The sequence below is a fragment of the Stigmatopora nigra genome, chromosome 4 (assembly GCF_051989575.1).
Source record: "Stigmatopora nigra isolate UIUO_SnigA chromosome 4, RoL_Snig_1.1, whole genome shotgun sequence".
NCBI classification, from domain to species: domain Eukaryota; kingdom Metazoa; phylum Chordata; class Actinopteri; order Syngnathiformes; family Syngnathidae; genus Stigmatopora; species Stigmatopora nigra.
This window is the reverse complement of record NC_135511.1, coordinates 18481820-18625685: the sequence shown is the minus strand read 5'-3', so window position 1 is coordinate 18625685 and position 143866 is coordinate 18481820. Positions and strand designations below refer to the sequence as shown.

At 38.4% G+C, this 143866-nt stretch overlaps 1 protein-coding gene, 2 long non-coding RNA genes and 1 other non-coding gene across 6 annotated transcripts; 3 read left to right on the top strand and 1 right to left on the bottom strand.

The window, feature by feature from the left end:
- The first annotated feature begins 12657 nt into the window (after positions 1 to 12657).
- Positions 12658 to 37136, top strand: rtn4r (reticulon 4 receptor). Its single transcript, XM_077715987.1, has 2 exons — positions 12658 to 13093; positions 35142 to 37136. The coding sequence occupies exons 1-2, from the start codon at positions 13072 to 13074 to the stop codon at positions 36521 to 36523; spliced, it is 1404 nt and encodes a 467-aa protein (XP_077572113.1). The 5' UTR covers positions 12658 to 13071; the 3' UTR covers positions 36524 to 37136.
- A 19737-nt stretch (positions 37137 to 56873) lies between these two features.
- LOC144195740 (uncharacterized) lies at positions 56874 to 69929 on the bottom strand. Of its 2 annotated transcripts, none has more exons than XR_013326152.1 (3): positions 69717 to 69929; positions 64163 to 64303; positions 56874 to 57027 (listed from the first exon to the last, which is right to left on the bottom strand). It is a non-coding gene; the product is annotated as an uncharacterized LOC144195740 (long non-coding RNA). The 2 variants fall into 2 exon arrangements; XR_013326153.1 differs by lacking the exon at positions 56874 to 57027 and adding an exon at positions 62945 to 63249.
- On the top strand, positions 69289 to 113552 carry LOC144195741 (uncharacterized). 2 transcript variants are annotated; one of them, XR_013326154.1, is made up of 6 exons: positions 69289 to 69391; positions 70617 to 70698; positions 72931 to 73024; positions 80076 to 80224; positions 89011 to 89141; positions 113482 to 113552. It is a non-coding gene; the product is annotated as an uncharacterized LOC144195741 (long non-coding RNA). The 2 variants fall into 2 exon arrangements; XR_013326155.1 differs by lacking the exons at positions 89011 to 89141; positions 113482 to 113552 and adding an exon at positions 80761 to 80933.
- trnak-uuu (transfer RNA lysine (anticodon UUU)) lies at positions 80554 to 80626 on the top strand. Its single transcript has one exon. It is a non-coding gene; the product is annotated as a tRNA-Lys (tRNA).
- Positions 113553 to 143866: the final 30314 nt, after the last annotated feature.

The window sequence follows — 143866 nt, the reverse complement described above, 5'->3', positions numbered from 1 at the left end:
TGTATGCTAATGAGTGCTATAAGCTATGAGTGATTAGTCGTTTTTATTCTCGTGGCCTGTGATTGGCTCTCCACCGATTCAGGGTGGTGAGCTGGGATAGACTCCAGCACCCCAGGCTTGTGTGACTTTTCTCCGGGTACTCCAGTTGCCTCCCAAATCACCAAAAACAGGTATGCTAAGCTAATTGTGGGCTAATTTAGTTTGTCCTTTGCTATGATTGGTTGTTTGTCTCCTCGAGCTCTGCGATTGACTCTAAATCGATTCAGGGTGTCCGCCACCTGGTGGCGGTAGTTAACTGGGATAGGCTCTGGCACCCCCCGCGACCCTGGTGAGGATAAGCGCTTCAGAAAATTGATGAACATGCTGATATAGCTACGATAGCTTTGGATAGGTACAACTGAAAAATAAGTGTAAATAGAATTGGGATCAAAATGAGATATTATGAAAGATATGTTATGATTTTTAAGAAAAATATCTTATTATTTTTAGCCTACACGATTAGATACACATCCACAACTTGTGTTTTTCTTTTTTGAACATCAAGAAGTGGAGTATTTTCCTTTTTCTCTTGGTAATAAGCCCTTCATCCTTCTTAAGAGTGGACATCCCCGCAGATTCCGCGGCGTCCGTGGTCCTGGACGCCGGCAAGGGCGCCCCCGGGCACCCGCCAGGGCTTTGGGCTCGGTCTCCCGTCTATCATAAACAGCCCGCAGCCATGATGATAATACAGAAGTTTTCCATCCAGCTCTGTGTTTTGACTGCCTGAAAGGAGTCATGCGGGGCCGCTTTGAACGGAGGGAGAGGTACTCGGGTATTATTTGGGTAATGCTTATGCAATGCCTTTGTAGGATACCGTTGCTTTAAGAAATGGCTCCTACCAATCTGAGACCGGAATTGAATTCATTTTGAGAGATGAGCTGAGAATAGGCCTTTTTTTCAGGTCAAATAACCATTCATTCCTTCATTCTTTTAAACTGTTTATCCTCACAAGGGTCGCAGAGGGTGCTGGAGCCAATACCAGTTAACCAGAGGCATTGAGGCCGTAATAGAAACAATTTTGCCTACAATTAGCCTAGCATACATGTTTTTAGGATGTAAGAACAAACCAGAATACCCTAAGAACACCCACGCAAGTCCAGGGTTTGAACGCAGTACCCCAAAACTATGAGCAAAAGTGCTAACCATTTGACTAACAATCATTTACTCGTAGCTAGGGACAATTTAGCATACCATTAGTCTAGCATGCATATTTTTAGAATATGGGAGGAAACTGGAATACCCAAAGAAAAACCATGCATCGAACCCAGAACCGCAAAACTATGAGCCAGAAGTGCTAACCATTCGACAAACTACCATTTACTTGTGGCTAGGAACAATTTAGCATGCCATTAGCCTAGCATGCATGTTTTTGGGATGTATGAGAAAACTGGAATACCCAAAGAAAACCCACACAACCTCAAAGATCGAACTCAGAACCCCAAAACTATGAGCAAAAGTGCTAACCATTCAAAAAATGACCATTTACGCGTAGCTAATGAAAATTTAGCATACCATTAGCCTAGCATGTATGTTTTTAGGATGTTGGGAGGAAACTGCTCCATTTTTGTAGCTAGTTCTACAATGTCTTCTGTGTCTGTCTTGCAACTGCAACCAAGACATTTCCCAAATCTAATCAAATTTAATCTAATCCGGCTCCACCGTTTTGGAAACATTTCCGTTGAAAAACACTCGACTGGACAAGATTGACGCCATTTTGTCTAAAGCCCTTAATTGGCGGAAAGCAGGCAGTGTGTTAAATCCCTCCCCCCGATGTAATTGAACGGCGTTTGTCGTGTCGCTAGCCGGTCGGTGGTTGTGGTTGGCGTCCGGTCGGGTGGGCTCCCCGGCCGGCGTCACTTATCCCAAAGCTGTTATTGAGTCTGACGGATAAACACTTAGCCACACGCCGAGTAAAGGAAATGCCATTAAGTCTGTGCCTCCACACATCAGGCGCTAAACATCGTTAGACGGAGAAAAAAAAGGGGGCCGGCTTCATTTGCGGCCGGGCGCCGCTCACGTCACCATCAGTCGCCATGCTCCGCCGGGTGAGAGCCAGGCCACAGAAAAAAAAAACACACTTTAATCGACCATGTTGTTGACTTGAAATGACTTCAACGGCTATTTTTGGGGCTTCAGTTTGAACCAAAAAAACAAAAGATGACTTATTTTGACGTCAAATGGCGACGCGGAAACGTTCAAATATTCACCTTTTGTAAGTCAAATTACTATTTTTGGTGATTTAGCCCAAAACATAGCCTTAAAAGTCATATTTTGAGCCGTTTAGCATCACGTCATTCCGTTAGCTAGCTTATAAAAGTCTGTTTCTTCGTATTTATGGTCATAAATTAAGATTAATTCATTTTTTTTACATTTTTCTTATCCTCAGGGGGTGCTGGAGCCTATCCCGGCCAACTATGGGCAGTAGGCGGGGAACACAGGGAATTTGTTGCCAGCCAATCACAGAAACCATAAGACGAATGAGCATTTTATTCGTAGCTAGCGACAATTTAGCGTACGATTAGCCTAGCATGCATGTTTTGGGGATGTGGGAGGAAACCAGAGTACCTAGAGAAAAGCCATACAAGCCCAGGGAAAACACACAAAGGCCACACGCCCTGGGAATCGAACCCAAAACTACAAGGGTGACTTAGCTAACCATTTAATATTGTTTTAAAATGAAAAAATCTCTAAATTTAAAAAGGTGCTCACAATCTGTTGAGTATCTATTTTCTATATCGTGTCTCAGGGGTGCCGGAGCTTACCTTATCTACCAACAAACTGGAGTCAGGGTACTTGAGTGCATTTTCTAATACTATTATTTTGAAGAAACACCACTGTAGTTTGAGTATAACATTTTTGGGGGGGGTACTCTGGCTAGCATAGCTCGTAGCAAGAAGCGCTAACGCAGATTTTGGGTCTTTGTTCGGCACAATAAGCTTTTAAATGTATACATTTAGCAGGTTTTACGGTTTGAAATGTGCTTTTGAACAACATATCATGGGCCGTCAAGTGGCCCGGCTTTACTTTCCACCCAATAAGTGGCTGTTTAGCCATTAGTCACTGTTGTGGGTTGGTGTCCATTTCTGAGTGTGTTTTTGTGTGTGTTAATAGACTTGTATTGTAGGATTATTGCTGTGATCCTCACACTTACAAATAATGGCCACTGGTTAAAAGCTTGCTGTTGACCAGCACAAATGTGCTAATGTTCCTCTAATGAACAAAATACGCTTGGTTTTTGCCTGAAGAGTTTTGTTTTTCTTTCATCTACCTGTTTTTTTTTTTTAATATAGTCAAGCACAAAGGTTGGTGTGGTCATCAGATGTGCTCATTTGTTTGTAAAGAGCAAAACATCCACAAAAGAAGACTAATTTTAAAAGAGTTGTTGCAATTTTTTAGGGTTTTTTTGGGGTACTTTTTTTTTAATGATTTCTGAATTGAGGGTACGGCTTATATGCGCATAAGTCAAATGCTTAACATCATGACGAGACAACCAATGGGAAGTCAGTGGCGATTTTCAAGCAGGATGCAATGCTATGGTGACCCTTTCAAAATAAAATAACGTTCTATTTTGCAACTTGGATCTTATTTTCGTATATTGGAACGGCAATTTGTGTCATTTTATACCCTGATACATAGACACATTTATGAGTACTATTTTTGTTGATTTGACAATTTCCACTATCATTTTTATGATGGCAATTATACAATTTAGCTCGTTATAGATCCAGGCAAGTCTGAAAAAAAGCTTTTTTGAAAACTCTTGCGTTATTTAACGCGTGTCTACGAGCCCGCGGTGGCGAGACATGAAACGCTAAAATGCTAATTAAAGTAGAGTCTTATCATGGCAGCTTGAAAAGAATCCCTCCATTTACGCCAATGCAAATGAGTCTCGTACACGGCGATTAGCGTATCTCGCCACTCAAATACGCTATTTGTCCAAGACGCCTCTCGGAGACGCTACACCCGCCCGTAGTAGCGTCGGCGAAAAGGTCAGCCTTCCCCCCCTGGGGGACCGAGTGCGTAACTTCACTCCGGGGAAATTAATGGTCTCGGCCTTCAGTCGCCGTCTTTCTGGCGCTGGTGTAATTTGCCGCCGTTGACGTGGAGGATGCCGCCGAGAAGGAAACGTGCTAACGTGCAAACGTGCAAGCGTGCAAGCGCCCACGTCGTACGGAGGCGGAAAACAGATGGCTTGCTTCCTGGCTTGTTGATGAATTTAACCACCGAGGGCCACAGGTTTTAAATGTTTTTTTCATCCTCTGACACACGAGAGGACATAGATGACACTTTGTCGGTTTCTAAACGTTTTGACAAATCGATTTGCGTGGTTGATTTTATGGACTGGCATTTGTGGCGGGAAAAATTGGGGTATCTTTGCAAGTCGCACACAAAAAGTACGACTAGAATTTGTTCACTTATTGCCTAGTATAGAACAGTACTGGGGTCTGAGGGTTCGAACCCAGGTTGGTTTTCACTGTGTGGAGTTTGCATGTTCTAGCTGGGATTGTATGGGTTTTCTCTGGGTATTCCGGTTTCCTCCTACGTCCTAAAAACATGCATGCTAGGCTAATGGTATGCTAAAGTGTCCCTAGCTACGAGTAAATGGTAATTTGTCGACTGGTTAGCAATTCTGTTTCATGGTTTTGAGGTTGTAGGTTTGATCCCTGAGGTTGTATGGGTTTTCTTTGGGTATTCCAGTTTCCTCCTATATCCCTAGTTCGAAAACATGCATTCCACATTCCGAAAACATGCATGCTCGGCTAATTGCTCACTCTAAATTGCCCCTATCTCTGAGTGATTGGTTGTTTGTCTCCTTTTGCCCTGCGATTGGCCAATTCAAGGTGGGATAGGCTCTAGCACCCCCCGTGACCCTAATGAGGAGAAAGCAGTTCAGAAAATGAAAATCTTTTGCTAAGTGGATTGCACGTCCGCCCCTCAATGCTGAGTTTAAGGTTCGATCCCAGGTGGGTTTCGACTATACATGTCAAATGTGTGGGTTTTCTTCGGGTACTCCAATTTCCTCCAAAAACCAAGCATTCTAGGCTAGCATGTTTAAAACTCTAAATTCCCACCTAGCTATGAGTGATTGGTTGTTTGTCACATTGCGACTGGCAGGACGCCCGTTAGGCTCCGGCACCACCCGCGAGCCAAGTGACTAGAAATAAGGAGTTTGAGGCTAGACAAAGTTGAAATAGGTGTGCACCGCTGGGTGGCTGTCACATGGTAATCCATCTGCTTTTGAGGCGGGCGGGCAGGTGGCACTTTTACGGGTCACATATGCAGCAGCGCCATGATTCATAGAGTGCACATATTTTGGACACGGCTGTCATCAATCACGGATGCCTCATTTTTACCCTTCACTTGTCCGTGAGCTAGCTTAAAGAAAAAAAAGTCAACTCCTAAGAGACCAGTCGGATTTAATCCGGAGGCTGATCTCACAATGAGGGATGGAAAAAAATGGACACTAAAAAATAGGTAAACGTTATTATATGATTGGTTAAATGTTGAGTTATTGAGCGAATAATGTCGGGTTTTAATCTGTTAATTTAGTTGTGATATTTTCTGGGATGTGTATTTTAAGTAGAAGATAAATGTACATGTAAAAAAATGTTTTATGAGGATTGACATGAGCCTCTATAACGATGTTGGCTTTAAAGATGAAAAAGTAAGCTAGCAAATGATTATTATGCTAGCATGCTAATATGGTAAAATGCCATTGGATATGTATTAAATAGAAAAAAAGTTTGTTTTCGTATTTTGTTCTGGTTTTAAAGTAGCATATGCATCCGTTAACAATACATATGAAACATAAACAACAACAAAAAAGTGACTAAAGTTATTACATACTCATCCCCCATCATTAAAGTCAAAAGGTATTGAGAAATATTAAAATGTCATTTAAAAAAGATATACGGGTTGTAAAACACCAAAAACAAATAAGAAGGGACACAGCTACTGTTACTGGCTTCCACTTGACGGCGCCATCTTGTGGAACAAAAACAAAAATTTGGACAATGTCGGCGGGCCGGATTAAAAAGCCTCACGGGCCAGATGTGGCCCGCGGGCCGTAGTTTGCCTACCGAGGCACTAGTAGAACACTAGCCTACTTGTTAGGTTTATTGAAGTAAAGTATCACGTGAAAATGATTTAAAAAATATATAATAATCCTAGTTTATTAATAGTCATCCGGAAATGAAAATTCATCATTGATGGCCGCCGCCTTCCCCAGTCAATTTGGATTGGACAAAGCCACGTCAAAATAAGCCAAAATAAGCCAAAATACCCTAAAAAAACAAACAAACAAACATGAACGTGATTCGACCTTGAATGGATTTGCAAGATTTCTAGGAAAACAGACACTATTCATAGAGACTTTTTTTTTGCAAAGCGGATGCGCAGATTAACCCAAACAAAAACATGTTTTTGAGGGGGTCGATGGTGACGTGGCGGCCATTGTTGCCGTCTGTCGCCGTGCAATCTTTTTTGGAGCACACAATCTTATCCGCTAGGGTAAGCTCCTGCCAAGATTGATTTGGGAATTTTTTATGCAATCTCCGCATCCAAATAAAATGTTGCATCAATCTGCCTGGTTCGGTGCCGCGTGTCATATGTGGCTGATGTAACGGCGTGATAGTATGTTATGCGTACTCAGAATTTGGGGATATATGCCAGAAGAAATGAGTAGCAAAAAAAAAAAACTGTGGAGGGTTGAGGATAATAGTGTTTTGGTAATAATGGGAATGGTGACGGAATTGAATTAATGGCTCCAAAATGGAGGAGGCTTTAGTTGAATGGGGGACATTTTGGATCAAGGTTGTTAAATGAGTTGATTATTTTATGAATTGAGAATTATTATAGTATTTGAATGATGGTTGATTGCAAATTTTTGATATATAGCCTCATAATGGGAGGTATTGGGCTATATTTTGCATTTTAATTTTTATGTAATGTAGTGTGTGGAATTAAAAAGGGGGATAAAAAGTATTTTTTTGGATTTTTTTGAGATTTTTTTGATTTTGGAATGATAAAAAGGAAAATTCCTTATTTTTGTACATGCATGTTTATGTTTTTAAAGCATATTTATGTTTTTAATTAGAAAGCAAAGATTCTCAGATTGTTTTATTCATTTGTCTTAAACGATTGAGTTTTTTTTATTCATTTTTTCAAAAATATGTGATTTATTTTAACTTTAAAACATAACTTTAACCTATTTTAATTATATTTCAACTTTCTGTGTGTGGCTCCAGTTTTTTTTAGCTAGGTCTACAATGTCTTCTGTGTCTTGGTAAAGTTCTAATCTAAGTAAATGTAATAAAAACAAACTAAAATGCATTTTTTAAATCGTATCCTAACCCTAACCCTAACCCTAACCCTTAACAACAACTACTACAACAACTACAACTACTTCAACTACTACTACAACTACTACAACAACAACTACTACAACAACAACAACAACAACAACAACAACTACTACTACAACAACTACTACAACTACGACAACTACAACTACTAGAACTACTACAACAACAACAACAACTACTACAACTACGACAACTACAACAACTACTAGAACTACTACAACAACAACAACTACAAATAAATATCATAAAAATAAAATAAAATCCATTTTAAAAAAATCTAAACTTAAGTAAATGTAATAAAAACAAACTAAAATGCATTCTTTTTTACTCATCAATTTGTTTTAATCCATGTTTATTTTTATTTATTCCAACCAACGATCGAGGACTACGAAATATGATTTTAGCAGCAATCTTATGAAGTCCCTACCCACAGAAAATGTGACAAAGGACCCCGGCAACCCCCAGTTGAACACCCCTACTTCACATAGAGAGTCCCAAATGAATTTAACGAAGCCTTCCCCAGCATCCCAGCACAAATCCATCTACGAAACAGCAACGGTAGCCTACAGAATAACAAATGAGACGGTAGCGCATCCGCCAGCCTTGGCTAACCCGCGTAGCGGCGGCACAGACTGTAAAAAAGAAAGCAAAAAAAAAAAGGCGGCTAAGCTTGTAATCCAATGTGATTCGGAAACGCGGCGAAAAGTGTGTGTGAACAAAGAGCAAGCAGGAATTCGCCAGAAAAGCATAAACCCGACTTAATGCCGTGTAATTCGATCGGCGGGCGGGCCAACCAACGGTTGTTGGACTGAGCCCCTTTGGCTTCTCGGACGTCCGCCTTAGACGTCGCCTCTTCTATCTACAGCAGCTTGGACTCCATTCTCTTTTTTTGGCCTTTAAATATTAAATGAGAAGCCTTTTCAAGAGGGCTTTATTTTGGCCCAATGCGTACGTATTCCTTCCTCTACAAGAAGTGGGCTAATTTCCCCATTCTATTCACGGAACAAGCGTCTTTGGGCTTTATTTACTATTCTCAGGGCGGCGCGGTGGATGAGTGGTTAAGGCCTCGCAATGGGGGACCTGGGTTCAAATCCAGGTCAGTTGGAGTTTGCTTGTGTGGTTTTTCTTTGAGTACTTTGGTATTCCAAAGACTGTCCAAAGTTCCAGTAGCAAGTGGAGAAAGGGGAGTGGCTTCCACTTGTGACTTTCAGTGCGGATTTTCACATTTTTATAAATTTACAAAAAATATTTCAATAAAAAACAGAAATTTCCCCAGAAACATAGAACTACAAATACTACAGCAATTATTACCGTACCATAACAACAACAACTACTACTATTACTACAGAAATTGCTATCAAACTAATATTTACTACAATGACAACAACAACAATAACAACTACAAGAAAAACTACTACTACAGAAATGACTACCAAACAACAGTTCCTACTATTACTACTACTACTACAACAACAACAATAACAACTACAAGAAAAACTACTACTACAGAAATTACTACCAAACAACAGTTACTACTACAACAACAACAACAACAACAACAATAACAACTACAAGAAAAACTACTACTAGAGAAAGTACTACCAAACAACAGTTACCACTACTACTACAAAAACAATTACAATAACAACTACTACAACAACAACTGTTACTACAGAAATTACTACCAAACAACAGTTACTACTACTGCTACTAAAACAACAAATACAATAATCACAACTACTACAGCAACAACTACTACTACCACTAGTGTATGTAAAACAACGCTTAATACTACTACTACACCGTCATCCACCGTACGCATGAACAACATAATCCCCTACTACTACCAGTGTAAGTATACCACAACATTTCCAAGTAATACAGCTTCCTCTAGAGTATTTATAACCCAACCCTTACTATAATCCCCTTCCACTAATACTACTACAACTACTGCCTCTCATAATCCGGCGCATATTATAGATGAAACCATTTTCAAGATAGACCGTTAACTGAATGTGCGCCTTGTAGTGCGTAAAATACGTAGTAGTACACAGGCACTAGAAGTCCAATCTATTTTGATATCGAAGATTGGACGTCAATACAAATCTAAAAGACATTTTGAAATCAACCTCAATCAGTGGATGAGAATCCCGCTGATTGGAAATGGTCAACATGACCCTGAAGTGAGTACCATTTCAGGGTTTTTTTTATAGACTAAATTGGTAAAATTGTGTGTAACGTGCAAGCCAACCAACGTCAGAGGACAAATGACACGTAATGGCGGAGTGTGAGTGTAGAAAATGGACTTTCAAGTGCCACACACACCCACACACACACACACACACACACACACACACGAGTTGGAAATCCTTCTGCAGTTATGAATAAATAATATCCAATGTAAGACTTCCAAGAGCCATAAGAACATCAAAGATTTGGGTTAAAGAGGATTGGGAGATGGACCACGCAAGGATTTGGAAGACATTGTTCAAAACACTCGGGCAAACTCACTTCGTCTTCATAGTTTTTTTTCTCTATTTCCGTTTCATAAGACGATTCTCAATCAAAATGATCATTTGGAATGATGACGATCAACGATGTGCAATTCATACGAAGTACCGGGGAATATTGGATTTTACTATATTTTATTATCCTGTGAATAAATGCATGAAATATTATGATTCAAAATGGTACATACTGTAATATAATAAACATAATACATAAATATATCATATATACCCGTTATTTAATTTTCATTGATTTATTTGTACTTGCTTGAACCTTAAGAAGCAACTATAAAATTCAGTAGATATTTTTAAAATTATTTTATCATATATAAATTACTTATTTACGTGTCCACTTATCTATGTCCACTAATTATCTATGTGGACTACATATCTGTGTGGACTACTGATCTATGTCAACTACTTATCTATGTGAACTACATATCTATGTGGACTACTTATCCATGTGGACTACTTATCCATGTGGACTCTTATCCATGTGGACTACTTATTTATGTGGACTAGTTATCTATGTCGACTACAGATCTATGTGGACTACTTATCTATGACGACTACTGATCTATGTGGACTACAGATCTATGTGGACTACTTATCTATGACAACTACTTATCCATGTGGACTACATATCTATGTCGACTACTTATCTATGTCAGCTACCTATCTATGTGGACTACATATCTATGTGGACCACATATCCATGTGGACTACTTATCCATGTGGACTACTTATCCATGTGGACTTCTTATCTATGTGGACTACTTATCTATGACGACTACTTATCTATGTCCACTACTTGTCTTTGTCGACTACTTGTCTATGTGGACTACGTATCTATGTCGACTACTTATCGATATGGAGTAAATATCTATGTGGAGTACATATCTATTTGGACTACTTGTCTATGTTGACTACTTATCTACGTCGCATAGATAAGTAGTCCATTCATTACTTATTGATTTTTTTTCTCATTATATAGAAGACGGACTAGCATCACTTTCCGTCTTCGAAAGAAGCGGGAGAATCAAGGTCAGCCTGTTGGCCACGTGACATTGAAGGAGAATGAATTTCTAAGGACACACACACTCACACACACACGGACACACACTCAGACTGAGATTGAGTGTGACTGAGTCTGTGAATATAGCCACGTGGAGGCATTTGATGTATGACTTTTGAAGCCCCCCTCCGCCTGGCTTTCAGGGCTCCGTCCTCCTTCCTTTTGCCGATGGAAAATGGAGCCGAGTGCGCTATGCGTCGACAAATTGGCAAAAATCGCCTGTCATAAAAGCAGCAGAAAGTGAGCCGTGTAGAGGAAGCCGCATTGAAATTCCTAAAACCGAGAGGAAATGACCCAGAATTTATAGGAAGTGACCCGAAAGTACCCAAAAATGGCGGCCCATAAATTCACTAAAAATAAATTGGACCGCTACACGAGGTATAGTTGAAATGAATCTAAAAGCGAGTGCCCATTTTCAGCAAGGATAGACACCAGCACCCTTGGTGAGCCTTGCGAAGATAAGCAGTATTGAAAATGACTGAATATTTGTTTTATTTTGAAGGTACTCGCTACTCAAGTTTTGGCAAGTAACACATCCTTATAATTTACTTCACTTTCTGGGATGTGCTCCAGCACCCCCTGTGACGGGATGTCAAAACGAATATAAACAATCTTAGTATTAGATGTGTTTTATTTTGAAGGTACTCGCTAATCAAGTAGTTTTTGCAAATAACACATCCTTTTACTAAACTTTCTGGGATATGCTCCAGCACCCCCTGTGACGTAATGGAAAACAAAAGAAAAAATATCTGTTTTGGATGTGTTTTATTTTGAAAGTTCTCGCTATTTAAGCCATTTTTTTGCCCGCAACTCATCCTTACATTGACTTATCTTATTTTTTTTACTTTAATAAAAACGTTAGTATTCTAGGTATATAATACTTTTTGTCTTTTCAATATATATCAATATAGTCAGATATTATTAGATAAAAAAAGGCAAATAGTAATGATTTACAGTATAGAATTGCATTCATTGATACAAATGGCCTTGAAGTACTTTCCATCACCGCTAGAGGAAGCTGAAGAGCTACAAATTGAACAACCTTATTCGGACACACCAAACACCCCATGCGAGCCTTTCCACGCCTCCACGAGGGTATCTAGAACGGTACCCAATAATGAAAACAACTCATAACAACCATAGATAAAATCATGATAACAATTCGGCGCCTACGAAACTCATAAATGAGAAAAAGTCGTCTGGCATGATCATCTCTTTTTTCCCGCATGCAGGTGCGTGCGTGCCTGGCGAATTAATTCTCCTCACGACCCCCCCTCCCTTTCCCGAATCGAACTAGGAGAGGCAATCCCCCCCCCCCCCCTCCGGAATCGAGCCTTCCCACCCACCCACTACACATAAAACATTTATGAGACCGCAGCGAGAAATGTCTGAACCAATAAGCAATTAAGTGTCACGTTCACTCAACCAACATGTCCGTTTTCGGGGGAAAATGAACTTTACATTTGGTGTCAGACCCCCCAAAAAAGGTCAAAACTTTTCAGAGTGGGGGTGGTTTTAGTCCGATGACACTTTGAGATGATGGCACGGACGTTAAAGTGGTGAAATCCATGAAAGATTGATCTCAGAATTCTCTCCATCTTCTGGCTCATCTCCTCCCTCCTCCTCCCGCATCCTAGCCCCGCCCTTTTCACCCCCCCCCCCCCAGCATCAGCACCGCGCAGATTGGCGCGCAACATTCATGTGCATCGACACACTCGCCCTCCTGCCTTCACTTGGGACTGGACCATACTGGATGGATATGTTCTTTTAAAGAAAAAAAAGATGGATTCCACCTGGCTTTTGCGTCTTTGACGAACACCCCCCGAACCGTGACCCCCCCGGTTCTTCTTCTTCTTCTTGAGCGACCCCCTTAAGCGGATGTTTTGTCGCTGAGCGTCGGACAACCCCCGCGAGACGTCCGAACCCATGAGCGAGCTGGACGGCGGGCGCGCACCGGGCCGCCCGCTCGGGGAGAGCCGCGGTTAAAAGTTGGGTGGGTTTTGTCGCCTGGATAAAAGTGATTTTGGATTTACGCCGCCCGCTGGACGCCCGTGGACGCCCGAGGACGCCCCGTCTCTAAAGAATCATGAAGAGCGCCATTGCCGAGGGTGAGTGGAGAAATCAAAGTTTGCATGATTGATGACTGCGCACTGATCGATCTCGGATCGTTAACCCTTAATTAGACAGGTGGCCATTTTGGATTATTAGAAAAAATAAAATAAAAAAAATAAAATAGAACTAACCCCATAAAAGTCTGCTCACATGACAGAGTCATTTAGACTATAATTTTAACTATTTTTTGAAATGTATTTATTATTTTAATTTTATTATAAAAATATTTCTATTCATTATGTTAATTGTATGATTAATATATATTTATTTATTAATTTTTTTGTAATTTTATTATACATTAATTTCTTTTTATGTATTATTGGAATTTAATTATATATTATTTTCTATTTATTTATTATTTTAATTTTATTATGAATTTATTTCTATTCATTTATTTTAATTTTATTACTACTTTTTTCAATTTATTTATTATTTAAATTGTATCCTTAATTTATTTCTACGTATTTATTATAGTCATTATATTATTAATTAATTTATATTTATTTATTATTTTAATTGCATTATTAATTAATTTCTATTTACTTCTGTATTATTTTTATTTCATTTTTTAATTTATTTTAAATCATTTTTTATTTTTTTTTCTCCTCTATTACTGACTTATTTATTTTATCTTGCATTTTTAACATCAACCAACATAAGGTACTAAACATAGATCTTACATATTTCCATGTATGTTTATGAATATGTATCGCCCCATGTATTGCCTGCCATTGACAATTATGGACGTCCAACTCATTGTGATTGCAAAACTGTTTGTGAATTGGACGTCATATGCCGTCAATGGCAGCCATTGAGTATGACTCCGCCCCCTCAATAGGCCGTCCCCCTGACGAATTTGTTGTTGTTTATTACAATTATTCATCTCATGTTTCGCTCAATGAATTCTGGAGTGAATAGATTTTTTGTTGTTGTTTTGGATCCAAGTCACGCACCAGGACGCCATTTTTTTTGCCTCCCTTCTGGGTTTTTTAACCGAATGAGGAAGTTTACCGAGGGTCCACTTGGCCGCCGTAGAGCGTGCGGGATGGGAAATTGGCTTTTGCAGCCTTGGTAGGGCTTTGAGTAATTCTAATGAGTGTGGGGGCGCTCTTTCCAGGGTTTATTCCCATTTTTTGGTCCATCTGGAGAAGAAATGAGGGTGTGTTTGCCTAATCAGTTTTCTTTGCCAGATAAATTTTGGAGATCCAGAAACAAGAGAATAAGTAGCAATTTTGGGAGAAAAAAATGTTGGGAACACGGCTTTACTGTCTTGACAGGAACTGATTACTTTTAGTCAAAGAAATAAAAAAATCAACGTAAGCCTTTATAGAACTATTATTAGTCATCATTCTTTTATGTATATGATTTTAAAACATTTTTACTCACTATTGAAATGAATAACTTTAAAAAATATCCAAAAAAATACACACAAATGGATTAAAAGTAGTTTTTTTTAATTGCATAGAATTTAACCCATTGCATGCTATTGAAATTTTTTTCAGCCAGTATGTTAATATTTGTCATAATTCTTTTATGTATATGATTTTAAGACAATTTTACTGAATACTAAAATAAAAAACTTCATAAAATATTTAAAAAATACACACAAATGGATTAAAAGTGTTTTTTTTTATTTCATAGCATTTAACCCATTGCATGCCATTAATATTTGTCATAATTATTTTATGTATAATTTTAAGAAGTTTTTACCAAATATTAAAATATAGATTTTTATAAAATATACAAAAAATACACACAAATGGATTAAAAGTAGTATTTTTAAAATTGCATAGCATTTATCCCATTACCTGCCATTGACAATTATGAAAATTCAAATATATTAATATTCATATTTCAGTGCTATGGCCAAAGAAAGACTTTAGTGAAAATAACTTTGACGAAACACTACTCTAGAGCAAAAAATATTTCGCTAACTCCAAGTACTCTAGCACCCCCAAGCATCATACTGACAGTCCACAGAAATCAAGATTTTTAAAAAAATGCTTGTGTTAGATGATTATTTTTGTAAAGTAGGTTGTTACCGAATCACACACCAGCACACACACACCAGCACACACACACCAGCACACACACACACATACACACACATACACACACACACACACACACAGGCTGTCGGGTCTTATGTAACACACTCGCACTCCTCCTCACGCTGCTATTACGCCGCGAAATTGCAGGATTACGGGAAGAAAGGCGCAGATTATGTCGGCCGCGTCCGTCTTTGCATTTCCCGTCCGGCTAAATCAAAGAGGCCTCCACCTACTTGTGTATTCTCTTTGATAAGACACACCTTGACATGCATATGCATGCATAGACCCCTTGCTAGGCTCCGCCTCCAAAAGACCCCCCCATTTTATCATCATTTTGCAGGTGGAATTCAGTACAGGATGTACAGTAGCACTTCATAAAGGAGGAGGGGCTTACAAGAAGATGCTCTTGTAAGCAAGATTTCTCCATTTTTGTTGTTACATCATATTTTTGCGGTTAAAAATAATCTAACATGACCAAATTATTTTTTTAATTTCATTTATTATTTCTTTTGAATGGGCGCTGATGTGTTTTAAGAGAGAATAAAAATAAAAGAAACATGAAATGAGGTCAAAAAACAAATTCCTTTTAGCCAGGAGCCACATGCGGCTCGAGAGCCATATGTTTGCCAGCCTTACTATGGTTTGACTACGTCTATATCTACATGTACTTTGTCTCAATGGAGGACAAATCCTCCCCAAAAAATGTAATTCATTTTCCAAAAGGGTCACCGGGGGTGCTGGAGCATATCCCAGCGAACTATGGATACCGGGAAAAGGACAACCTGAGGGGTGGTCACCCAATCGCAGGGCACAAGAAGACAAACAACCAATCACAAATAGCTTATAGCACTCATTAGCTCTCTATTAGCCTAACCATATTAGCTTACATAAACGAGCATCCATGTTTTTGGTGTAGCGGAGTACCCAGAGAAAACCTACACAGGAAGGAGTTGGAACTCCCCTGGCAACAAACCCTTAAAAACGGAGAGGCCAACACACTACAGTATTTACTCGCATATAAGCCGACATCTACTGGTGAAAGGGAGTATAGCAAGTCTTGCGCACATATAAACCGTAACCTTGATTCTGTCATCTTTTGTCTTAGTTATAAATATGTGGTCTAGAAGGAAAACACAATTAACCCAAAATGAGCAAACTTAATGTAACAATAACAAATGGCAAAATTAAATATATTGACATCAAAGAATAACTCAAACTAGCGTGTACTTCAAATTAATTGGCAATGAAGAAATACCCCAAACAAACAAGAAATACTTAAATAAACCTCCACTTTCTAGTGGACCCCGAAAAAAACAGGCACTAGGATACTGATATTTCAACTTTGGACACATTTAACATTTAAAGGATGTCAAAATCCAAACAAATAAAAAGAAAATATCTTAAGCTTACCTTTAAAAGGTCAACTTTGTGGAAAAGGAGTTGCTGCTAACGATATGCAGCTGGTGTAGAAAGAAGGGCCTAAACAAAAGAGATATACAAGGGTAAGCAATTGAAGTAAACAGAACTAAATTAATTGGATAAGAACAAATGGCAACATTTAGTACATTAACAACAAACATTAAGTGAATTAAAAAGTATTTCAATTGAATAGCTAATGAAAAAATACCCGTAACAAACAGGAAATAAATAAATACTTAAATACACCCCCCTCCAATTGGAAGAGTTGGTAGGTCCCAGGTTCAACCAAAACAGGCATAAATAAATTAATATAACCCAGAAGTATATTGAAAAAAATTAAGATACAAAGTATAATTTATATTCTAATAAATTCAAAAAATTCTGTAAAATAAACACAATTTTAGGAAGTTACAATCAAAGAGGTTTTAATTCAGCAATTTCTTTAAATAATAATATTTATAAGAAATAAGAAAAAAATATTGAAACCTCATTTGTTTGCATATATTTTTTTGTGTGCTTTGAAGACTTCTATAAGACTTCTTCTGAATAAAATATTCAGTTTATTTAGTGATTTTTAAAAAAAAGTTTCGTTAAGAACCCTTTTATTTGGTTAAAATGTTGAATAGACATAGATTTTTGGTCAAACTAGGGAACAAAACCATATAAATTAACCTTAACTTTATCTCCAATACACCATGAGACAAAAACCTTTTCAGTGACCAATCCTCGTCTAATTTAGCTAGCAAACAAACAATCCCCAAATCCAAACGAATGGCTAAAAGCATCCTAATGGAACTGAACGCTTCAATTTCCCGGTTAAAAGCATGGATAAAGTCTGCCTAATTATATATAAATATATATATGAAATGAGTTAAGTGTTTTTTTTGTTTTGGCAGCGCGCGAAAAAAAAAATAAAAGCGTCCTATTTTTAGGAAATAGGCCAGAGGATGCGGCTTCTGAGGTGGAGAGATAATTGTCTGCGACTTATCACGCCGCCAAGAAAACCAGGACAGGCGCCCGCCCAAAGAATAACAATGGCTGATTTGCATAGCGGCATTAGGTGGGATCAAACGCGCTGCCTTAAACTGACTGAAATGAAATGCCACATCTTGCGCAACCTCCAGCTCCAAATGTGAAATTGATCCATCTTTTTTTTTTGTGTTCATACAAAGAGCAGAAAAGGAGACTTGTTGTGACGTTTTGCTCTTGAACTTTGTGTCGTTGCTACGTCGGCTAACGTGGAAAACAGATTTTTTTTGTCTTTTTGGATGAATTTCACTAGGTGGTTCGGTGGAGAAGTGGTTAGGTGGTTGGCCTCGCAGGTTTGGGGTTCACTGTTCGATTCCAGGTCTACAAAGAGCAGGAAAGAGGACTTTTTTTTTTTTTTGCTCTGAAACTTTGCGTCGTTGCTACGGTGGCTAACGCGGAAAAATATTTTCTTTTTGTGGGAATTATACCTGGTGAATTTTACAAAGTGGTTCGGTGGATAAGTGGTTAGAGGGTTGGTCTCGCAGGGTTGCGGTCCACTGTTCGATTCCAGGTCTACAAAGAGCAGGATAAGAAACAAATGTTTTATTTTAAAGCGTTAACTAGTTTTAGTTTTCATGACTCGTTCATTTTCTGAACTACTTATTCTCACAGAAGGTCGCGGGGGGTGCCGGAGCCTATCCCAGGTTACAACCTGAATCAGTGGCCAACCAATCACAAGACAAGAGGAGACTATCAATTATAGCTAGCATTAATTTCCAATGTAACATTAGCGAGCCTAGCTAGCTTGTTTTGGGGATGAGGGAGGAAACCGGAGCACCCGCAGAAAACCCAACATAACAAACGATACACCGTTGTCAGCAAATTAGCAACGCCATGTTGTCAAAATTCGTCGAAATCCGGAGTTGCTAATTTCCCACGGCAAGCGAACTAACGCAAAACAAAGCTGAATTTGTTTTGTTTTGGTGAAAGCTACGCTAATCCGTCCTGAGTGGAGGAAATGAAATGTTCCTTTGGAACAAGCCGCGCTGGTTTTTGTCGTCGCGCTCGACTTGAACGGCTGATTTAATACGACGCAAGCTCGCCACGGCGGGGCGGACGCCGTACGCCTTCTCACGGAGGATTTCTTGGCGTGGATTTACAAAAATCCACTGCCACGCGCTATGCTAATCCGTTTAAAGGTGCTTACGAGTGACAGAGCGGGTCAGGCCTCTCGGCGTGCTTCGCCCGCCGTTGGCTGTCAAAGCACAAGCGTGGAAATGCGCCGCCGCCACGGGGACCAGCCACGCGTTAGCGTAGCGCTGAGCGCTAACGCCGACAAATCCGCGCTTCACTTGTCTGTCTGCGTGTCGTTTTAGCGTCTCGTTGCCTTTGACATTCATTTTCGGAACTGCTTAAACCAGACATAAGCAAACTACGGTCTGCGGACCACATCCGGTTCGCTAGGCTTTTGAATCGGGCCCGCCAATGTTGTCCAAATAATGTTTTTTTTTCCCCCAAGATGGCGCTGTGACGCGGAAGCTAGTGGCAGTAGCTGTGTCCACTCTTATTTGTTTTTGGTGTTTTACAGCCCTTCTATCTTTTTTTAAATGATATTTTAATGTTTCTTAATACATTCCTTTACTTACTTTAATTTGTACTTTATACTTTTGACTTTAATGATGAGTGATGAGTATTTTAATACTTAATAGTCCTTTTTTCTGTTTATGTTTCATATCTACTGTTAACAGATGCACTTTTTTATTTGTATCGCATCTAAAATGAATGAAAAAAAAAACTGAAATCCTCGAGTATTGCGGTTAATGTAAACCAGACATGGCCGCGATAAACACAAAAAAAAATGCAAAGTAGGGTCACCCCTATTGAAAATAGAAGTTAATAAAAATTCAACCAGAAAAAACGTAATGTAGTGAAACCGTGAAAGTTGAAGCCGCGATATTCGAGGGATTACTGTACTTAAAAAATATGTATATATATATTTGTATAAATGTTTATTCTTTTTTTTAGCTTTTGTACTTCAGGCCATTAAAGGTTTTAATTGGAAAATAATCTTACAACTATTCAGGTATTTTAATCACTCTTTTAAAAGGTTGTTTGAGGGGACGCATAAGATTGAGTTGCTAGGCGGATTTTTCCCGTGATGTCCATTTTTTTCTTGTTCTTTTTTTACCCCCGGTTCCCCGCCTTTGGTAGTTCATCACCTCTGCCTGCGCGAAATGAGAAAAGAAGTTGTCTTGACGCAAGAGATCATCATTCTTTGCTGATCCCATTTCTATTTCTCACCCCATTTTTTCCCACTTCTCCTCCATGACAGGTGAAAATAAAATCCCTCTGAATGAAATCGTTAGAAAGGAAAGTCCGGGCTATACAATACGTTAAATCGTGAAATAAGGTGTCGCATTAGTCATCACCAGATTGCGATAAAAAAAAAGCGCTTTGCAGGACAGTCATACCTCGACAAAAGACTGCACTGACATATGAGCAATTTGAGATACGAGTACAATTTTAGGCAAATGTCTGTATTGAGATACGAGACAAATTTTGAGCAAATATTTGTATTGAGATAGGAGACACATTTTGTGCAAATATTTGTCTTGAGATATGAGTAAAGTTTGAGCAAATATTTGTCTTGAGATACGAGTAAAAAATTGAGCAAATGTTTGTCTTGAGATATGAGACAAATTTTGAGCAATTTTTTTTCTTGAGATACAACACGAAATTTTGAGCAAATATTTGTCTTGAGATACGAGTAGAATTTTGAGCAAATGTTTGTCTTGAGATACGAGTAAAATTTTGAGCAAATGTTTGTCTTGAGATACGAGACAGATTTGTAGCAAATATTTGTCTTGAGATATGAGTAAACATTTTGAGCAGATGTTTGTCTTGAGATACGAGTAAAATTTTGAGCAAATATTTGTCTTGAGATACGAGACAAATTTTGAGCAAATGTTTGTCTTGAGATACGAGTTACATTTTGAACAAATATTTGTCTTGAGTTACAAGCGCATTGCCGTGCAACAAAAATGGACGCCAAGCCCCGTCTATGGCAGATAGTGAGCTTAGCGAGTTCCCATTAAATATTTGTATGGCTTTTTTAGCGCCTGGCAAAGACGGAAGCGTCTGGGAATGACGAAATCCGCCACCAACGTAATCTGGCTAGGTTATTTTTATCAAAATGCAAATCCGAGTGGTGAACGGAAGTCTTGTGGCGGGATTTTCTGACAGTTCCATTGGTCCCGATTTTGCACACTCGGCACTTCCTGCACTCGTCTGGGAGAGAAGCCCTTCTAGTCGGAAAATTTCTTGTTAGCTCCGTGACTTTAAGAGCTGTCGCTCATCTTCTTGTCGGTGTTAGCAGGAACGACTTTCGATTCCCTCGGGCGGGAAAAAAAACTGACCTGGGCGAATTACAGGCGACCATTCCTTACCTACTCTAACATCCATTTAATGGGAAAAAGCTTCAAATTCAATTGGCCTGCTTTGACGATTGAGCTAATTAGAATGGCCTATTACAATTGGTTTGTTTTTAAAGTGTTTATTTTGATTGATTTTGAAGGCTAACCTGCCCCCTGGCGGCTGGAATAATATGACATAACTAAATTAATTAGCAAAAGCTTCAAATTCAATTCTTCTGTTTTGACGATTGAGCTAATTAGGGTGGTGTATGAGAATGGTTTGTTTTGAAAGTGTTTACTTTGATTGATTTTAATGGATACACTGCCCCCTGGCGGCTAGAGTGATATGACATAATTGTCATCTAACATAAAGTCATATAAAACAATGATTAGCTTTGTTATTTTGATTTTTAAGAGCTGTTCTTGTCAAGTTTTACAGTTCTCGTGGCATTTTATGGTTTAAGAGTGCGCTAATGTTAGCTAATCCGCTAAAGAATACTTTGTTTGAGAAGTTTTGCACAGGTTCTAATCTCATTCTTGTCTAAATGTAGTGCTAATTGACGATTAGCATGAAGCTAGCACAGGTTGCGAGTGACTAATTGCTACGCTAGCAGTTGTGAATGCTAAAATTGTAGTTCGTAAACCCTTTCAAGATGTAATTGGAAGATATCTCCCAGTAACAACAACCCCCCAAAAAGAATCCCAGCGTTGACAAATCACAGAGGAGACATTTTGTTTCTTGCCGCCGAGTCCTTTTGGAAACTCCGCCTGCCTTTGGTGTTCACTCTCAACTCAAGTCGTGGAAATAATTGACTTGATGAGCAAGAAGGAAGAAAGGCAAAGAAACGCGGGTGCGCCGTCGTCTAAAATTGCCGTTTTGGCATTCTCGTCGGCTAAAAACACCCTCGTCGGAAGGCCAATTATTCCGGTGAGGGAAATGCGGGTCGTTGACGCTCCGTCTCCGAACTGTAAACAAATTAGGATGAAGGTTGCTTTGTGTCGTCTGCGTCAGAAAAAAAACGCTTTTTGATGGTCTCCGAGTGGCGTCCCGGGACTTCTGACAAAAAACGGGTAAAACAGAAAACATCTTTTCAGACCAGTGGTTGAGTGGTTAACGTCTCGGGCTCACAGTTCAGGGGCACTGGGTTCAAATCCAGGTTGGTTCAACTGTGTGGAGTTTGCATGTTCTCATGGGGTTAGGGTGGGTTTTCTTTGGGTATTTTGGTTTCCTCCCACATTAAAAAAAGCAGATGCTAGGCTAACTATATGCTAAATTGGCCCTTAGCGGCCATGTGGTTAGCGTGTCGGTCTCACAGTTCTGGGGTTTTGGGTTCAAATCCAGGTCGGTTGAACTATGTTGAGTTTGCATATTTTCCCGAGGATTGAGTGGGTTTTCTCTGGGTACTTTGATTTCCTCCCACATTCCCATAACACACATGCTAGGCTAATTGAACACTTGAAATTTCCCCTAGTGGCCATGTGGTTAGCGTGTCGGCCTCACAGTTCTGCGGTTTTGGGTTCAAATCCAGGTCGGTTCTACTATGTTGAGTTTGCGTGTTCTCCCGGTGCTAGGGTGGGTTTTTATTTGGGGGCTATAAGCTATGAATGACTGCAATTGGCTGGGATAGGCTCCAGCACCCTTGTGCTTCAGAAAACGATGAATGAATGAAGCTGACACGGACTTCTGGGCTAGCGGCATTATTGTCTGCAAGCCCCTCCCACTTGAAATGGATTGGACATCCATCAGCAGCGATGGCAGCCAACGACTTCCTTTTGTAATGCGCCAAAAGTCCAAAAGCATTGTTCAAAGACTTCCTATTTGTGTCTTTGTGCGCCAATCAATGACACCAATCACCCGCCATTAAAGCATTAAACTGTCTGGAAAGCCGAGTTAGAAACCCGAATAACTGCCATCCGTGGCCAAGGTAAACTTCCATTAAAAACCACGTCGGTGGAGACGTACGCCTCGGGAAACCCGAGCCGACGTCCGTCCGGCTCTTCCCGTCAATGAACTGGTGAATAGAAAGCTTTTATTTAAGTGCATTAAGAGGTTGTCCGGCGGACATCCCGTCCGGAAATCGCCAGCTAGCGACCTAGCGTCGAGCGTTACTCAGCAAAGAGACAACGGCAAACGTCATGGCGGTGTGGAATTGTTCAGGGTTAGGAAACCATGACTTGGGTCATAAACGGTTAACGTATTTTCTCATTTATTAGCTGGCTCTGCCCTTAAAATGGCTGAATATTACAATTTCTCTCGTATAAGCCACCCTATACATAAGCCACACCCTAAAATGGCCTTACAATGGTCTAATTTTACAATTTCTCTCATATAAGCCGCCCCAACGTATAAGCTGCACCCTTAAAATGGCATTATAATGAATGAATTTGACAATTTCTCTTGTATAAGCCCCCCATGTATAAGCCACACCCTTAAAATGGCCTTAAAATGATTGAATATGACAATTTCTCTCCTATAAGCCCCCTAAGTATAAGCCGCACCTTTAAAATGGTTGAATTTGACAATAACCCTCGTATAAGCCACCCTATACATAAGCCACACCCTTAAAATGGCTTTAGAATGATTGAATTTGACAATTTCCCCCATATAAGCCACCCCGTGTATTAACCGTACCCTTAAAATGGCCTTAGAATGGTTGATATTGACAATTACTCTCATATAAGCTCCCCCGCATATAAGCCACACCCTTAAAATGGCCTCAAAATGATTGAAAATGACAATTTCTCTCGTATAAGCCTCCCAAGTATAAGCCACTCCCTTAAAATGGCCTTATAATGATTGAATATGACAATTACTCTCATATAAGCCGCCCCACATATAAGCCACGCCCTTAAAATGGCCTTAAAAAGATTGAACATGACAATTACTCTTGTATAAGCCGCCACACATATAAGCCATACCCTTAAAATGGCCTTAGAATGGTTGAATATGACAATTTCCCCCCTCCTGAGTCACAATCTTCACCTCCATATTCACAGTTTTAATAAGGGGTAAAAAATGTCTTACTTTGAAGGGAAAATCTTAATAAAAATCATCGCACTTGGGATTTGGGAGACACTGTATAAATCAATGACTGGATTTTGAAAGGCTGTTGCCCAATTGAAAAAGTCACATGACCAGACCACCATTCTTCCCGCAGCTCCTTTCTTTACACAATCGACGAGATACTCGTCTGTCAATAGGCTTGTAACATCGTAATTACGCTCTCCACACATCCCGCCTGCCACAAGATAGCTTGTTCATTAGCAAATAGGCTAATGAAGACTCATAAAGCTTCTCCTTGTCCACGTTACCTTCCCGACTGACATATGTTAGGCCGCCGTTATGTTATCGACTCCTCCAGCACTCAACGGGGAAAATCGCCTCCATTTCCAGCTCATTAATGTCGTTAAAGGGGGCGCACGCTAACGGGTTTACGCGTAGATAACGGAAACGACGAGGCGGTGGCGGTCGGGGATCGTTCCAACGGCGGGGTGACGAAGCAGAGATGAATTAATTGGGTGTTAACGCGGGTATGTCATCTTTGAGGATTTGACGCAACTGGGATTGGGGTGATGGACTTTGGCGAGGTTTGGGGGGGTAAAGGCACTTGGGTTTGATACCCTCCACTGGGCTAAAAGAAGGAGAACCCGTAGAAAACCCACACAAGCCCCGGGGAGAACATGCAAACCCCACAACATTAAAATAAAGTGTGGTAAGCCTCCTACAACGTGGGGGTGGGGCAACTTGGGGAAAAAAATGGCGTCAAAAAAGTTTGTGGAACGGGATTTTGCGGGTCAGCCAATTCTAATCTCGACCGGGTATCTCCGAAATGTATTAAAATTCTTCATTTTCGGATTTTTTTAATCATCACGAGGGTCGCGGGGGGTGCCGGAGCTAACTTTTGGCACAGGCAGATAGACCCTGAGTTGGTGGCCAGAAAATCACAGGGCACGAGGACACCAATGACAACCAATCATAGCTAGAGTTAATAGCATGTTACACCAACTAGCTTAGCAAAAAAAAACACCAAATAGCTTGGGACAATTAGCCTAGAATTAGCCTAGCATGTTTTTGGGATGTGGGAGGAAAACGAAGTACTTGGAGAACCTACAAAACCCACAGCGTGTGGACAAACCTGGGATCGAACCCACAGGCCCAAGACTGCGAGCCCAACTTGCTAACCACTCATCCACTGAACCACCCTTGTTAATTTTTACAACAAAAAAAAAAAATCTTAAATGAAGGAAATTTGGCTGCATTCTACTCGGATTGATGTTGGATTATACTAGATTTTTTTCCAAAAAGTGATATATTTTAGAAATGGATCCCTTTTTAGCCGTTTCTGATTGTCTGAAAACGACGGTAGATTATGCAAATTTGGGACATCTCCCATCTCAATTCCATCAGGGACTCGCATTTAAGTCCGTTGTCATCAGGAGGGAAATGAGAATAGCCCATACAGAGCACCCCAACCCGTCATTCTCCGTCACCCCCGAGCCAATGGAGTTTTCATCCACTTGAAAAAGACTCCCTGGGCTGGGTTTGCATTCCAATTTGGTGGAATGGCAATGACGCTCGCCCTCTTTTTCCCAGGCGTAAACATCTGCCTGCTCTCTTTCTCTCTGCGGATAGCGTCCTTGCTTGAGATGGGGTGTCAAAATTTTTGCGAAAATTCCTCCTTTGCCTCGCAACACTGCTGTCACCCACACGCAAGATAAAAGTGCGGGTGGAAAAAAACAACAACCCAAACTTGGGTGATGATGACAGGGTATTGTGCCAACATTTTCCTACATTCTACAAATTTGACAGCCCAGGTACTTCTGTACGCTAGCCACTATTTTTGGGTACATGAAATAATAATAAATAAAAATTGAGGGCTACTGTATTGGCCTGAATATAAGACGACCCTGAGTATAAGACGACCCTCTTTTTTTAACTTTTATTTACTACTTATTGACTATTTATTTTTAGTATAATTTATAGATTATTTATTTGTATTATAATTTATAGATTATTTATTTTATGATAATGTATAGATTATTTATTTTATTATAATTAATTTATTATTTATTAGAAGACTTTTTTAAATTTTATTTTATAATTTATTGAATATTTATTTTGTTATATTTTATAGATTCTTTATTTTTATTATAATTTATTGATTATTTATTTTTATTATAATTTATTCATTATTTTTTTTTATTATAATTTATTGATTATTCATTTGTTCATTAGTTTGTTGTTATTTTCTGGTAAAGCTTTAAATCTCATTCTACTTATATCATGACATTAAAAGTATTCAATTCAATACTGATAGTAAAATAATACCTTGACATACGAGTGCCCCAACATACGAGCAATTTGAGATACGAGTAAAATTCCGAGAAAATATTTGCCTTGAGATACGAGCAAAATTTTGAGATACGAGAGTGCATCTCCATCGTGCAAAGAGTATGCGTGTATCTCAAGATATGACTGTATAGTAATAATTTGGACTATTTATTAATGTCTCATTTAATGCTGAAAACTCTGAAGGAGAACCCGAGTCCGTTCGCATCCAAACTTCTCGAAAAAATCAAATAATGAAGGCGAGAAAAGTTGGATGAATAGTAGGAAGGGATCTGAGGGAAATTCAATTCCCATCCAAAGTGAATTTGCAAAGACTTTTGGAGATGAAACATTTTCACATCAATAATTGCCGGGCGAGCGAGCGAGCGGGCGAGCGGGAGTGGAATTCAATTGGCAAAGTATAAAAGGCCTTTTGCAATCAAAGAAAAAACCCACGCACTTTGATTTTTAGATTTGTTTGTGGATCCAAAAGCTTGATCGCCACGTTTCCTTCATTTCAACTACGAATGATTTAGACGTTCAATTTAGACATCTAAAGGACGACCAATCGTAGCTAGGGATAACAATTTAGTGTAAAATTAGCATACTAGATAGCATGTTTTAGGGTCTGGGTTGAAACCAGAGTCCCCATAGAAAACCCACGCAAGCCCGGGGAGAACACGCAACCTCCATATCGATAAGCTGGACCCGGGATCGAACCCTCCACCTAAAAACTGTGAGCCCAACATGCTAACACAGGCGCATGGAGCTATTTTAAGTGTTAAAATTAGCTTAGCATGCATGTTTTTGGGAGGGTGAATTAGAGTACCAAGAGAAAACCCACATAACCCAACATGCAAACTCCACACAGTAAGGACCCACCTGGGATCAAACCCTCGGCCCTAGAACTGTGAGCCCGACACGCTAACCACACATCCACAATGGGCAATTTAAAGCATTCAATTAGCTTAGCATGCATGTTTTGGGGATGTGAGGGTAAACAAGAGTACCAGGAGAAACCCCACATAAGCCAACAGAACACGCAAACTCCACACAGCAAGGACCCACCAGGATTCGAACCGTCGACCCAAAAACTGCGAGCCCGACACACTAACCACATTACACACTAACTGCAATTTAGCATACAATTAGCCTAGCATGCATGTTTTTGGAGTATGAGAGAAAAACAAAGTACCCAGAGAAAACCCACATAAGCCAAAACCGGGGATAACACCAACTCCACACCATTAGGATCGAACCTTCGACCCCAGAACTGCGAGCCCGACACTAACCACACATCCACCATGAGCAATTTAAAGTATTCAATTAGCTTAGCATGCATGATTTGGGAATGTGGGAGGAAACTAGAGTACCAAAATGCGAACGCCACACAGTGAGGACCCACCTGGGATCGAACCCTCGACCCCAGAACTGCGAGCCCCATTTTTTTAAAGCCGCTCCTAAAAATACACTCGGCTATCTTTTTCCCGGAATCGGCCACGCCGCTGGCCTCGGAGAATTTGTAGCGTTCCTGGGGGCACGCCGCGTTAGCTCGGACCAATCAGATCTTAACAAGCGGACATTGCTGGCTGGCCCTCATCCCATATTTAGCCATGGGCGCTGCCTCCGTGTTTCCCACAATCCATTGCCGGTCGGCGCGGGAACGTTGCCCGGACGGTGTCTGCCGGTCTTTCTGTTGTTTGTGGTGGCGGCGGATCAGCGAACAGATGGCGTGTTACGTTTCCCCCCGCAGAGGATGAGCGCGCCGTCATGCGAGAAGCGCTTTGGGGCGCGTGACTTCTTCGCTACCACAATCTGTTGAACGCCACACAGATGGGAAATCACATCCCATTGCCTCCTTTATTTACAATCGTGACCATTTATTTGTGCTTTTTTTGATTGGCCTGAATATAAGACGACCCCCGAGTATAAGACGACCCCGAATATAAAACGACCCCGATTATAAGACGACCCCGATTATAAGACGACCCCGATTATAAGACGACGTCTTTTTCAAGACTTATTGTTTGAAATAAGACTTTTTAAACACCCAATTTAATTTTTAGAGAATTAGCTTAGCACAAGGGTGTCAGACTCAGGCATTAACGTCAACTCGGTTTCATGTGGGCCGAATGGACCATTTTTGATATAATATTTAGATTTTTTTTAATATTAATGGATTAAAAGAACTGGATTAAAAGCCCCAAATATTCAGTTATTTATGAATCTAAAACAATGATTATTTTAGATTTTTTTAAATATATTTTTAGATTTTACAAAATTATTTTTGAACTAAAAACACAGAAAAAATGGATTAAAAATGACAATTATTGATTAAAAGAGGGGGAATCAGGAAATGTAATATACATCTTTACTTTTCAATTAAATTTTATCCTAAAATAGAAAGTTGGCACTCAAGATTTACTTTCTCAGGCCACACAAAATAATGCGCCGGGCCAGATTTCGCCCCCGGGCCGCCACTTTAACACCGGTGTTTTAGCATGTACGCTATATAACAACAAATGTAGACATAATCCATTATTCATGTCTGCACTGTTTAGATTTTGACGGCTTTAGTTTTTAAAATCTTGCCTATTCTCTACTTTGATAAAAGCTTTTCTCTCTATCGTTCTTTTTTTGTTGAAAAATAAGATATTCATTCTTTTTGTCTGATCCATAATTTAAAGGACGGTGGCAAATATGGAGTGAGCAAATTAGCCTGACGCTAGCGAGCAGCTGCGCTAAAAAGGAAGCAGCTGCATCTTTTTTTATCATTTTTTTGTCAGTTTTTATTTTTTTGGAAGAATGTTACCAGCTAAGCGGAATGATTGAAATCTTTTGCGTCCGTCAGGTGATGCGGCGAGCGCCTCTTCGAGCACAATGAACACTTGAGTGCTTTGGTGAAAGCATTTTACGACTGTCAAGGGCGCTGAAAGAGTTAAGCGCCATCAACAAAAAAAATCGTTCTGCACTATATATTCCTATAAAAAAGATGGAATAGAGCCAGGTTCATCACTTTAGATTATTTCCTATAGAAATTTAAAGCATCCACAGGGAAATTTGTGCCACGGGAAGTCATACAATGTAATATTCAGAGGGAAAAATGTTGGCACGGCAACGTGCTCGTAACATGACATGAATAAATTTAAGTGAACTTGGATTATGATGCAAAAAACATTAAAAAATACGTTGAATCTAGCCTTACACTAAACTTAATTCTAATTTTGTTTGACATTATGATACTATCGCTATTGGCCCCGCCTCCACCCTGACTTTCAGATGTAACCTATCAAGGGTTTTTGTTGTTTTCCTTCAAAATATTCCCAAATAGATGCACACAATAATCCTCACAATAGGATAAGGCACAAGAAGTAGTATATATACTCCTCTCGTATTAGCGAACAAGCTCCGCCATTCTTCACTAACGGGAAAAAAAACACTGAAAAAAATGCAAGATAACAAAATCTCAAGATAAATATTTGCCCAAAATTTACTCTTATCTAAAGATAAACATTTGGCCAAAATTTTATATTTGTAAGTAAAGGTATTTGTAAGTAGAAGTATTTGTAAGTAGAAGTATTTGTAAGTGAAGGTATTTGTAAGTGAAGGTATTTGTAAGTAGAGGTATTTGTAAGTAAAAATATTAGAAAGTGGAGGTATTCGTAAGTGGAGATATTTGTATGTAGAGGTATTTGTAAGTGGAGGTATTTGTAAGGAGAGGTATTTGTAAGGAGAGGTATTTGTAAGTGGAGGTATTTGTATGTAGAGGTATTTGTAAGTGGAGGTATTTGTAAGTAGAACTATTTGTAAGTAGAGGAATCTGTAAGTAGAGGTATCTGTAAGTAGAGGTATTTGTAAGTACATTAATTTGTAAGTAGAGGAATTCGTCAGTAGAGGAATTTGTAAGTAGAGGAATTTGTAAGTAGAGGAATTTGTAAGTAGGGGTGTTTGTAAGTAGAGGTATTTGTAAGTAGGGGTGTTTGTAAGTAGAGGTATTTGTAAGCAGAGGTATTCGTAAGTAGAGGTGTGACTGTATGTAAGTGAAAGGCTAAACTAATCCAAAAAGGTGGTGGCGTCCTTGTAACATCCCCGGTCTAATTAAGGTATGAATTCCCGACTCTAAATGGCGGAATGACCTTTACAACCAAAAGGTCAAAGCACAGTTTTCCAGTCTTGCCTGCTAATAGGATCAAAAATTAAAGCTTGCTGTTGCTTTAATCCGGAGCGCTTTCACAAAGTTATGCAAATGAAGGCAACAATTTATGCAGAGAAGTAACCTTACAGGAAGAAGGCAACACAATAATGTACGATACCCCCCCCAAAAAATAAAAAATGGAGGGCGAAGGGGTCCCGGTGGAGGGGAACGTGTTTCAGCTGACAGATATGTCGCTCGCGCTCGGGCGCTAGCGTGATGAGACTGTCATGTTAGCCGCACTTGTTCAATTCCCGACGTGTCGGAGCAAAGCCGCCGTGATGGATTGGCGGCGACGTAAAACAACCTGACCTGACCTTTGGCTGCTTTGGGGTGCCGGAGAAAGACGCGTTTTTGTTGTTTTTTTTTGGGGGCGCTGGGACAAATAAGTGGTCGGGAAGGAGTAAGGGGTGATGGAGGGGAATTGGTTGTCAAGAAAAGTGGGTTTTTGGATATGTACGCACATGAAAGTTTGGGTTTTTGGACTATTTTTGTTCACTAAAGGCACGGATAAAATTAGATGTGACATCGCTTAATGAAAATAATTGAAAATTGAAGTATTACGGGTAAATTGAAATATGGTAAATGTTAAATTTGATAGATAATACTAAGATTCAGATTGTGAAACAGTCATTTTGTTGCATATTTTTCTCTAAAATGCACCAAAAGTTGATTTTTGACGATTTAAAGTTTGTGTGAGCAATTTTTTTTGCGTAATATTAGGAAATTTAAGTCATATTTTGAGAAAAGTCATAAAATTACGCGATTAAAAATATTATTTTACTAATTTTTGCATCACGGTGGATGAGTGGTTAGAAAAATGGCCTTACAGTGGGAAATCTGGGTTCAAATCTGGGTTGGTCTTAACTGTGTGAAATTTGTATGTTCTCCTCGGGCCTGTGTGGGTTTTCTCTGGGTGCTCCAGTTTCCTCCCACATTCCAAAACATGCATGCTAAGCTAATTGTATGCTAAATTGCTACTAGCTATGAGCGAGTGATTGACATTTGTGAGTAACATTTGTTTGTCTCCTTGTGTCCTGTGATTGGCTGGCCACTAAATGGCTCAGAGTCAACTGGGATAGGCTCCAGCACCCCTAGAGAGGATAAAGCGGTTCATAAAATGAGATGAGCCAATCAGGGCGTCCGGTTGGTTGTCGTACGTTTTTGGCAAGTTATGAAAATGGAATATATGCGTAATGGGAAAACGGTGTGGCCGGTACGCTGTATATTAAAAGAGAACTCTCCCAAGCTGTCATTTTTTAAATCAGCATAGTAAAATGGTATCCATATTTTCACACTGGCGTGTCAGCACCAGTTGAAATATATTTCCTCAACGCATACAGTACGAGTTTGTCCCCGCGGCAAAAAAACGGAGAGAGCGCTTTCTGCGCTAGTCCACAACAAAGATTCAATTCACATGCAACACTGCCTTTCAGACGCCATTTACATTCGCTGGGAATTTGTAGCACTCGCGCTTGGTCTCGTCGAGAGGAACGGACTTTTTTTTTTTCTTTTTTGGGCTTTCAGTAATGAATTGTACTCGCGCCGGTGTCGTTACACTCGGAGGATTATGTAAAGCTCCATAGACAGAAAATTAATGAAGAAACATTGGACAAAAGGCTTACTTTTTTGGGCTTGACAGGGGTAATATATACATACACACATATGTACATAAATGTATCAATGTGTATACATATATATATATATATATATATATATATATATATATATATATATATATATATATATATATATATATATATATATATATATATATATATATATATATATATATATATATATATATATATATATATATATATATATATATATATATATATATATATATATATATATATATATATATATATATATATATATATATATATATATATATATATATATATATATATATATATATATATATATATATATATATATATATATATATATATATATATATATATATATATATATATATATATATATATATATATATATATATATATATATATATATATATATATATATATATATATATATATATATATATATATATATATATATATATATATATATATATATATATATATATATATATATATATATATATATGTATATATGTATATATGCGTATATATGTGTGCATATATATGTGTGTGTTTTTGTATATATATATGTATATATGTGTATATATGTATATAAATGTATAAACATGTATATAAATGTACATAAATGTATATATATGTAAATATACGTGTGTGTGTGTATATATATATATATATATATATATATATATATATATATATATATATATATATATATATATATATATATATATATATATATATATATATATATATATATATATATATATATATATATATATATATATATATATATATATATATATATATATATATATATATATATATATATATATATATATATATATATATATATATACATATATATATATTCATTTTCTGAACTGCTTATCCTCATAAAGATTGGAAGGGGTGCTGGAGCTGACACTAGTTGGGACACACCCTTAACCAGTAGTCAGCCAATCACGAGCCATGGGGAGACAAAGGACAACCAATCATAGCTAGGGACAATTTAGCATACAATTAGCCTAGCAATTATGTTAGGCTAGCTATCATGTTTTGGAAATATAGGTGGAAACCGCAGCACCCAGAGAAAACCCACACAAGCCATTTAGAGAACATGCAAACCCCTCACAGGAGGACCAACCTGGGATCAAACCCTCGACCTCAAAATTGCGAGGCGACGCACTACCCACTAATCCACCGGACTGCTAACTACAATTTAGAAAAAAAACATCAGAGTCGGGTTTACCTGAAAATAAATGGATACATATATATATGTATATATTTTTTCGGTATGGGAAAAGTCATTCTTTAAAACAATTTCCCCCAAAAGTGAACAAATGAGGTGCGTATTTAAACGAGAACCAGGCAGGTCTGCCAAATAGCCACGCTTTATATCGACTGCCAAAATCTAATTGGAAATAGTATTAAAACGTAAAAAAATATATTTTTTTGGGTGCTAAAGGCGCCGCCAAGGTGTCAGTCAAGAGAAGAGCAAAATTGCCTTGTCTGGAATCCCGCTGAGTGATGATTGCTCTTGTACAAAACTATAAATCTCGGAAGAGACGCCATTGGCGCAAGTCAACACTCACAAGTCTGTTTTGACACGGCAGATAACGCAAGATTAAGTGTCGGAAACAAAAGCCGCAAAACATGAGAAGCAATACGTTTTATTTACCGCCCTTTGACATCTCCGTGTCGGATTTTTTGGCGGAACATCGACAATGGCGCCGAAAATGAAGAGACATGTACCCCCAAAAAAGTCTGACAGCAAAGGTTAAAAAAAGTGAAGTGTTTTCTTGTCGGAACACAAATCTGATCAAATGCGGGTGTCTGTGATGGTAAACTTTTGTGTGTTTTATTTTTGTAGCTCGGGGTAAGAATGTGTGATGGGATTATGCGGGAGTTTTTGCTGGTAGTGGAAATATGGGACAAATCCCATTGGTTCTAAGAAAAGAAAAATATGGTGGCCAATGGTGTGTCATGTATAAAGATATATTGAACTAAATTTTTGGTCTAAAAAGCTGGGAATGTTCTAGGAACTTCATATCAGAGTATTCAATGAATGTAGTTTGATTGAATGGTAATAAAAAATAGAAATACCAGAAAGTCTTTAAATACAATACTTGATTTTTACAGTATCTCACTGGCAATGATTTTTCTTAAGGTTTTCCCTTCAAAGTAAAATATTTAAACTCTATTAAAAACATGAATATGGAGGTGAAGATTGTGAATTAGAGGCGGCTTATACGAGGGAAAATGTCAGATTCAAACATTTTAAGGCAATTTTAAGGGTAAGGGTTATACATGGAGGAGGCTTAAATGCGAGAAAATACAGTAATTGGGGTAACAGTTTGAATGAGTTTTGTTAAAAAACATACAAACACTAAGCCATGGCTCAGGTGCCATATGTGGCTTTATTGATGGGTGTGTATTGCTCCTGGGCTAACCTGTTAGCTAAAATATGGAAAAATGAATATGGAGGTGAAAATTGTGAATCAGGGGGCGGCTTATACGAGAGAAATTGTCAAATTCAACCATTTTAAGTCAATTTTAAGGGTGTGGTTTATACGAAAAGGTGGCTCATATGAGAGTAAATACAGTAATATATATTTAGTTTGTAATTTTCAACCTGTTTTCTTAAGATTTTCCCTTCAAAGTAAGACATTTGTACCCCCTATTAAAACCATGAATATGGAGGTGAAAATTGTGAATCAGGGGGCAACTTATACGCGAGAAATTGTCAAATTTAACCATTTTAAGGCAATTTCAAGGGTGTGGCTTATACGCAAAGGCGGCTAATATGCAAGAAAATACAATAATATATATTTAGTTTGTAATTTTCAACCTGTTTTCTGAAGATTTTCCCTTCAAAGTAAGACCATGAATATGGAGTTTAAAATTGTCAATCAATGGGCGGCTTATACGCGAGAAATTGTCAAATTTAACAATTTTAAGGACATTTTAAGGGTACGGCTTGTACGCATAGGCGGCTAATATGCGAGAAAATACGGTATCCATCTTCCTGATAGCTCTTCACCGTTTGTTGTGTCTTTTTTAGGGGGGCGGCTCCTGATTCTGATGGCATGGCTGAACTTGGCGTCTCAAGGCAACGGCTGCCCCGCCAAGTGCGCTTGCTACAGCGAACCCCGTCCGACGGTGGCGTGCCAGCAACAAGGACTCTTCTCCATCCCCACGGAAATTCCCGTGAGGAGCCAACGGATCTTCCTCCAGAGCAACCAGCTGACGGTGGTGCGGTCCACCAGTTTCAGTTCCTGTCAAAACCTCAGCGTCCTGTGGCTGTACTCCAACAACCTGAGCCACATCGAAGCCGGCGCCTTCTACGGCTTGGAGAAACTAGAAGAACTGGACATCGGGGACAATAGCAACCTACGTACAATCAGTCCCACTGCTTTCCGGGGGTTAACCAAGCTACACACCCTTCACCTGCACAGGTGCGGTCTTTCAGAACTGCCCGTGGGGGTTTTCCGAGGAATGTTCTCCCTACAGTACCTTTACTTACAGGACAACAACATTCTAACCTTGCACGATGACACTTTTCTGGACCTGGCCAACCTTACCTATCTCTACCTGCACAATAATAAGATCAAGATTGTGACTGACAACATGTTCCATGGCTTAATCGGTCTGGACCGCCTGTTGCTACACCAGAATCGCGTAGTTCTGGTTCAACCCGGGGCGTTTGCTCACTTAGCCAAACTGAAATCTCTCTTCCTGTTCTTCAACAACCTGACTGTCTTGTCTGGGGAGACTATGGATCCATTGACGGGACTCCAGTACTTGCGATTGAACGGGAACCAGTGGATTTGCGACTGCCGTGCTAGGACCCTATGGGAGTGGTTTAAGCGTTTTAAGGGTTCCAGTTCTGAGTTGGAGTGCGATGTCCCCCAGTTCCTAGCCGGGAAGGACCTGAAGCGCCTGAAGAGCGAAGACTTGGAGGGTTGTGTGGAAACACCGCGAATTCAGACCAACCTCTTTGCCTCGAAGACCCAATCCGGCAAGTTCCCTTCCACGGAAAACCCCCTACCCGAGGCTGTTCCCCGTTGTTGCCTCGGGGACAACGACAAGTCCTCCATCTTCTCCGGTAAGAGTCGGCAGATGGTCAACAACCCGTTGAAGGAGAAGGAAAACATGTCCAAGACTAAATTCAAAGATCCGGAACGAAGGAAAAACGAGACCCAGAACAAGCAGAATGACGGACCTCTTGGAACTTTATCCAATACCTTGGACAAGACTTTGGAGAACCTGAACCCCAACAGTTTAGACACTCTAGAATCTTCTACCGCCTCCAATAAGAAGAAGAAGAAGTGCTCCAAACGGCCCAGATCGGACAACCACTGTGTCAAAGGCCGGGGCGCCACGTGGCGACTTCTTGGGGTTCTCCTAATCCCGGCAATCTGGATCTCGTTAGCCATGTCTTAGGAACTCCCGAGACCGGAATCCCGATTGACGATTGTGGACGCTGGTGACAATGATTGGCGGCGGGATCCGCGAGTCGGGTACCGCCGGGACAAAACCAGGACGACGATAAGAGTACATTTAACAAAAAAAAATGGATGCCTTTACTGAACTTTACAGATTAGATGTATATAACGTGCCCAAAATTCTTTGTTCTCTCTGTACTGAATTGTTGTGTGTCTAAAATTTGTTTTTTTGGAGATTTCCTGACTCGTTTCCACCCTTAAAACGCTACCGCAGACTGAGAAATTGAGTTTTTGAGAGAAAACTAAGTCCACCCATCGAGCACATAACGAATGTTGGGGCCGTTGAATGACATTAAAGGAAGCCCCTCCCCCTTGCTAAGATTATTTATTCAAAGTAAATGCATCTGTTGGGTAATGTTGTTTGTTTGTTTTTTTTGTTTGCTAAAATGTTTTTTCGTTCCCCAGTTTTATTTTTGTGAGAGAAAGAGTTTGTGGGTAGCATTTGCCAAAAGAATGCCGTCAATTTGTCTATTGAAAATGGAAGCATAGAAATGCATTTTATTTTAATGGTGTAATATGAATATATGAATAAAAAGTTCTTATTTCGTAGATTTTTGGTGAAAATTTCGTCTTCTTGGCTTAGGATGCTCAATTTTAATGTTTAAATATTCATTTTCTAAACTGCGTTTTATTCACAAATGTCAATCACTCAAAACTAGGAACAAGTTAGCCTATAATTAGCCTAGCATGACCTGGATTCAAACTCCGGTCCCCAGGCTGCGAGGCGAACAAATTAACCACTAGACCAGCGTCTCGCCAACATTTCAACATTTCTTGGAGCAAATGCTAATCACGTTAGCAACAGTAAGTTATGTCTTTTTGTTTAGGATGCTAAACCCTCATATCAAGGGACAATTTAGCATACAATTAGCTTAGCATTCGCTCATACCAAAGGACAGTTTAGCATACACTATTAGCTTAGCTTTCGCTTATACCGAGGAACAATTTTGCATAAAATTAGCTTAGCATCCACTCTTAACGAGGGACAACTCTGCTTTACCCTCACAAGGGTCACAGGGGTGCTAGAACCTATCCCAGCTGACTTCCTGAATCAGTGGCAAGCCAATCACATTGCGCAAAGACACAAACGACCAATCACTTGCAACTAAGAACAAGTTAGCCTATTATTAGCCTAGCATGCATGTTTTTGGAACACTGGAGGAAACCAGAGTACCCAGAGAAAACCCACGCAGGCCCGGGGGGAGAAAAAATGCTAATTCCACATAGTTGGACTGACCTGGATTCAAACTCTGGACCTCAGGCTGCGAGCCAAACGCGCTAACCACATTATTTAAACATTTCTTGGAATAAATGCTAATCACGTTAGCATCAGCAACACATTTTGGAAGCAAATCCAACCAAAAAAGTGACAGAAAATGAATTTAAATCTTAATGATATCATATTTCTTAGCCTCCCCTCATTAAAAATCTCCAAACATGGACCCCCAAAAAAAATCAAAAGTTTGCTAAACGAAGGATGCTAATTGCTGACGTTTCAACATATTTGGGCCCCGGAGTGGAAGGATTGGTCCCCGGAGCTCTGCGCCGTCTTTGATTAACACGGAAAAGGAAAGTCGCCCAATGGAAAGTGGAGAGAAATTATTGATTGGACGAGAAACTCAAGTGGAAAATCAAGCCGGAGGAGCCTCCAGTAAAATGGAAGTGACGGCGGATAGCCAGTATCCGCAACGTGTGTGTGGGTGGATCGACCTGAAGCTAATTAGCTGTCATCTGCAAGAGGCTAATAATTCCACTGCTCGTTAATACCGTAAAGCTGACGACAATGTTATATCCTCACATAAACTTTACGGTATGACCTGACATTACACATAAAATGCAATTATGGAATTTGTCAGGAATGCCAGCGCAGCATTTTATGTTTTTTTTTTTTTTTGGTTGCTGACCCACTTGGAGAATTCCGGTGGGGGGAAAAAATGGTGGCTGTAATGACGAGTTTTGTGAGTTTTTGAAGGAAAATATACATATACATTTTTTTTGGGGGGGAATATTTGTGTCGTTATTTCTTTTAGGGTGTCAGAATCGGGTCACATTAACGTCAACTCGATTTTATGAGGACAGGACCATTTTAGATAGAATATTTAGATTTTTTTTTAATAAATGTATTAAAAAAACTGGATTAAAAGCCCTGAATATATAGTTTTTTTATAGATCTAAAACAATGTTTATTTAAGCTTTTTTTAAAATATATTTTTAGATTTTAAAAAATGATTTTTGAACTAAAAACTGAAAAAAATGATTAAAAAATGAAAATTATTGATTTTTATAAATGGACTAAAAGCCCTGAATATTCCGCTTTTTAGAGATCTAAAACAACGTTAATTTTAACTTTTTTTAATATATATTTTTAGATTTTCCCAAATGATTTTTGAACTAAAAACACAAAGAACATTTGATTAAAAAAAATGACAATCGTTGATTTAAAAGGGAGAAAAAAAATCAAGAAATTTAATATACCGTATTTTCATGACTATAAGGCGCATTTAAATTTCCTCCAAAATAGACAGGCCGCCTTATAATTTATTTCGCCTTATATATGGAACAAACATTAAAATGTGTCATTCATTGAGCGTGCGCCTTTAAATGTGGTGCGCCTTATAGTCCAGAAATATAATATACATCTATACTCTTCATTTGAATTTGATCCTAAAACAGAAAGTCACCACTCATGATTGACTTTCCCGGGCCACACAAAATGATAAAGCGGGCCAGATTTGGCCCCCGGGCCTCCACTTTGACATCTAGACTGAGAAAACCCACGCAGGCAAAGGGTTAGGGAACATGACAACTCCACAATAAATCTATCAATTTAATTCAACATGATTGCTAGGCTAATTGTAGGCTAAATGATCCCTTGGCTTGAATATGAATGGTCGTCCTTGTCCTTGCGATGGACAGAATTCCGGTCATTCACGGATTTAAATTGGGGTTTCTCTTTTCGCCCTTGGTTCGTGGGTTTTATTCTAACACACACACACACACACACACACACACACGAATACACACTAACAAGTTAATATTCATTCGAATTAGTGGGATGCAATTAAGCTCTTCAAGCATTCGGGAAGCGTAGAAAAGTTCTCATGATAACAAGTTAGCACAAGCGGCGCGGCGCGGCGCACCCGCGTGAATACCGACCGACAGCTCGACGGTTTAATTCTTGTTTTGGATATCCTCTAATGAGCCGCAATCTGAGGCTCCGTTGCTAGGTCGCAGGTAGCCATCGATCACGTACGCCGCTAATGACGTCGGGGGCGACGTGTTAGCGCCGTTTGATCCGAATGGACCTCGGCGCACTACTCGAGGCTTTGCTTGATGGATTCTGCGCACTTGCTAGGTAGCTAGCATGCTAATTCGGAAGAGCAATGCAAGATGGCTTCTTGTGGGAAACGGGCGATCGGGATTTGCTAGATGACGTCAAATAAAATTAATAATCGTTTCAGTCTATTTTGGACAATTTGGGCCACAGGTGTCAAAGTGGCGGGGTGAGGGCCCAGTCCGGACCGCTAAGTCAGTGGGCGTGGCCTAAGAAAGCAAATAGTGTGTTTTATCATGTCAAATCATATTCAAATGAAGATTATAGATGAAGACTAAATGATTGCCTTAATAATAAATAAACAAATTCCTTCCAAAAAATTATTTTTCAAAACCAAAAATTAAATAAAGCCAAAAATTCAGTTTTTTGATTGTCCATAAAAAAATAATAATCATTGCTTATAGTTAAATATATATTTTTTTATCATTTAATGCTTTCCCTGTCTAACAAAAAAAATACCATAATTTTACCACTATAAGGCGCACTATTTTCTACAAAATAGACAGGGCACCTTTATAATCTTTGCGCCTTATATATGGAACAAAAATTATAATAAATAGGTAAATACATTTCTTTAAGAAAAAAATAATACAGAATATCTGTGTTTTTACTTTTGATCAATTTTTTAAAAAAAATAAATTTAGATTCTGACAGTTTACATGTTCTCCCTGCATACGTGGGTTTTCTCCGGGTACCCTCATTTCCTTCCGAAAAACATACAAGCTAAGCTAACCATATGCCAACCAGAATAAATAGTTCCTTCTCTCTTTATACCCTGCAATTGGCTAGCCACCCATTTAGCGTGTCCTCCGCCCACATTTAGCTGGGCTTGGCTCCACTCCGGCACCCCCCACGATAAATACAAAAAAGCATGCACTACCACAAACAAGGTAGCATTTCATCCGCAGTAAAACTTCCCTATTTTTCCTTTCGATTGTATAAACACGACCTAAATCCCCGAGCAATAAAGTACGTTAGCGAGCTAGGCGCTAACGTCGGAAGCGTCCGCCTTTTCCCGCATCCCCCCTCCCCCCTTCGGCTTTGAGATTTGGTCGAGATTAGCGTGAAGGAAACTAGCGCATAACAGTTGCGGGAACGAGTGATTCACCGTGTGTTTATTAATCCTCGTCGGGAAAAGTTCTGCTAGCGTCGGCTAAAGTACGCCAGGCGTCGGCGCTAAAATTTGCATGGCGCAATGATTTAAAAGGGCGCCAAGTCTCCGGAGTTCTATTTGGCGTGGGAGAAAATGACGACAAGCTGGAAATATTCTTCTGCCTGAGCTGAGCTGGCTTGATTTTCCAGCAGCGGCGGCATCGGCGGCGGCATCTGTCGTCGTCCATTTTCAAGGAGTCTCGACGGGGAATTCCATTAAAAGGAGGCGATTGGTTCCCCCTGAAGCTTGACTCAATGTCTTCATGTGTGATTACACTGATTGCCGCTTATTAAAATGATAAATGCTATTGATGAGCATGAGGGAGCGCAAAGGAACTGTAGCGCAATACAATATTAATGATACCTACACAAGGAAGTGGAAATATAGTATTTTTTCATGTATTAGCTGCGTTTGCGTATTAGCTGCGTTTGCGTATAAGCCATACCCTTAAAATGGCCTTAAAATGGCTGAATTTGAAAATTTCCCTCCTATAAACCGCCCCCTAATTCACATTTTTCCTCTAAAATATTCATGATTTTAATAGGGAGTACAAATACCGTATTTACTCACATATAAGCCGCCCTGTGTATAAGCCGTAACCTTAAAATAGCCTTAAAATGGTTGAAATTGACAATTTCTCGCGTATAAGCCGCCCCCCGAGTCACAATTTTCACCTAAAATATTCATGATTTTAATAGGGAGTACAAATACAATATTTACTCGCATATAAGCCGCCCTGTGTATAAGCCACACCCTTAAAATGGCCTTAAAATGGTCGAATTTGACAATTTCTCGCGTATAAGCCGCCCCTGATTCACAATTTTCAACTCCATATTCATGGTTTTAATAGGGAGCACAAATATGTTACTTTTAAGGAAAAATCTTAAGAAAACGGGTTGGGGATTACAAACTAAATATATATTACTGTATTTAATCGCATATAAGCCGCTACACGTATGAGCCACACCCTTAAAATGGCCTGAAAATGGTTGAATTTTACAATTCCTCTCGTATAAAACGCTTCCTGATTCACAATTTTCCTTAGATTAGATTAGATTATTTCACTCCCTATTGGGACATTTCTTGGTTACAGTAGCAAGACAGACACAAGACACATAAGACATTGTAGACTTAGCTTAAAAAAATGGATCTTATGAAAGATTTTTTAACGTTTAATGCAAGATACAGTTTATTTTAGTCCTTCATTTCCTTCAAAATACATTTTGTTTAGCGTTTTATCTGTTTATCTTTTCTCGAATTTGAAATATATTACCATATTGGCTACATTATCTTGCATTATGGCGTTTTGTCTTTGCCATTTTGTGCATGTCAAGTCTAATTTATGCGCAAATAAGCCTTCCCCTCGATTCAGTCATCATTTTTTTAGCAACAAATACGGCCTATATGCGAGAAAATACGCTAATACTTCAAAATATATCAGTCTAGCTAATAACTACACGGTACTACTTTCACGAAATGAGCAATCCGTACTAATAGGAGTTTGGAAATTGCCTGGAGGGGGATAACAACTAAAAAATAAATAAATAAATAAATAAATCCCAATAAAAACATCAAGCGCTAAACGTTAGCGCCAAGTTGTCTTCCAAATGCTACGGCGAACAAACCTCTCAGATGAAAGTTACTTTTTAATCACATCTGTACACGTTGGGAGGCCGATCCGATTACGGCACGCCAGCGCGTTATCGCGTGGGATGTTCCGCTCAAAGAAAAGCGCTCAAGCACCCCCCCCCCCCCTTCCCTTCCCCCTCCCACGCTGTTTGGTTTTCCGTAACAGGCCGAGCGAGAGTGGATGACCCGCCAGATGTTGGTAATCTCACACCGGGAAGCTTGCGACTCAGCTAAAGGGAGGATTATAAATCCCACAATAATCGGCCAAAGACGGCAATTGTCCTCTTTTACCCCCCGTTGTTACTTCAGCGTCAAAAGTTCAATAGATCGCAGCGTCCATTACTTTAGCTTGAGTGCAGAGACCCAAAAAACACTAAAAAACACAAAAGACAACAACCCACATTTCACCGGCTTCCAACTCTTCAACTAGAAGGCGCTAAAGGACCATAACAGCCAAAACAAACAGATTCAATGACAGTTTGTTCCCTAGAACGGACTCAACTGGAGTTCTGTACCTAGACCAGGGGTGGGCAAAGTTTTGGGTCCGAGGGGGTGCCAAATTGACTTTAAAAATGTGACAGATGGGCGGGGTAGCACAAGATAGGATACATATAAAAAAGTGCATTCGTTAACAGTACATATGAAACAGAAACAGGACAAAAAGGGACTAAAGTATTAACATATTCATCACTCATCATTCAAGTCAAAAGTATAAAGTACAAATTCAAGTAAAAAGGTATAAAGAAATATTAAAATGTCATTTAAATAAGATAGAGGGGCTGTAAAACACCAAAAACAAATAAAAAAGTGGACACAGCTACTGCCACTGGCATAATTTAATTTTAGTACAATTAAATCACTAGTTATTTGTTACTTTGTTAATATATGGCGAATTAAAACAAATCAAAACATTTTTTTGTGATTTTTTAACCAATTCATTGATTTTTTAGTTCATTTCTATAGGAAACGTTCATTTGAATTACGAGTAAATCGACATACAAGCTGAGTCCTGGAACTAATTAAGCTTGTATCTCAAGGTAGCACTGTACTATATTTGTGCCGCTTTGATTTTGGACATTGGAGGAGTAATTGTGGATGTCCTTGTGTTGGTCTTCCAAACAAATGACTCATAATGATGTTAGCATGATTAAATTGGCTGGAAATGAACAGAGTTTGGCTTCGGCCAATCGTGAGGGACCTCCTAAACCGTGGGGGGGGGGGGGGGGGGGGGGTATTGATAAAAGAAACTTGTGTGGACGTTACAGTCGGTCCGGCCAAAAGACAAGTTGCAGCTCGTTGTTCTTTTGGCGGCCGTGTCCAAACTGGCTAATGAGGTGATTCAAAGGGACTTGACAAAAAAATGCGGGTGCGCCAGGGTGTGCGTGCGTGCGTGTTTGGGATTCAAACCAAATTTTGATTTATTTTCAGGAGTGAGCAGAAGGACGTTGAAGTTTGGACAAATGGTGGATCAACACAAAAAAAATCTCTGGTGATTCAACTTGAAATGTATTTAAGGTTGGCTTTTTTGTGGGCTACTTTTTGGTTTTTGAGGGTTTTTCTTGGAGTTATTCTGTGATACTATTATATGTATATGGTCTGGATTTAATAATTTTTGTATGAGAGCTTCTTCAATTTATCTGTGGGCCAAATAGGACTGACCTTTACCCCAGAATACAGACCTGGAAGGACGCTAAAAAAATTGTTTTGATTTATGGGCTTAAATGGGCAGGAGAAATTAACTAATTTAGTCATTTGTGACAAAGACGATATCAAAATGGATTCTTTCTTGCAAGAATATCATCATAGATGCCAATTTAATTAAATAATATATATAATTGAATTATATGTCCCCCTTATATTGTTTTATAATTATATTTAAGTATAATTATTGATGAACCTAACAGTTTTATTCTGTTTTACGTACCTGTGTGGCTGGGAATCCATTTCCTTTTCCAAGTCAAGCCCCTCCCCCTCGCCGGAGCGACGACAAACATGATTCATGCCGCCGCCATCTTCCTTAGGAAACAGAAAAGACAAATTATAAAAAATTGCAACCTCTTCTCCACCTTCATCCAAGCACAAACGAATTTAGCATCCAACCAGCTAGCCTAGCATGCATGTTTTTTGCGATGTGGAAGTACCCGGAAAAAAACCAACGCAAGAACAAGCAAATTCGACCAAATTAGGATATACTTGGGATTCAAACCTCAATCCCAGAACTGCGAGCCCCCCAAACGCTAACCACACAACCACCGCGCCGCCCTGTCAAAATGAATGAATTGAAAAGATTCCTCAAGCAATTTCCACCAAGTTAGGACCCAACTTGGGATTCAAACCTCAATCCCAGAACTGCGAGCCCCCCAAACGCTAACCACTCATTCACCGCGCCGTCCTGTCAACATGAATGAATTGAAAAGTTTCCTCCTGCTGGCTATTCTTTGAATATTTCAAGAGATTGTAGACACGGCAGTGGTGACACGTCCCTCACGTGTAATACCGGCAAGAAAGCGGGTATTTTTTCTATTTTTTTTTTACCCGTCACATGACCTCTCACGCATGGCCGCCCTAATGGCGCCTTCGCGAAAGGAGTAAAGAAGATGTTCTCTGACCAAAGAGAGGTGGCCACGGGAACATCCGGCGTGCCGTCACGCTTTGGCCCCGCGGCGGTCTTGGGTTAATGACGCCCGCCGATAGAGACTCCATTTTTTTATTTTTTTATGCGCTATTCAAAGTAAGGAATTAAACGCCGACGAGGCGGAGATGTCGAGGATCAAAGATAGACGAGAAGAAAGCATCGTTTGACGTTCTTGACGTTGATTTAATGAGAAGTTTTTTTTTGGTCTGATGTTTTCTAGGTTACGTGTGTCAAAGTGGCGGCCCGGGGGCCGAATGTGGTCCGCTGCATCATTTTGTGCGGCCCGGGAAAGTCAATCATGAGTGCTGACTTTCTGTTTTAGGATCAAATGAATAGTATAGATGGATATTAATTTTCTGATTGTTCCCCTTTTAAATCAATCAGTCATTGTTTAATCCATTTTTTGTGTGTGTATATAATAAATATAAGAACAACCATATGCATACATGTACATCTATGTGTATGTATATGTATATTTATGTATGTATATATTATTATTTTTTGTATTTTTCAAATGTATTGTTTATTTATATTATTCTATTGTATTTAATTTTCTGTGTATTATTTATTTATTTATCCATTTATTTATTCATGTATTTATTAAATAATTAATTAATTATTTATTTAGTTATTTAGTTATTCGTTTATTTATCATTTGTTTTATTTTATTTTTTCATTTGTTTTATTTTATTTTTATTTTTTTATTTGTTTTATGTTATTTTTATTTTTTATTTGTTTTATGTTATTTTTACTTTTCATTTGTTTTATGTTATTTTTATTTGTTTTGTTTTATTTTTTATTTGTTTTATATTATTTTTGATTTTTATTTGTTTGATTTTATTTTTATTTTTTATTTGTCAGCAACATATTTATTTATTAACTTATTTTTGAACAATTTATTTATTTCTATAATGTATTTTGCTGTGTCTGTATTCTCACCCTCTTGCTACTGTGACAATTAAATTATATTGAGATTACTTAATCTAATCTAATCTAATATAAAAAGCATGTTATTTTCCCTCATTCAAATCATTTAAAAACTGTCTATCACATCTTCCTACTTCCTAAACATTTAAATATATTAACTAAAGTACAATCACATTTATATAAAGAATATCTTCTGCCATTTTACACCTAAACAAGTCTAAAACTATAATAAAACAACAAAACTGCAAAAACTGCATTTTAAATGGATATAATGTCAAAACCCCGAATATAAGACGACCAATACTTTTTCAGTCTTATCTCAATGCAAAAAAACCAAAAAAACCTCGTCTTATATTGGGGTCAATACGGCAAGTGTTGTCAGCTTCAGGCTTTGACATTGATGCGGTTTTTGTGAGGGTGAGTGAGGTATTTAGCGTCTCTCGGCAGGGTTGTTGATGGAATTAAGCCAGTATTATCTATCAATACATGACAGGATGCAGGAGCTTAGCAAACACCAGAGGAGGTCAAGGGCACGCCCCCCGGGGGACTCATTATCTGACAGCAGCTACGTGCGCTAGCTAGTTTGCTAGCCGCCCACCCGCCTCAACTCACAACATAAACAAATGGAAAACATCAAGTGAAATAGATTCTTACTCACTAGCTTTTTTTTTTGTCAAAAACTGAGGTTTCTATTTTGTGCCAGAGATTTTTCTTTGACGAAGAAATGTCCAAAGTTTTTTTTTTGTTTTAAATCCAAGGTCGCTTTCAGAAAAAAATTGAAGGATGTTTTTCCACTTTTATTTGTTTTAAGGGAGGATTGGAAATAGGTAATTTTAGTATTAAGTATCGACATCATTAAAGTAGAATAGTTATAGGTAATAGAATAATAGGATTAGAATTGAGCCACAAAATAAAATGAATTAAAATAGGATGAATTAAAATGTAAAATATTCAAAATAATTAACCTAACTCAAATTGAGTGCTCAGACTGCAGTAAATGTCTTTTGGCCTTTTTAAACTTCAAAAAAAACATTTAAAAATTGGTTACTAATTTTTTTTTAATTAAAAAAATAACAATTAAGACTTTTAGGAACTTTACAAAAGAAATAAACGATTTTTAAAAGCAACTAATAGCGGAAAAAACGCAAAGTAGTGAATTTGCGATAATCGAGGGATTACTGTAATACTCTAATAACTGGTTATATTATTAGAAAAAAAATTGCGTCTCGAGATTGATGAGCACCCTCAATTCAATAGCGCCCTGCGGCTTCGCCCACCTCGCCCATAGCAAAACCAGCCCCTGGTGTCAAAGTGGCGGCCCGGGGGCCAAATCTGGCCCGCGGCATCATTTTGTGCGGCCCGGGAAAGTAAATCATGGCTGCCGACTTTGTTTTAGGATCAAATTAAAATGAAGAGTATAGATTTGTATTATATTTCCTGATTTCCCCCTTTTTAAATCAATAATTGTCATTTTTGAATCATTTTTTTCTGTTTTTAGTTCAAAAATAATTTGGAAAAATCTAAAAATATATTTAAAAAAAGCTCTAATAAACATTGTTTTAGATCTATAAAAAACTGAATATTCAGGATTTTTAATCCAATTCATTTAATTCATAATTACAATTTTTTAATCAATTTTTTCAGTTTTTAGTTCATTTTGTAAAATCTAAAAGTATATTTTAAAAAAAAGCTAAAATAAACATTGTTTTACATCTACAAAAAACTGAATACTCTGGTCTTTTAATCCATTTATAAAAATCGAAATATTCTATCTAAAATAGTCCAGCCCACATCAAATCAAATTGGCCGACAAACCAACCCAAGTCTGACACCCTTAACCAAACCCTGTTCTGAAAACGAACGTTGGAATTGTCTGTCAGCCCTTTCCCCTTGACATTCCAACCTCGGCCGCCGCACCTGATAGGGCGCAACAATGCCAGTTATCCAGCTTTGCGAAAGAGTAAAAATGTAGAAATTGATTGTCCATTTGCCGAGAGAGGAAGCGGACGAACGATTGGACGCCGCGCAAATGTCAAGAAAGCTCATAAAGCGCCGCGGCGGCGGCGTGATGGCTGACGTGCCATTTCACCCCGTCAGATCAACCCGCCACCGTCTTTCCTTCCACAAATTGCCGGTGGTTATCTAACATTTGGATCAATACGGCGACACGGGCTAACGGCGCAGGAAATGGCGGCACTTTTTAATCAAACGAGGGCTTTGATCTGCAGACTGGACGCTCTCATAAATCTTGCAAGCTCCTTCCTGTTCTACTAATGGATGGAAATCCCGCCTAGCCAACGCCAGAAAGCTTCTTATCAATTATGTATCGGTTGGGGCCAATTGGAAATGGCGTCCGAGGACGCGGAGGGGAACCGGAGGCCTGCTGGGAGATTTTCAGGAGTGGGGAAGGGGGAGGGGCCAAAGGGAGGAGGGGCCAAGCACACCAGGATGATGGTGAAAGTGAATATAGTCGTACCTCTACTTACGAATTTCTACAAGTACAAAGATTTCAGGTTACAAACTTCTTTTATATGCAAATGAGTGACTTGAGATATGAAAAAGATCCAAGATACAAAATCCCACAAAAAATACATTTCCTTATCCGTTATTTTATCTTGAATTCCCCTTATTAAACGGTTAAAAAATACAGATGTAACGTAGCACATATTTTCACATACACACACATGTAAAAGTTTAAAAATGCAATACAAAGTGGAAGACTTTCGGGTAATGGTAGAACGGGCTTTTGCTGAAAATCTGCTGGAAAAACATATAAGCACTAATCAAATAAGCCACATATGGCTCCTGAGCCATGGCTTCCCTACTTCTGCATTACAGTGTTATTTTTTAACAATGCTGACCTCAATATCAAAATTATGCAAAATACACTTAAATTTTTTCCTGAATTTCATTCCTAGAAGTCACATTTTTTTTTTGCGTTTTATCTGTGTATATTTCCTCTATTTTGAAATAAATTACCGTATTGGCGACATTTTCTCGCGTTATGGCATTTCGTTTTTGCCATTTTGTGCATGTCAAGTCTAATTTATGCGCATATAAGCCGTACCCTCGATTCAGTCATCATTTTTTTTTAGCTCCAAATACGGCTTATATGCCAGAAAATACAGTCTCGTTATTTGTACTAGTTGATTTCCTAGCCCAAAGGCAGTCGGTGGTAGAAGTTGGGTTGCTCGTTTTGATTGTCGGCGGCAAGCGGAGAAGAAAGAAAGAAGAATCTGGGCGAGTTCCGTGGGCACCCCGAGACGATCGATGGTTGCCGCCATCTTTCTCCGCCTCACCTGATATTTTTATTCCGTGTGTGTGCTTCAGGCTGAGACTTTGGGGGCAAACATACAATGTAATTGCTTCTCTAGGGACTGGCGGGTGGGGTGGGGGGCGCGGGGGTGCTATGTGCTTTGGCACTAAGTGACTCACGCCTTTCTCAGAGGTCCGCAGTGCACCGGGGATGGGAAATCTTCCCATAATGCACCAGTGCTTTCAGCTCTGTGATGTAACTGACCTTTTTCAGGCACTTGAAGTACTGGGAGATGCGGAGAACTCTTGGCTTTTGTTAGGGTCGGGTTTTTATAGGGGGGAATTTTTGGGGGTGGGGGGGATTTTTTTGGGAGATTTTTTTTCGAGATTTTTTTGGAGATTTTTTTGGAGATTTTTTTGGAGATTTTTTTGGAGATTTTTTTGGAGATTTTTTTGGAGATTTTTTTGGAGATTTTTTTGGAGATTTTTTTGGAGATTTTTTTGGAGATTTTTTTGGAGATTTTTTTGGAGATTTTTTTGGAGATTTTTTTGGAGATTTTTTTGGAGATTTTTTTGGAGATTTTTTTGGAGGTTTTTTTGGAGATATTTTTGGAGATATTTTTGGAGATTTTTTTGGAGATTTTTTGGGAGATTTTTTGGGAGATTTTTTGAGAGATTTTTTGAGAGATTTTTTGAGAGATTTTTTGAGAGATTTTTTGAGAGATTTTTTGAGAGATTTTTTGAGAGATTTCTTGGAAGATTTTTTGGGAGATTTTTTGGGGAGATTTTTGGAGGAGGTTTTTTGGCAGATTTTTTGGGAGATTTTTTTGGGAGATTTTTGGGGAGATTTTTTTGGAAGATTTTTTTGGAAGATTTTTTTGGGAGATTTTTGGGGGAGATTATTGGGGGAGGTTTTTGGGGAGATTTTTTGGGTGATTTTTTGAGAGATATTTTGGGAGATTTTTGGGGAGATTATTTTGGGAGATTTTTTTAATTGGAGGGATGTTGGCGATTGGAATTTATGGGAAATCCAGTCAGGTAAAATACATTTCTGATGATTAAAATTGAGTAGAAAAAATGATTTTCTTATTCCAGCTCAGTTTACATTTGACTGGACACCAAATGGGATTGGACACATCTCTCTTTCATTTGCTTTCTGCAAAATAAAGCACTTTTTGCGCTTTATTTGGGGTTTATTTTACAAGGACTATGGGTCATGGCTCATTGATTTCCAATCTATCCAATTGTGGAAAAGACAGCCCGGGGTGGGACAATAAAGTCTTTAAAAATGGCGACAAAAAAACAACCAAAAACCAGATCTGAAGGCAAAATAGCCTATTTTGTTACGGTTCGAGAACAAAACAATCTTAAACAATGTCTGGCGGTGTTGCTTTTAAATTGCATTTCCTCCATCCCCAAGGGTAAAGACGAACAACGAAACCGTGCGCGCGGGGGTGCCGTCAGCTGCCCGTCCCGCGGATAGATGCCTTTTTGAGTCAGAAGGCTGCATGTGTTTACGATTAAAAAAAGAACAGTCATCCCGTCGGTAGCAATTGCTCGCTAACAGCTGCCGGAAAACATTTGGCGGTGTGATTTGCCGCTAATTACCGCAAAGCATTTACAGTCGGTGACCTCCAGGTGGTCAAACCGGCCATGGATGTTACATTTGCATTTTCTTATGATTCATTTTTGGGGTGATGATAATGATTTTACAGTATTTCTCACGTATAGGCCGTTGCTCAAAGTAAAAATGACTAAATGGAGGGTACGGCTTATATGCGCATAAATTAGACTTGACATGCACTTAACTGCAAAGACCAAAGACCAAATAATGTGGCCGATATGGTCATTTATTTCAAAATTGAGAAAATATAAACCGATAAAATGATAAACAACATTTATTTTGACGTCTATGAATGAAATGAGAAGGCTTATATGCGAGAAAATACGGTAATCTCGCCGGGCTTGCGGCATCTTCCGCTACTGAAAAGTTAGCCCTGAAAACGGTCATTAAATCCATATGACGAGGGAGCCGTGGGTCCGCCGGCGTCCATTTTTAATCCATCCTCTGAGTGGGTCTCCATCTTCCCCCCCGGGATCTTTTTAAAAAGCTGGCCTGTGCCGTACTTCTTGCTTATTTGGCCATTTTCCTTCATACTTCACGAGGCGGTGCAGTCAAATGCTGGACTTTTTTTTGTCAGATTTAATGGTCGCACTTGAAGAATGTTCATCTTTCTGGCACAAACGAGAAAGAAAAATATCGACATTTTTCAAGTGGAGGGCCCTCTGGACATGAATTCCGACTTGGGAGAGGTTGGCGTGGAGGTCCGAGGAGGCGGAACTTAGTTCGAAATGACCTTTAACAAGATGTCTTACAATTTTGAGGCAACAAAAATGTACATTTTGGCCATTTTGGTCAACCTCCGTCACCCCAGAAATAGGATAAATTTTTAAAAAATTCCAAGGAAAGTAGGCGTGTTCTTTCGGTACTCAAAATTATATTCACCAGGGCGACCAAAAGTCCGGGCGACCAAAAGTCCGGGCGACCAAACGTACGGGGGACCAAACGTCCGGGGGACCAAACGTCCGGGGGACCAAACGTCCGGGCGACCAATCGTCCGGGCGACCAATCGTCCCGGCGACCATTCGTCTCGGGCGACCATTCGTCTCGGGCGACCATTCGTCTCGGGCGACCATTCGCCTCGGGCGACCATTCGCCTCGGGCGACCATTAGTCCCGGCCGACCAATAGTCCCGAGCGACCAATCGTCCCGAGCGACCAATCGTCCCGGGCGACCAATCGTCCCGGGCGACCAATCGTCCCGGGCGACCAATCGTCCCGGGCGACCAATCGTCCCGGGCGACCAATCGTCCCGGGCGACCAATCGTCCCGGGCGACCAATCGTCCGGGCGACCAAACGTCCGGGCGACCAAACGTCCGGGCGACCAAACGTCCGGGCGACCAAACATCCAGCGACCAAACGTGGTCCTTCCCAGTTGAAATGCGGAGGGAGTTTTGGCGGAAGGTGATCGATTATGACAAATGTTTCCCGCAGAGAGCCGCCACCTTCTTTAAAAAAGATGCCGTTTTGTTTGTCGCCTTTCAATTTTTAGGGCGATCCATTCGCTCACCTTTTAGCGAGCGAAAGGTCTCTTAAGTTGAAGGCTGAGACTTTTGCAAATCTATTTCATGCTTTTGGCTTTGTTGAAACCCGACAGAAAGCGCAAAGAAATGAGAAAGATTCACTTGACTGCAAGCTGATTTTTGCTCGACTGATTCAATTCCCAATAAGACTTTTGGTCACTAGCTTGTCCTTCAACCACACAAAATTTGACATTTAAAAAGAAAAAAAATAACCCAGTCCTGTTTGTTACCTGCAAATAAATCCTACGCACTCCGATTCTGGCAATTCTCCGGGCCGACCTTCCTCGTCCCTTCCGGTCCGTCTGCCAACACATCTGAAAAAGAGAGAGACATCAGGTCATTTTAATTAAATTGATTTATAATAATACAAAGACATGTTTTCGCTAAGGCGCAATTTGACACGTGGTTTACACGGTGTTTGCTAATCAAAGAGAGTATACATGGATTTAAATGTTCTTTCTCGCCATTTCCATATTTTAGCTTACGGGTTAGCCACATGCACCCATTAAATGAGCCACATGTGGCCCCTGAGCCATAGGTTCCCCTAGTTTAGGTTATTAAGAACGTGGGTGTTTTGTCATGGATAAAGCAAAACAAAAATTGGAAACTGTGTGCCTTAAAATGTTGAAATTCTAATTAGCAATCGTTGTCGCGACTTGCGTGGCTAACGACAAACGGTGGAAATTGATTGGACGCAAATTGTCATCCATTTAGTTAAATCATGAGTAGAAATTTGTGAATGAAAACTCGACATTAGATTAGATTAGATCTTTATTTAATCCCATATTCTGGAAATTTCCTTGTTTGCGCTAGCAATACAGACACAGAAGACATTGTAGACCTAGTTAAAAAATATTTTTTATAGTTTTTGGGTCGAATAATAGTTATTTTTATAGAGGAAATGCCAAAGTCTAGAAATGAAACAAAAAAATAAGAATTGTGTGACCTAAAATGTTGGAAATGCTAATTAGCAATCGCTGTAGCAACTCGCGTTGCTAATGGCTAACACTTCAAATTGATTGGACGCAAATCCTCATCCATTCACTTCAATCCGGATTGTAAATCAGTGAATAAATACTTGATTTTAGATTAGATTACATCTTTATTTCATCCCATATTTGGGAAATGTCCTTGTTTGCACTATACAGACACAGAAGACATTATAGACCTAGTTAAAAATACTTTGTTTGAATAAGAGTGTTATTTTTATAGCGTAAAAACGCCAAAGTCTTGGAATGAAAGCCATCAAAGCATCTGTCGATAGCGCTCACCGTGAATTCCGCCAAGTGGAAGAGAAAAAAAAATGACGAGTGGTGTCCAAAGGAGGACGAATAAAGATTTTTCTCCCCCCCCTCCCCCACTTTTGTCTCACCCGCTGGAGTCAGAAGAGAGAGAAATGTGAGATGGTCTCCTAATGAGGATCTGCCGGCTCTTCTCTCCCAGTCGTGACTTGTTTGTTCTTCTATTATTTTTCCACTCTTCCATCACTCCAGCAGGAATGAGATGTCGCCGCCATGGCCGCCATGGCCGCCGAGTCCAGTCGGAAGCGTCACGGCTTCCCGTGGCGGGTCGCTAATTGGACGCAGTCCACTTGACCCGGGATCTGCGTGACCCGGTCTCTTGGAAAAGAGACTTTACGTCGTTTCTTTCGGGTTTTTGTGGCGTTGGGGACAAAACGGTGATCTGTCACCGTGGTTAAATGGACCGAGGAGGAGGCGGAGCTAGTGGATTTGTTCCATATAGAACGGGGGTGTCTAAAGTTTTGGTGGGCTTTCCTAGGGACGGTTATGTTAAAAAAATTCAAAGGATTTTGGGGTGTGTCACATGACCTTTAATTCAATGACTAAGCTGTAGTGGCTAGAATTCAATCAACATATTCATTTTATGACTTGAAGGGTCACAGGGGGTGCTGTAGCCTATCCCAACTAACTATAGGCACCAGGTGGGGGAGAGCCTAAATCAGGGGACAGCCAATCACAGGGCAGAAGGAGACAAACAATCAATCACTCATGGCTAACGGCAATTTAGCATGCAATTAGCCGAGCTAGCATGTTTTAAGATGTGGGAGGAAACTAAGGCACCCAGAGAAAACCCACACAAACCTGGGATCGAACACTCGACCCAAGAGTCTGATGTGTTAGAAATTATATTCATGCTAGGTTAAATTGTTAATTTAATTTTAAGAGAAACAACTAATATACAAGATCCAATTAGCCTAGCATGCATATTTTTGCTAACAACTTTCAGAGTGGATTTTCACATTTTTATGAACTTTAATTTTTTAAAAAAGTAAATAATTACCATATTTTCAAGTCTTACATTTTCTCCAAACTAGAAATGGCGCCTTATAATCCATTGCGCCTTATATATGGAACAAAAATTCAAATATGTCATTCATTGACGGTGCGCCTTTAAATGTGGTGCGCCTTATAGTCCTGAAAATACGGTAATAGCGAAAAATAAAAACGCAAAGTAGTGAATTCACAATTTCCTTTTCCACTTTTCGCCCAAAAATGTTACGTTTTTTTGTGAATCGCCATCCCCCCTCATATGGTCTTGTAATTTTTCATATGTGGATAATTCCCGCGCAAGAGTGTAAGAGAAGTCGACGGTTGGGCGAGCCGGCGTACGGCAACATCATCCTTTTTAATTAGAAAGAATAGAAAAGGGAGTGATTTATTATTAAAGCGGCGTAAGGAACCTTGCCACGCTTGAAGTTGTTAAATAAATGCCTTGCCCGTCTGCCTGCCTGCCTGGTTGCCGTCCTCATATGAATTATGAATCCACCTTGCAAAGGAAGACACACTTTATTTGAAAGTGAAGCAAACGTCATGTTTGCAAACAAACGCGTCCACGAACATCAAAATTAAGCGCGTTTTGCTTGTGTTTTATACCGTTTTTTTTAACCCGCGTAAAATGAATGATTGGCGTGCGGGAAGTCAAGTTTTGTGTCGGACTCTTAGAGCTCTGTATAATAATAATAATAATATGAAAATAATCAAAATAATAGTTTTAAATTTTTCAGGCAGCATGGTGGTAACGTGGTTAGTGTGAAGGCCTTGCAGTTTTGGGGTCGAGAGTTCAATGCCAGGTGGGTCTTCACTGTGTGGAGTTTGGATTTTGTGCCCAAGATTGTGTGGGTTTTTAACTGGGTACTCCACTCTCCAAAATTAGCATGCTAGGCTAATTGGATGCTGAATATTAGTTGTTTTAAAATGAATGAACAATTTAGCTTAGCATGAATATTTTTCGAGTGGCTAACGAGTCGGCATCACAGTTCTTGGGTCGAGGGTTCAATGCCAGCTTTGTCCTCATTGTGTGGAGTTTGGATGTTGTGCCCAGGATTATGCGGGTTTTCTCCGGGTACTCCACCCTCAAAAATTAGCATGCTAGGCTAATGGAATTCTGTATATTAGTTGTTTGTCTTTAAATGAATGAATGAACAATTAAGCCAAAAATAAGCCTAGCATAAATATTTTTAAGCAGCTACCCCATTCAGTCTAGCCCAAGTCCAGTGGGATAGGCTCCAGCACCCTCCAGAAAATAAATGAATAAGCATTGTCTTTTTTCTCGCCCTTTCCCAAGCTTATTACGGCAAAAATCGAAGCGAGGCGAAGCCATCCGCAGTGACATTTTAAGGGAGCGTTTTACAGCGCCACTCCATGGCAATCTATTGTTTTGTTGCCCAGGGCCAGCAAACACGGAGGTCTTTGTAATCCTCCCCCCCTGGGGGGGCACGTCGCAGGTGAAGCCGCTCCGCAGAATTATGCGGCGTGTCAACGCCGCACACACAAAAAAAAAAGATCAATACGCCGATGGTTCCCATCTTTCCGCACCCCTACTGCGCTACCAAAAAAGAAAAAAAACCTCCATTTTCCTTTGGTCTGGATCTCCTTTTGCGCAAGTAAATGAGCTTTGACGTTCCACATTAACATGCCACTCATGGCGGGGCCCAAGCTGACCCTGCCCATTAATGATAATTTGATTCTTGATGGTCCGGGGGAGTCCGCAACTCATTGCTATGCTCCACCCAGGGCCCGATTAGAGGGTCAACGTTGGCGGACATGAGCTCGGGGGACGGCTCGGAAGCCAGTCGGGGGGAGTCAACCAGACGGAACCGGAACGATGGTGACGTTTGTTGACTCTTAAAGTGGGTAAATTAATGGAATATAGCAGGATGTGTTTAGACTTACGCTTTGAACGGTGGTTAGGATGGCCGTCTGGAGGTTCTGAGATCAATCCCCGGTGGGGTTTGACCTTCTGGTGTTGGCAGGTTTGTTACTCAGTGGGTCCTTGTACAGGAGGGGAGGTTGGATGTACGTGGGTTTTCTTCAGGTACATTCCACATCCCAAAAACAAGGTAGTCTGGAATGATAGAGTATAGGAAATGAATGACTATATGAATAAAATATGACTGAAAGATACGTATAAAATACAGAAAAAAACGTATAAAATACGAAAAAACGTAAAGAATTCAGAATAAAACCTATAAAATACGGAAAAAACGTATAAAATGCGGAAAAGCGTATAAAATATGGAAAAAATCGTATAAAATGCGGAAAAACAAAATACAGAAAAAAACGTATAAAATACAGGAAAAAAGTGTAAAATACAGAAAAAACGTATAAAATACGGAAAAAAACGTATAAAATACGGGAAAAAAGTATAAAATATGAAAAAACGTAAAGAATTCTGAATAAAACCTATAAAATACGAAAAAACATAACAAAAACGGAAAAACATAAAATATGGAAAAAATGTATAAAATGCGGAAAAACAAAATACAGAAAAAACGTATAAAATACGGAAAAAATCTTTTTTGATTGAGACAGAAAACAAATCAGGTTATTGAACAAATCCGGATGATTTGGTGTGGCCCCTCCCCCCCCAGGAAGTCAACACTATTCGCTAGCCAAAGCAATAAACAAGCGTTGCAAATTGAGGCTGAGGGAACGCTTTCAAGTGGGTTTAAAATAGTCACAGTGGCGCCCCTGTTTTCTGACGCCAAAACGACGGACCCTCAGACAGGAAGCTCGCTCCGTTGGTCCTGGCACTGGGCGCCGGCCGGGGGCGCCGGACCAGAGCCTCGTCGGGGCGACTGCTAATAGGTCCGAACGAGGGAGCGCACGCAGCTGTGTTTGCTAATCAAGCCAACACCAGCTGGACTCGGCAAAGCATTGCGCCAAGGTCGGGAAAAGGGCACTGGGTCGAATATTTAAAAAAAAAATGGGCATCAAAGTAGGGCGAGGGGGCCATTTTGATTTGTTCTAATTCGCCTTCTATTAGCAAAGTAACATATACTCTGTTACAGTGATACCTCAATCTAAATTGGTTCCAGGACTGAACCGCTTTAATGTCAACTCAATTTCATATGGGCCGGACCATTTTAGATATAATATTTACTTTTTTTATTTTTATAAATGGATTAAAAGAACTGGAATAAAAGCCCTGAATGTTCCGTTTTTTTATAGATCGAAAACAATGATAATTTTAGCTTTTTTATATATATTTTTAGATTTTACAAACTGATTTTTGAACTAAAAACATATTAAAAATGAAAGTTATTGATTTAAAAAGGGGGAAAATACGGAAATTTAATATACATCTGTACTCTTCATTTTAATTTGATCCTAAAACAGAAAGTCGGCCCTCATCATTGACTTTCCCGGACCACATTTGGCCCCCGGGCCACCACTTTGACACCCTATTTCATTAAAACAAAATACACAAACACATTTTCTCTACTTCAGCCATGTTGAAAAATAAACCAAGTAAAGAATAATTCATTGATTGTTAAAATTCTCATTTGAAAATCATGAATTCATACTCATTTGGTACCAATCATCGTGTTCAACACATTCCCTTTTTTTGGCAAAAACACCCAGAAATCCTGAGTCCAATGTCATCATATATTACTTTTCTTTACCCTATATCCTCAGAAAGGTCGCGGGGGGTGACAGAGCTTATCCCAGCCCCCATTTTGTTCGACTTTAAATGCATTTTTCTTCAATTCCATTGTTTCGAACACACTTTTTTTCCACTCCCAGATATTCAACATTAGTTTAACACTGAGTAGATCATCCAAAAATAAAATCCATCCGAAAACAAATATCCCAAACACCCCCCCCCCCCCCCAATTTCTATCAAAACACATCCGCCATTTGTGGCCAAACAAAAATGAAGCTTGGTGACAATAACGAGAAGAAATAGCAGGAGAAAAATCACGTGTAATCACAGGAAAAAATGAACCCCAAAAAACTGCTGTGACTGGAAGCTGGAGGCCGAAAAACCCAGCGGGCGATCTCCAGTCCATCTTTTATCTCTCGCCACTGGGCGGCCTTCTAACCCGAGGCGGCAACGTTAGGTGCCGAGCGTGGACTTCTCAGCGTGAAGGCGGACTGGCGCTGTAGTCCATTTGCCTCTGCTATTTGCACTCTGCTATTCATGCTCACTGCAGGCAATTATTTATTGAAGCCCTTTTCTGCCTCCGGGAGATCGGCCTTGAGCTCCTCCACACATCCGCCCGAACACAAAAAAAGACGCTACATACTCTTCCTGTAAGGCTGGAGATAGTTCTATGTTACACTAGCAGAGCTTTTTTTCCAACTTCTTATGCGTTATCTTATGGTGAGGACATTTGGGTGTATCGATTTGGGAATATTTTGAAGGGAAGACAAAAGCAATCGACCCAGGATAGCTTGGATGTGAAAGTCAGGGTGGAGGCGGGGCTAATAGAGCCAAGAAAGGTATCAAAATGTTTAACTAAATGAGAATTAAGTTTAGTGTAAGGTTAGATTCGACTTATTTTTAGGGTGTTTGCATCGTAATTCAAGTTTTTTTTTTTTGTTATGTTACAAGCGCGTTGCCGTGCAAAAAGCTTACCTCAGTGAAATCCATCAAATTTTAGTACTATTAAACACATTTTAGTACTATTAAACCACTAGTTATTTGCTACTTTGTTAATAGATGGCAAATCAAAATGTTTTTCCAATCCAATATCCTGTTTTGGGCGTTTTTTTTCAGAGGAATGGAACCAATTAATTTGTTTTTAGTTCATATTCTATGGCACATTTGTCAAAGTGGCGGCCCGGGGGCCAAATGTGGCCCGGCGCATCATTTTGTGTGGCCCAGGAAAGTCAATCATGAGTTTCTATTTTAGGATCAAATTAAAATATGTAAAAAAACCTCAAATAAACATTGTTTTAGATCTATAAAAACAGAATATTCAGGTCTTTTAATCCAGTTTTTTTAATCCATTTATTAAAAAATATCTAAATATTATATCTAAAATGGTTAAATTCCCTGATTTTCCCCCTTTTAAATCATTCTCATTTTTTTAATCCATTTTTTTGTGTTTTGAGTTCAAAAATCATTTTGTAAAATCTAAAAATATACTTAAAAAAAGCTAAAATAAACATTGTTTTAGATCTATAAAACACTGAATATTCAGGTCTTTTAATCCTGTAATTTTAATCCATTCAAAAATCTAAATATTCTATGAAAAATGGTCCACGTGAAATGAAGTTGGCGTTAAAGCGGCCTGCCAACCAACCCGAGTCTGACCCCCTTTTAATAGATAAGTATCTTGAATTTTGAAATGGAATAAAAAATGCAAGCTATTTGCCTTTGTTCTGAATGTAGAGAGCTTAACATTTTTTCCTATTAAAAATCACCATGTGGTTTCCTGCAATATCCACATTTCCTGTGGACTTTTCTCCCGCCGTCGCCATCGCCGCCGCCTTGGCGACACGACGAGGTCCGGGACAAAGCGCCGTTGGATTCTATTCTCTGCGTGCGTCTTAAATAATTGATGCCTTGATTGCTCGTTTATTCATGGACGCAAAAAAAGCGGCTTTCCCCATTCGCTCTCCAACGAAACACTCGACTATGACTCACTTTGGGAGTCACGGACCAAAACTTGACTCATGTCCAATGTCCGGAAATGACCCATGATTAACCCTAAGCACAGTCATTGGATGGCACGAATCCCCTGAGCACCAAACGGAAAAACAAAGGCAGGAATATTCAAAGTAAACATTGCTAACCTTTTAAAGCCCAAAGCGCTGACTAATAGACAGCTAATTAGCATTTATTTTCAACTCTGAGCCTTTCATAGTCCCATGGAATAAAAATTAGAGCATATTTCAAATGTAATTTGTTAGGAATTTATAAGGGGTGGTTCGGTGGTGAAGTGGTTTTTGCGTCGGCCTGACGGTTTGCATTCGAAGGTTCGAAACCCTGGTTGGTATTCACTTTGTGGAGTTTGCATGTTCTGCCCAGGATTGTGTGGGTTTTTACCGGGTACTCCATTTTCTTCCCAGACCCCAAAATGTGTATGCTAGGCTAATTGTAGTCTAATCATAAAAGTATACTTTATTTTGAAGGAGCTAGATGCCATAATTTCCCATTGCAAACAACTAAATCGTATTTTCTTGCATATTAGCCGTCTCCACGTATAAGCAACACCCTAAAAATGGCCTTAAAATGGTTGAATTTGACAATTTCTCTCGTATAAGCCGCCCCCTGATTTCCAATTTTCACATTTTTTTCTTGAATTTCATTCATAAACGTCAAAATAAATTTTGTTTAGCGTTCTACCTTCTAATTTATGTGCATATAAGCCTTACCCTTGATTACGTCATCATTTTTTTGCTACAAATACGGCTTATATGCGAGAAAATACAGTAAGTGCATTTCTTACAACGTAGACAAAAACCACCCAACCTTTTCATTTATTGATGATGTTTTTGTGTGTTAACTGCCCAGCCTTGTGCTCAGATTGTCGTGACTCAATTTTAATTATGTGTGCGGTGGGCGTCGCCCATCACAGCCTGCAAGCAGCAGGGGGGCGGAGCCAGTGCCAGAGCATCTGGGTCAACCTCACAAGAGAATTTCACCACGTAAGACAACTTTGAGGGTAAAAATACCCCGTTTGGGCGTATACTCGAATACTTTCCGATTACTGGAGATGCTAAAACAGTCCGCAGTCATGACCTTGGCGAGTGGCGCCAAAGCTTAAACCGGCTGCATTTGCCTCCCGCGCCGCACTGATTTATTCATGTGTGTGCGCCACAGCCGCCTAAATCCCATAATTAAAGGGGATTTGTATACAAACAGAGCCGATGTGCCGGGGGCTTCTAATGGAGGGAATTAGCGGGGAAGAGTATGACGCAAGCGCCGGATGTCACTGACAATGCTTCATTTGACAGCTAAGGCGTGATCGGCATCTTTTACGCTTTGGTACGTCCGGTCGGAATCGATCAATGGCGCGTTTACATGCTGGTGCGCCAACCCTATCAACACCAAGTGATGAGTTACAGGTTTTCATTCAGGGGGATTGTGTGTGGAAAAGTTCAGATGTAGTAGTCATGTCGTGCAAAAAGGGGGCAGCGCAGCTAATACGCATAGTTGCATCATGTTCTTACAGTGGTAGCTCTACTTACAAATGTCTCTACTTGCAAACGTCTCTACCTACAAAATTTTAAAAAAGTCTCTACTTACAAAAGTCTCTACTTACAAAAGTCTCTACTTACAAAAGTCTCTACTTACAAAAGTCTCTACTCACAAAAGTCTCTACTTACAAAAGTCTCTACTTACAAAAGTCTCTACTTACAAAAGTCACTACTTACAAAAGTCTCTACTTACAAAAGTCTACTTACAAAATTAAAAAAACGTCTCTACTTGCAAAAGTCTCTACTTACAAAAGTCTACACACGAAATATTCAAGTTACAAAATGGCTCATTTTGTCTAAAAATGCAAAAGAAATTCAAGTTTGGAAAATCGAAAATACATAATGAATCAATGAATCATACAATGAATACAATGAATCATAATTAAATATTATATCAAACAGATAATGTAAGTAAAGACTGTAAATTTACAATTGTTTCATTTTTAACTTTCGTTAAAGATGAATAATTTTGCACGGATAAATAAATTGTCAAAAAAGTATAGTTAGTTTTTCATAAAAACCTTTATTTTATGTCCTGTTGTGAGTTTTAATAATACTTGTGAGCCACAATACTGTAAATTTAGAAACTAAAGTATACCAAAACAATATTTACAAAATGACAGTCAATTTTGCATCCTCTGCTCTGATTGGCTGTAATATGCGTGGATTATGGATGTCCACTTTCTGTTCATCCTGTCCTTTATTTATTTGTTTTGCTCCATATAATGACTTCTGGTAAAAAAAGGTGTATTTCAACCTATTCAACGTAATTCTTTCCGCCTGTGTGGGCTCGATAAAAGTGCTGTCTGCCCTTTTTAACTGTCTTTTCTCCTCCGGTTTGACTAAGTGGATTCTTCTCTCACATTGAAGCAATAAATCACTTGGAATTGCAAGAGGGGTCGCAAAGGTCAACCCGTGACAGCCCATATCATGTCACGCGCAATGATTTTCACACTTAAACCACCCGCAAAGAAGCCGTTAGCCGTCAATGGACTGTGATGTCACGTTTGCTAATTAGCCTTTTGAGGGGGGAGAAGATTGACGGCCTGATTGGTTAATGGTCAGTCAATGAGATGGCCCAGCCTGTCTATCAATGTCTCCAGGAGACCATTTAAGGCTCGTTTCCACGGTGACGCTACGGCAACAAGACGCAAAAAAATTAACACGTTGAAATGAATTACAAATGGCTGTTAAACATGTTATTTTTGTTTTTTGTTGAGGGGGGATGACTTAAAGGACTGAATAAAATAATAAAACCTGAATAAAAACTCACAAAACTATTAAAATACCGTATTTTCACGACTATAAGGCGCACCCTCAATGAATGACATTTTTTCCATATGTAAGGCGCACTGCATTATGAGGCGCACTGGATTATAAGGCGCACTGTCTATTTTGGAGAAAATTTAAGACTTTTAAGTGCGCCTTATAGTCGTGAAAATACGGTAGTCCAAAAAAAAAAAATCTCCCTCTTAACCAATGGTAGGCCAGTGAGGTTGTGTGAGCTAGCAATATCATATCGTCTTTTTATGCGCATATAAGCCGTACCCTCCATTCAGCCATCTTTGAGCGACATATATGGCTTATATGCGAGAAAATACAATATTTTACTCATGAATTTCATCTACTTTTGACACATTTAGCACTACCTTTACTATATTTTCCCAAGTTTTGTCATGTTTCTTCGCACAAAACCCAAAAGTTGTGTGACTTTGGATCACAAAATCTATCTATCTAAACCACTACACAAAAAAACAACCTACATATTTCCCTTAATTTCCCTCCGGACTTTGAAAGTATGAACGCCTGAGGAAATCTCAACCCGAATAAGTCTGACTAGCAGACAGTCGTCCAATTGGGCTCCGGTTTTCTACCCAAACGCTTCAGTTGCGACTCGACGTAAACGGCCGCATCCGTCAGCGCCGGTATAAAACGCTCAGTAGCGTTTAGCGCCCAAGCGGCGGTCCGCATAAATTACCCGAGCGCGCCGACAAAGGTCTCTCGACGAGGTAACCAACCGTCTCGGAAAAAATGGTGTCTTTGCTTACCAGTCCTACTTTTTGACCGGAGGGCAACGTTGCCATTGTAACTCCCTCCAGATGGGGAAGACGGCACCCCCCACTGGTACAGGCAGGCGGCGGAGGATGAGTCACGTCCCCCCCACTCTGTCTCGGTGCGTAGTGACAACCCTGCGGGAAATAGATCTGTGTGAGAAATGGGAATTGCCACATCTACGAGGATAGATTTCCATGCAGGGATAAAAAACCCGAGAAAATTTGTTACCCGTGTTTTGCATGAAACGGAAATATGCCATGGATGGCAACCCGAAATATTGAAAGAGCCATATTGGACCAAAAAAAAACAATAAAAAGCATATGTCACAAGTCATATAATGGATTGGCGGCCCAGTGGATAAGTGGTTAGCACGTCGGCCTGACGGTGGAAGAACTGGGTTCGAATCCAGGTTGGTCTACCAGTGTGGAATTTGCATGTTTTCCCCGGGTACTCCAGTTTCTTTGTTGTATGTGTTCCCCAGGCTGGTGTGGGTTTTCTCTAGGTACTTCAGGTTCCTCACATTCCAAAAACATGCTAGGCTAATTTTAGGATTAATTGTCGCTAGCTAAGATTGGTTGGAGATCATTTTGTAGACTGTGATTGGCTGGCCATTGATTCTAGGTGGTACTTGGCCGTCTGGGGCCCTGTCATCTGGGGTTGGCTCCAGCACCCCTTGTAGCCTGTGGGTTTCCTTCGCTATTAGCAGATTGTACGGCGCTACTTTATGCATATTGGGATGTTTCTAAATGTAAGTCTGCAGAAGGTCTCCACCTTGTGGACTTATTTTGTGGCTCCAATATTTTTAGCTAGGTCTACAATGTCTTCTGTGTCTGTGACCAAGAAATTTCCCAAAAACGGAATGAAATAAAGTTTTAATCTAGTTTAAATAAATAGTTCTAGATAAATAGCCATATGACACATTTCAAAATAAAGCAAAACTTTTGTTCCCCTGAGTTAAATTCCCGTAAAGGCCACTACATCAGATACCCAAAAGCGATACCCCCTCCTTGACAAACAGTTTTGCGGGTGATTGCTTATCCATATTCCAGCGGGGTGACGGATGTGATTTCACCGTTGATTACCTGTGCTTATCAGCATGATTGGTTTGGCGCTAGATCAACACGACCAATCGGGTGAACAGAATGATAAAGTTAGTCGGGATCAAAAGTAAACAATGGCGGGGATTATGACGGACAGGATCAGAAACCAAAAGAGCCTGGTTTCAATTATACTGATAATCTGTTGTTTTTAACACAAGGTCACTATGGGATAATAAGAGTTGAGGTCCCTCTACCACTTCATGGTAGAATTTTGATGGGTTGGACTTTACCGGATGTTTTTATTCCATTTAAGTTTCATTGCGGTGGCGGCTAGGGCTTGTTTTTCCCAAGATATTCAATTGTTTTAGTGGAAAAAGTCTAGTACGTAGTTGAAGGGTAGGCAGCATAGGGTTAGGGTTATTGTCCAAAGTGTCCAAGATCAATGAATCACTTAAGGAGCAACTGTCACAGCTTTTAAAGCGCTCATTAAAAGAACATATTTTTCTTGGTTTAAACGAAAACATGGTCCAGCCCAATAGAGTTATGTTTCCCATCAAGTCCTACAACTTACAATCTGTGAATTGTTGGTGTCAAAGTGGCGGCCCGGGGGCCAAATCTGGCCCGCCGTATCATTTTGTGCGGCCCGGGAAAGTCAATCATGAGTGCCGACTTTATATTTTAGAATCAAATTAAAATGAAGAGTATAGATGTATATTAAATTTCCTGATTTCCCCTTTTTAAATCAATAATCGTCATTTTTAATGATTTTTTCTGTTTTTAGTTCAAAAATAATTTTGTAAAATCTAAAAAAATATATTAAAAAAAGCTAAATTAAACATTGTTTTAGATCTATAAAAAACTGAATATTCAGGGCTTTTAATCCAGTTCTTATAATCCATTTATTAATAAAAAAATGTAAATATTATATGTAAAATGGTCCATCCCACATCCCCATGAGTCTAACACCCTTGGGTTATGGTCACCTAGGACCTAATCAAGACTTATTACTACAATGTACACGTATATTTATCTCTTACTATCTAGTGATGATTTATTTATCATTACAACATATTGATTTTCTATGTATCTACATCCACAGACTATGCGCTAAAGGTCTACAAAAACCATGAAACTCATCCTGGACTTCATTTCTTACTTATTGATTATTTATGTGTCTGTATGTTATTACTTTTGCACCATGTGGTAAAAGCATAAAATCTCATTATGTGTCTAGATCATTTATTTTTGGACATTCTAAGGATATTCTATCATTTAATGAGTGTGTAAAAACTCCTCATGCTAGCGTTAGTGTATTTTCAGAGCACATATTAACATGATAGCATCCGTCTTTAATCTCCCAGTAATATACACCGAAGAGAATTGATCGGCTTGTCTAAGTGGATGTTATTTTTTTTCTTCTGGCAAATCCGAGCCTTATCCGATCCGTTAACTCAGCGGGGCACTTCATCACAAGGACTCAGCGTCAGAGTGACAGTTCTAGGCCTGCCACCCCCCCCCCCCCCCCCCCCCCCCGCGCTGCCCGTTGCCCGTTTAAGTGTACCGGGAGACGCTAGGCTAGCAAGTCGGGCGTCGCACATCCTGATACGGCGTGTATCTGATTGCATATGAGAAGCAATCCAAACAGCTTGTCATGGAAAGATATTTACTCCTCCGTGAAGACATTATTCACGCTGAAGTGCGTCCTTGCGGGAAAGCTCAGGTTCAAATGGGAAAAACCGGGATAATGTAAAACGGGAAACAACAGAGGGTGGATGCTGATGTGGCGTCGGACATTAGGGGGGCGGGGCTTGGCTATGTTTGTAGTTTGGACTCACCAAATTACGCTCAGCTCAGTCATTTTTCAAAGAAATTCTTGAATTTTTCGACAGGTGGTTAAGTGGATAGGCCATCGGCCTGACGGTGCTGGAGTCGAGGGTTCGATCCCAGGTCGGTACTCTGTGATTGTAGTTTGGGCTCACCAAATCACACTCAGTTCAGCTGAGTATTTTTTCCAAGATCGTTAATTTTTTTGACCGGTGTGTGAGTGGATGGTGCATTGGCCTGACGGTTCTGGGGTCAAGGGTTCGAACCCAGGTCGGTCCTTACTGCTTGTAGTTTGGACTCTCCAAATTACACAGAGCTCAGTATTTCTCTAATAAATTCTTGAATTTTTCGACAGGTGTTTAAGTGGATAGCACATCGGCCTGACGGTTCCGAAGTCGAGGGTTCGAACCCAGGTTGGTCCTTACTGCTTGTAGTTTGGGCTCATCAAATCACACTCAGCTCAGTATTTTCCAAGAAAACCTTGAATGTTTCGACCAGTTGATAAGTGGTTATCGCATCGGCCTGACGGTTCCGAGGTCGAGGGTTCGAACCCAGGTCGCTCCTTACTACTTGTAGTTTGGACTCACCAAATTATACACAGCTCATTATTTCTCCAAGAAATTCTTGAATTTTTCAACCAGTGGATAAGTGGATGTCGCATCGGCTTGACGGTTCTGAGGTCGATGGTTCGATTCCAGGTCGGCGCTCACTTCTTGGAGTTAGCATGTTCACCCCAGGCTTGCCTAGGTTTTCTCCAGGTACTCCGGTTTTCTGCCTACATCCCAAAATATGCATGCTAGGCTATTGAAATACATATTTTATTCAACAGGGATAAGCTCCGGCATCCTCCGCGACCCTTGTGAGGACAAACGGTACGGAAAATGAATAAATCTTGGATTAACGACATAGCGGGTTGGAAAAAACGTTGACAGTGAATTTGATGACGAGTGCGTGGAGATTTAAACATGAGAATAATGATAATAGCAAATTGAGCATTTAATATATTGAAATGAGTTCTTGTGTCCAGTGGCTTGAATGCTAATTCCATTTGTCCAAAGTCATTTGAGAGCAATATATTATTCCATCTGTTTTTGACAAGTGGCCAAATATAATCATAATAGGTTTGAAGCAAAGAATAATGACTAAACATTGCTTCACTGTGGATAAATATGATATTGTGGGTTAATATTGAAGCATGATGCAAAATGAATAAATTTATTGACGTGTTGTAAAGAACTGGTTTAAAGCCTTGAATATTCCGTTTTTTATAGATCTAAATCAATATTTATTTTTGCTGTTTTTTTATAAGATTTTACAAAATGATTATTGAACTAAAAACAGAGAAAAATGTATTGAAAATGACAATTATTGATTTAAAAGGGGGAAAATTGGGAAATTTACTATACATCTTTACCTATAATTTGAATTTGATCCTAAAACAAAGTCAGCACTCATTTACTTTTCCGGACCGCACAAAATGATGCGGTGGGCCAGATTTGGCCCCCGGGCCGCCACTTTGACACCTTTTTTTTTAACCCGCTATTTTAGCATGTATGTTTTTCGGACTAGTGAGAAAACCAGTTTACCCAAAGAAAACCCACACATTGTCCTAATGCACATCTGAATATAACGAAATGGGTATCAAACCATCGACCTCAGAACTGCGAGGCCAGCAAGGCAACCACTACCCACCGGATCGCCTGATAAAAAGGCAGTCACGGCTATTGATTAAACTTGAAAAGTCGTCAATATTAATTAATAATCCATCGGCTGTCTGAAAGAAAACAGATGAACACCGAGTATCTTGTGCTATATTTCTCCTCCTCAGCTTCTCTTTTGTGCGTGAATTGAAAGCATCGCCTGAACGGCCGCCCACGCGTGTCTGATTCTCGGGGCCGCCGTCTGCCCGTCAGCAGATGTTGCTTTCCTCATCCTACTCATCAGCATCTCTACCAAACTAAGCGGCGCCAGTCTCCGATTGATCACTAATCAAACCCTTGCCGACGGGGATTTTTCACTTCCAAATAAACTTCACCCGAAACGCCACTAAAAAAAGTTAAATGAGCGCATCTATGGTCAGTCTATACACCAAAAAAAGTTATCAAGTTGAAGTTCACCTGTTCTTTCTTTGTTCCAAGTTTACTTCCGGTATAAGCCGTCCATAATACGAATATAAAATACCGCATGCGTAAAACGTGTTTCACGAATTTATTTTGAAATTTAATAAGCGTGAAACGTGTTCAATGTGGACGTTTGATATGCTTTGATAATATTATTAGCCAATCAGGAGCCGAGATTCTGGACATGTTTTCCGGCCACTCGAGTAATGTGCTAAATTACCCGACGACAACAAAAGAAGTAAGTCATCTATTTTGTTGTTTTAAAATTAACTTTGATATAAAGACCGCGTTGTGATGAATAAAGTTTGGCCAATGTATTGTGTTGTTATTTAGGCAAAACTGCGGTAAAATATATATGGATGGGATTGGATTAAGTGGTTAGCACGTGGGCTAGCTACCGTAGTTAATAGGGTTCAGTCGGTGTATTTGGACCCGGCTAGCGTCGACAAAACCGTCGAAAAAAAGTGTCGTCAAAAGTTCAGCAGTCCAAAAAAACTCCCGGTTATAATTTTATACGACATATTTCTAGTTTTTAAAGTTGAGTGTCGTAAATAAATGTTTACCATTCAGTATGACGTTAATGGAGACCATGGTGCTTTTGTAGTTGGCTCTCTTCTTTCAGTCTCATTGTTTCCGTGTTCGTTTTGAACTTGTACGCGAAAATATAACTTTCCTCATGACGTTTTTTCCCGTTTGAACCACTTCCAAACACTCATAGATAAAATGAATACTCGTTTCCACTTATTACAAATCGCTGCCCTGTCGTTATTGCAGCTGTTCGCGCATGCGCAGTTCGGTCACAATATTACGGCCATATATTTTTAAATTATCCTCTCACATATCAATTGGCTATCCCACTTTATGTATTAAGGTGCATAGAAAGTATTATAATGTTTCTGACGAAAAGTAACCATTAAAAACGAATCCAAAGAAGCTGCTATTAATGTCACACTTGTATTGAGATGAATGACTATTAATTTATTTAGTAACCATTCATCAAAAATATACTTCCCTGCAAATGGAATCAACAAGATTTATTCATATAGTAACATTTGCATGATTAAATAATTACCTACTTAATTCAATATAGGAAAACAGTGGTGGCATAAATTAATGAACACATTGATTAGAAAAATGTTTAGTTTTATCATTTTATCGCGCGACCTATCTTTTTTCTAGCGGCGTACCGGTCTCGGGTTTAAAAGTATTTCACTGTCACGTGGCCTGGTGGACTATTTTCTCGCCGTCAGACATCTTGTGTCCTTGAGCGCTATTGATTTACTGCATGGAAACAAGTTGTACTTACCGGGTACGAAAACAACTTTGAAGCTTGTATCCAAAGTTGCGTTAAAAAACAGCCCGTAAAGCCTTTTTATGAAGATTCGACTCAAAGTTTGGCTTGTCGCGTAAACAACCTGTGGGCTGACAATGAAAAACAAATGTGGGTTTTATCTTTTATTCAGGTTGTGCATGATTGCGGATACTGCCAGTCACTGTAAATAGAAGAAACTGAGGCACTTCAATGGAGAAAATGTCAATTCAAAAGTAAGTAAAGATGTCTGGAAAACAAACTATTTTTCCGTGTTTGTCAAGAAATCTGTAATAAAAGACTGTATCTTCCTGAAATGATATTTTTTAATTGATTTTATCTTTTTTTTAAAGTCTGATATGTGTGAAAACATCTGTACCTCGAGATATGAGCTTAATTGGTTCCGAGACTGAGCTCGTAACTCAAATGAACGTTTCCCATAGAAATTCACTTAAAACAATTGAATTTGTTTTGGAACCCTCTGAAAAAAAGACCCAAAAGAGGATATTGGATTGGAAAAACATTTTTATTTGTTCTAATTTGCCATCTATTAACAAAGTAACAAATTACTACTGGTTTAATAGTACTAAAATTTGTTTGATACTACTAAAATTAGACAGATTTTTCGGAGAGAGACTTTTTGCATGGCAACGCGCTCGTAACATAACAACAAACTTAATTGAACTTGGATTTCTATGCAGAAATAAGTTTAAAATTACCTTACACTAAACTTAATTGTAATTTTGTTTGAAATGTTGATACCTTTCTTCACCCAGGTTGGCTCTATTGGCCCCGCCTCCACCTTGACTTTCAGATTTGTCCTATCACGTTTGCTTTTGTCTTCCCTTCAAAATATTTCCAAAATTATGTACAAAAATGTCCTCACAATAGGATAACGCACAACAACTTGCCAACGAGAAATAGTAAATACTATGACTAACGGGGGGAAAAACACTGAAAAAATGCAATGCTCCGCCCAGTGCTCGTATATCAAAATGTGTCTCGTAAATATTTCCTCAAATTTTTACTCCCATCTCAAATTACTGTTATGTCAGGGCACTCATATGCCGAGGTACCACTATATCGAGTCTTAGCCGGAGTATATTTCTAACCTTTTGAGATGCAGAATATCACAGTACATATATCACCATTTGCTATAATGTCAGGGTCACAGTATTCAAAGCGAGAAAGTCGGTAGTTTGCTTTCTTCTCGATCTTATTTGCCAACAAGCGGCAGCTCATTTGTATTCGGCACAGGCTGAGCGCATTTGGACCAATCTTTTGCCAATCCTCATAAATTACCTTGATGAGCTGTGTGATTATACGAGCCAAAGAGGTGGCCCGGGTAACTCCAGGACATCTATTATACACACGGAATAATATACAGGCTGTCTTTTGATGACAGACTGGGATGCACTAAGCACGGGGACAATTAGATCTTGATTAGTTCTTCAAATACGTACGTCTGGAAAAGAAGGAGTGTGCCGTCCTAAATTTAAAAAAAATCAAAGATTTAAATCTAGGTAGAGTAGAAAAGTAAGTGAGAATTGTGGACATAAATTGTGTAGTTGTCATTGGGCTCAAATCATTTTCTCCCATTTTGTTTTTAGTGTTAACAGATTAATGTTAGTCTTAGATTATTCCATTTAAAGTTAATTCTCATTGTTGTTCTTATTAATTAGAATTTTAGGTGAATTCTCATTGTTGTTCCTATGAATTATTAAATACAATTTTAAGTCAATTCTCATTGTTATTCTCATTAATTAGAATTTTAAGTAAATTCCCATTGTTGTTCTTAATAATTCGAATTTCAAGTCCATTCTCATTGTTGTTCTTATTAATTCGAATTTCAAGTAAATTCTCATTGTTGTTTTTATTAATTAAAATTTTAAGTCAATTCTCATTGTTGTTCTTATCAGTTAGAATTTTAAGTCAATTCTCATTGTTGTTCTTATCAGTTAGAATTTTAAGTCAATTCTCATTGTTGTTTTTATTCATTAGAATTTTAAGTCAATTCTCATTGTTATTCTTATCAGTTAGAATTTTAAGTGTATTCTCATTGTTGTTTTTATTTCTTAGAATTTTATGTCAATTCTCATTGTTGTTCTTATTAATTAGATTTTTAAGTCAATTCTCATTGTTGTTCTTATTAATTAGAATTTCAAGTAAATTCTCATTGTTGTTCTTATTAATTAGAATTTTAAGTCAATTCTCATTGTTGTTAAATATGGCTACCAGGAGTTCATTTAAAATCTATTGTCCATAAAAAAATTCAGTCAGTGTCCAATAGAACTGGAAAATAATAATTCACAATGATCGATTTATTGCTGACGTACTTCCAAGTAGTTCCGAGAATAAGTTGAAAAAAGTTGAAATGTATCCGTCTGCCATGTCTGATGTTGCCAACCTTATTTCTTTAATATCACAGAGAAATGTATTTATTTCTTATTTTTTTCTGCATTCACTAGTTGTCACGATTGAGCCCTCCGACACCCAACCAGACGCAACGGGGGGGAGGCGGGGCCTTCGTCTCCGGGCGAGACGGCAGATTCATCATCCAAGGTTAGTGCCACAATAGCCATGCCCGCCCGGCCGACTTGATTATGTACCTTCATCCATCTGCTAGCGTATTTAAAAAAGAAATAGCGCTATAAGGGTAGAGGTCTGGCAACAGTAAATTACGTTCATAAAGTTGACCTTGTAGGCCAATGGTGTCCAAGCTACAAGCCGATGCCCACTTTTTATTGGCTCCCGACAAATAATGGAAATAGCATTGAACATGGCCTACACAAGAAGCTTCACTTCAGCCTATGTTCACTTGCTTTAAAATAATATTACTAATAATGAGGGAAAGTGGAATTTTAGTAATTTGTTTTGTGTAAAATTAGATATGAAAAATAATCATGTAATGTGAATAAAAGCTATTTTGGTTTCATGTGGGCCGGACCATTTTAGATATAATATTTAGATATTTTTTTTAATAAATGGATTAAAAGAAGTCGATTAAAAGCCCTGAATATTCAGTTTTTATAGATCTAAAACAATGTTTATTTTAGCTTTTTTTAAATATATTTTTAGATTTTACAAAATTATTTTTGAACTTAAAAAAACAGAAAATATTGATTAAAAAAAATGACAATTATTGATTATTGAATAAGGAAATTTAATATACATCGATACTCTTCATTTTAATTTGATCCTAAAACTGAAATTCGCCACTCATTGACTTTCCCAGGCCACACAAAATAATGCGGCGGACCAAATTTAGCCCCCGGGCCTCCACTTTGACAAAAGTTTTTGACTATTAACTGCAGTAATTCCGCCATTTTCAATGTTTTTTGGTAAGTCTACACTCCCAAGGTATTTATACTCTATTCCAAGATTGCCTGTACTTACAAGCCAGCACTTTTTTTAAAAGCACAATACGAGTGCTGCATTCCCTTCAAGGACCTTCATGTCTTTTTGAGAGATGTCAAAAAAGTTCAATGCACATTTCTCCCAAAGAGCAAAAGCATTCTGATGTAACCTTCTGCCTGTGGCCATCGCAACCAAAAAAATAAAAAAAAGTCAAGTTTGATCAAATAATAAAAAAAGAAATGTCTCCCAGATTGACTACCGCTCCAAAATCTCCATCTTCCTTCGCTTTTCCCGTCGAGGGTTCCGCCACGCCGGTGCTAAACGAAAATGGAGCCACGCTTCACGGAAGGGGGATGCAGCCGAGCCAGCCCGGAATAATCTACTACGTGAAAATCGTTGTGTGAGAAGTAGAAGTGGCTAGAGTAGGCAACAAAAAAAAAATGTTACTTGAAAAAAAATACTCAAGCTAGAATAGCGTTTCTGCAAAATAACATCACTCAAGTCAGAGGCGCTCTTGACCAATTTGGAATCCTGGCCTTCAGTCCCCATAAAACTCACTCACAAAAATATACTACATTATTTAATGTCATATTCAACTTCATCCAATACACTTATTTCATCTAATACCATATTAGGAAAAATACCTCATAGTAGAGTACAAATGTGCCAACATACAACACACAAACCCTGACCCACAAAAATAGAGTATGGCGTGGTAAAAAGACATATTTCTCAAAAGGTACTCCAGTCAAGGTAACATTGAAATACCAGTGTATAATGCGCAAACCCTGACCCACAAAAATAGAGTATGAAGCATGGCGTGTTAAAATGACATGTTTTCCAGAATGTACACAAGTAAAGCTAACGTCTAAAAACCAATTTACAATAACGTGCAAACTCTGACCCCCAAAAATAGAGTATAAAGTATGGCCTGGTAAAATTACTTATTCCTCAAAATGTACTTAAGTAAATGTAACATCTAAATCCAATGTATAATAAGGTGCAAACCCTGACCCCCAAAAATAGAGTATAAAGTATGGCATGGGACTTTCCTGAACATGTCCTCAAGTAATTGTAACATGAAAACACAAACATATCACGCACAAACCCTGACCCCCAAAAATAGAGTATAAAGTATGGCCTGGTAAAGTGACCTATTTCTCAAAATCTACTTACGTAAAGATAACATCTAAATACCAACACATAACCCTGACCCCCAAAAATAGAGTATAAAAAATGGAATAGGACATTCCTCACTTAAATGTAACATCTAAATACAAACATAACACGCAAACCCTGACCCCCAAAAATAGAGTATAAAGTATGGCCTGTTAAAAAGCCCTATTTCTCAAAAGCTACTCAAGTAAATGTAACATCTAAATACCAACATATAACCCTGACCCACAAAAATAGAGTATGACACAGGACATTCCTTAAAACATACTCCGATAACACATTATGATGACCCACTTCTTCTGGTTGGAAGCTAACATTTCTACAAGGGCCTTGATGAAGTGCTAGCACGCAAATGCACTTGCCCGAGGACACCCTGATGATCTCTCACACTATGATCTGCTGTGTGTTATTTTTTTCTTCTTTTTTTTTTTTTGTTCCATTCCATTGATCATGGTCGGCGCCCGGCTGTCCACTCAGCCATGCGCTGTGTTGTGGCAGCGGCTCGTCTGGCTGTGAAATGTTATCGGCGCAGCCCGAGTTTCCCACGGCGAGGATCAATGCTTCGCCACGTAGCGGCTCGCTCGCTATATAGCCCACCCGTCATGAGCAACAATGCTTTGATGGCCTCTTTCATGGAGCTGTCAGCGTATCTTGTAACGGAAAACGTGGCGCAATGCGTGAGGCCGCCCATCAAAAGTAGCACTCGTCGTGTCGGGGGGTTATTGACCCCGTGACCATTGTCGGACGGAATTTCTGATGCGTGGCGTTCGTCTCAAAAGTCATCATGCGAGTTAAGCCTGAAATTCAATAACAACAGAAGGTGGAAATCTAACGTAATCCGTTACGGGGTGGTCTCAAGTAGGTTAGAATCCCCTGGAAATTGAGAGGAGGCTAGTTTTTGTTGGCAAGTGGTAGTGCGTTATCCTATGGTGAGGACATTTGTGTGTATCGATTTGGGAATATTTTGAAGGGAAGACAAAAGCAAACAACCCGCGATAGGTCAGATTTGAAAGTCGGGTGGAGGCGGGGCCAATAGAGCCTTGAAAGGTATCAAAATGTCAAACTAAATGAGAATTAAAACTAGTGTAAGGTTAGATTCAACCTATTTTTTAGTGTTTCTGCACTGTAATTTGAGTTCAATTTAATTTGTTGATGTTATGTTACGAGCACGTTGCCATGCAAACAGCTTCCCTCAGTGAAATCTGTCTAATTTCAGTACTAGCTAACAAATTTTAGCACTATTTGACCACTAGTTAAATGATACTTTGTTAATAGATGGCATATTAGAACAAATAAAAATGTTTTTCCAATCCTATATCCTGTTTTGGGTCTTTTTTTTTTCAGAGGGTTGGAACCAATTAATTTTATTTTTACTTCATTTCTATGGTAAACGTTTATTTGGGATACGAGTAAATCGACATATGAGCTCAGTCCCTGGAACCAATTAAGCTCATATCTCAAGGGTCTCTCTCCCCTACTGCAAAATCCATCTATTTTTATTACTATTATACACATTTTAGTACTACTAGACCACTAGTTATTTGCTACTTTGTTAATAGATGGCAAATTACAACAAATATAAATGTTTTTCCAATCCAATATCCCGTTTTGAGTGTTTTTTTCATAGGGTTGGAACCAATTAATCAGTTTTTAGTTCATATCCTATGGGAAACATTCATTTGAGTTACGAGTAAATTGACATACAACCTCAATTTAGCTCGTATCTCGAGGTACCACTGTATTTGATATTTACATACCAATTAAATGCTATCTAATCTTAATTTAGCATCTGAAAGTGCAACCAAGATTTATTTTACTAGTGACCTGTTGTTTTGGTTCCCATGCCATTGGCTAAGACTGCTCAACCTGCAAAGTTGGATCAACATCATCTTTTCTAAGTATAAAAAAATATATAAATATATATATATATAATAATTTGCTCAGTATTTTTTATTGCAGTCCCTTTTTGACTCGTGCTTGATTTAGCAAATAGTTGCTGGCATGCTAGTGGTCCAGCGAGCTGTTTGGCTGGCCAGCGGCTAACGTTCCTCCGTCATGTTGCCAAAGCATCAGCACGCATGGCCAACAAAAAGACGGGCCAATTTTCTCTTAAAGAACTCGGAGAACTCGCTCAGAGAACTCGGTCCCCCCCCCCCCGTGGCCCCGAGGCCGCCACCTGTCCCGGCCAAAGCTTGAGCGAGAGGATGGCAACTCGCTGGCATCGGGCCAGAAATAGAAGAATCGGAAACTTGCCCTTTTTGCAGCGTGCCCTAAGGAAAAGGCCAAAAAAATAAAAAACAAACAGCCATCCGTATTCAAGAAATATCTTCATTCAATGTAGTGGTGTTAAAGTGGCCGTCAAAGTGAATGATGTACATCCATTGAATGTCATTCGCTAAAATAAGTCCAAGGTTCACTAGTCCACAAAACATTGAACATTTGCTCAGTTAATTTTTTTCTTCCTCGATTAATAAAGAATGTATTGCTAATTCCTTTTTAAATGATATCCAAAAAATAACATTAACCGATTTTCAATTCAAAAGCCTTTATTGTCATCATACACAGCAGTGTATACCGATATTGGGAGTACTACTTCAAGCTTTTTAAGTGTTTTCCCAGTAATAAAAATAAACAAATAGTATAAAATATAAAAAGTCACATCTAGGCTAGATGAATTCTAATCTAAAATATTGCACAGAATTCTAAAATATTGCACAGAATTCTAAAATATTGCACAGATTTCTAAAATATTGCAAAGAATTCTAAAATATTGCACAGAATTCTAAAATATTGTACAGATTCTAAAATATTGCACCAAATTCTAAAATATTGTACAGAATTCTAAAATATTGCACAGAATTATAAAATATTGCACACAATTCGAAAATTTTGCACAGAATTCTAAAATATTGCACAGAATTTTAAAATATTGCACAGAATTCTAAAATATTGCACAAAATTCTAAAATTTTGCTCAGAATTATAAAATATTGCACAGAATTCTAAAATATTGCAATATATGTTTTGCTATGTTATGTTATTGCACATTGTAATTGCACACCCCAAACTTATTGCACAGAAGGGATTATGTGTCGTGCTCCCGCAAGTTTAGAGCCCTGATGCCTGTGGTAAATAAACTGTCCTCAAGTCTATTTGTCTGTGCTTTGTGTGATACCTGTAGCGTCTGCCAGAGGGCAGCAGCTTTAACAAGTTGTCACCAGGGTGGTATTGGTCCCTGACAATGTTCCTGGCTCTGTTGAGGTAGCGATGTCATCCAGTTCATAAAAAAAAGATAAATAAATGGTCTCTCTGGTCAGATAGAAAGTTGTTGTCTCTATTAGCTCACATGAGCTTCATTTTTGTCCAAAAAGCAAAACCAATATGGAGGTAAGTCCCCTCAGAGTTCCCAAACTCCGCCATGTTTATGTTCCCGGCCTCCTGAAACCCTTCTATCGATTTGGTCCATGCCGTCACATTTTTCTTCCCACACAAGGCCAGATGTTTGATAAGATAGCATTTGCAGAGCTTGTCAATATAACTCCTGTCCTATCCCCAATGTCAACATTAAAGTATCCCACAGAGACACCCGTCTTTTTTCCCCTCCTTCCCAAGCATTGACTATTTCAAGGTTGTACTACAAAGAATAAATTATCGGTTTTCCGCCCCGGTACTTGATGCATGTTGCCATGAATGTAAAGTACTTTATAAAAAAAAAAAAACATATATCAGGTCATTTTTCTTTGAGGAAAATTACTGCTAGTGACAATTATTAGTTTTTTTTACCATCATTTTATATACCATATTTTCTCAAATATTTGCTGCTTCCGGGTTTAAGATACACCCTTAATAATGCTTTAAAATTGTTGATTTGTACAATTTCCCTCGTATAAGCCACCCCCTGATTCACAATTTTCACCTAAAATATTCATAGTTTTAATAGAGAGTACAAATAACGTATTCACTCGCATATAAGCCGCCCCGTGTACAAGCCGCACCCTTAAAATGGCCTTAAAATGGTTGAACTTTACAATTTCCCTAGTATAAGCCTCACCTGATTCACAATGTCCACCTCCATATTCATAGTTTTAATAGGGAGTACAAATACTGTATTTACTCGCATATAAGCCATACCCTTAAAATGACCTTAAAATAGTTGAATTTGACAATTTCCCTCGTATAAGCCTCCCCGGATTCACAATTTTCAGCTCCATATTCATGGTTTTAATGAGTACAAATGTTTTACTTTGAAGGAAAAATCTTAAGATTAAGTATTATCACACATGGTATTTTTGAGATATTATATGAATCGAAAGTATCAACTTCTGGATTGCATATTCCGTGATATTATTTTTTTTTTTCTCGTTTTAATGCAAAATGCAGTTGATTTTTTTTTCAAAATAATTTTTTTAAGTGTTTTATATGTTCATCTTTTCTGCATTTTCCAAAAAATGACCTTATTTTCTTGCATTATGGCGTTGTTTTGCAAGTCAAGTTCAGTTTGTGCGCATATAAGCCGCACCCTCGATTCAGTCAAATTTTTTTTTGCGACAAATACGGCTTATATGCAAGAAAATACACTACTGCCTTCTAAAAAATGGCATTTTATGTAAAAATATGATGACTTTTGATCTCCTAATAGAGGCATGGTAACGATTCCCGGCCCAGATTTGACATTGATTGTGTTTTTTTAAAGTGTGCTCAGAATGGTGAACATGTTCTCCTCGTTTCTCTTGGACAGCTGAAATCATTCTCCACCTGTCTGTGTTTCATCTCTATTTGACACAATCACGATATTTTACCTCGTTACTCCCTTGAGGACTGTTCCATGTGTACGATTTTGCATTTTCTGCAGTGGACTGTTCAAACAGCGCCTTCAACTTTTTCCCTGGAGGAAACAGGAAATGACAAAATGGCGTTCTCGGATATGGAGGACACGGAAAGGAAACGCTTGTCCGGGGATTCACAACTCTAACTATAATTTAGTCATTGTATAATAAGACGTATCCATTTTTGTCAGCTGCTGTGATGGAAATATTGTCTGGCATAGAGTGCAGTAATGACATAAATCTTTTTCTCATCAGGGAGAAAAAAGATGGATTCCGGATGGAATATTGATATTAGATCAGCGATAAAGAATTCAGAAAACATCCAGCAACTTTTCGACGTGTGCTGAAATCATTTTTCAATCTGCCACTGCACCAAAGTCTCCTGGAAAATCATTTGAATGCAAGTGAGTCTTCTCGATATTTCAATTTCTGAATTTGCCTGCGTTAGACTGATTTTGTACTTCATTAACTCTGTCACATCTTTATTACATTAGTATCAATGTCGTATTATCAAACTGAAATCATTTACCATGACATAGTCAATTCTGGGCTAATACTGACATGACGTATAGACAAGCTAATGTTTGAACAATTAGAGCATTAGACTTTTAATCTGAGGGTCCAGGGTTCAAGTCCCTGTTCAGGTGTATCAATTTCAGCATCAGTCTGACTTATTTGATGAAGTGGTTGGGGAACTTGAAAGTTTTGGAAATGACAGACCTTCATTTACAGGGCCTGAGTAGCTCAGCTGGTAGAGCATCAGACTTTTAATCTGAGGGTCCAGGGTTCAAGTCCCTGTTCAGGTGTATTCTTTGTCCTTTTCAACATCAGTCTACTTGATCAGACTCATAATTAAAAATTGTTTAGGCCATTTTCAAACATTTAGATATTTTCTAGCACAAGAACACCCCCTAACCCAGAGTTTTCCAACCCTTTCCAGAAAGAGCCACAGTGGGTTCATGCTTTCGTTCCAACTTCCAAAGAGGAAACCTTTCCACCAATCCGGTATGCCCAATCAGTGAATTGCTATCAGCTGCTCCTCGTTTCAGCAGAAACTTCATTGTTTCAAATGTTTGCTTTGGATCGGTTGGAACTCAAACCTACACCCTACCGCTTTGCCCTAAGGTATAGTGTTACATACTAACATGCTATATATAAATGTTGTCAATAGACTTATTTGTACGCTAATATTTGGTGATAGTGCACATAGTGGCGTGTTTTTAGGAGCTCTCACATTTCATATTTGGACAAAACTAGCGCTCTGTATTATCCCGCCCGGCAACAGAAGAAGAGAATGGGGATCCGTGTGGATACGGAGCTTGAGTTTGGCTTTGACAAAGTCAAACAACAGCTTCCACTTATCGCACCAAACAAGATGTTCTGGGTGCCTGAAAAGCATTAAGCTCCACCATTCATGCTTGAAGTTCATTCTCTGTCACTTTGGTGGAATTGGCTCAGCCACGGGACGGGATTCGCCGCACTTTTCAAAAGGGTTGCCGTCGGCGACACTCGTCCGAGCCGGAACGCCTGATCCAAAAAAAAAAAAAAACACTCGTCTTTTGGGAGAAAGTTGCCAGCGAATGGTAGTAATAAAAAAAAAAATCCTAGCAGGGCATATTAGTCCGTTATTAGCGCTTGAGAGGAGGCCCGACGCCGTAGCGCTCTCGCCGTGAAATGAGTCGAATCGGAATGTGACTGAGTGGCGTCCCCGGAGGATCGCCACTAATCGGAAGGTTTAGCTTTTTACCTGCCGCTTTCCCCTTTTGGGAGGAAAATAACCCTCGCCTTGGAGTGACAGAGCGTTAAAATACTGCGTTTTGTTAAATGTCAGGGACTTTTAATGGCTCAAAACTAATAGACTACTGAATCTAAGGGAGAAAGGCTTGATTTTCTTGATGATTTAGCAATGCGGCGTGGGGCTCACAGCTTTGGAGTACTGGGTTCAAAGCCGGGTCGGTCTACCTGTGTGGAGTTTGTTCTCACTCTGCCTGTGTGGGTGCTCGGACATTTGGTCGCCAGACTTTTGGTCTCCTGTCTTTTGGTTGCCAGTCAGATGGTGACAGTTTACTGTTGAAACCAGCTCTCAAAATTATATTCATGAGAGAGAGTTTAATATTTAAGTACTGTTTAAAATGTAAGTACATTTGACTGGCGACCAAACGTCCGGCCACGGCCTGTGTGGGTTTTCTCTGGGTACTCCTATGTTCCAAAACCATGTATGGTAGGCCTTTTGGACACTAAATTGCTCCTAGCCAAGAGTGATTGGTTATTTGTCTCCTAGTGGCCTGTGATTGGCTGGCCACCAATTCAGGTTGCCCCCCTGCCTCTAGCCCAGCGACACCTGAGATCGGCTTCAGCACCCCCCGTGACCTTAGGGAAGATAATTCAGTTCACAAAAATATTATTTCCTTTTTTTAAGGACAACTGAATGTAACCGCATTAGCATTAGCATGTCTTTCCCCGAAATTTCAAGCATGTGTAACCAGGACAAGTGAGCTAAGAAGACCAAAAAGTCCAAGAAGCAAATAGTAGCGTGCACGGTCCAAACTTTGAACAACTTGAAGGAGCCACTAATCAAGTGGAGTGTTTACATAACCATTCCGCTGGCTCTTTTCCAACAAGAGCAATGACGAGGACAAGAAGCTGCCCACAATGACTGGATCATTATGCCAACAGCTCCGATGGCTTTCTTCTAGTCCCGCGGTGGCGATGGCGGTCTGAGCACCCGCTGGCGGCGGTGGCGGCGGTGGCACATTGCTGTCTTCGCAGGTCAGCACGGGAATAAGGCCAGGTCACGCTCACTTGCCCGAGACATTTCAAACCAACTGTCAGTGACAAGATAGTTCCGTGTTAGCATGTGTCGCGGACACAAAACAGATGGTGGAACCCCCACTGCTTTATATTGTTAATAAAATCATATTTAAAACTTCATTTTCATTGAATACTTCTTTTTAATTCTTTGTACTTGCTTCAAACATTAAATATTGGGCCAAAATACATTTCGCGATGGTACCTTACGTCTGAGCCTGTGAAAACAACAGATTTCTAATTAAAGAAACATAAAAAATAGACAAAAGAAATGACATTTATCATCTTATTTCAATCTAAACTTAATATTATTACCCTAAAATAAATGTTGTGATGCCAAGCCTGAGCCTGTGAAAACAAAATACTTCTATTTTCAGCAAAATAGAGGCAACAAAATGACTTTTATCATCATATTTCAATTTGAACTTGTAATATGATATTTGTCTCCCAATCATACTTAAATATTCTGCAAAAAAATGAAGATTAAAGCAGTTCTAGATGTAATATCTCCGTTCTGTCACCAGTGATTTCCATATTTTAGCTCACATGTTAGCAAAGACCCAAATGCACCCATCCAAAAAACCATATGTGGCTCCCGAGCCACAGGTTCCCTACCACTGGTCTAAATTAACCACGATTTTGAAGGGATTACTGTAGCTCTTCTTTTAAAGGTGAAAATGGCTTTCAAAATGACTCCTAATGAACATATCGCTCACTTGACAAATCTGCTGATAACAAAGTCTAAAGACCAAATTTTGAAGGCAAGAAGAAGAAATTTTTTGATGGCGGTTTTCTGCTTGCTGTTCCTGCCCCCGACAGGAGCTTTTTACTTTCTGGCCTGACAATTATTTATGAAGCTCCATTCATAATGCATCCCCAAAGTGACAGTCGGATTCCCGCCGAGAGGAGGATAGAAATACGTACGTTCCTTGCGTTTTTACCGTTCACCGAATGGAAGATCCCCACGTTGACAAGATGGCGGAAGGAAGGGTTGAAGCTACTACTGTATAAATGCGCCTATTAGCCGCCATTATGCCATTTGTCGTTGGATAACTTATTGTTTAACAGCTGCCCGGGAAAAAACACACAATGAGATGAAATGTTGGTCGTATTATAAATGGATAAGCTTTTAAATATGAATCAAAGGCCCATTATTTGTTGCATGCTTTGAGATTTATTATTTATTTTTTTGTGCTTTGGATATCTTATGTTATTGTTTCGCTGTCAGGAGAATAAACACTTTACAAGAGATAGTCGTTTTAAAAATACATCTTTTTGACAATTCAGTCAGTGGAATTTTTTTAAAAGGCATTAAATATTCATGCTGTTTTTTCTCTCGCAAAAAGCTTTGTTTAGGGAGAAAGTTCTAGTCAGGCAGTTTTTGTAGACTGAGGCATTGTGGGAAATTTTGGTTGGGTTAGCATGACGGCGGCTAGCATGATTACGGAATGTTTTTTTTTGTAAAATTAGTGTTGTATAAATACACTGTAATTGTCTAAATGAGGTTGATTTATTTAATAAGAGACAGCACATATTAATAAACATATTTATATTCATGTCAATGAACATATATGTAATTATGTAAGATTGTAGCCCGGGGCTAATTTCCATCTTAAATCCATTTGTGTAGGTTGAAGATTAATCATGACATACTAGATCAGACATGGGCAAACTAAGGCCCGCGGGCCATATACGGCTCGTTAGGCTTTTTAATCCGGCCTTCCAACGTTGTCCTAATAATGTATTTTTAATTTTTTTCCCCAAGATGGCGCCGTTACGCGGAAGCCATTAAACAGTAGTTCTGTCCACTCTTATTTTTTTTTGGTGTTTTACAGCCTCTCTTATCTTTTTAAAAATGACATTTTAATATTTCTTACTACATTCCTTTACTTACTTGACTTTGTACTTTATACTTTTGACTTTAATGATGAGTATGTTGATACTTTAGTCCTATTTATATTTCATATGTACTGTTAACGGATGCACTTTTTTATATGTATCCTATCTTTTGCTGACCCCGCCCATCTGTCAAAATTTTGAAGTCAATGTGCCCCCCCCCGGGTCCAAAAGTTTGCCCCAACCCTGCTTTAAAATGATTGGCCAAGAGGTTCTGACACAGAAATTCACATATGCTAATTGCTATATATGCGCTTTGGCTAATTTAGCATTGTTTTTTTTTTTTTGAAGGGACTAACTACACAGTCACCTATAGAGCCAGCCAAAGTTGATATCTGGGACTTTTTTAGGTCAAAATCTTGCAGTGGAGGCGGAGCTACATTTTTTCTAACTAAGTTGGCATCTGCATTCGCTTTCAAAGTTTATTTATAAATGTTTTCAATTGGTTTTAGTGTTGTTTTGTAAGTCGATGACCAACAAATGTTTGTTTTTGGACAAACATTTTATTGATAAGAATACGACTTTCCCTGTTGTAAATACGACTAAAGTATTTTTGTTAAATAGCTGGCAGGGATGTCCACCTATGAGCTGCTAAAGAGCGATAAACAGCCGTCTGATTGGCCGTGAAAAGGTCGGCGGGAGTAATTGAGGGCATATATCCTTCTTTTCAGGATTCAGGGACACGGCCTTAAATCCTGCCCTGGATCTTCTTTTTTTAAACCTTGTGTAACTGTGAACCTGTCAAAGGTGAGATTATACACGGTGATCATCGATGTAATGTCGAGCACCCCCTCCGCCCGCCCGCCACCACGGCGTGTCAGCCATTTTTAAAACGTCTCATTCGACTTAACGAGTGGAAATGAATTCAAATCACCAGCAATTACGAGCAAGCCATCAAATCCATTTCTCTTGTAAAATCTGCCATTGAGTCATTACCTTTCAAACGGCGCCGCTTGACAATCAATGGCAATGCCAGACAAGGAGTAAATAGTAGAATTTTTAATACGGTGGTGGAGTGGGAAAAGGGTCCGCCTCGCAGTTCTGGGGGACGTGGGTTCGATTCTAGGTCGGTCTTCCGGTGTAGAGTTTGCAAGTTCTTGTGTGGGTATTCCCGGGGTACCCTCGGGCCATGCTAGGCTAGATGGTTGGTTCGCGGGCCGCTTTAACGTCAACTTGATTTCACGTGGACCATTTTAAATAAAATATTTAGATTATTTCTCAATATAAATGGCTTAAAAGAACTGGATTAAAAGACCTGAAAATTCATTATTTATAGATCTAAAACAATGTCTATTTTAGCTTTATTTTATATATATTTTTAGATTTTACCAAATGATTTTTCAACTAAAAACAGAAAAAAATGATTAAAAAATTACAATTATGGATTAAAAAAACTGGATTAAAAGCCCTGAATATTCATTTTTTATAGATCTAAAACAATGTTTATTTTAGCTTTTTTTTTCTATATATTTTTAGATTTTACAAAATGATTTTTTAACTAAAAACACAGAAAAAAATGTATTTAAAAAAAAAAGACAATTATTGATTTAAAAAGTTGAAAATCAGGAAATGTAATATACATCTATACTCTTCATTTTAATTTGATCCTAAACCAGAATAATTTACTTTCCCGGACCGCACAAAATGATGCGACGGGCCAAATGTGGCCCGCAAGCCACCACTTTGACACAAGCTCTAAATTTTCTAACCTTAGCTATGACTGGTTGTCCTCGTGCCCTGCAATTGGCTGGCCACCAATACAAGGTGTCCCCCACCTTGGTCCCGTACGTAGCTAGGATATGCTCCAGCACCCCTGCGACCCTAGTGAGGATAAATCAGTTCAGAAAATGAATAAACGTTACAAACCAGATCATTTTACACGATTCCGACCCTCTGAAAATGACATAATGCGGCTAAATTTACGATACCGCAATCTCTCGTCTTGAAACATTGGGTTAGCGATAGCCTACGTATACTGCATCTTAATATTTCTTAGCACAAAGGAACTGACACCAAGTTCATTCTCCCGCCGTAAGACCTCAAAAGCCCGGAGCCCATCCGTGGAAATCCTCCAACGTGGACGGCTTGACAAAATACACGTTTTGATATTTTAGTCACAACAAGTAGCCAAAAAAACGTGACACCGGCCGAGCGCCGTTATTGTCCGCGATATGCGACGTGACCGTTTCTTACCGCGGGGAGTAAATGCGTCTGGACAAAAAAAAAAAAGTGTTTTCTCTTTCAGAGTGGAGTGTGGGAGAGAAGACGTTTAGATATTTCAAAGTTGCGGGGGAAGAGGAGGAGAAGGAAAGCGACACTTTAATGCATTGCTCGCTCGATACGGCTTGACATCGCAATCCCCGAGCCGACATTCTTAAATTCATTCCGAAAAACCCAAAAGTCCAGCGCAGACGGAACTAAATACGCTTTGATTGGCAACTTATAGCTTTAAAGTATCCACATTTAAATAAGCAACAATGTGGCTAAGTTAAAAGCATTTTAGATATATTATTTAGATTTTTTTTAATAAATGGATTCAGTTTTTTATAGATCTAAAACAATGTTTATTTTAGATTTTTTTAAAATATATTTTTCGATTTTATTAAATTATTTTTGAACAGAAAACAGAAAAAAAATGATTAAAAATTACTATTATGGATTAAATGAACTGGATTAAAAAGGCTATTTTTTCAAATATATTTTTATATTTTACACAATGATTTTTAACTAAAAACACAGAAGAAAATCATATAAAAATGACAATTGATTTAAAATAGGGAAAACAAGGAAATTTTAAATACGCTTTGATTCGCAACTTATAGCTTTAAAGTATGACTCAAAAGTAGCCACATTTAAAAAAGCAACACATTTTTATATCATATTTTATATATTATCAAATAATATTCAGTTTTCTATAGATCTAAAACTGTGTTTATTTTAGATTTTTTGAAATATTTTTAGATTTTATACAATTCTTTTTGAACCAAAAACACTGAAAAAAATGATTTAAAAATGACAATTATTGATTTAAAAAGGCAGAAAATCAGGAAATGTAATATACATCTATACTCTTCAATTGAATTTGATCTAAAACAGAAAGTCGGCACTCATTTACTTTCCTGGGCCACACAAAATAATTTGTTGGGCCAGATTTAGCCCCCGAGCCGCCACTTTGACACCATACTATAACAAATGCTTAAAAATTGAGAAAAATCCCAATTGAAAAACAGCACAAAACCGTTCAAAGGCAATTTGATTTGACTTTATCGGACTTCAATTTCATTCAAAAGTATTGCTGATGTTTTCCAAAAGTGCTTTCAGTATTTAAGAATAACTGGTAAAATTTACTTTACTTGTCCATGCTTGGTTTTTGAGTTATTTTAGTGAAGTTATGAATATTAGCACAAAAGACTCGAGGTTAACCTTATTGTCCAAGTGAAAAATGGACTGCCCCGAGTAGTATTTTCTCCTTTTCTTCTATTCATGTCAACAAAGCACTCTGAAAGTCAAGGAGAGAAAGTCACATTTCAGTCATTTTCACTCGCACAATAAACGTTACAATCTTGACGGCAGTATTCAAAAATTCAATGATCGGGACTCACACAAACGTATCCTTTTAAAAGTACAAAAATATCATTTGTGTGAATCAGAGCTTTTAAAAAAAGCACTGACCTAATGACATCTGCTGGAGGGCTCGTGACTCGGAAATGGAAAATTTTACTTGTTGTGTTTATCGTGCGGTGCGTCGGAACACAAAATTGGACAATTTGTCCCCGGACGATATGTCGAATTGTATTGAATTGGATTGGATAACTTTATTCATCCCGTATTTGGGAAATTTGTGTTTCAGTAGCAATAGGGTGAGAATACAGACACAGAAAAATACATTTTAGACATAAATAGATAGATAATAACTAAGTTAATAAATGAATACATGAATAAATATATAAATACAAAAGCGTCTGAAATACATATATCGTATATTCATGACTTTAAGGCGCACCGCATTATAAGGCGCACTGTATTATAAAGCACCTTGTCTATTTTGGAAAAAATTTAAGACCTTTAAGTGCGCCTTATAGTGGTGATAATACGGTAATTGCTATTGACTTCCAGGTATGAACCACAGTCACCTCTAGAGCCAGCCATTGTTGATGTTTTGGATTTTTTTTTGTATAAATTCTTGCAGTGGGGGAGGAACTATATGTTGGAAGATATTCTAAACTAAGATGGCTGATCTGCATATTTAACAGTATTGTTTCAGTTGTGTTTTTTTAATATCCGACAGTGGTGGTTTTTCGTTTTTGGTTTTCTGTTTTTTTCCAAATATAAGGCGCACTGGATTATAAGGCGCACAGGATTTTAAGGCGCACTGTCTATTTTGGAGAAAATTTAAGACTTTTAAGTGCGCCTTATAGTCGTGTAAATACGGTACTTATACCTATGCCTATTCTTTCTTTTCAGAAAATGTATATTTTTCTTACAGGCCATGGAGTTCACTATTTATTACTCAACGTGGTGGAAGGAAACTACTGTACAATGGGTATTTGAATTGGAGGCCCAAGCGACGCCACTGAGAAAAAGAGGATAGACGAATAACAACGGATCTACTTTACGGTAAATGTCGTACTTTTTTTAATCCTCGACTCCATAAGAAAACATGGCCATGAAAAAGTAATTCATCGAATTTTTTTACATGAAAAATTAGAGAGAACATTGCCCGGGTGTCCAAATTTTTCAAAGTAAGAGTTCGACTAACCAAGTATGATGTAAGAAAACAGGGATCGATGTTTTTTACGGGTTTGCCTCGCCGTTTTTTGCGTGCAATTCCCCAAATGCTTGTTGTAGCGCCAGTTCATTTCCTTAATGAGCTTCACAATGACTAATTCTGCCGCTCATTAGCGCAAGCCTTCTCAAAATTAACTCTTAAACGATAATCCCATCAGGTCATTAAATGAGACATCGTTACATGGCGCCACCGCCACTGTTTTTCTCTTAAGTGGAAAATTGATGCCGCTTAATAAGCGCAAAGATTCTTAGAAATCACAATCCAACCGCTAATGACATTTCACATTGGGAGGTTGGAATTATATTTAAAACCTTTTTATAATTATTGTCAAAGCCCGCTAATCAGATCCAGTAAAAAAATCCAGTAAAAAAAAATCTTAATTTTTAACTACATTGGGACTTGATGTCACACATTATGAATATTTTTAATACAAATTATCCAGAAAAATGCATTTAAAATGAATGAACAATACATTCCTCACAATTAATGTCATTTACTGTTCATTTAATCATGCTAAAACCTGATTTATATCATTTTCCTTGCAGTATTTTCGACTTTCCTCGACTTACTTTTATCAAAACTCCGTCATTTTCCATCTATTCCCAAAGCTCATTTCATATTCTTGTACGAATCAAGCAAAAGAAAACAATACAAAGCCCATTTTTTTTCATCCTTGAGTTTTTTCACCCGCTAAGCAAATGAATAAGTTTCAGAAACACGAAGAAAAACACCCGCCATGTTCCATTGGAACTTTCCAGGCAAAACATACTCATGTTTTCTGACTGCTATGATCTTGTTCTCATTTAACCGCTGAAAAAATTCCGCCCCAGTGCAGAAAAACGACAACAACGAGACGGCGCGCTTTGCAATTTGCACGGCAACGGCGGCAACGGCGGCGTCATTTCAATCAGGCGAGCCGTCCGTGACAATCGGAAAAAAATAGGCAAACAAAAGACCCACTTGAGTGCGAAATGAGCTTTGAATTCGTCAATCCTGACGTCTACAATCGTCGATGGCTGTCAGTCGGATTAAACGTGGTAGACGAGAAGAGTAGAGGATGGAATTGAGTGGCAATAAGTCAATAAGTTTTTTGTGCAAGATGTATTTTGTCAAATGAATCTTTTGGCACTGGAGAAATCAATCCAATATGAGCTGAATCCCCGTTGGTCAATGTATACTTTTGCATCAAAACATGGTCATAACAACATAGCCATTTTCTTTTGGTGTCTTGCTGAACTAGTTTGTCAAGAAGCACTTATTTTTTCTGTAACGTTTCGGATGAGGTATTTATTTAATATTTCTAGCTCATAGTTTGATCAGGGGTGTTCAAATTAAAAAGAAAAATAAATTAAAGGAGGCCAAGGTCAACAAAAAAAATATTCCAGTTAGATTTGTTGAAGAGACAATCAGAATCAGGTAGAAAAAAAAGATCAACTTTATATATATTTTTTAATTTTTTTAAAGTAATCCCTCCATTAACGTGAATTCACTACTTTAGAAGTTTTTTTGTTAATTATTTAAATTTAAAAAATACTAATTAAAGTTCAGAATGTGAAAATCCACGCTGGACTTTGAGGTTTTTTTCCATTATTAATTATTTTGAAATATATATATTTTTAAAGTTCATAAAAATGTGAACATTCACGCTGTACTTTGTTTTTTCCGTTATTAATTATTTTAATTTTTTTTTTAAGTTCATAAAAATGCAAAAATCCACGCTGCTACTACGACTCAGATGGATTTTTAATTTTTATAAGTTCATAAAAATAACCCAAATAATTCATGACATTTACTTTTATTATATGCACACCCATTATTTATTCATGCAAAACTAAATACTAAAATACTACATTGATTAGCGATTCTGGAGCGACAACTGTTTAAGTGACGGACTCCCTCTAGTGGTAAAGGCGAGAAATGCACCAAAATGTAGGCGGAACCGAAGCCTCAAGGATGTTTTTATCTTCGTTTGAGACCAATAAATAAAGGTTTAAAAAGTTATCCCACGAGCGTGTTAAACGGATGGACGGCTACGAATAAGTGGGAGGTTGCGATGGCATCTTCCCACTGGGTTCACACAAAAGTTAAGTGGGTCATTTCAAGCGTGGTTTCCACACATGGAAACCACGCTTAACAAGGTGTTCTAAACCCTTTCTGCTCGCCCACCAGACACTTCTGACCTTTTCATTATCCAGCGCAATCAGCTTTGCCACCAAATCCACTCCCCTTTTTTTGGCCTGTGACCATAAGACAAATCAGCCACTGGATAAGATTTGGTTTGGCTAAGGTAGACTTTATTCTTTAAAGAAAGGTATCATCACTTTTCCCTTTTGTTAGAATATCGGGATTCAAACCAGGAACTTTAAACTAGTTAGAATAGACAATGACATGTCCTCACAATGAGATAACCCTAAAATTGAAGTTGATCTGCTAAAAACATTCATTTTCTCAACCGCTTATCACAAGGGTTGCGGGGGTGCTGGAGCCTATCCCACCTGAGCAGGTTTCATCATTAAACTCTCTGTAATGTTGTCAAACGTCCGGGCAACCAAACGTCCATGCGACCAAACGTCCATGCGACCAAACGTCCATGCGACCAAACGTCCATGCGACCAAACGTCTGCGACCAAACGTCCATGAGACCAAACGTCTATGCGACCAAACGCCCATGCGACCAAACGTCCATGCGACCAAACGTCCATGCGACCAAACGTCCATGCGACCAAACGTCCATGCGACCAAACGTCCATGCGACCAAACGTCCATGCGACCAAACGTCCATGCGACCAAACGTCCATGCGACCAAACGTCCATGCGACCAAACGTCCATGCGACCAAACGTCCATGCGACCAAACGTCCCGGGCGACCAAACGTCCCGGGCGACCAAACGTCCATGCGACCAAACGTCCATGCGACCAAACGTCCATGCGACCAAACGTCCATGCGACCAAACGTCCATGCGACCAAACGTCCATGCGACCAAACGTCCATGCGACCAAACGTCCATGCGACCAAACGTCCATGCGACCAAACGTCCATGCGACCAAACGTCCATGCGACCAAACGTCCAAGTATCTGATCTAGAGGATTCAACCAGTTAGTTCAGCATACATGTTTTGCGGATGTGGGAGGAAACGGGAGTACCCGGTGAAAACCCACACAAGCCTGGTGGATACATGCAAAAACTCCACACAGTGAGGACCCAGCTGGGATCAAACCCATGGCCCCAGAACCGTGAGGACCACACGCTAACTAACCACCCGGTCCCCATGGTAACTACAAGTAAATAAAAACAAAGCATTTCTAGGATAAGTGAACGTTAAGTCCGCCTTCCAATTGAAAGGCCATTGCGGCCCAGATCGGCAGCACGCCGCGGGGCTAATGGCTAATTAGCGCCGGGCAACCTTGCCGCCGCTCTCAATTGTTAAAGCAACACGTACGTATGCGCGCGCCACGGTTTATTGGGAGGCTAGTGGGGTTAAGCAAGCTATTGATCCAATGGAAATGAAGGGGAAGAAAATAAAGGAATAGCTTTGATTTCTTCTCGTTTTAAAACACCCGCATCCTTTTGAAAACAAGACGCCGGCTCCATTTAGCAAAGCTAACCAAAAATTGCAAAGGTTAAAAGGCCACATATGGAAAGAAAGACATCCGGTCTTCTTATTTGTCTCTTTTATGAGAGGACACGTGACTTGAATGCTTTTTCTACCCTAAAGATGGATTTCAGAAAAATCTAAAGATGAGAGGGATCACTTGGAATCCTTCCACTTTTTATTCCTTAAAAAGGAAACAAAATCAGGCAAAAAAATAACAGTTTTGAAATTTTTTGGATGACCGTGTTTGCTCACGTATAAGCCGCAATTGTCATACTAAAAAAAATATGACTGAATGGAGGTAACGGCTTAAAATGGCGACACGACGACATGACAATGCGGACAATACAGTCATTTATTTCAAAATAGAGAAAATCTAAAGAGACAAAACGCTAAAGAAAATTAATTTGAATGTCTATGAATGAAAGTCAAGTCCACTTTTACATTTTTTTCGTTTTATTTCTTGTCTGAAACTATTACAGTCATATGAAATATCGAAAAAAAACTATTTTTTGATATTAAAAGCAATATGGCTGCCCCAACATCTTAAATTTCTGGTATAAAATTGTCATTTCTGTCATTAAAAATCATCAAGTTCTCGTCAAGATAGACTTACATCTTTATTTCAAAGAAAATTATTTGATATTTTGCATTTAAAAAGACAGGAATATTAACTTATTTATGATATTGATCCTAATAATGCGGTTTTAATTCATACAATATCTCAGAAATATTACCTACTGTCAGGTTCATTAATAATTACCTTCGTCCGTAATTATCAATAACTGCAGGAAGACATCTTATTCAATTATTGACATTTAATTAAATAGAAATGGATACAACAGATAGCCTCCGAAGGGGAGAGTCAGCAAGTGTCACCTTACAACTTCCGAACGTCTCCTCGAATAGACGTTTTCGTCCTATTCTTATGGTCACAAGTTACAGAGTTGTTGATCATTCCATCACGTATGAGTAAAAACAACATCTGGGACTACAATAACAATCAAGGTATTTTACTAATAACAAAAACAGGGACTAGACCTAACAACATTTAGATTAGAGTAATTATACAACCTCCTTGACCTAAGAATCATATAATATAATCATAATCATATAATCGTTACATACAGAAAAACCCGAAGTGTACGGTTACATAACGATAACAATATTCTTGTTATTGTCCGAATAGCCCTGTCCTCGTCACCAAGGGCCCACCAAATCTCAAGGACCCAGATTGGGTGGATTGTTTGTATAACCATCCTGGAACAGGCTGTCTAGGTTAAAGATGACTTGGTGTGACCTCAAGACTTTTGAAAAACAGAAAGAGAATGATTTAACAAAGTAATGAATTAATACAGAGAAAAGAAAGAGAATGATTTAATAAAGAAATGAATTAATATAACTATTATAATAGTAAAACAGAATAAACCCAACATTCCCCCGTTTTTATAATATGTATGTTATTAGTCATTTCTTAGTAATCACTAAATGGAAATGTCGGTGACTGCGATTTTATCCGCCTACTCCTTACTCCCATGGCTGGTCTGAAAGAGAAAAAACATAATTATATTCGTCCAATTGGTCCTCGGATTTACCGTACTCCTGGACCTCACTGCTTTCCCCAAACCGTCCCATAAGATACAACTCATGTACTTTAGAATTTGTAGGGGCCATTGCAGTAGTTATAAGTCGGCTTAGCAAGGAGCGCAAACAGGGGATACTACATCACCCACACAATGTTAGGATAGCGGTAATTGTGCCTATAGTCCAAATCTTTAGATTTTCCAAAGGTCTTATCCCACCAATCTGACAATGCGGACGTATCTACTCCAGAGTGCTTGCATATTGCGGTTCAGTGTTTGCAGGCCAGTAATGGCCCTGGTGAGAGATCCCCTGGGTGACGCGTTGTTCGGTATGAAGGTGCAACATTGTTTTCCAAACATTGCACACACGCCCCCTGTTTCAAGGATCATATCCACCGCTATGCGATTCTGGAACGCCATCAGACTGGTAGCTGCCAGTTGTTCCTTCATGGCCACAAATCCCTGTTCAGTATAATTTCCAAGTTTTGAACATTGTAATGTAAGTAATTTATTCTATCCACATTTTTGTTTGGGGTGATTAGAAGGAAGATAGACTCCCAACCTGCTGCGATCTGATTAGCCAGCTTATACTCATCTGGTACGCCCCGGGGGATGCCAATCGCATCAATGTATGTTGGATCTCCTTCCCTCCATGCCTCTCGACGATGTCGGGAGGGTCGACCCTTCACCTCCGAATTATGAGCCGCCAATTGTATCTCCTCCACTGTGGATGGAAAAACAGACACCGGTAAGAGCAGTGAGACCAAAGTACCTAGTCCTGCCGCGTTTCGGCAGGAGTCGTATAATTTATCTACCACCCCGCCACCATAGGCCAGAACGTGGTATCAGGGGTGTAGTTTGTTTTAGAACGCCGGTACACCACGTCTCATTTATCGCCCCCAGCTTCAGACCATGCCCTGTAAGGTTTAAGCAGGTAAAATGATTAAACAGTGGAAAAATTGACTTCCTATTTACCGTGTAACAGGATAAACACTGCTTCAATATTTTTTCTTGCCAAGTAGGACACGTTTTTTCATTTGTAAAAACACTTTTCCCCAAATGAATGGTGATTGAGGGAGTTGTTAGACCCCATCGTATTTTCCCTTGTCTGGTAGGTTATCCTAATCCTTTGTAAGATGGTTTAGTCTCAATTGAAACCATATGGAGACGTCAAACCCAATATAAAAGAGTTCCCTATAGTTTTATGGTATTGCTTGCTGAGCAATAATCTTTTCAATTAATATTGGTGTTTCCCGTATTTTATTAAGTCAGAAAGTTTATCTTCCCCGTCCCCTCAATGTTTCAATTGAGACCACCCTTTTACCAAAGTAGCTCCACATAGTGCTTGCCTTCTTTACACTCCATTAACAGCGCCCAATTATCCCCCGTTTGGGAAATCCCTGTTTCAGAAATAAATTTCACAGGTTAATATGTCAGTCCAAGCTTTCCAATCTTGACCAATTTCTGCAACAAGGCTTTTCCCAATCTTCAATTTTTTGCTGTTAATGTACCACACATATTTCCCACCATCTCTTTTTGTATGGCAACCGGGACGTCGCCGAGTCCAAATATATATTTTCAATTTGGAAATTTGATTTAGTAGGTAATGTTAATTAAATGTAAATGTGTATGTTTCTCGGTTTACCCTCCCGTAAGAAGGTGTATCCTCAATTGAAACGCCTCCGCCTTTTTCTCCAACTGGAGAAAACAAACCTACTGTGGAAAGGAATAGAATCACAATCATCATTAATCTCATTGCCCCAAAAGCAATAATTGTTTTCAACATGACTTTTTGTCTTTGTTTAGGGAGTTTTCCTCTTGAAACGTTTCAATTTAGACAACCTTCTTACTGTGGGAAAGGTGCATCCGTGTCCCCTTTCAGTAACAAGGACCCTCCCACTTTGCGTTGCTCCGATGTTTCTTCTTTTATGCTGCTTATCAGCATCCAGTCTTCAAGAATCACCGTCGCTTCGTCCGTTTCCTGTTGAGAAGCAAAATCTCCCTCTGATAGTCTAAATTTGGTGTGTGCGTTTTTTTTTTTCTCTGATAGATTCGCCTCATCATCCAATTGTCATTGTGTAGTGAATAATAACAATTTGTAAGGTCTACCAAACAGGACTTCATATAAGGTCCGCCAATTGTGGATGGTAGACAACTATTATATTAACAAAATGGGAGCCATTATCACTATAAATAGTTTTTGGAATTCCATATCGTGGAATGATATCCATATGATCTAATAAAAATAAAATAAAATCTATATGTATTTTTTTGAAATGGATATGTGGGTATGCATATAGATTTAAACCCTAAGCCTTGTAGTGCCGTTGTAGCAAGGCCACCTCCCCCTTGTCGAGACATAGGTCTTCCCTTGACTCAAGCCCAAATTATTTTCTTTATTGATCTTTTATTGATAGATTATGTCTCGGTGGTCTGCCAATCAAAAAACACAAAAAGACAAACTATCATTCACGCTCACACTCATAAACAGAAGAATTTAGTGTGTTCAACCAGTCTAGCATCCATAATTTCATTTTGTGGGAGTAAACTGGAGTACCCGGAGAAAATCCACAAATTCTCGAGGACGCCATGAATACCCCACATTCCGGAAGGTCTGGATCCACCCCGCATTCATTAGTAGATCCTTTAATATACACACCCCCACTCTAGCATTTTAACCGTTTGTAAAAAATTACCTTCACACAAAGTTATATCCTTTTTAATGCTATCAGTTTACCTGTTTGTTCCCCGAATTGAGGTGGGAATAGTTTCACATCTAAAGTTTTTATTTTTTACAGCCGCCATGACCTAATGGCCCCCTATCATGTTTTTGGAGAATCCCAATTCCCTCTAATAGCATGCCAATCACCTTTTAATGCGGCCATCCAATTTTGTTTCTACTTGTTTCAGGTGATAAGATAATCTCCCCCATTTGTAAAACAAATTCATCCACGCCTAATTTATACAACATGACGCCTATGGCCTTTATTACGTCGCCTTGACTCCAAATTCTATGAACCAAGATAACACGCCGAATTTGTAAGCGAATTTCCCCCATCCCATTTTGTTCATAGACAACCCATCTACCTAAAGCGTCACTTGTTTTAAAACATGAAAGGCCCCACTAGAATTCGTGCATCCAGCGCCAAATAGAGCCTATTTACACATTTGTCTCAAACTTGTTTTAGATATGGGGTCCCCAATTTCCCAAAATTTCCCAGAATTTATGTACTACCACATCCTGTCAAAAACCCAAAACGACTAACATAACCTGTTTCTAAGCCAGATTCTGGAATTTGGAGAATTTCTCCTTTCCCTCCCTTATCTAAGCTTGTTATTGTCACTCGTTATCACTGTAACATTCAGGCGTATTAACCCCATCGTTGCTAAAGTTCTAACCAATTTGCATGCCCTTAAAGCCGTAAAAGCAACGTTATTTGGTTGTATTAATTGACCAATGCTTATCCAATCCGTAATATCCTTAAAGTCATCAATATGACCTGTGACAAAGCATATTTCCTCCTGCCAGGACAACAGACAATGTTCTTTCAAGTGCACTTTGAAAAACATTCCATGTTACTCCATTCTTAGGGAAAATATGCTCATCCTAAACCAATTATTTTATTTACAATTCTTTAATGTTTTAAAAACCTTATCGTCACCAATATACCATAATTTTGTAAATTTTGTCATCCTGGCCTTTTCTTTAACCAGCCAACCCCCTGGATTAAAGTATTTTTGAACAATCAAAAAATTCTGAAATAGTATTAATATTATTTTATCCTCCAAAAGCTAGTTTCCTTTAACTAAGAGCCCTTTGAAATCCACAATTGCTCAAAAATGACTATTTTGGTCTATTTCCCAAATCCAAAGCTTTTTACCAAATCAACCTTTTACTGAACAGATTTTTTCTATCCTCTTAATACATTTCATTTTAAAACCCAAAATATCAATGCGAAAGCATTCGCATAACCTTGCATTTCTTGCAGCCCATGTATTGTTCTTATTTTGAAAAGTCCAAACAGAAAACGCAATTAGCCGTTAACTATGACCTCCACTCTTGCTGCGAAAACAGCATTGTTATCTTATGTTTACAAACCAGCTTTTTCCCTGTGCCCAAATACAACGCTTTTTAGAGAAGACAACCATTAAAACGTCAAATTAACCCCTCTTCCGATATTCAACTACATAACAATATTTTTCCAAGACCCCATATATCCAGAATATGTATGCTGCAAGCACAACAATATGGCAAAAACCCATTTTCTGCCCTCAAGTTTGCTTCAGCACCCCCAAGGCCAATTATTATTATTATAATGTCTTCACGGAAGGGATCACAAAATTTTAGTCGTTTACACGGTCCGAACGCTCCCGAAAGCCCAACACAGTTAAATCGTCTGCCCCGCGGCCCACATGTTTCACTCCCATCTAATCAGCAGCCGCTGCACCAGAAACGCTTCCCCCGCAGTTGACACATTTTTTGGCAAGTCTAGAGCATAATAAAAACACAGGTGACATTCCCTGCTAAAATTTAAATGATCATTTTGTATATATTCTTTTGTCTTTTTAAACACCATCTTCCCGTTAGCGGACGGGATCAAAAACCAAGCTGCAATAAGCCATCACATTGCTGTAAATTGACAGTACATATAGGTTATATTAACAAAGCACCACCAGCACTTGGAAATAACCATTCTAATTGTTGTTATACAAGCCCAAGCATCACAAAAAAACCCAATTTAATTGTAATCACAAAACGTCATACCTGGATTAACCAAATCAAATACCAGTGTCCCCATTAATTTTCTAGCTCCCTTTATTTTTGTTAAACTTCCTCCGCGCCCGTCACCTATCTCGGTAAATATTTTCCCCGTCAGCCGAGGAGGCCCCGCTATTTTTTCCTTACCAAACAGTACTTTCCCGCCGCCACGGTCTTAAATATATCCCCGTTATCCGAGGGAGCCCCCACTATTTTCCCAAAATAGTATTTTTTAACTTCTCCCCGGCCTTATTTCGCCATTAGTGTCTGTGGAACAAGCTGTTACACTTTTATCCACTCACATATTATTTATATATGTATATTACCTCCATTAGTGTCTGTGGAACAAGCTGTTACACTTTTATCCACTCACATATTATTTATATATGTATATTACCTCTATGCATTCGTGCATATATTATCCTGCATTTTATGCATTTTAAGCTGGCCAGCAAACCCATATTTATTTATCCATAAATTTAGCTGTGTAATATTTTTAAAGCGCTTTGTCTTTCCAATTTTTTCCAATCCTTACAAGTTAGACGTATTTTTTTTTTTTGATCGTCATCCAAACCCGCCTTACAACACGTGTTTCCCATATTTTACTATTATTTTTTGTAGTGAGTTCGTGTGCCTCACACAGTTAACTCTATTATTTATTATTATTATTAATATTATTATTATCTATTCGACTGTATCGACTGTATCTCCTAGGCCTTTCCTAATTTTACTGCAGAAACCACACAAACACCATACAACGTATATTCGTGCCTACCCTTTAGACACAGGACACTCCCCGGCCCCAATATTGTACCTCTAGTACAATACATTCGTGCCTACCCCTGAGACACAGGACACTTTCCAGCAAAGTGCCCCACCGTACCTGCCATTGACTAGTATAAACACAGGGTTTTATCGCCGTCACCCAGGACGCGAAACCAGCCCAACAATGGGCCTCACATACAATGTCCCTTTAACGCATTTGTAAACACCTTCACAACATGCAGACATTAATGTGGACTTACCCGAGATCCATCAGATGTCTCCCTCCAGCAGGAAAAGTCTTCAACCGCCGAGAATCCAGGCGCCCCCGTCGAAAAACTCCGGCCCACCAAGGGTTTTGAAGACGCCGTGCGCACGGTCACTTACCAGATGTCGAACAGCAGCGCCTGGGTTCTCGCTCCGGTATATTGACCTCCATGGCTCAGAAGGACCAAAATGTCAGGTTCATTAATAATTACCTTCGTCCGTAATTATCAATAACTGCAGGAAGACATCTTATTCAATTATTGACATTTAATTAAATAGAAATGGATACAACAGATAGCCTCCGAAGGGGAGAGTCAGCAAGTGTCACCTTACAACTTCCGAACGTCTCCTCGAATAGACGTTTTCGTCCTATTCTTATGGTCACAAGTTACAGAGTTGTTGATCATTCCATCACGTATGAGTAAAAACAACATCTGGGACTACAATAACAATCAAGGTATTTTACTAATAACAAAAACAGGGACTAGACCTAACAACATTTAGATTAGAGTAATTATACAACCTCCTTGACCTAAGAATCATATAATATAATCATAATCATATAATCGTTACATACAGAAAAACCCGAAGTGTACGGTTACATAACGATAACAATATTCTTGTTATTGTCCGAATAGCCCTGTCCTCGTCACCAAGGGCCCACCAAATCTCAAGGACCCAGATTGGGTGGATTGTTTGTATAACCATCCTGGAACAGGCTGTCTAGGTTAAAGATGACTTGGTGTGACCTCAAGACTTTTGAAAAACAGAAAGAGAATGATTTAACAAAGTAATGAATTAATACAGAGAAAAGAAAGAGAATGATTTAATAAAGAAATGAATTAATATAACTATTATAATAGTAAAACAGAATAAACCCAACACCTACAATAATTGTTCTTAATATTTTCCCTTCCAAGTAACACATTTGTACTCCCAATTAAAACCATAAATATAGAGTTGAACATTATGAGTCAGGTGACGGCTTATACGCAAGAAATTGTCAAATTCAACCATTTTCAGAGTGCGGCCTATATGAGAGTACCGTATTTTCACGACTATAAGGCGCACCCCCAATGAATGACATTTTTACCATATATAAGGCGCACTGGATTATAAGGCGCACTGTCTATTTTGGAGAAAATTTCAGACTTAAGTGCGCCTTATAGTGGTGATAATACGGTAATTGCTATTGACTTCCAGGTATGAAGCACTCACTCACTACTTTACAGTCACCTCTAGAGCCAGCCATTGTTGATGTTTTGGATTTTTTTTGGGTATAAAATCTTGCAGTGGGGAAGGAACTATACGATGGAAGATGTTGTAAACTAAGATGGCATCTACTTATTTAACAGTATTCTTTCACTTCAGGCGTTTGTGTTTTTTTTTATATCCGACTGGTGGTTTTTCGTCTTTGGCTTTCTGTTTTTTCCATATATAAGGCGCACTGTCTGTTTTGGAGAAAATTTCAGACTTTTAAGTGCGCCTTATAGTCGTGAAAATACAATAGCTCATTGACTACAATTGACAGCAATAGGCCTCCCATCCATTCAAATATGGATATTCCAACGTATAGAATCATTTTTGCATTGAATACATGAATATAAATGGCGGCAGGCTTTCATTTCTCTTTGGGGAGATTTGGAAGAGTCGCCTGGGGCTATCCTGAGGATTGTCTGGCCTGCTCTAACACCATCGGAGACAGAAAAGCCAGCGATGGGGTAGGGGGGGCGTGGTGGTTTGCAAAAAAAAAAAACCAGAGTGGACTGACAGTGGCGGTCTACAGCCGGTCTTGGCCCCCCCCCGTTCACTGATCCAGAACATTGACACTGGCAGCATAGGAAGGAAGACAAGAGGAAAGAGAGCGGAGAAGACAATTCCCCTATCTGGAAACAGAAATCTTCTTTTTTTTAGTGGACCATGAAATGTCAGTCAAAATCAAGCTGTTTGGTTTAAAACTAAAGACAAATTAGTTAGAGCAGGTTTGATTAAAATGTCTTCCTAGCTTAGGGGAGGGACTTGGGTATTGCTTTCTGTGATAGGGGTAATTTGTTGTAGTATGGGATTTGGTCTGAGTTAAGAGTGTATGCCTTGCAGTTCTGGAGTCGAGGGTTTGATTCCAGGTGAGTCCTTGGCTTTCTGGAGTTTGTGGGTTGTACAGGGGTTTTCTTTGGGTAGTCTTGTTTCTTCCTACATTCACAAGTTAAGATAATTCAACACTCTAAATCAGGGGTAGGGAACCTATTGCTCGGGAGCCACATGTGGCTCTTTTGATGGGTGCTTATGGCTCTCCGCTAAACTGTGAACTAAAATCTGGAGTTGCTTTAATCTTTCATATTTTAATGAAACTCTTCTGCATGAATCCCATTGATTAGACTTTTTCTACTTTAAAGGCAGTGAAATGACTAAAAATGCATGCATTTTCATGTATTTTTTACTTCTAGTAAATTCTGAGTATGGCTTTCAATGAATAACAATTGAAAATATGAATAGTTTATGGCTTTAGCTGTCAAAAAGATTCCCGACCCTTGCTCTAAATGTTTCCTAGCAAGGTTGTTGATCTCAAGGGTGGTCAAGTCTGGTCCTCAAGGACCCCTAGCCAATCTGTATTCCAGATTTCGCAACTCCAGCACACCTGAATCAAATAATCTGGATCAATATCAAGGTTCTGGACGGTGTATGATTTGATTCAGGTGTACTAGAAGACGGAGATCTGGAAAACAGACTGGATAGGGGCTCTCCAGAACTGGTCTTGGCCACTCCTGGTTTATCTCCTTGTGCCCTGGGATTGGCTGGCGACCCATTCAAGGTATCAGACCCCAACCAGTCTTCGGTTTTTCCTCTAACTGATATCACTTTTCTTTAAAAAGTAATTATCCTAACAAAGTATTGTTCAACATTTCTTGTCCTACCAATAAGGAGATAAACTTTGACTCCAATACTACTACTAATCCTACTGTATGGATATTATAAGATTGTAATTCTGCAATATTTTTCATAGATTACGACACAGTATTGCGATTTAATCCCTTTCTTACAACGTAATCCCCCAAAATCCCACGACCACGAGGTGGTATTGATTTCAAAACGCCTCCCTTTTTGATTGGAGGGGGTGGTGACGTGTCTTCAGGCAAAAGACAACATTTCCAGTAGTCGCACGGATGGGAAAGGGTCGGCGACAGGCCTGGCCATTCAGGCGGGCCGACTGCCGCCATCTGTTGAGGCAAGATACGCCACCTCGTCGTCGCTGGCCATCCCGGCGTGCCAAGGGCTATCAGCCGCGGTGCCCGGCCGAGGCTAATGGTCCACTGATTTGGTGGAGCGCGCGCGGCTATCTTAATCAACTGGGTCCCTCCGTCCCATTGGCTGAGCTTATCTCCTTTCAAAGTCACGCCAAGGATAACCCGCTAATATGCCGTAATGCCATTCTTGAATTATGGGTATTCTTGGTCAAAAGTCAATAAATAACGGGCCGGAACCTGTTGGATTCCGTTTCTATGGAAGCGCGACACGCGAGAAGCAGCGCTTGAGTAATTTCCCGATTAATAAAAATTGTATAACAATAAGAAAAAAATATATTGTTGGTATTAGGGGTGTGACAGTATTTCGGAATTGAGATATATTGTGATACTTCGATCCCAAAATGTCATCAATATGTTGTAAAACGTGGCCGGACGTTTGGTCGCCCGGACGTTTGGTCGCCTGGACGTTTGGTCGCCCGGACGTTTGGTCGCCCGGACGTTTGGTCGCCCGGACGTTTGGTCGCCCGGACGTTTGGTCGCCCGGACGTTTGGTCGCCCGGACGTTTGGTCTTTCGGACGTTTGGTCGCCTGGACGTTTGGTCGCCTGGACGTTTGGTCGCCTGGACGTTTGGTCGCCTGGGTGAATATAATTTTGAGAGCTGGTTTTCAACAATAGATATTTAAATTTTAAAATCTCTCTGATGAATACAATTTAGAGATCTGATTTCAACAGTAAACTTTGTCATGTTGTCAAACATCTGAGTACTGTTGTAAACCGGTGTCGTTTTTTAAGAAAAAAACCAATTCAACCAGTTGCTAGCAGAATATGCTACTAGAACGTCATGTTAATCTGGATATTAATAACTCAGTGAGTTGTTAGAACGTTGGTCGAAGTTTCCATTCCAGGTGATTCCTCACTTTCTGGAGAGTGCATGGATGTTGTCCGGGTACTTTGGTTTCCTCTCACATCCCTAAAATATGCATGCTAGCTAGGCTAGCCTGTCATACACTTTAAATTCACCGTAGCTGTGAGTTTGTTCGGGTTAATTTGCTTTAAATATCGCCTCTTGGGTCCCTCTGGGCTTCCCTTCCCTTTGTAAGCATCTGTAATTGGTCAATTTAATTTCTAAATATTCCTGTTTAAGTATTATAGTCTAGTTGGAGGACTCGACGTTCTTGAAGGGTACATTTTGCGTTACAGAGTTAAAACTGGCTCTGCTCAAACGTATCAAAGGCCTTAGGGACGTTACCAAGGCGACACATTCAATGTTAAAAATGGTTGACTCCATCATAATACATGTTACACGCACTCTTTTTGTAAATGGAATATGTCAACGCGCGTCGGATTTGATGAGCTAAACGGCCCAAAGGAACTCGCCGTCCATACAACGGACACCTCGGATGGTGATTTGCAGATATCCCCGTTCGCTCGGCGCTCTTCATCGGCTGTGCCTTCTCCCGCATTTTTTTTTGCCGCGTGACAAACATATTTTGCATTTAGAGTGCTGAAATCCATTTGCAGCCATGTCAATTTTCAACCGCCGACGAGCTAGCGGACCCACACACACACACGCCTTAAAAAAACGCCGACCTTCCGACGGGGATTGTCTCTCCGTCCGTCCTTCCGTCGCTCTTCTCATCCTCTCCCGCTCATGTGGAAACATTGCGTCCGTCGGTCGTCTTTTTGCGAGCGGCGGCAGGCCGGCAGCCTAACGGCGCCGGGCTATGTTCAGCAACCCCGAAGGAGAAAGGAGCCGGCGGTCCCAAAGTGGCCCGGGTGGATTAGCTGGTCTATTTTTTTTTCTATCTGTCTCCGCTCTCTGTTTCAATTTGATTTCATGGGAGGCCACCAGCAGCAGCAGCTTAAAAGTCTTGCAAAAAAGTTTCTCCGACATTCCCGGCGACCGTTCATTCCATCTCGTAAAAAGTTACTCTGCTCGTGAAAAAAAATAGACGGGTGGAGGCAACTCATACAAATTATAAAGGCACATTCATTCCTTTTCTGAACCGCGTAAGGTCCGGGGGTGCCGGAGGCTATCCCAGTTAATGACTGGTACTAGGTGGGGGAACGCCCTGAATTGGTAGTCTAACCAATCGCAGGGCAAAATAATGAAAACAAACATTTTTCAGTCTTAGCTAGGGATCATTTAGCATACAGTTAGCCTACTTAGCATGTTTTTTGGGAGTAGCCAGAGAAAACCCAAGCAAGCCTAGAGAGAATATGTAAATGTCACTCAGTGTGAGGATCTACCTGGGAACGAACCCTCGACCCCAGAACTGTGAGGCCATTTTTTAATCACTTGCCCGCTGATAAAAAAAAGTACAAAGAAAAACTAATTATCAAGAAGTATTTTATTTAAAAATATATACTAATTATCAAGAAAGTATTTCATTTAAAAAATATACTAATAATCAAGAAAGTATTATAATAATATATGCTAATAATCAAGAAAGTATTTTATTTAAAAAAAGATGCTAATTATCACAAATATTTTATTTAAAAAATATACTAATTATCAAGAAAGTATTTTATCTAAAAAATATACTGATTACCAAGAAAGTATTTTATCTAAAAATTATATACTAATTATCAAGAAAGTCTTTTATTTAAACAAATACATACTAATTATCAAGAAAGTATTTTATTTAAAAAAATTATAATTATCAAGAAAGTATTTTATTTAAAAAAATACTAATTATCAAGAAAGTATTTTATGTAAAAAAATATACTAATTATCAAGAAAGTATTTTATTTAAAAAAATACTAATTATCAAGAAATTATTTTATTTAAAAATTAAACTAGTTAGAAATAAAGTTTTTTATTTAAGAAAATACTGATTATCAAGAAACTATTTTATATAAAAAATTCACTAATTATCAAAGAGAAATATATAATAATTATCAAGAAAATATTTTATTTAAAAAATATACTAATTATCAGGAAAGTATTTTATTTAAAAAAAATATAAATATATATAAATAGTGGAACAGTGGTTAGCGCTTCTGCCTCACAGTTCTGAGAAACAGGGTTCAAAATTGTTTACATGTCTCGCTATGACGATGTTTTGCTACTCGCGTTAGCGAGTAAGAGGAAAGAAAATATTTATCCCCTCGAGACAGAAAAAAGTTCACCTTTATTCACAAATAACGGCGCTTATTCAAGTTAAACATTTGAAAGCATGAGTCAATTGCTTGCTTTTCTTATGACTACCTTCACAATTCTATTAGTCATGTTATGCACACTCATTTTTCATAAACGTCTTTACCTCCTTGTAAATATTTGCCCGATGAATAGGAATGTAGTCATAATATTATTAAAACCAGACATTTTAACAAAAGTCGATGAAATGAAGTCAAAACGACTTTGACAGCTAACGGCGTTAATGGTAGCTAGCGAGCTAATAATACTTGAAAATGGAAAAACACATTTTAAAAAACATCTTTTTTCAATTTATTTCCAATCACACGATCCAATCAGGGACATTTGTCTTTAATTTATCTGATCTAACGTCCCCGGGTGTCCAAGAAGTTTGAGCGCTAAACGGCGAGGGTTTCCCGCGGCGGTGCTAGCTACCGATTTAGCAACGTTGGGATTTTGTCTGAAGCAAATGGCTCATTGGGGGTATTTCTTTATTTTAATGGCTTCCATGACAGCTCTAATCAGCTCCTCCCATCGTTCCACTGGCATTTTCCCCGTAGATATGACTCAGCAAAAAGACTCAAAAAGACAAAACAAGGCGGCAGCTAATTAAAAGCGGAAATCTCACCAAATGCCAAATGAGTCATCTGGCTTAACGAGGATTGTCATTTTTCACGAGAGCTGCCAAAACAAGCCAGCGGGGACGCACAAACGTTAAAATATCTCACTCGGGGGCCTCGATATCGTCGTAAGGGTACCGTCATTTTTTGCACTATACTTTACACTTTATCATAGTTTGACTAGGCCTGCAATTAGTATTCAAGAGTTATTTTTTTCTCTGTTTAAGGACAGAAAGCCTGTTTTGTTGTTATTTTATAAGGGTGGGCAAAGTTTTGGTATTTTTTGAATGACTACTTACTCGAATATAATCCACATTTGTCAGACTAAAAAAAGGATGACTGAATAGAGACTTAAATGAAAAACCCCAGATGCCTATTTAGCTCATTGTCCTCCATTTTGCTATTATCACTTTAATGTATGATTGTTAGTTTCCGATTCAATCAAAAATGGCCTTTTCGAAAATGCGACTTATACTCAGGTGCGGCTTATAGTCTGAAAATTACGGTATACGTCAATTTCAGAAGTCAAAAACATAAATAAGCATGGAAGTTCACAAATATTAAAAACAAATAATGTGTAATAAATATGAATTATATCTAAAAAAGCACTTATTGCCAATATAATTACTTTCTGCTATTATTTTTTTTAAGTTTATAAAAATGATGAAAATCCTCTTGTTGCTAGGACTGAGTTGATACTTCTACAATCATCCCTGGATTATCTTTACTTATCTCGAATTCACTACTTTGCGATTATTTTCCGTTATTAATATTTTTTTTATTATATATTTTTTCATGTTCATAAAAATTTAAAATCCACGCTAAAACTCATAAACGGAAGCCACTCTTGCTACTAGGTACTAAAAAAAAAAATATATATATATATATATATATATATATATATATATATATATATATATATATATATATATATATATATATATATATATATATATATATATATATATATATATATATATATATATATATATATATATATATATATATATATATATATATATATATATATATATATATATATATATATATATATATATATATATATATATATATATATATATATATATATATATATATATATATATATATATATATATATATATATATATATATATATATATATATATATATATATATATATATATATATATATATATATATATATATATATATATATATATATATATATATATATATATATATATATATATATATATATATATATATATATATATATATATATATATATATATATATATATATATATATATATATATATATATATATATATATATATATATATATATATATATATATATATATATATATATATATATATATATATATATATATATATATATATATATATATATATATATATATATATATATATATATATATATATATATATATATATATATATATATATATATATATATATATATATATATATATATATATATATATATATATATATATATATATATATATATATATATATATATATATATATATATATATATATATATATATATATATATATATATATATATATATATATATATATATATATATATATATATATATATATATATATATATATATATATATATATATATATATATATATATATATATATATATATATATATATATATATATATATATATATATATATATATATATATATATATATATATATATATATATATATATATATATATATATATATATATATATATATATATATATATATATATATATATATATATATATATATATATATATATATATATATATATATATATATATATATATATATATATATATATATATATATATATATATATATATATATATATATATATATATATATATATATATATATATATATATATATATATATATATATATATATATATATATATATATATATATATATATATATATATATATATATATATATATATATATATATATATATATATATATATATATATATATATATATATATATATATATATATATATATATATATATATATATATATATATATATATATATATATATATATATATATATATATATATATATATATATATATATATATATATATATATATATATATATATATATATATATATATATATATATATATATATATATATATATATATATATATATATATATATATATATATATATATATATATATATATATATATATATATATATATATATATATATATATATATATATATATATATATATATATATATATATATATATATATATATATATATATATATATATATATATATATATATATATATATATATATATATATATATATATATATATATATATATATATAAATATAACAGGGGTGACCCTACTTATTTTTAAATGAACACGGCCAATTTTGGTAGACATTAACCGCAATATTAGAGGGATTACTGTAAATCAATACAGGGAATTTTACTTGCTTTATGGGTAATATTGCATTATTGCAATGTATTTGTTTTCATCTCCCAATATTACAACTCATTTGAAAAAAAAACATGTCAGTCCTTTTTTTCCCCCATTTTTATTCCAACAATACACCCACATTGTTGTGCTTTTTAGACATTTTAGCTTTCCTCACCTGGCCATTGAAGGCGGAATGAAGGAACAATTTGACTGGATGCAAGAAAATGGCGCTTTAGCTAAAGCGTGGCGAGTCTTTTATTGCACACTCAATACAAGTTGATAAGCAGCTTGGCCGGCGTCCAATCGTGGAACAATGTTTCCTCTCTTTCTGGCACTCCAGACGGAATGACCCACCGCCGTCGTCGCCCTCGCCACCGCCGCACCTTCTCGTGGCTCTCTGAAGAAAACTGAAAAACAGACCTGCCATTCCGAATGTGTTTCCGGCGATAAAACTTCCTTTTTTATATGTTTAATGACATTCTATAAGACGGAAATCTCCATTTTGACATCCACACTTCCACACCAGTGTTGCCTGCAATGCTCAATTAAATACAAATAAATATTGACAATCGTATTTAAATAAAAATAAGGAAATGTGATAAAAATAAAATGAAGGAAGTTAATGAAACATAAATTTTTGAGGAAAAAACTGATTTGAATAGAAATTTAAAAAACACTTGTCGTAAAATTAGATTAAAATTCTAAATATTCATAGAAATAAAAATAAATCCAACTTGGCACTTATTGACTGCATACAGTTGGCTGGGATAGGCTCCAGCACCCCTGCACACCTTGCGAAGATAAGCAGTACCAACAAAAGTTTTTTTAAATAAAAACTCAAGACTACAAATCGAAAGTTAAGTTGAATTTTGAAGAAATGTCCACTTTAAGGACCACTGTCCCGCCCTTAAAGGCTAAAATACATTTATACATATAACATATATTTATATATAAATATATTTGTCTTCTCAGCGAGGCAAAAAGCAGCCAAGTGCAAATGACAAGATGTTGCAGTGGTTTGATTTCTGTCCACTTGAATACTTCTGGTAAACAATTCCTTTTCTCCAAGTATTAGGTCAGGGATGGGTTTCGAACCGTGAACTGAGAGGAACATTTGGAATTTTTATGAGTAATATGGACTATTGAATCTGGCTTTGGACACCCCTCACAAAAGACGGCCCATAAAAATGTGTTTGTCTTTTTACAAAATACTATGTTACATTCACAAATACTTGTTTAGCCTGTAACTCTCCATTTTAATATTGTTAATTTAACATGTTTTTTTTCTTTTTTTCTGATCAGATTAAAAAAAAACTCTCCAAAATGGCGGTTCCATTGCGTTTAATATATACATATACAGTTGTACCTCTACTTACAAAATAGATTGGTTCTAAGACTGAAAATTTCGTAAGTAGTGTATTTTATATGTAAATGTGCTAATTTGTTCCATGGTTGGCGACTTCATTGCGTTTAATATATACTTATAAAGTTGTACCTCTACTTCCGAAATGAATTGGTTCCAAGACTTTTCTCCTAACTTGATCATATTGTAAGTAGACGTCTACTTTATATGTAAATTCTCTAATTTGTTTCATGGTCTTCACATAACTACCAACTAAACCCTTTAAAATGGCTCAAAATGTCCCAATTTTGTATGATTTTGATGTGAGGAAACACAAAAAAATGAGAGAAGATTATAAGGAAATGATTTGTTAATGTCTTAAAGTAAATAAAATATTTTACTTTGTAGTACATTTTAAACTTTTGCGTGTGCCCTGTGTGTGTGTGTGTGTGAGAAAATGTGTCATATTGCATTTGTAGTTTTTAATCGCTAAATAAGAAAATGCATTTACTTTTTGGGTGATTTTGTAACTTGGATCGTTGTCTTATATGGAGTATTTGCATTTCAAAAATTCATAACCTGAAACTTTAATACTTGGAAGCATTCGTAAGTAGAAGTATGACTATGTTGTGTATTTTTGGCTTATATTTATCCTGTTAAAATTTCAAAACCTGACCATTTTTTTACCCAATCTCGAGCCGCTCTTTAAAAAATGAAAGTACTTTGATTTTGTAAAAAAAAAAAAAAAAAAAAAACAGGTTTGTTTACCCCTGGCCTCCAAAATGTTGTTTCTCCTTGATGGTCTTTATTCCACAATAAGATAGTTTCTGGTTCTCTATTACAAAACAAAGTGCCTGAAAGCATTAAGACTGGCTGCCCGCCGGCTTTCCGCAACGATGGACGGCGCCCCCCGTGATATGTCAACCAAACACTTATCTTTATTTAATAGTGGCGCAAAAAATAACACAACTTACCTTCAGGCACTTTTTGTACGGAGAGCACACTCCTAATGTATTTACAGATCTTACAAAAGAGTGAAAATAAATCCTTTTACAGCCGAGAGACGGAAAAAAATGACCGCAAACGCAGCGGATTGGACGCCATACAAACTGCACTGTCAATTTTAAGGTTTTCTAAAGCACATCATTAGTCAAAAGTATGAATAAGACAAAAAGCGCTAAGAGTATAATAATTCATGTGCTAATGTAACTCTTTGGAGTCAAATACTGTATTTTCTCGCATATAGGCCGTATTTTTGGCTAAAAAATGCGGACTGAATTCAGAGTGAGGCTTATATGCGCATAAATTAGACTAGAAATGCCATAATGTGAGACAATGTGGGCGATACCATAATAAAGGTTTGTCATTTTTTTTCATAATCCAATTTACTCGCATATAGGCCATATTTATGGCTAAAAAAATGCGGTCCGAATTGAGAATACGGCTTATATGCGCATAAATTAGACTAGAAATACCATAATGTGAGAAAATGTGGGAGATACGATAATAAAGATTTGACATTTTTTTGAATTACCGTATTTACTCGCATATAGGCCGTATTTGTGGCTAAAAAATGATGACTGAATTGAGAAGTACGGCTTATATGGGCATAAATTTGACTTGACATCCACGAAACTGCAAAAACTTAAGACAATGTGGGAGATATGATATTATAGGTTTGTCATTTTTTTGAATGACCATATTTACTCGCATATAAGCCGCATTTTTCAGACAAAAAAATGACTAAATCGAGGTTACGGCTTATATGCGCAAAAAAATAATGAACATGCACAAAACTGCAAGTTGACGTCGTGTGACGCAAGACAATGCGGCCGAAATGGTCATTTATTTCAAAATAGAGAAAAGATAAACAGATAAAATGCTAAACTACATTTATTTTGAAGTCTATTAATGAAATTCAAGAAAAAAAAATGAACTGTATTTTGCCTATTTGAGGAAAAAAACGGACTTAGTTGCTACTTTATGGTTGCCTTGTAGAAAAAGCCAAGACACAAAATGGACTCCCCCGAGATTTAGAAAACACACTTTACTGAAAAGTTGATTGCCAAAAATTGTATGGAATGCATTTTTTTTTTTGCACAAGACGGACTTGACTGATGTTTTACGTCGTCACAAAAAATGCATACTTTAAAGACAGAGATATTGCAAACATTAGCATACTCTGAAAACACTGAAAAATGGAACAAGGCTTCAAAATGTGAGCGACTAAATTCTCTCAAAAATGTATTTGGAAAATCCTTCCAAAAAGAAATTGGCAGGATTTTGTGATATTTTTCTCCTGCAGTGTTGTCTTCTTATCTCTCAGCCACTTTTAGCGTATTTATTCATACGTTTTCTTTTCCTCACATAGGTCGCAAAGGGTGCTAGAGCCCATCCCGGCTAACTTCAGGCACCTGAATTAGTGGGCAGCCACTTTTAAGGAGACAAACAACCAATCACAGGTAGGAACAATTTTGAGTCCTTAACCAGCTAGCTTAGCATGTTTTTGGGATGTGGGGCGAAACAGGAGTACCTAGAGAAAACCCACAAAGGCCCGGGAAGAACATGCATACTCCACACAGGTGGACTGACCTGGATTCGAACCCAGAACTTTTGAACTGTGAGCCCAACCCGCTAATCACTCACTTGCTAGGTCTAATCTATCCAATTGGTTGAAGCATAGGTGTCAAAGTGGCGGCCCGGGGGCAAAATGTGGCCTGCCCTATCGTTTTGTGCGGCCCGAGAAAGTCAATCATGATCATCTGTTTAAGGATCAAATTAAAATGATAGATAATGATGTATATTAAATTTCATTATTTTCCTCCTTTTGAATCAATAATTGACTTTTTTAATCCATTTTTTCTGTGTTTTTAGTTCAAAAATGATTTTGTAAAATCTAAAAATAAATTTAAAAAAAATCTAAAATAAACATATTTTAGATCTATAAAAAACTGAATAGTCAGGTCTTTTAATCCAGGTCATTTAATCCATAATTGTTATTTTTAAATCAATTTTTCTGTGTTTTTAGTTCAAAAAATCATTTTGTAAAATCTAAAAATATATTTAAAAAAAACTTAAATGAACGTTGTTTTATATCTCTAAAAAACAGAATATTCAGGGCTTTTAATCCACTTCTTTTAATCCATTTATAATAAAAAAAAAATGTAAATATTCTATCTAAAAAGGCCCACATAAAGTCAAGTTAACCATAAACCAAGCAAGCAAGCCGAGTCTTGGCAACCTTCAGTTAAAGTGTAAGCGGCGTTATTAACGAATGAAAGACATGCCGTCCCTCCGAGAAGATTTTGACAGGCTGTAGCTTGCCTTGTGATAGACAAGGTGGCATGATAGGTGTCGAGAAGCCCCGCCCCCCTCGCCTGCGGTCGCCTGCGGTGGCCATCCTCCAAATGGATGCGCTTCATTTTTTTTCTCTCGCCCAGTCGTAATATCGGCACGGACTTCCCAGAGGGGAAAAAACGCCGCTCTATTAAAACTCTCCATCCTTATTTTATTTTTTTATTTTTATCTCGGGCGACCCGCCAGAGGCCCCCGGGTGTCTCTCAACCTCGACGCCGCCTCGCCGAACGTCCGTTCGTTGGACTCTGGGGTTTTTCGGACGAATGGTCCCGTGGGGATCCACCCTAGTGGAGTATCTGCCAGGAATGTCAAGATATCAAAAAAGAAGCATCAAATATGGAGTGTTTCTCTTTTCGGGAATGTCTGTTTGGCATTTTCAGGTTTTGGCTACCGCTCATGCCCATCGGCGACCAATCCTGTTCAACTAAGAGACGCTAATTCGTCATTCCTGTGGTCACGCTGGCGGTTTGTCCTAAAAATCATTAAAACCATTTTATCGATAACTCGGACTAACTGGCGACCACTCTGTGCTACAGCGGACTGGCGACCAATCCTGGGTGTAGTCTTCCTTTCGCCCCAAGTCAGTTGGGTTAGGCTCTGGCAATTTCTGCAACCCTTTGGAGGATGGGCGGTAGAAGGTGAATGAATGAGTGAATGGATGAGTGAATGGATGAGTGAATGAGTGAATGGATGAGTGAATGAATGAGTGAATGGATGAGTGAATGAATGAGTGAATGAATGAGTGAATGAATGAGTGAATGGATGAGTGAATGGATGAGTGAGTGAGTGTGTGAGTGGGTGAGTGAGTGAGTGAGTGAGTGAGTGAATGGGGAGAGTGAGTGGCGACCAATCTAGGGCGTTTAATTATTATTAAATACGATAAATACGATTAATTAAAATGGAATTTATAGTGAGGAAAATGTGGTACATATTAATATATTCATTCATTTTCTGAACCGCTTATCCTCACAAGGGTCACGGGGGTGCTGGAGCCTATCCCGGTGTACACCCAGAATCAGTGGCTGGCCAATCACAGAGCAAGAAGAGACAGACAACCAATCACTCCTAGCTTGGGGCAATTTAAAGTGTCCAATTAGCCTAGCTAGCATGTTTTTGAAACCTGGGAGGAAACTGGAACACCCAGAGAAAACCCACACAAGCCTGGGTAGTGAGGATCCACCCACCCTGGCCAAATCCCATATTTCCAAAAAATATTCAAATATCCGTCCTGTTAAGTCGAGTGGTTGAAAGTGAAGGAATAAATTAGTTTATTTACATATTAATGAGCTACTTTTGAAATGACTAATCTGGCCTCTAATCGGATTATTTTAGAGTAACATGCCTTGGATATACACACTTACACAAATATACATATACTCACAAATACACGTGTCTATGTGGTTATGGAAATATATTTGTAGTTATTGAGGTTATCACTTTACAACTAAATGATGATACATTAGCATAAAAGCCTTTGGCTCTTGAGGCCATGTCATTAGTCAAACAAATCATGGGATTTCACAAATGTTATCATTTGCATTCATATTTACTTTCCGGTAGCGGCGGCTAGACCGCCGCGGCTCGCCGCTAAAGACCAGCGGGCGTTTCAAAAATAAACCAACGAACGTACGCTCTGTGTTCTTATGGACGACGGGCAAAAGGGCCGATTATCATCTCACGTCGGCAAATTGACGAGCGTCTCCACGGAAGCGTTGCCGACCTTCGCGGGTCAACGAGCATAAACGAGACGGCTCGCCCGCCAACAAAAAAAAAAAAAATGTCCGCCGGCGGGGCGTAAAGAAAATATATTGGCTGGCAACGGAGATAAGATGACTTATTTCATCGTGTAGAAACACCGGCATCGGAAAAATAGCGAGGCGGCAACCGGGGGCGCCGGTGGCAACGTGTCTTTCGTGAGACGGTTGACTCTTTAACATAGTGTCTGTATCTTTAAAAAATATATATTTATATATACATTGAAGAGGAAATGTTGGATTTTTTTTTTACTGGATCAAAAAACGTGAACAAACATAGTGAATTATTTTGGGGCAATAAGATCCTTCAATTCAATTAATTCATTCGTTTTCTGTACCATTTATCATCACAAGTTTCATGGGGGGGTGCTGGAGACTATCCCAGCTGATTGACAATAGCCAATTGCAGCACATGATGAGACAGGCAACCAAATTACTCATCAAGGGCAATTTAGCGTATGATTAGCTTAGCATGGATGTTTTTAGAAATTTTGTCAAAGTGGCGGCCCGGGGGCCAAATTTGGCCCGCCGCATCATTTTTTTGCGGCCCGGGAAAGTAAATCATGAGTCCCGACTTTGTGTTTTAGGGTCAATTTCAAATGAAAAGTATAGATGTTTATTATATTACCTGATTTTTCCCCTTTTTTAATGAATAATTGTCATTTTTTAATGATTTTCTTCTGTTTTTAGTTCAAAAATCCTTTTGTAAAATCTAAAAATATATTTTAAAAAAGGCTAAAATAAACATAGTTTTAGATCGATAAAAACTGAATATTCCAGGGCTTTTAATCGAGTTCTTTTAATCCATTTATATACAAAAAATAAATATTATAACTACAATGGTCTAACACCCTTGCTCTAGCCTAAAAAATACATATATAAATTAAATATAAATTTGCAACCACACTGTCACCCTAACGGGAATCGAACCCACGATTGCTTACAGGCACCAGACCAAGGGGATACCCTAAATTGGTAGCAAGCCAATCACAGAACACAATGAGACAACCAATCACTCATAGCTAGGCCAATGTAGCATGCAATTAGCTTAGCATGCATGTTTTTAGAATGTGAGAGGAAACCGGAGTACCCGGAGAAATCCTACGCAAGCCCGGGGAGGGATCTCACGTGGGATCGAACCCTTTGAGGCCGAAACGCTAGCAGCTTGAGTATATCGTGGATTTAACTTGACTTTTGAAATGAACAAGATAAGATTTGACTTTGTTTTTTTGAAGAAGTAGAACCCGTGTAGCAACCAAGACGGGCTTTATCAGCGTGACCCAGATAGTCGGTCGTCAGGCACTGCAGAACTCGTGCCTGCACCACTAAGTCGTGCCCAGCTAAGAAAAAAAATGAAAAAATAAGCTAAAATATGTATTGTGCAGTGCTACCTCAGCTCCACCAGACCTTGCCGTCTCTCCCCGGAGACTTCCCCGGCAACTGAAGACAATCCTGTTACCGCGGCAGCGGAAAATAACTTCCCCGGGTTTTGCACGAACATGCTTAAGGTGGCTTTTCTTGCTCTGAAATTACGAAGAGTCACCGCGGAGACAAAATGGTGGTCCAAGACCATTTTGACTCTCGACCAAAGATCGAATATACCTCTACTTACAAAATCTAGGTCACCTATTGATTTTGTAAGTAGAGGTACCCTCCACTAATCAAATATCGAATATGCCTCTACTTACAAAATCCAAGCAATCCAGCAATTCATTTTGTAAGTAGAGGCATATTTGATATTTGATCAGTGGAGGGACCTCTACATACAAAATGAATGGCACCAATTCATTTTGTAAGTAGAGGTTAGAGTAGGGAACCTCTACTTACATACAAGTATAAGTATCGGTTAGAATAGGGAACCTCTACTTACTTTTTGTAAGTAGAGGTTAGAGTAGAGAACCCCTATTTACATTTTGTAAGTAGAGGTTAGAGTAGGGAAGCTCTACATACATTTTGTAAGTAGAGGCATATTCAATATTTGATTAGTAACATTCCTCTACTTACAAAATCCAAGTCACCAATTCATTTTTTTAAAGTAAAGATTCCCTACTCTAACCTCTACTTACAAAATGAACTGGTGACTCGGATTTTGTGAGTAGAAACATATTTGATATTTGATTAGTAACTTTTTTTGTAAATAGAGGTTAGAGTATGGAACATTCACTTACAAAACGAATGGCACCAATTCATTTTGTAAGTAGAGGTTCCCTTCTCTATCCTCTACTTACAAAATGAATTGATGGCTTGGATTTTGTAAGTAGAGGCATATTCAATATTTGATTAGTAACATTCCTCTACTTACAAAATTTTGTAAGTAGAGGTTAGAGTAAGGAACCTCTACTTACAAAATGAATTGGTGATTTGGATTTTGTAAGTAGAGGTTCCCCAATATTGCCTCACTGGCTTCCATTGGTGGGAATAGAAGCCCAATTGACTCTTAACTAGGAGGCTGGCAGCAATCAAATCAACTGAGTTGGACGTCTATCAATGCTAACCAATTAGCTAACTGCATTAAATGCTCTCATCTAAACACAGGTGCCCTACGATTGGCTGGCCATCCACACACCCCTAAACCATGCATGCTAGGCTAATTATATGCTAAACTGTGCCAAGCTATGATTGATTTGTTGTTTGTCCCCTTCTTCCATAAGATTGTCTCACCACTGGGATAGTCTCCAGCACCCCCACCCCTTTTTTTTTAGGATAAGCGCTTGGGAAATGACTGTATACCAAACAATTTGCGTTGGTAAAGACCTGAGGGAGCCCAGCCAGCGGATGTTGCCGTTAGCTCCATTTGGGCAAAAAAGATTTTTTGGTGAATAATGACGGCCAATTCATGCAAATGGGAAAAAATCTAAGTGGGGAGTCGCAAGCTTGGCGGCGCACCGGCCGGCCCACTAATAAAATACGCAGACGCGTCACCCCGCCGAGCAATTTTCAGCTAAAAAGAAGATGAGAGAGAGAAAAAAAATCCCCACTCTGTAATGAAGCCCATCACTGCTTCTTTGGGTTTGTTTATTACGCCGGCCGGCGCCATCCCAGTCATACGCCGCCGCCACGCCACGCACTTCCCAAGTAGCGACTTGCAGAAATTGCTCCTATTTGCTCGCCGCTGTTGTTCATAAAATTCTGAAATATCGCACTGAGAGCGTGTTGGAAATGCGGGAAATTTGGGGAAAATAGCTTGATTGGAAGCTTCTTCTCAAATGATTGTTATTAAAATTGGATTATGGGCTCTGTGGAAATAAATAACAGTTTAAAATAATAATAATAATCCTCCTATAGTGAATTACAGATAATGGAAAGGAATACATACCACTGGACGAAAAAAATATGGTGTCAAAGTGGCGGCCCGGGGGCCAAACCTGGTCCGCCGCATCATTTTGTGCGGCCCGGGAAAGTCAATTATGACTTTGTGTTTTAGGATCAAATGAAGAGTATAGATGTATATTAAATTTCCTGATTTTCCCCCTTTTAAATCAATGATTGTCATTTTTTTAATCCATTTTTTTCTGTTTTTAGTTCAAAAGTCATTTTGTAAAAAAATATATATTTTAAAAATGCTCAAATAAACATTGTATTAGATCTTTAAAAAAACAGAATATTCGGGGCTTTTAATCCATTTATAAGAAAAATCAAAATATTATATCTAATAGAAAAATTAGGAATTAGGATTATAGAAATAAATAATAATCCTCCTACTGTGAATTACAGATAATGGAAAGCAATACAATACTACTAGACATGGAAAACATTTTTGTCCATTTTCATTGTATTTTTCAGTTATTTTTATGAGTATTAGTTTGTATTTTTAAGAATTATTATTTTCTCCATAATTTTGGTTAGTTTTACATAATTTTAATGTCTGCCACAGTAACTTTGTTATTGTTGTTGTATGGTATCGTTGTTTTTGCATTTATGTCTTGTATTTGGTCTTTTTTAACAAAACAAAATAAAATAGCAGATGTCTCCGCGAGTTGAATGTCAAATATTGCCGTTCTATTTCAGCAGCTTGTTATCCCACAGCGTCCAATCGATTTTTCACAACGGAAGTCGACGGGAAGCCGCACCGCGCTACAACAGACGTTCTTTCTTTTAACGACCCACTACCTTTTAATGGCTACCAGATTCCATTTACTCAAAGGCACCTTCTCTTAACACACATTGCTTTTTTTGTCAATATTTACTCCGGAATTCAATGCTGATTGGGTTGGACAACCATTTTGATTGGTCGCCTTTTGTCTTTTTCAGAAATATGTTGTCAAATGAAGACATCCGGATCGGATCTTCTGACTTAAGGTTGGCATTTTTATTTAAAAAATATTTTTAAGTGCTTTTAACTGTACCACCACATCATTTACTTTACACATTATAACACACTGGTGTCAAAAGTGCGGCCCGTGGGCCAGAAATGTCCAATTATTCCACTTGACGGCCACTTTGAATTCAATACTTTACTTTTTTTTTGTCAAGAGTGCCGTGATTGGGCGCAATTTGCTCCATTTTTATTGGTCGATTTGCCCCCCCACCATCTAAACTCCGCCTCCTGAAAATGGCGCCCCCTGGAAATGTACAAAAATCATCAGGAACTGACAAAATGACCAAAAAAAACTCCGAAAACCATCAAAATTGGTCACTTGCGGTTATTATTTTTGTATTTTTTGTGATAAAATCCCGAGCGCTACTTGATATTTTTTTGGCGCCATCCTAAAAGCGAACGATGGCGCCCAAAGAATCTCGCCGGCGCTTTTTTCCCCCGTCTAATCTTCCTAATCCTCCGAGAGAGAGGATGACTCAGCGAGGCGACCTTTTGCTCAACTCTCCGTTTTTAACCCGTCTCCTGTATTTTTATTTTTATGCCTTAGCGTCACGCTGAATGAGTAATTAATGCATCGGCCTCAGCGTCCTGGGTTTGAATCCAGGTCGCTCCTCCCCCTTGGGGAATTTGCATACTTTTCCCCCGGGGCTCAAGTGGGCTTTCTTTGGGTATTCCGGTTTCCTCCCATGTCCCAAAAACATGCATGCTAAGCTAATTAGATGCTAAAATTGTGCCAAATATGAGCATAAATAGATTTTTGTGACCTGTGATTGGCTGTTTACTGTTTGCCCCTCCCCCTGCTTGGTGAACAAAGTCAGCTTTGATAGGCTCCAGCACCCCCGCGACCCTTGTGATGATAAAGTGGTTAAGAATACAGTTAGTTGTGCCTCTACTTACGAAATTAATTGGTTTAGACATTTTTTTGTAAGTTGAAAAATTTGTAAGTAGCGCAGTACTTTATATGTAAAAACTCTGAAATAAAATAAAAACTGAATGTTTATTTTTAGCCTTTCCAAATTTAATACGTAATTTGGGTTTTTCAGTGGGTATTATCCACGTAATTTGACATCTTTCTTAACCAAATTTGTTTTATTTTGAAAGGACAACACTTTCCGAGTATTTCCTGACTGGTAAACAAGTTTAAAATAACACGAGTGAAAGTCCTTAATAAGAAAACTTTATCTTTACAACCTTTTAATCAATATACATCTTTTTTTCAGCCAATTTATTAAATGTGGGCACTTTATAGCAAAGCTTTAAATCTCATTGTACTTGTATAAAAACAACAAAAGCATTCAATTCCATTAAATCCAGTTAAAAAGTTGCAAATTATTTTGCTTTCAGATGTGATTATTCTCTTATTCTCTAATCACAATCCTGATTGGACGATGACCATTCTTTCACATTTTGAACCATTTTTAAAGCTTCACATGCACCTAAATTGACCATAAAAACATTCCCACATTACATTCAATCACTAATTCCAGGCCCCCTATTACATAATCCACCATTAACATAAAATACTCCATATAATATTTAAGATTCTTGCCACGTTGAGGCAAAATAATCCCATCTGTGCACACATTTTCCCGCGTTTTGGCGTCAAGACATCATTCCGACACCCACGCGGTGACATGAATGCAACCCTAACCCGCCAGTCCACCCAAACATTGCGAGTCACACGCGCGATAAATAATAAACAAAACCTGGGTAAAAAGATGACGACTACGGCAGAAAAAATTAAAAAGTAGCCATATTTGACCTGGAAAAAATGAATAATTTAATGTGTATATCACACAAACCCACGTTTTAGGGGGATTTTGCTTCGGGGCTTTAGCGCCATCTAGGGATAGTCCATGGGAATGTGCGTTGACGGAGATTGACGTCCAATATTTTTGGAAAAAAGCCGAGTTGATGGAAAGTGATTTCCATTTTTTCTGGGTTTAAGAGAAGAAGAAATGTGTGGTCCCCGTGCTGCGTTTAAGGTCTTCATGTTAATTGTTTGGGAGGGAAAAGCGTTGAATGTAACAATGATGTTATTGCACCCCCTTGCCTCCTTCTACTTTGATGGAATGGCGTCTTTTCTGCCGGGGGAAATTCGCTCGTTAAATATTTGTCGGCTTGGAGAAATTACGGGTGCCATCTATGGGTTGTTTAGATTTTATGGATTTTTTTCGGGTCATTAGTATGCGGAGAATTCAATCTATGTAAATGAATTGAAGGCTTTAAGTAGAATGAGATTTAAAGCTTTCACAATAAAGTGCACAAATAACAACAAACAAACTGACAAATAAATAATTAATAAATTAAATAAAATGAATAAAATAAACATTTTAAATTTTGACTTGAATTCGGGTCTTTGGTTTACCGTATATTTAAGAAAAATATTTATTTTTTTGGTTATTTTAGCTCACAATGACTGAGGGGAATACTAGATTAGATTAAATTGGATTAGATTAGAGACACAGAAAAATACATTTTAGACATAAATTGGTTAATAAATAAATAAATAAATACATGAATACATTAATATATAAATAAATAAATGTGTACGAAATGAGCAAAACGATGATTTATTCATTCATTTTCTGTAGTGATTTTCCTCAGAAGGCTCGCCTGGGGTGCTGGAGTCTATCCCAGTTAATTTTGGGAACACCCTGAATCCATTGCCAGCCAATCAGAGGCCAGGTGGAGACAAACAACCTATCATTGATAGCTTATAGCACTCATAAGCGTACAATTAGCCTAGCATGCTTGTTTTGGCGATGTGGTCAGGAAACGAGAATACCCAGAGAAAAGCCACTACAGTGGTTTTAAAGTCAAACAAAACGGGGACTACTTTTTTGGGTTGTTGCTAATCTGCAGTTCCAGTTTAGTCATTTTTGGTGGACTTTAATGTAAATAAATGATCATTTAATGCTACTTCGCTGGGTGTGTTTGCCTCCTCATGGGCTGAATTTTTCTGCTGCTGTAGTTGCGACTCCCTGCTACATCTTACCACCAGGGGGAGTCATAACAGGCTGTAAAAAAATAAATACAATACACTTTCTAGCCTGTACAAAGCCTTTTAATTGCGGATAAGATTAAAAACTGATTGCAGCGAACGGCTAAATACGTGGAGGGCAAACTTTAAATTGAGCTACGTACGCTACGCACAGGGAAAACAGATGTCTTTTGTTGTTCCATTAGCACATTTCGTTTGCCACGGCGTTGCGAATATTTACACTCAAGGCGGCGGCGGCGTTGGGGAGGAGGATTTACGAGGGAGGCAGCGTCCGCTCCACCGCTCACGCCATGTAATGAACTCGGCCGGCCGACCCATTGTCCGACGTGTATATCATATTTTCCGTGAAAGAGGCGCCTTTGTTGTGGCTACGCTTGAGCGACTCGTGCAAATTGGAACGCGTGTTACGTGGCCAGTGGGCGGGGCTTCTCGGATACGGTTATTCAGAAATAGATTGATTCGTTCCCTACACTCGGCCGGAGGGCCGCTATCTCCATCTCGCACTCGCCACTGTAATTCAGTTATGTCCGATTCGGTTTGATGGGCGGGGCCAGAAAAATCTCATGTGGGCCGGACTTATTTATTTTTGGACCAAAAAAAATGTCACTTTCTTGTTTTTTGGTGACTTTAACGGTAGCCAATGAGCTCGTAGGCCACCTTTAAATGGCGCAACATGCTAACAGGAAGTGACCCATAAATACCCAAAAATCAGTAGAGTACTAAAACCAAAAAATGTACCAAAAAATCTGTCACAATTGATTGAATTTCATTTTTTATCATAACACTGCCAAGACCGTCTTGTTTATTGTTAGCAATTTTGTATCATGCAATATTTAGAGAGTGCATACATCTATCCACACAGTTTTATGTAACTGTTATTTATGTATGTCTCCTTGTTTTTGTAGATTTTTTTCCCTCTACTGTTGTTGTATTATTGATTTTATCTTGTGTGTTTTTAACATCCACCTGCGCCAGGGACTAAAAATGGAAACTAGCCTTTGGCTATTATCTTGTATATTTACATGTATATGTTCTTTAATATGGGTGATGAATTTTCTACGACCGTATTTTCTCGCATATAAGCCGTGTTTGTAATTTTTAAAAAATCCAGGGTAAGGCTTATATGAGCACAAGACTTACAGCGTTACTATACTCTTTTTCACCAGTAGTTATCGGTAAAGTAACATTTACTATTTGTGGGTTATTTTCTGTTTTGCAGTAAGAAAACAACCATTACTGGATGAATCAATTCCTTTAAGATATTGACCCTAATAATGCACTTTTGATTCATACAGTGTATCAGAAAATACAAAATGTGATGATTTTTCTTAATATTTTCCCTTCAAAGTAAGATATCTGTACTCCCTATTAAAACCATGAATATGGAGGTGAAAATTGGGAATCAGGGGGCGGCTTATACGGGGGAAATTGTTAAATTTAACCATTTTAAGGAAATTTTAAGGGTGCGGCTTATATGCGAGAAATTGTACAAATCTAACATTTTAAGGGTACGGCTTATATGCGAGAAATTGTTAAATTCAACCGTTTTTTAGGCTATTTTAAGGGTGCGGCTTATACGTCAAAAATTGTAAAATTAATCAGTTTTGAGACAATTTAATGGGTGCGGCTTATATGCGAGAAATTGTTAACTTCAACCATTTTAAGGCTATTTTAAGGGTGCGGCTTATATGCGAGAAATTGTTAACTTCAACCATTTTAAGGCTATTTTAAGGGTGCGACTTGTACGTCAAAAATTGCAAAATTAAACCGTTTTGAGACAATTTAATGGGTGCGGCTTATATGCGAGAAATTGTACAAATCTAAAATATTAATGGTGCGGCTTATACGCAAGAAATTGTTAAATTCAACCATTTTAAGGCAATTTATAGGGTGCGGCTTATACGTGAAAAAATGTAAAATTAAACCGTTTTGAGACAATTTAATGGGTGCGGCCTTATATGTGAAAAATTGTCAAATTCAACCCTTTTATGGCAATTTTAAGGTTGTGTCTTATACCCAAGAAAAATAATCCCGGAAAATTCCTTAAAAATCATATTGGAACTGACCCCAAACTGCCTCCGAAATGACCCGCAAAAAACCCAAACCCCAATGGTGCCTTCAAGACACGGCGCGGCATAAATGAGATATTTTGGCGAATGCCAGAAGTTGAACGGTGAAATCAGCGCCCAGACTTGGAAGCGCCTAGCTTGCTCGCTCTCGGCCTCACGGGGTCATGTAAACATCAATTTCCTAATGGCCCACTCGTGTGAATCACCAGCAGCGAGTCCAAAAACGCCGCCCAAAAAATAATAATAATAAAAAACTAGAAGCCAGGACACACGCAGGCAAATGAAACAAGCCAAGATGGCGCAGAAGGTCAATGTAGAGGTCAGAGTGCAACAAGACTCATCATGACTCGTACGAGTCATGCGGTAAACATCAAATTGAAAGGATTTGGTCTTTGGCCTTGTCCTTATTCATGCCTGCATTTGTGGCAAAAAGATTTGAACACAAATTCTGGCATTATCAAAAATTAATACTTTAATAAAAGTCAAGTTCAAGGTCAACGACCTGTTTATTTTTCGTTATTCAAATTTTTTTGGTCCGGCAATAATGTCAGATTCAATAAATTTACTTACTGAGTGCAATATGCTTTATTTATGACAATAAGTCAATCGGTATCGTAAAATCCTTCAAACAATCTATATTATTTGAGTTAAGAGTTTATTTATTTAACAGAAGGATGTTTTTCATATTCAACAAGGTTAACATACCTTATGTGGGACACGTTATGCTATATAGAGAAATCATATCCATTCCATCCAATATTTACACTTTTTCTCTCCATTCTTTGGGACTAAAAAGAAAAATAAGAAATGATTTTACTCTTTATTAAAATATGGAATGAATGAGCAGTTTTGTTTGATCCTTTTGGATTTGTAAGAAAATGTGGCTATTAAAAGTTTACAATGAATTTGGACACTTGAGTTTACAAGCTGATTAAAAACACAATGTCCACTTAAAGCGCATAATGGCATCTAATCTCTTCTTTAATGACATACTTAATTGAGCACAGTGTCTGCAGAGGGACCCCAACTTTCAAAAATTACGGCGCTCGTCCTTTTTTACGGCGCCCGTGTGGCTTTTCTCTTCTTTTTTTTTTAAGTGTACGCCAAATGGTGTGTTGCGCAATTCAAAGCCACCATTAAATTTTCATAATCTCCCGCAAGAACAAAGTCGCCTCCTTTGGAACAAAATGCAAAGGTAGATTGTTGGATTATATGGCTTTATTTTGCAAAAAAACGTGGTGGAAATTGGAGATGGAAAGATTGTGGTGGCGTATTTTGCGGAGTATAAGTCGCGCCTGATTGAATTTTTTTTGCCTAGACTAAAAATAAAAACAAACAGGCTTTTGGAAAATATATACAAATATATATATAAAAACTTTAAAAAGATCAGTTGCAGGTCTATGAAAAACCTGATACTTCAATCTGAATGAGGGGCGTTTCCCTCTTAAGCCACGCCTACAAAACCCTGGTCGAAAATCCTGCTTTTGGAGGAAAATAGACTTTAATAGTCCTTTAATAGAAAGTAAACAAGCTAGTAAGAGTGAATTAGCACAAGCAAATAGTATGCATATTTTGTTTTTAGACAATTTTATAGCTAACTAGTGTTAGCAGGGCTATAAGTTAGCTTTTCTACCTTTTTTAGCAAAGAATGAAGATCCATTAAAAATGTTGGGTCTTGAATTTGAAAGTAAACAAGCTAGCAAGCGCGATTTAGCACAATTGGATAGCATGTATGTCTTGTTTTAAGACAATTTGGTGGCTAACTGGTGCTAGCATCACTTAAAGTTGGCTTTTTGCCTTTCATAGCGAATAATTAAGTTATTATAAATGTTGGCTGAATTAGAAAGTAAACAAGCTAGCATACGTGAATTAACATAAGCTAATAGATTCTCTGTTTTGTTTTAAGGAAATTTAGTGGCTAACTGGTGCTAGCATCACTTAAAGTTGGCTTTTGTGCCTTTTATAGCGAATAATTAAGTTGTTATAAATGTAGGCTGAATTAGAAAGTAAACAAGCTAGCATGCATGAATTAGCATAAGCTAATAGCGTGTCTGTTTTGTTTTAAGACAATTTAGTGGCTAACTGGTGCTAGCATCACTTAAAGTTGGCTTTTGTGCCTTTCATAGCGAATATTTAAGTTATTATAAATGTTGGCTGAATTAGAAAGTAAACAAGCTAGCATGCGTGAATTAGCATAAGCTAATAGAGTGTCTGTTTTGTTTTAAGACAATTTAGTGGCTAACTGGTGCTAGCATCACTTAAAGTTGGCTTTTGTGCCTTTCATAGCGAATATTTAAGTTATTATAAACGTTGGCTGAATTAGAAAGTAAACAAGCTAGCATGCGTGAATTAGCATAAGCTAATAGCTTCTCTGTTTTGTTTTAAGACAATTTAGTGGCTAACTGGTGCTAGCATCACTTAAAGTTGGCTTTTCCGCCTTAGCAAAGATTGAAGTTATTATAAATGTTGCCTGGTGAATTTGAAAGTAAACAAATCAGGAAGAATCTGAGATACTCGCATTTGATTGGCTGAAATAGTAACGCCATTGCGCCCCTATTTCCGTTGGTCTTGTGACTACACATCCGAAAAATGAAATTGATTTCCAATTTATTAGGCAAGATTCTTTGCGAAAATGGTGGCGGGCCTTGAAATACCAAACGCAAATAAGGCCACGCCCCCTGCCGCTTCCTTTGAAATTGCCTCCATACCTTTTTTTTGCCAATACCACTTAGGAAATAAAAAAAAATATCAGGATAGAAAACATTGTGATTAAGATCCCCGTCCGTCTGTATTTGCCGTTCCGACCTCGTCACTCACCCCAATCACCGCCGCCATTGTACAAATATTTGTCTCCATTTTTTTTCTCTCCTCCATCTTGACTTTTACGAGTTTTGGAGGAAAGACTTTTCGATTTCAATTCCATTTGCGACCAGTTGACGTTGCGGTTACTTTGCAAACTTGTGTTCTGTCTACACGTACACTTGAAAATACGTTTTTTCTTAACGCGGGTGTTTCGCCGTCTTTGAGCCTCCCACCAGGCGGGATTCAGAAAATGACGAGTGGAATCCGTGGGAAGCAAGATGTTGGCCTTCTCCAATTTTCTTGCCAATTTAGGCACTTTCCCCAAACACTTGAATTCCACCCGCGAAAAAACGGTAAAGCTGGACATGGTTGATCGCTAATGTGCTTTTTAGTTGGGCCAGAAAAAAATAGGAAGTGTTTTGATGGATACACTAATTCCTCCATTATCACTTCAGTGGTACCTTGAGATACGAGCTTAATGCGTTTCCCGGGAATGAGCTTGTATGTTGATTTACTTGTAACTCAAATGAAGGTTTCCCATAGAAATGAACTAAAAACAAATTAATTAGTTCCAACGCTCTGAAAAAAGACCAAAAACTGGGTTTTGGATTGGAAAAACATTTTTATTTGTTCTAATTGGCCATCTATTACCAAAGTCACAAATAACTTGTGGTTTAATAGTGCTAAAATGTTTTTAACAGTTCTAAAATTTGACGGATTTTGCGAAGGGAGACTTTTTGCACGGCAACGCGCTAGTAACATAACAACAAATTTAATTGAACTTGAATTTCTATGCAGATACACTCAAAAATAAGTTTAAAATAACCTTGCACTAAACTTAATTGTAATTTTATTTGAAATTCTGATACCTTTCTTGGCTCTATTGGCTCCGCCTCCACCCTGACTTTCAGATTTGACCTATCGAGGGTTGTTTGCTTTTGTCTTCCCTTTAAAATATTCCCAAAATGGTGCACACAAATGTCCTTAAAATATCATAACATACAACCACTAGCCAACAAGAAGTAGTGTAAACTCCGCTCATATTAGCGAACAAGCTCCGCCCAGTGCTCGTAGAAAAATATTACATCCGAAATTTTACTCGTATCTCAAATTGCTCGTATATGGGGGCACTCGTATATCAAGATATTACTGTACTTCACAATTTTTTCTGCTATTAATTATTAAAAAAATATATATATAATTTTTTTTTTAAAAGTTCATAAAAATGTGAAAATCCACACTGAATCTTGAAAGCCACTTTTGCTATGACGACTCAGCATTGAAAAAATAAATTGTTATAATAGGGGTAACTCTACTTGGCGAATTTTTCAATTATCGCGGCTATGTTGGCTCTACATTAAGTGCGATATTCGAGGGATTACTGTATTTGACTTTTCTCCATCCAATGTTGCCAACGCGACATTTTTAAAGCGGCGGCGATAATGCTAATGGCCGTAATGGCGTCGCTAATCCAATTATATAGCTATTCTATTACCAGGAATGACAGCGTTTCGCTTTAATGGGGTATTAGTGCGGGGGTGGGCTGGGTGGCCGTGCCCAGGGGTTGCCGTGGTTACAGTCACAAAGCTGCAATTAAGTGAAAGATAAACGGAAATTTGACACCCACACGCCGTGCTCAATCAAGATCGCCGATATTTAGCCCAGTGTTTCAACGCCGCTTGGAAATAAACGCGTAAAAAAAATGGAAGGAAGGAGTTGACGGATGATGAAGAAAAGCAAAAAAAAATAGAGGAGAGGAAAGTGATGAGGTGATGAGACCATCTTTTAGAAAAATCTTATTTCCCATGAGCGTCTGTGTCAAAAACACTGCAGGACTCTGCTGACTTCAACTAAAAAGAATAAGATGAAAAGAAATAAAAACAGCTCAATTATTAACAAAAACACAATGTGACAATTGTTGCATGCCATTCATTATCACCAAAATACTACGTGTAATGATCTTTGTTAAGATTTTCCCCTTCAAAGTAAGACATTTGTACTCCCTATTAAAACTATGAATATGGAGGTAAAAATTGTGAATCAATGGGCGGCTTATATGAGAGAAATTGTCAAATTCAACCAATTTATGGGTGTGGCTTATACGTGGAGGCGGCTAATATGTGAGTAAATACAGTACTTCATGTTCACTGGTTGCCCGGTGTTGATTTTTTAAGCGACTTCCTTATTTTGGCTTTAAAGCACTTAAAGATGGAACCGCTTTCAGCCCGCAGGTCTCTGTTTGACAACCCTGAGAATACCATATTTTTTCATATTTACCTGTGAACACGTTTAATGCATTTGGACACAAATTAACAGAAATAAATTCAGTTTATCCTTGTGTTCACAGGTGTGGCAATCATCACCGCTTGACAATTTCATGGTCATAAAAAGGGCAGAAGGAAGGAAATGGCAAAGTGCTTCCAATCATGGAGAATCCCAATTGAATAAGGTAAGGAAAGTCATTTCTCATCTTGACGTTTCTCTGCGTGGAAATGAGAAACACGCTTGAGAGTTCTAGTGTTTTTTTTTTTTTGTCATCCGGATAGATGCAAGCGTGCACAAATATTCATTAATGACTCATTTACTTGGCACTTAATAGTAGTAGTAGTTGCAGTAGTAGTCACAATAGTAGCAGTAGTAGTCGCAGTAGTTGTCACAATAGTAGCAGTAGTAGTCGCAGTAGTAGTCACAATAGTAGCGGGAGTAGTCGCAGTAGTAGTCACAATAGTAGCGGGAGTAGTTGCAGTAGTAGTTGCAGTAGTAGTAGTAGTTGCAGTAGTAGTAGTAGTTGCAGTAGTAGTAGTAGTTGCAGTAGTAGTTGCAGTGGTAGTAGTAGTGGTAGTTGCAGTAGTAGTCGCAGTAGTAGTAGTTGCTGTCGTAGTCACAATAGTAGTAGTAGTTGCTGTCGTAGTCGCAATAGTAGTAGTAGTTGCTGTCGTAGTCGCAATAGTAGTAGTAGTTGCTGTCGTAGTCGCAATAGTAGTAGTAGTTGCTGTCGTAGTCGCAATAGTAGTAGTAGTTGCTGTAGTAGTCGCAATAGTAGTAGTAGTTGCTGTAGTAGTCATAATAGTAGTAGTTGCAGTAGTAGTCACAATAGTAGTAGTAGTAGTTGCAGTAGTAGTAGAATTGGTAACTGTGTGCGTGTACACCATGCAAATATTCCAAGTATTTGGCGTCCAGTCGGCGAAACGGTCGGTCGGCACCGCAAATAAGAATGCGTTCTCCATCGTGGCCATGTCAAGATCAAGGTGCTCAAATCAAATAGAAGAAATAAGACGACGCGGTGGACTCCGTCCGTCCGACCGTGTTCCCTCCCGCCGTCGCGGCTAACGCCGAGTGATGCCAGATCAATCAAATCCATTATCTGGCCGCAGTGTTTATCTCGCGTCGCAAGTCGCATCGGGAGCCCGGCCCGTGTTGTCATAGAAACAGCTGCGGCAACGGCGTACAATACACAGGCGGGGAAAAAAAACAAACGTTGGATCAGGCGGGAGGGCTCACAGTTCTAGGTTCGAGGGTTCGATTCCGGGTAGCTCCTCACAGTGACACAATTTGTAGGTCAAGGCTCTCTCTGATAGATTAAAAAATCATAATAATTGTCAATTGATTCAATAACGTTGACCAATGAGGATGCGCGTTGCATAAGGTCCGCCCACTTTTGTCAAAAAATCATTTTTTTGTTTTTTTTTTGGTTGTTTTTTTAACGCATTAAAAAATAAGTCACGGAGGGTGAGAAAGGTTTGGCAAGTCAGAAAAAAACAGATGGTGTGAGCCAGAAAATTGGCCTTTGGAGCAAATGTCTAAAAAAAAGTTTTTTTAGGGAAAAATAAGAATAAAATTACAAGCCTCACTTGAATTTCTTCATTTTGCTTCAAAACCTTTTCTTTGATGCCAGACGTTATGTCTGAACTTTATTTTTCCAAAACACATCCGATGCATTTGCGGCTTTGACGTCTTTTAAACAAAAAACCCTCCAAAAAATATGGATTCAACAATTTCCCATTGGACAGTGACAATACATATCTTCAAAATGATTTTTAAAATGCAACACAAATGGAGGCAATCTTCTCAAGCTGTTGCCTGAATGGAAAGAAAAAAATGTTTTGTAGTCCTCGATTCGATTTCCCATTATGCGCTGGAGACACATGGCGCACGCGGGGGGTGTCGGTGTAAATAAAACATGGCTTCCCGCCACCTCAAAACTTTTTGGGCTTAATATTTTGTGATTGGCGTCATCGTCTGATGATGAAATCCATTCATAGTAGCTTTGAAAAACATCAATGTCTGGTTTCTCAAAAGAAAACCTTACGTTTAATAGTCTGCCCGGCGACAAAAACGTAAAATGGCGATGCAATTTTCAACAAGGAGAACAGTTGGACACAAAGAGACAAAATTTGAAACTGTGAGAGTCAAAAAAGCAGCAGGAAAAAAAAAATCCAATCTGCCAAATTACTTTTTGAATTCATTTTCTACACCGTTTATTCCCACTGGTCTCGCGGGGGGTGCTGGAGCTTATTCCAGCCAACTACAGGCACCCTGAATGAGTGGTTTTATTAATTGACTATTATTACATGACTATACTAGCTATTTTTTTGTCTAAATACCATGCTTAGTAGCGATTAGCTAGTCATTCGCAAGTGGCTAATCTATGCTAGTCATGTGCAGCTAACTGTAGGTGTTGCTAATGCTAACTGTGCGGTTAGTTAAGGATGTATATAATAATATAATGCTAAAAAAACATATCAAACAATGTTTAACAAGTGGCTTAAAAAGTTTAAATTTATTTCATGTGAAAAAAATGTATATTTTATTTTGCTAAACAATGTTTTCTTCGTCACTTATTTTAAAAATAGTCCGAATGAGTTCTCCGAGTAACTTAATTAATTATTAATGTTATTTTATTACGTCTATATTACTATACTGACTGCTTCATTGGGTTTTTTTTTGTCTAAATATCATGCTAATTAGCGATTAGCCAGATTCATTCACAAGTGGCTAATCTATGCTAGTAAATACAGCTCATGTGCTGCCAACTGTAAACTTGTTACAAATGCTAACTGTGTGGCTAGCTAGTTAAGGTCATGTGCCAAATATAATGCTAAAAACAATGTTCTCGAAGTAACTATTAATTCATTACTACTATTATTATTATTAGGTGACTATACTGCCTATTTTTTGTCTAAAAATCATGCTTATTAGCGATTAGCCAGAATCATTCACATGTGGCTAATCTATGCTAGTAACTACTGCTCATGTGTGGCTATTTAAGGTCATATGTCGAATATAATGCTGAAAAAAACAATGTTCTCAAAGTGGCTATTAATTCATTATTATTATTACATGACTATACTATTCTCTGTCTAAATATCATGCTAACTAGCAAGTAGCCAGTTATCCACAAGTGTCTAATCTATGCTAGTAAACACAGTTCATGTGCGGCTAACTGTAAGCATGTTGTAAATGCTAACTGTGCGGCTAACTAACGTTGTGTGTCGAATATAATGCTAAAAACTAATGTTCTTGAAGTAACTTAATTCTAAATAACATGCTAATTAGCGACAGTAATTCGCGAGTGGCTAATCTATGTTAGTAAACACAGATCATGTTTGGCTAACTGTAAGCATGTTGTAAATGCTAACCGTGCGGCTAGTTAAGTTACTTTTGACACGCTGTTTCATTCATTTTCTCAGTAAAAAGACGTTTTATGGGATTTTGAGGGACATGAGAAGACGGTGGGACGTGGGACAAGCGATGGCAGCGGGTGATAACGGCGAGGCGACCCGCTGGGATTGCGGCGAGCGACGTTGCGTGCGGTCAGCCCCTTTGACAAAAGAACACATTAGTCTCAATATGTTAGTTCCGTATTGTTCGTCCGACGGTGACGGCACGCGCCATTAACAAAAGTACTGGAGGCCAATCCCAACACTTTAAAGAATATTAACTGGAAGAATATCACATGCTTTGCTCCATTTAACTCCAATGAGGGAATTGCTTCACTCCATTACGCATTTTCTGACTCCATTATTGCTTTTTTTCACGTCTCAATTTAAACAGAATAGCCTGTATCCTTTATTCATTGCTTGCTTTTCTTAACTGCTTATCCTCACAAGGGTTGCTGGGGGTGCTGGAGTGTATCCCGGGAAATCGCAGGGTACAGATGACCAATCACTCCTAGCTAGGGTTAATTTAGCTTACAGTTAGCCTGCCATGCATGTTTTTGGAATATGTATTCTCTCGCAAATAAGCTGGATTTTCTCGCATTTAAGCCATATTTCCTTGCATTTTAGCGGTATTTTCTCGCATATAAGCCGTATTTTCTGGCATATAAGCCGTATTTCCTCACATATAAGCCGTATTTTCTGGCATATAAGCCGTATTTTCTCGCATTTAGGCCGTATTTTCTGGCATATAAGCTGTATTTCCTCACATATAAGCCGTATTTTCTGGCATATAAGCCGTATTTTCTCGCATTTAAGCCGTATTTGTCGCAAAAAAATGATGAAACGACATAACCCAAAACAATGCAACCGATAGTCATTTATTTCAAAATAGAGAAAAGAAAAACAGATAAAACACTTACACAAATTTATTTTGACGTCTATAAATATAATACAATGGAAAATATAAGCCATATTTTTCATAAAACAAACAAACTCACTACTGCCCATTAAAATCATGAATATGGGGGTGGAAATTGGGAATCGGGTGTGGCTTATACGCGAGAAATTGTCAAATTCAGCCATTTTAAGGGTGCGTCTTATATGCAGATGCGGCTTATATGCGAGAAAATCCAGCAAATGCCGTTCCTAGCTGCCACGACCCACCTTGCTAACACCCACCCCCCCCCCCCCCCCCCCATGCCGGCCCCCTCCTTTTCCCCGTGATTTACAGCTCCTCCAATCTTAGTTCACGTGAATCCCGCCGGGTTCGGCGGAATAAAAATAATGATCAAGATGGGGAAGAACCTTTTCTAATGAGATCCGCAACACATGCACCCGCCACAACCGCATTCGCCGTCACCCTAATTGGCTCAATGAGGGAAAATTGCTAAAGAAGAAGGGGGGGGAGGGACGTCTAAAGACGCCAGCGCCATGGCGGCGGATACGCGTGCGGGGATGGCGAGACGCTGCCGTGTCTTAGCGCAAGGGTGTCAGACGAGGGTTGGTTAACGTCAACATGATTTTATGTGGGCCGGACCATTTTAGATATAATATTTAGATTTTTTTTAATAAATGGATTAAAAGCCCTGAATATTCTGTTTTTATAGATTTCAAACAATGTTGATTTGAGATTTTTTTAAAATATATTTTTAGATTTTACAAAATTACTTTTGAACTAAAAACACACAAAATATTTAAAAAATAACAATTATAAATTAAAACAACTACATTAAAAGCCCTGAATATTTTTATAGATCTAAAACTTTATTTTAGTAGTTAAATTTTTAAATTTTTAAAGTCTTAAATTTTTATTTTAGCTTTTTTTAAATATATTTTTAGATTTTACAAAATGATTTTTGAACTAAAACACAGAAAAAATGATTAAAAAATGACAATGATTGATTTAAAAGGGGAAAATTAGGACATTTAATATACATCTATATCTTGAATTTGATCCTAAAACACAAAGTCAGCACTCATGATTCCCGGGCCGCACAAAATGATGCAGTGGACCAGATTTGGCCCCCGGGCCGCCACTTTGACACCTGTGCCTTAGCGGGAAAAGACTTGCACTCAATTCTGTATATGCAAACGACTTTGGGCGATGGTAATTGGCTCCTGGAAGTACAATTGTGAGGCTAAACCCGCGTATTGTGTCCACCAGCGTCCGTCTATTGTACGTGGCTTTTGTTGAATCAAGGTGCATTTTGCGGGTGTTCCGAATTTTGACAAAGTATGGTTTATGCTTTTGATTTCTCAGCATAATCATTTCCACCGTCGCTGTTCTTGGTCCAAGTTGCTTACAATAAGAAAAGGTTAATTGCGTTAGCCCCTGTCGGTTGAGTGGTTATCGCGTGGGGCGAGGGTTCAATCCCAGGGGATTTCCTCACTGTGTGCTGTTTGTTTGTTTTAACCTGGCTGACGTGGGTTTTGTACTGTTTTCTCCAACAGGACAAAAACATGCTAGGCTAATTGTAGGCTAAATTGTCCCTAGCTTGGAGGCATTTCCTAAAAACATGCTAGGCTAATTTTAGGCTAAATTGTCCCTGGTTTGGAGGGATTTCCCAAAATCATGCTAGGCTAATTGTAGACTAAATTGTCCCTAGCTTGGAGGGATTTCTAGAAAACATGCTAAGCTTATTGTAGGCTAAAGTGTACTTCACTTGGAGGGATTTCGCAAAATCATGCTAGGCTAATTGTAGACTAAATTGTCCCTAGCTAGGAGGGATTTCCTAAAAACATGCTAGGTTAATTCAGGCTAAATTGTCCTTAGCTTGGAGGGATCTCCCCAAAACATGCTAGGCTAATCGTAGGCTAGATTGTCCCTAACTTGTAGGGGTTTCACAAAAACATGCTAGGCTAACAGTAGGCTAAATTGTCCCTAGCTTGGAGGGATTTCTCAAAAACATGCTCGGCTAACTGTAGGCTAAATTGTCCCTAGCTTGGAGGGATTTCTCAAAACCATGCTAGGCTAATTGTAGGCTAAATTGTCCTTATCTTGGAGGGATTTGTTGTTTTTGTCGTTCTTTGGTGTTCTTCCAGATCAAAATCTTTGTTTTTTTTGGGTTACCGGACTTCCCAGTCAACATAGATTGGGTGTTTATGACCGTAAATACTTAAAAATATGCTTTATAAAGGCATTTTTTTTTCTAGCCAATTCAGATCCAGCAAAAATTCTGATTTCCAGTCACATGATCACACTATCTTGGTCGTATTTAAGTCTAAACAAACAAATTCCTATCGTTGACAGATGGCCTTTCACTGGGCGCCTCTGGCAAAATGTCAGTCCAACATGTCCACACATTATCCCAGCTTTTATCACTTTCCATAAGCGCCACGTATAGGCGGGCGGGCGGGCGGGATTCAAGCGGGTGTCGTTTCCCAGCTCCATGAAAATGTGAGCCTACATGCAAGGCATGTTAAACCGAGGCAAGGTTTTTACGAGCCCCGGTCGGTTAAAGGCTCAAAATCCAAATTGTTCCTTTTATGGCGTGTAAAGTCGGGAGCTGGCGAGGCTTTGTGGCGATGCGAATGCAACGGCGGGGGATCGGTCGCTGCGTGTGAAAGGAGTGTGAAATCAGAAAGTGTGGGTGTCCACTTGGACGCCGTCAAGTCGCCAAATCCATCTTAATTAACATCAAGTTCATTTTTGCGCTTCATTGTGTGGGAATATTTCAGCCATATTTGGTCATAGTTCCTCAAAAAACTCACTTTATTCCCGAAATTGACAGGAAGTGGCCCAGAATTAACAGGAAGTGACCCAGAATGACCCCAAAACGAAACAAGTACTAGAAATGCAGTCTAATTGACAGATATGGGCTTCAAATGGGCTAAAAATCAAGAAGTGAGGCAAAAAAAACACAGAAGAAGACTCCAAAGAACTGGTGTCAAAGTGGCGGCCCGGGGGCCAAATCTGGCCCGCCGCATCATTTTGTGCGGCCCGAGAAAGTACATCATGAGTTTCTATTTTAGGATCAAATTAAAATGAAGAGTATCGATGTGTATTAAATGTCATGATTTTCTCCCTTTTTAAATCAATTAATGCAATTTTTTATCCTATTCTTTCAGTATTTTTAGTTCTAAAATCATTTTGTAAAATCTAAAAAAAATATTTTAATAAAATGTAAAATAAACATTGTTTCAGATCTATAAAAAATGAATATTCAAGGCTTTTAATCCAGTTATTTTAATCCATTTATGAAAATTTAAAAATCTAAATATTCTATCTAAAATGGTCCTGAGTCTGACTCCGACACCCTTGCTCCAAAACAACGAGAAATGACTCAAAAATCCTGAAAACAAATTAAAATGCAATAGTATAGGAACACATTTATTTGTCAACCCAGCGTTTAAAAGTCAGTAAATGAAGGTAAATGTCTTTTAAAAAGAAAGCAGCAAAAGTCGGATGGTTGTTTTTGTTGTTTTCATTTGGCCGATAATGGACGGCTGGCATTGAGATGTCGGAGGGAGGTTGATTCCCGACGAAAGTTGCCTCTTGGCATGCCTCCGGCCGGGAATCTCAAGTGTCCAATTTGTCCACCGCTTGGCCCGCTTGGCCGGCCGGTCTAAACACATCCATTTTAATCTGCCTTTGATTTATCGTGCTTCAGCTTCATCGACTGGGATGGCGCGGATTAAACTTGTCTGGCGTACCGAAGCAAATACGTCAATAGGGGGCGGTAGAGATCAAAATTGACATCTGCTGGAAACCCCTCAGTTACCCATCACTCATTTTTGTATGTCTTTCTAATTTTCCTACAAAATTAGGACACTTTTTAACAGTTTTAAGGAGTTATGTTTTTGTAGGTACCATAGAACAAATTAAGGGTTTTTACATATACAGTACTGATCTACTTACGAAATGTTCAACTTACTAAAAAGGTCTTAAACCAATACATTTTGTAAGTAGAGGTACAACTAACTGTATAAAAAGGATCTAATCATCTCATTTTCTGAACTGCTTTATCCTCACTATGGTCGCGGGGGGTGCTGGAGCTTATCCCAGCTAATTTTTGGTCAGAGGTAGGAGCCAATCGCAGGGCACAAAGTGAGAAACAGACCAATCACTCATTGCTAAGTGCAATTTAGCATACAATTAGCCTAGCATGCATATTTTTGGAATGTGGGAGGAAACTGGAGTACCCGGAAAAAAACCCACACAGCCCCTGGAAGACGTCCAAGATAGGATCATGTGACTGGAAATCAGAATTTTTGCAGGATCTTAATTGGTTGGAAAAAAACAACAACAAAAAACGCCTTTTTAAAACATATTTTTAAATATTTACGGTCATAAACATCCAATCTATTTTGACTGGGAAGTCTGGTAACCCAAAAAAACCAACAGATTTTGATCTGGAAGAACACCAAAGAACGACAAAAACAACAAATCCCTCCAAATAGGGACAATTTAGCCTTCAAATAGCCTAGCATGTTTTTGGGAAATCACTCCAAACTCGGGACAATTTAGCCTAGCATGGTTTTGTGAGAACATGCAAACTGGATTTGAACCCACTGTGAGGCCTACACGCAAACCACTCATCCACTGGGCCGCCCTGGTGGTATTTTATTGATTTTAATTGGTCATGTGGTTGTTGTTGTTTTTTCACTCGCATTTTTGATGCTGTCTTGGAACATCAGACGTTAGCATTATTTACACCGCTGAGAAATATTGCTGAGCGTTTCAAGCCGCCAAGAAGACGGAGGTGGCCAGCCAATGGCGCCGTGAGCTCCGTAAAATGCTAGTAATCATCACAGCGGGACGCCGTGTAACTCGCTAGGGAATTGGACAAAAAAATGGAGAATGCTACTGAGTGACTTGAAAATGATCCAAGTCACGAAATTCCCCAAAAAGTTAATGCATTTTATTTTCAATTCCCCTTATTAAGCGATTAAAAAAAACATATTTTTTCACACACACACAGGGCACACGTAAAAATATAACATGTACTACAAAGTGTACGGCTTTCGGGAGATATTTCAATGGCGCAGGGCTCGTTTTTCTTTGCTTTATTTATTTTAAGACATTATAAATAATTTGACTAGTAAGATCACATAAAAAATGTAAATCAACTTTGATGACGATGATTTTTTCACGCTGTAAAAAGTGTGTCACGGCTCCAAAAAAAGCTTAGGAAACATTTTTTTTTTTAAATCTGCTGACCGCAATTCAACCCTCGGCAGTCGGTGTCCAATGAAAAGCCGTTTTGATTCCAAACACAAACATGAATATTTACAAATGATTTTTTATGTAACCCATCTGTACTGACAATACAGGCGGCAACGAGAATTGGATTATGGGCTGGATTAAAATGGGATGATTGTTGGGGGGGGGGGGGTTATGATGAGGACCTGTTTTCAGTTTTGACATACGTCTCGATCCCAAAAAAAGAAAATGAAGTACAGTATGGTAGACAAATGGTTGAACAAAAAAAATGTTATCTTTTAATGTGATGGGCAGACACGGTGGGGTAGTGGTTATGGCTTTGGTCTCGCAATTTTGGGGCCGAGGGTTTGATCCCAGGTGGGTCCTCACTTGCATGTTCTCCTGGGTTTTTTCGTGGGTTTTTTTTTTCAGGCACTCCGGTCTCCTCCTACGTCCCAAAAATAGGCATGCTAGGCTAATTGTAGGCTAAATTAATAGCTAGGAGATATTCTGAGAGAGGTTCTAGCACCCCCTGCGACCCTAGTGACGATAAGCAGCAGTTTTAAAAAATAAATGAATGAATGCATATGGGGTTTGAGCTGGGTAACAGCACCCTCGTCGCACACTTTTGGCACACTCCTGACTGCTGCCAACTAGTGGACAGAAGTGGAAGTGCTATTTATGTCCACCTAAAATATGGTCTTGCATGGGTTTTCTTCGGGTACTCCTGTTTCCCTCATAAAATGCATGCTAGGCTAATTGCACGCTAACTTGTAAGTTTCATTGTGCCCTGTGATTGGCTCTAGCACCCCCGTTACCCTTGTGAGGGAAATATAAGCAAGACAGAAAATGAATGAATGTAAATTCCTTAGGCCTTTGTTTACATTTTGAAATTCTAGCTTTCACCATCTTGAGCAAAATCCCCCCGCCCCTCCACCTTAAGCCCCGCCCCCTCCCCCAAACCTCGCTTCTACATCGCCGTCTTTGTTTTTCTCCCGAAGACGAGAAACAAATAAAAACAAAGCTGGAAAGACATCTCGCCTTGATGCCATCTTGTCAAAAACCCAGAGCGCCTTCGTCGTCGTTCTTCGTTCGTCGTTTTCGGTTCCCGCGGCTCACGTTAACGCGTACGCGAGCCCCGCCACTTTGATCCGCCGTCTCTGACGATTCGCCAAAGGAAGGCAGAAGCGGCTGCGGGAACGTTTCCCTCCAGCAAGTGTACCCAACCCCCCCCCCCCCCCCCCCCAATTGAAGTCGGTCCATTCCAAATGTTCCAACCCGTAAAAAAAAGGCATCTTTGTCGTACTTTTGTGCATATTTAAAAAATGCCGGTTTGAATTCCGATGCTCCACATTCTGCTATTTCACTTTTTCGTACTACAGTTACATTAAATGTTATCTTTTTAAACGTAAATGTCATAACTGATAGTCCTCTCTTCAGTTTTTAGTCATTTTAATTTAATATGAAGTGTTTAGCGACTAAGGCTCGCAGTTCTGGGGTTGTGGGTTTGATCCCAGTTGGCTGTGGAGTTTGTATGTTGTCCCAGGGCTGGCGTGGGTTTTTTCCGGGTACTTTAGTTTCCTCCCATGATGCAAAAACATGCATGCTAGGCTAATTTATGCTAAATTGTCACTCATTATAAGTGATTTTTTTGGTTTTTCTGCTTCTGCCCCGTGATTGGCTGGCCACCAATTCAGGGTGTCCCTTACCTCTGACCTAAAAATCATACTGTGAAAGACTCCGGCACCCCTCGCGACCTCTGTTGAGGATAAGCGGTTCAAAAATAGCTCCGCTTCAATTGAAATGTGTCATTTTACAACTTGTTTCCGCTAATAATCCTCCAATCTCCCAATGATGATGTCATCACTCGGGGGCGTGGTCACCTAAAAAAGAAATAGTCGGGATTAATGTATTATTGTGCAGCTGTTGCCTAAAATGGGGCTTTTTTAAAAGACTATTTTTAACCAGAAAATAAACCCCTGCTGGTCTTTAATTTAATTTAATTCTGCTTTAAAACCGCTGCCAAAATTGATTTATTCCACAAAATATATGTATATGGTATATTGTATATGTATATATTTCTATTTCCTTCAAATAGGTCAGTTTGAATGACGACGAAGAAGAATTGTCATACAGACTCTTTCTAAGCACCTTTTTTTGGAGGGTGGGTGGGAGCGAAAAAGCATAGAGAAGATCCTGCAGTACATCTATCGCGTAATATATCCACGTACACAAAGTGTACAGTGTCGGGAAAGAGGACTACTGCCCCCCGATGTTTAGGATCGGTATTGCGTGCAGATGCTCCTGTTGGGTGCAATCAAATGCTACTTAACTTAACTTGACTTTAAATGATAGCTGAGCAGGGGGTGACGATTAGTGGGGGGGCTGGTTGGTTGGTGGACCTCAAAGGGGGCGGGGCTTAGGTAGGGCTGAGTAGAAAACAAAATGTTGGTTAGCAAGTCGTCTTACGGTTTTGAAATATCTTGGCTTAAATATTTAAAAATGTTAATTAGTGTGCAAATCATATTTGTAAGAAAAAAGACATTTTTGATATGTAAATTAACCCAAATTAATCTATTTTTATCATGCAACAAATGTGCAATAACTGCATTTAACCATCAAATTTGCTTAAAAGATATAATGCTATAAATAATATATTTGTTTAAGGCTATAATTTTGAGACACCAAACTTTTTCAGTCTAATTTCAATCAAAAAAAAAACAACGTCTTATATTCAGGCCAACTCGGCTGTGATGTCATAATAAGAAATGCCAAAATTTGGCATTTCTTAATGCATTTTTTTGGCTTAGATACCAAAAAAATCTGCCAAATTTATTGTCTACGTGTAAAATTTCGATTTTTTTGACCTTATGTCCACCATGTCATGTCATATTTTTGATGATATGAAATACAAGATGTCTGTGTGGGTTCCCTTTGGTGTTTTTTTTTTTCTCTTGACGACAGCCTCTCGAAAAGGTGAAGCGCAACCCCGACGCCCCCTCGCTCGCGCGCCTTCTCTCTATACAAAGTGTAGCATAAATCCCACACAACGCAAGAAAGGAATCGATAAAAACACGCCACACTGGCCTCTCTTTCTCTTTCTTTCTCTTTTTTTTCGAGGGACGCGAGCTGTCCGCATTTGTGTCGGAAAAGGGAGGCGTTGGAATCGAACCAGCAATTATTTATATCCCTTTTTTTTGGAGGAGGATAAAGTAAGCTCTTGTCGACCTCAACTCTATTCTCCACTCAATTAAATAGATCAGATGGAGGTATAGTCATGCCTCTACTTATGAACGTTTCAGGTTGAAAACCATCCAAGTTATGAATATCCCCAAAAAGTATGTAAATGCATTTCGTTATCTGTTATTTTATTTTGAATTCCCCATATTAAGCGATTAAAAACCATATTAATGCAACATGGCACATAATTTCATGCACACACTCACAGGACACACATAAAACTATAAGATGTACTACAAAGTGGACTGCTTTCGAGCAAATATTTCAATGGCGCAGGGCACATTTTTATGTGCTTTATTTATTTTAAGACGTTAATTAATCATTTCCTTATTCCTTTTTCATACAAAATTTGGACACTTTGACCCATTTTAAAAGGTTTAATTGGTATTTTTTTGAGGATTTTGGAACAA

Bases quoted from the DNA above. Each gene is read 5' to 3' on its own strand.
- rtn4r (XM_077715987.1), top strand. From the start codon at position 13,072: ATGAAGAGCGCCATTGCCGAGG. The intron at 13,094-35,141 runs GTGAGTGGAGAA...TGTCTTTTTTAG, and splicing joins GAAGAGCGCCATTGCCGAGG to GGGGGCGGCTCCTGATTCTG.